Here is a 144,179-nt window from a genome sequence, read left to right on the forward strand (position 1 = left end):
TTTTCGAGATTCAGGAGATCCGAGACCACGATGAGGATAATTAAACGTCATTATCCACAGTGAAGGCGGCTCTTCTTCTTTTTCTCAAGACACAACTTGCAAAACATCTCAAGATGGAAACAAATCCAACATGCTCCATTATCGGTGAACAACTACAACAAACAGGCTCATATACACGTACAGTTTATATTCACATACACATACAGTACATACATACCCTTACCAAATATAAGCCTGATTAAAGAACAAAATTATATGAGGACAAAGACAAAGGGCCAGTACCTGGGTAAATGGCATCTATTTGTCAGAGCGTTTCATTGGTCATGCATTTAATCTTGATCCAGCTGACATGTTGGGTGTCACAGCTAATTAGAGCAGTAATACATAGCCCCATTAATAACTGCCTTGACAGCCTCAGAGTGATTTCTTTCATAACTACAGTGGACAGGTCCTGGGGTTTGACGAGACAAGCAGAAGAAAAGAGATCAGCGTGGGAAATCCAAAATGTCCCACGATCTTTACTTCCATGACGCAATAACACAAAGACACATAATAAGGTGCACGTTTCACAAACAAACAAAACATACATTGCAAAAGTTGTGATCATTTGGAAGCTCTCTTCTTACATTTTTGATATCTACTAGATCTCTTATCTGAACTCGTGTCTACTTCACCAATGTCCTTCAGTTTCACTTTGCCCTGTGTGCATGTGAAAGTGTGTGTCAGAGCCTACAGTAGCATGCGTGTGTTGGTAAACAGACTCACCATCAAGGTTTGCACCACTCCACACCTTAGTGACCATCACCTTGGATCGTCTGCTTGGCTGGGTCTGATGGAGGGAGAGTGTGAGGATGTGACGTGACACTTAGGGCCATGTTCACTGCTCGGACAAATAAAACCTGTCAGCTTCTCTTTTACACGCACCATCCCTAACCCCGCTCTCTCACCCCACCCCCACATGCACACGGAATCAGTGACACACACCCTCCTCCCCACTGTCACCTCTGTGTGTGTCCACTGGGTTTCTAATCCCACCTTTCCTGACAACCAGAGCCCTGAGACCATCCATCTCTCCAGCATCACCAGGGACTATGATTGGACAGGATTCCCTTGCTGAGGAGCAAAAGGGTGGCACAGTGAAATGACCAGATATAGAAAGATCAAAGTTAGAATGTGGAAACTATCAAATGTGTTAAGAAAAGAAAAAAAACGTGTTAAGGTATAGTGTTAGCTTATTTCCAGTCAATCTATTTCAGCAATTTACAAAAACTGTGTAAGGTCTGTCCCTATTCAATCATTGTTTAGGCCTATACAGGTCTGGACTGATAACATACAATTGTATTTAACTGCATTTCAACCCATATTGGAAAGCATATAAAAGCATACCACCACCCATCCACTTTCATCTCTGGGGATGCAAGAGAGAGACCAAGAACCAAAAGGTGTGCCAGAGAGTGTCATCCTGGATTTATCAGACCACCAAATGTGACAACATCCCCGCCAGAAGCCTTCTGTGTCGGGTGTGATTCGACGTGATGGCTTTTGAAGTGTGAGGACCTTTCGGCAGCGGCTAATTAATTGTAATGAGCCTGGCACACGCCCGTCGGTGACAGCGGTGGGTGAGGAGCGCTGCTCTGCTCCGTGCCGGGACTCCGGCTCCAGATCACTCAGAGTTTTGCCGGCAGCCAGACTGAGCGCTGTGCGTATAGTGGCGACGCTCCAGAGACCCAGCTCTGGCACTCACCTAGGAACACATCTGTTCTGGTTAATCGTTCGCGTCGCCCGCAAATACATTTCATTATCAGCTTTAAGCGGGGTAAAAAACCTGGAGCTGTGGTTTGAGGCGAAGCAATGGTTGCAGAAATGTCATAGAGAGCAACAATGGGGTATCTGAAACCTATGTGGAGGACCTGGTGCTTTAAAACGTCAGTTTCCAAGGTTATTGTTTTACTGTAACAAAAGACTACAAACCTATTCGTTTGCGTCCATTTTGTCCAGACATTGAACGTCTTGCTCTGAGTTGTATAGTAACTGACAACAAAACACGAGGACAACCACATGAGAACACAATGTAATATGCCAGTCTTTGACACAAGGCAAAATCCATGTATTCACTTAAGTCTTTAGTGCATTTGCTGTACAGACGTAAAGCCGAGGATGCATCGACACTGCCATCTGCTGGTAGCGTGAAATCCCTACACTTGCCAGCCATGCTGAAGAGGGCAACATACTGCAAGGATTGTAACTTATTAGAGGGCTCCATGAACAACTCTGGGTCTGTAATAGAAGAAAAACAGGTCAAGGAGATTTATATCTCTGGGCTATTACTGTAAAGTAGAATAATGAGAAGAAAGCCCTGAGAGAACCTGCTATTAAAACTGGAACTGGTCTATCACACTGTGCACTAAAGTCAGGTTTTTACTGCAGATATGTCAAGCAATTCCTGCCCTACATGGTGTTTTTTCCCAGACATGTTCAAGACATGGGACTCCTATTTTATGCAATAAAACCAGACTTCTGTCCTAGTGTAGGTCATGTACCACCTTTCTTTGTACTGCCCTTTTCGATATATGTGGTTTATTTCATAGTTATAATGTCTCTGCTTCATATGGTGAGGGGGCTTAAGACAGAAAAAATACCATATAGAGGACATTCTTAGAGGAGCAATGACCCTACAGTGTTGGTTGGAAATCAAAATATATCTAAACCATGAAAACACTGCTACGAAGACACATCTTGTCCGACATCACAAAGGGAAGATTGTCTATCCTAGAGACATATGGAGCTGATCAAATGGAAAGAGGAAGCAGAAGACAGTATAGAGCCAAAACAAAAAAGAAAAGTACACAAGACTGGAATAAAACCAGTTATTGAAGCCATTTAGTCCAAAACTAGCTAAGTGGAACAAACCAAAACTATTTTTTGAATGAAACTTATTGAACAGAGAAATGAAATGCAACAAACTACAGACTTATGACACTATTAAGTGCAGTGCTACAGTATATTTGAATAAGATATTGGATTGATGTTATTCAACCATCAAAGCATGGATTATAATTAGCATCCTGTAATCAATTTGATGTCCATTTCAGATGGCACCATGCTCATAAATAACAGTCAAAGCTATCTCATCTAAGCTTATCATGCAGATATCAAAAACAAGTTTGTTCATACCTTAAATGTCATCACAGCCAACTAAATGGGTGACATGTTTTATCAAGCTTGAAGTTTAATATCAGACTCTAGCAGACTAAGGGTAAATATGTGATTAACTTAGATTGATTGAAAATGGCACATCTAAATAAATTAACACAACTAATGTTTTTGATGTAAAATCTGTCATGCTAAAGTATTTTCATCAAAAATTTCAAATTGATTTACATAAAATGGTTCCACATCAGTCACACCACAGTCCTGTCGGTACACCAAGGTTCCATATACGCAACATTTTCTCATTTTTTATATTCAAATATGAGACTTTCAGTGCATTTCAACAATGTCTCGAGTGATGCAATGATTACAGACAAAAAAGCTTCAAATGATAACCATACAAAATGTTTCCTCTGTACACATGGAAATAATTCATAAACATGAATACAGTATGTTGCCCCGAGGAGCTCACTGAATATTTTGAGTTCTGTGCTATGATTTGATGTATAAACAGTCATACTGTAGCCTAGAGTCTCAGAGTCACAGTTCTAAACAGATATGTTTTTTTATAGCGTTTGTCATTTTTACTTCTTCAGAGAAAGGATTCATAAGAATGAAAAAGGACTTCATAAAAATGCAAAGAGCATTGAGCACATCCATATCCCTGTTGTTCTCAGTTAATGTTTGGATGACCTTGAGGAAGGATGCCATGTTCCAGACTCACCACTGGGTGTCAGTATGAGAACTATTTAATACTGACGACAGTACCCTGGTGAACATCTGCAGCAGCTTGTGACTCAGGGGACAGATTGGGTGGGTGTGATGGCAGCATAGACAGAACTCCGGAATTTAGATTGTTCTGTAGTAGTGCAGCAGACTGGAGGATGTAGACTCTAATTGTAGTTCAGTGAAGACAGGGTGGCGTAATAAAGGGTCAGCAGTATGAAGAGGGAATGCCATATTTCAATTTAAAAGGAGCCAAAGCCTCTAGCTGAATACTTCAGCTTGAAAGACTGCTTAAATCTTGTCTGAAAAGAGACATCTGTTTAAGTACTTTTGAGGGATGAGAGACATCCAATGAACAGAAAGTGCTTCCAGTTTTCAAACGTAAAGGGAACATGGTTCTGAACAGGAAATTATAGTATACACTCTTTGTTTTCTGGAATAGCAATGAATGTATGTTTATTATTCATAGCTATTTCAAATGTGATGCTGTAGGCAATGCTGTTTAAAGGGTATTGCAGTATCACAACCATTTAATGTCTGATAAACTGACATCAACCTGAACTAACATCATATTTCAAGTGAACTAAAACTTGAAAAAACACAACCGTGTTGGATTCATGGAAACAGAGTACCTTATAATGATCAACTCCTACAGTGTTATGCTGCATGAGGCCAATGACCTCATTTGGACAGTGACAGCACTCTGACAGTTCAATGTTGTACATGTTTTCCTACTGACAAACTGTACATTTATTCAAACTATAATATTTATTTATTTATTTATGTATTTATTTATTTATATCATCAGTGCAGGGTTTCCACAAAACTAAATGTTACACTCTTTAATCTATGAAGAGGCCAGAGCTCATGCAATGTAGAGCCTTCACAAGTGTAGCGGTGCAGACTAAAGGGATTTGAATCTGACCCTCTCAGCCTCCAAAGCACATATAACTTTTCCGCCAATGATGTTGTGAAATGGAAGAGTGTGTTCAAGTAAGGGATCCTATATTCACGCAGACCATGGTTGAATATGTGTTTCCTAATACTAGATGGAACAGGCTTTCAAGGCCTACAGTGATACTGCATGAGGCCCGGTGAAACATCTTTAAATAGGACCCAAAACTCTTGTAGACACATCTGACTGTTGTGGAAGAAATTGCACTTTCCTGTGTGCTTCCATTATTCACTAATCAATAGAACTAGTCATTGGATACTAGTTAGTATGTTCTCATGTAAGCTTGCTATTAATAAGAGTAGATTGTGTTTGTGTCAGGGTTAATAGATGTTTGAGATCAGGAGAAAGTACTGGCTAAATGTTCCTTGTCATGACTACAAGGAGAGCTCCAACTATGAACTCTCTAGTCTGAGTGGTCATGTGTTGGGAGCTGTGAATCTCTTTCTCTGAGACTGTTGTAACATCATTACTGCCTGACTGTCACTATCTATGTTTACATTCTTGTGCCCTATAAAAGATGGTCCTCCGGCCTTCAGAGCCAAGAGAGACTTGATTGAGACCTAAGCCTGGTGTTGTGTTGTCATTTATTGTCAGAGGTCTGGTTTTCTCTCCCAATCTGCATATTGATAAATACTTATTAATATCCAGAACTCAACTGAACTTAGTCACTCCGTTTATGGAGACGGACAAAACACTTTCTTCATCACTGTCCATGTCATGATTTATCTCTCATCGAAACTTCTTTTCAACTGAAGTGAATACAGATATAAAGGTAGGCATGTGCATTAAATAATAAGAATGATTCACTATGCACATTGTTGTATGGGACAATGACATATGATGGTCAAAATGAAGTTCTAGACCATACATGTATTGAACGATACCATTGTCTATTCAATGTCTGCTTGAGAGATGTCAATTGTTGTTCTGATTCATTCAACATGGCCCAAAATAATAGAACGAAGATTGATAAACTGTTGGGCTCACACACTAGTGGCTGCCAACTATGGTGGAGCATTATCATCTCTAAGCCATATGTTCTCACAGGAAAATCAATAGAGGAGCGCAAACCCAGACAGACATCCCCTTTGCTAACAATAATTCAATGTCACATCAGAAGTGTAATCATATGTAACACAGTGTGTTTACAGTGGATTTGACAGTCCATTTGGATGGATGGTGTCATGTGTAGAGCATTTATGTGCAATCAATCCACTAGTTTATTACAGCACATAAATATACAACCATGCTATGTATAGGGTAGTCTATCATGAAGCTACTGAGAGTTATGGGGCATTACTGGGAGGAAAATGTTATGAACATGCAGATGATTCTTCTCTGTTGTAAGTCATTGGAGGGTTTTGTACATTGCTCTGCAATGCAAAGGCAGAGTCCTGGAGTTTTGAGTGTCTAAACATAGAACACACTTACTACTTTGCTTTTTTGCCATCATATGGTCAGAATCCCTAACAAAAGTTGGTGCAGAGATGCTTCTACATGATGTACAAACTGTCAGCAAAGTTGTGGCACACAACGTGAAGCTTGCTGTTTGACTGGCAGACAACATTAATTTGGTCCTCACCGACCCAGTAGAAAGGCTCAGTCTGTCTCTATACATCCACTGTGTTTGCATTTCATTAGCAGTTGACAGCACAGTCCCCATTTGTCTAGTCAAGTTGATGCACCAGAGATGAGTTGGTGACAAATACAGCATTCATGGTCAATCTAGCCACAGAACGACTCCTCAGCTTGCATTGAGTTTCAGGGACCTTACACAAAGGAAGAATAACATAGCAACCATAATAAATGTATGGTCGGATGATTAAACAATGTCACAAGGACATTGTGCTGTATGTAGGGATGGGAAACAAAGTGAGTGTACAGTATGTTTCAGAAAGGTACATAGTAGTAGATATATAGATTAGACCAGTGGTAAACTATTTTAGGTTCCTGCAGAATATCAAGTTTCTATTCAAGAAAACCAACCTAGACCTAAAACCTTACATTTGGCATCTGAATAAAAGAGATATTGATAAGTGCTTGAGACCTCTTAAAACTCAACTTTTTCTTTGCAAAAAGACATAAAAAGTGATTTATTGCTTCTTTATGTGAGAATCAAAAGTGACATCTAGCTTCTTTCAGATCGTACAGCCTCTAAGATGGATCTGTCCATAGAGGTCAGTAAGTCACACTGCCTCTCCTTGCCAAACGTGTCAAGCGGCCCCAAAACCCTAACCTGTATGATGAAGAGCATTGACCTCTTGTATCTGAAGAGCACCTGATGAAAAATCAAAGGGACTTCTTTGAGTCGTTGGGAGCTTTCAGCTCGAGACATGTTGTCCGTCTCCGTAGACAGATGCTTAAAAGAGAAAAAGGAGAAAGATGGAAGAGGTTTGGAGGGGTTGCCTTCTACCACGCAGGCGAGGGGAGTAAAGACGTAGAAGAAAAAACACGCAAAAAAAAATACATCTCTGTCTGCTTCGGTGAAGATTTTCTAAAAGCAATCAGTGGCCTGTTTAATCTTTCAGTGAAAGAGGGCTTCTCATTTGCATAATCACTTGCTCTCCCCTCTCTGGATCTCCGTGCATGTCGAGCACCAGGGCAGCTGCCAGACACAGCCACACAGGATTACTGTGAAACGGGCCTTTCTCCACCGTGCTGAGCCTCTCCTCTCCTCTGCTCCTCTCCTGCCTGTATCTGGGCTCATTAGCTGGGTAATGGTGTCTCAACATCCTTCATGTTGTCTACGGCTGTTTGAACATCAGCTACCTGTTTCACAGTCCCTTTGATGTTTAATGGCATACACTGATTGGACGATTCAGCTTGGATTCTACCAAACCACGGCTGTGGGAACATTCTGTAAAATAGAGAAAAAAAGTTGGATGCCAAGACTATGATGGAGTTCCTCTGAAACATTTAATGCACCTACTGTATGAACTTTTCACCCACGTCATAATCACCAACCATGGATTCCAGTGCATGACAAGAGCACTTACAACTTATGTTTTTTACTGTTATTTCAAACAGTGATTCGTTTTTCCTGATTTCTTTCCAAGAGGAGTTGGAGGGGGAGGCCTGGATTAATCGCTTTCTAGCTTTTCCATTTAGCATCAACTGATCCTTTTCATACGTAATGCATTTTTAATGAACAGATCTTTCACTGCAAATCTAACGCTAATTTTATATGTTATCTGTTCAATGCAATGGTTAGCCAATGTGCCTTCTGCCTTGACTACTCTTAACAGATGGTCTTGTTCTGCTGGCTGAGAGAAAATTCTGTTGTGAACTCCCTCCCTCCCTTCAGACCAGACCAAACAGTATCATTATTTACAATTAGACAAATGAGAAAGATTGTCAATTCATGTACTGGTTAAGCGAGGAATATACCATATGCTGCTGATTTAACAATGGTTTCTCTCTGATGGTGGCATTTGAGTTACCAACTCTGTGTTATCCTTTAATGTGAGTCCTTTGTTTGAAAAGTTTGGAAGATATTTATTTTACACCTGATTCAAATGAATGGTCGTTAACTGGCTTCTGCCTAACTACATAACGACCATTCATTTTAATCAGGTGTGTTGGAGCAGGGAAACATCTAAAAGGTGCAGGACAGTGGGTCCCTGAGACCAGGGTTGAAGACCTCTGATTAAGTTATATCTTATATGCCTATATTCTGCCCTATCTCTATAGGTAACACATCAGTTTATTTGCTGATTTATAGGTTTAAGGGTGTTGATGGCATACGAGGTGTTATATCCCAATGCCATTCTGATATAAATCTAACACAATGAGTGTTAGATTTATATCAGAATGGCATTGGGATATAACACCTCGTATGCCATCAACACCCTTAAACCTATAAATCAGCAAATAAACTGATGTGTTACCTATAGAGATAGGTAACTAACTATCACACTAACTGTGAGTTTGAGCCTATGTATTATCTAAGTGTAGGCATAATAGTCTTTATTATTAATTGCAAGATAATGTAATACTCTAACTATTAGCAAGGAATACAGCAAATGCTTCACTATTGATTGGTAAAGACCCTTATTTTGTCATGTAGTGGGAGTACGAAGCCGACAGATACATAACTGCATCAATACATTATGATGACAGCACAAAGAAAACCCTAACAGCACAACAATTTTGCAAGGAAAAAAACAAACTTTGGTTCAATATATTTGCTTTCCTTCATAAGTTGTACTTGAAGAATTCACTGAACTTTGGGTTGTGACATTTTTATTTTATAATATGAGTACAAATGTTTGCTTATGCATGTTGTAGACTTTACCCTTATTTAATATACATTACACGTTCCCCTCTAATTCTACCTTCAGAGCTATTTACCTTTATTCTTCTGATGGATGTTTATTGCCCATTCTAGCACAATCTGGAATGTGATCTTTACCTCCCTGAGGAAATGTCTGAGTATTTTGAGGTCTGCCTGTTCATAGAGACATGATTCAAACATGATAAGGCTCTGTACTACTGTTCTGGCTCTCAATATACTGTAGGTTACTTATCCAACTATAATCAATAAAACATGTCAACTTGCAACTACCAAATAGTGCCGTCAAATTTTGGGAAAAGATTCAAATTTAATATTCAGACTCAATACTGACAGCCTCCATTTTGGAACTGTGGCAATGTGTACTCAATGCGGGGTGTGAAAGTATGGCTTGGCTATTTCCCTCGTGATTGTCAGATAATTATAACATGCTGTAGAGACATCCTGAAGATGAGAAAGTTCACTCCATTATCAAACTGCCAACACCGTCCTATTCCTTCTCTGACAGAACCATGAATACCAATTAGTGAAATTGAAGTGTGCAGATAGAAGATACATTTTCAAAAGTTTAACATCAATGCAGATATTGAATGACTTTGGGTGTGGATGAAGGTGTGTCTGTAACAAACCCCTTGCATTTCTTCAAAGAAAACAATAAGGTTACTATCTCTCTCTGCAGAATAGCTATCCAACTTGAACTTTTAGAGATAAACAGTGAAGGTGGTGGTAATTGTGGGTGCTGAACCATTGTTTGTGAAAAGATGCAAACTGATATGATGCCATGTTCTTTCATGTGTACAGTACAACGATATCAGTGTCTTCAGGACAACCATTGTGATTTAAGAGTGCCTGTACTTTGAATACCAACTCAAAACACACAATGCATTGTGCAAAACATCATATACTGTAGCCTACATAATATAGCAACACACTCATGACAGATTATTAGTACGTGTAAATGACTACTGTTAAATAAATGATCAAGAGTTGTCCAATACTATCTTCTACAATAAAATAAAACCTCAGAATATAATCTTGAATTGTGACGATCTTGTGCAGGTAGAGAATTTGGCTTTACTTGTGATGGATTGCCGAGCATATGCTTTTGCAACATCCTTCCTTAAAGTAATCTTTTCAAAAGCTCTACACCTATTCTTAGAAGATTGCAATAACCTGGTTAATTTAAACGGGCACATTTAATTTACCTCTGCAGTCAACTTCATTTAAATGATGGATTGCTTTGTAAGAGTATAATTGAACTTTTGAAATAGGGAAGGAAATGGTGGACAAGCTATCAATTAAACAAACTTGAGCAGCTACTTCATTAATCAGAGAGGAAGGCTTGTGTGCCCCAGTGGAATGAGGGTGCTGGCAATCAGGGGACTGGCCTAATATAAAGCACCACGGACGATCAGCACCTCCTCACAATGTGGACCTAATGAACAGTGAATGGAGATTCCAATACTGACACTGCGGTTAATTCTAACCAGTAGATATTCCCCGCATGGCTTGAAAGACTAAATACAAGTATTAGTACACCAACATTGATAGATGGCCAATGTGTTGCATTCTCAGCATGCACAAAACTGGTGTTTCCAACTTCACTCCTTTAAAGACAGTCTGTGCTGCATCAGTGGTAGAATGGTAGGACAATTTACAAGAACATTTAATGGTAGGTACATTTGCTGTCTGTGGTTTTGTCTTTGTCTCTTAGTTTTGTCTTTTGCGTAAGACTTCATCATCATGCCTAAATGTGTACTGTTTGATTTGCAAAGAAAGAAGGAACTGCTTTGTCAAAGTCACTAACATCCTGAACATATCTGTTACCTGTCAGTCATCTGACATAAAACACATGGTTTCTATAATTTCTCTGAATGAGACAAACAATATAAGCTTTGTTTTGTGTAGGTGTTGGATGTAAACAGCCTTTATGACGTGAGTGCATGGACAACCTCATGACTGAGCTGACATCTGGAAGGCACATACAGAAAGCTGTCTCATAGATCCCTGGAGCATGGTATGGATATGTTTGTACACACACAGATAAACACCTCCATTCTCTCTTATATACACATATTATATCTCTGTCTAAATCTCTCTCTAAATCTCGGTCTCTCTACATCTCTTTCTCTCTCCCCTCAACAAACACAAATCTTCTCCGTCTCCAAGTCCCACACTCCCACCGGATACAGCAGGCTAACCTTTATCATCTTGTCCCGAGAGACAGACCGAAAGCAGGTGAAGGGACAAACAAGGAAGGTTTCAGACAATCAATATGTTGATAGTAATCTAAAGGATTAAAGATATAGATTAGGAAAAAGACAGAAGCTTTAGAACATGGACATTCTCATGTCAAAAAACACAAAGGTTTAAAGACAGAGTTTTTTCCTCTGGAGAGCATGAGCCAAAAAGGTCTCCAAAATGCCTGAAAAATTGTGTTTATCTCTATGCTAGCCACACCGAGAGGTGTAAAATCAAGCTTTACGACCTACCATTACACTGGACATGGTAATGTGTGTGTGCTTGTGCAGACTCTGGTACTGCACACATGTTCTGAACTGTAGCTATATTGCTCCAATTCAAAACCAAAACCTACAGAACACGTTATGTATAAGTCACATGAGAAAAATATTCGTCCAGTATAAAAGCAAAACAACAATCTGTTTGAAGTGTTTATAATGCTTCAAGGCAAACCTTTTTTCTCATTGCTTTCTTTCTCCTTCTTTCTATTTTTTCTGTACTCTCTCCCACTTTCTTTCTTTTATCTCTCCCTCTCCTTTCTGTCTCAGTTCTCCTGCTCCTACTCTAATTAGATTAAGACTTTTTTTCCTGACAATTCTCGAAAGACTATCAACTAATAAATTGAGAATGAATAATAGAAGTGTTACTCTCTCTGCCTCTTACATATTGATCACAAGGAGTTGGGTCGCACTCACCGATATTCGATAGAGATAAAATCATAATTCATATTTGACAGTTCTTGTAGTATCAAGATAACGTTTGAATATAGACGTATTCACTGGGAGAACATGACAACAGCTGTTCAAATGAGAGAGCTTGCCATCCTTGAAACCTGCATCAAGTGCAATCCAATCAGAAAATGATTTGCTTGCAATGATGCACAACATTATTACTTTTGTTAGTGTTCCCTCCATGGTACAGTAATTGGGACAGAAGCACCCCTCTTCTCTGTGTCGTATGACTAGACACAGCTGAATCAAGTTAGTGACGGGAACTGGGACTGTGCAATGGTCTGAGACTCATCACAGTCAGGGTGATGGGGCTCAGTGCACTGGGAAGCCATATATACAAAGGCAAATCCTAATACCAGATATGTATACGAGTTTAAGACAGAGGTTTATGCAAGTCTGATATGCCCACTCCTCAAGCTCTTCCCTTGTCTGTTTGAAAATGACTGTGATGGTGGTAGCACTGCAGACTGACATTTGTGTACAGTGGCTCAGATGGAAAATTATGCTCTACCGTTGCTGAATATGATGATGAAACTGATACAAGCCTGCGCTGCTGCCAAAATGTCCATATCATATAACATAATACAAAGTACAGTGCATACAGTGTGTGTAGAGATGTTACAAGATCCGCACTCATAAAGCCAGCATCACCCTCTTCACAGTCAATGCCTTGTCATTCAGGTGCAACGCTTCCTGTCAGGTTTCTGTGTGGGGAATCTAAGTAATAAAGGTCGTCACTCAGGGACCTGTAAGCCCACTGTGCCATGATGTGGACGGATGGCAACACCTCTCTCTGGACTATGTCGACTATAGGTCACCATGCTCTCACCTTTTAGTAATGGGGTCATGACACAACCCCTCCCCCACCCCATCCTCACCCCCAGCCACACAGGGGAACCAGTCACAGGGCTGCCTATGGTCTTGCGCTGGGAGACCCCAGAGACTATAGGCTCTCTTTGAAAATAACCTTTCAAGTCATATAATCTGACTTTGGGAGGGGTCATATGAAAGGGATGGCTAGCTGGTCACCAAAGTGCATCCTTGCAGAAAGAAAAAGAAAAAAAAAAGAAAAAGAAAAAAAAAGATTATAATAACTTAAATTGCAGTGTGATTTGCGTCTCTGAGGATTTTTTTCTGTTTCAAATGATTGGCTCTCATCTTCATCTTAAAGCAGATGGAGAATGGCTGTTGTCTACCTTGTTTCGTATTTGATCGTATTTAGTATGACGTGAGCTCTGTGCCCTTGATTCAACCTTCTGGTTTTCTAGTGGATGCTGTAGCAATCTGGGTGTTGAGAAAGACAGTAAAAAGGCATCTCATTGCGTTTGATGCCAACTGGAGGTGACATTCTCCGGAGTCTAACTTCACCTAGTGGAGCTCCCCCGTAGCTCCTCAGAGATCCTTTAATCTAGATCAAGGAGGAACATGCAGTCAAACGAATCCACTCCTTCATGTGGCAAAGCTTAATATTGACTAGGCCGCTCCTAGATATTTGGGATCATGGATGGTTGACTGTTCAGAATACCCTAGAAAACCCCAAAATATGAGTACCAAAACATGAGGAACAGATGGCAAAGCCATGAGAGTTATTTGTTGTAATTTCAGTATTAATATGTTGTTCATAGTTGACACTGCCATTAGGGTTACAATATTATGTTAAAAATGTATTTGTTGTGTCAAATCTTTTATTTTAGCCAAAAAGCATGTGGAGAGTGGCATCTCATTAACAAAGTCAGAAGTGTCTTATCTCTCCCAGTGATTGCATAATCACTATTGGCACTTGCAAGCCTGCATGATATCTGTCAACACACTAATGGTTTTCTCATCAGAAGCAGCCAATACTAAAACAAGCCAACTTAACCTTGAACCCTAACCATTCCAAAAGAGCCAATTAGCAACAGAAAGAAGACTGCCACACGTTACACTTCCTTTAAATCAGCAATCTGTATGTGTAAAACAATTGCTACATTTAAATAGGCAGTGGTATTTGGCTTCCAGAGTATAACCCAAGTAGCCCATGTAGCCCATGCTAATGATATGGGAGGGAGTCTGTGTGGTCTGGGCTTATTTTGTGCAGCAGGTGTGCTTTTGTGGTTTGTAGATTAAGGTTTACTCAGAAAGAAAACAAGATCTCGCTAATGCAATTGTGGGATGTATTACACTCATTTAAACTATTTATTAAGGTCAAACCAGAAATAATTAACAAAGGATGACGACTATCGTGTATGTTTTGTCATTACGAAATATGAAAAATGAATGAATTAATATCTATGTAATCCATGCATGTCATTTGATGCTGTTGAGTACTTCTATTCGCAATCCTGTTTACTTCATGGTCAGGAGGAAAAACCTTCTCAGAAGTATATTGTTATTGAGGGAAAACACTACCAGTGGTGGGATTATGGTGAAATAAACATGTTTTTGAAAAGCCTCTTATTGACAGAGATTATACAGTAATGTTAACGTCAGTGTGTAACTTGCTACTGAGTTAGGATGGCTTCCAACATATGCAAGGTTCATATCATGTCTGTGTAAGGATTTTGTGGGCTTTTAGTGCTTATTAGCATGTGTATGATCTACTGTAGCATGTATGCATTGACCTGACTCAAAAGGCGGGTTACTGGTTTATCCTCTGTTTTTAAATGACGTTAGAATGAATTTGTACTTAAAGGGTTTTGAGGTTCAGATGCAATCATATTATTTATCCCTTTCCACTTGCCAATTTAGTGTCCAGGGTGCTTAAACTTGTGAGCATATGAATGATGATTATGTCGTAAATAATTTTGTAAGTTCCCGTGTATAGGGAAAATAAATCAGAGTCTCAAAGTGAAGAAAATCCGAAGTCCGAACAAGTCAAAAATAAACTAGTCCAAAGGTTGAAAATTATTTTAAGTCCAAACCAGTCAAAAATCAGGCTAAGTCCAAACAGATGCACTGAAACTCAGAGTATTGATGCAAAAGTTTTATTCCATATACTGTATTTTCTGCCTATTATTTGTGTCATTTTTTGCTATTGGTACAATACAGTTGGTCACAGATACATTATGCACCCTCGCATTATTGGTACCTTTCTGTTGATGACCATTTCTACGCGACCGTTTCTGATTACAGACGCTGTGTCACGTTGGCATCTCTGTTCTCACATAAATCTGACCATGTACAAGCTTGTGTTGGGTGCACAGACATCATAGACTTTCTTCTACTTGGTATGGGATGCTCATGCTTTATAAACATAGGAAACCCTTAGACACAGACCTGACCTGGGTCTGACAGCTTCAGACCTGGCTTGCAAGAGTTCCTGAAGCTCGGCCATAAATGTACGTTCTAATTTACGGCTAGGCCTCTGCATTCCTTTGAGTGGTACTTCCCCATCCTTCTTTGCTAATACCAATGTCTCACACTTCTATTGTTTTTACTCAGTCACAGCTTAGCATCACATTTCCCATAATACAACTTAGAGTATAAAATAAGGAATAACTGAGACATTCACTTTTCAATTAGATGTTCTATAAGTGTAACCCATCTACATCATTTCAGCAGGGTGACGTAATTTTCTTCATCAATTACTGTAACACCTTTAAAAGTATCAATATAGTGCAATATGCCAGTGCACACCAGAACACCGGTGGTACTGTGTAGAGATGTGTGTGGAGACACTCAGGAGCAATGGCTAATGATGCTCTCAGTCCCTTGGCTTCAGTGGGTAAACTTATCAATTAGAGGGTAGGGATGCACTAATGAGGTCCCTGGCCAGTTTGGGTGAGGGGGAGTGAAGTAGAGATGAAGGGATCTTTAGGGGTCTGTGTAAAATGCCTGCTCTCTCACTGACATGTCCTCTAACCAAGAAGCTAGAGGGAGAAATGTTAGGGAAAAAAAAAACATGAAACATTATATTTTAAACAGTATTATTAGAAACACTGAACAACTGAATTGATATAACAATGCTTTATGCTGCTACAGTATCTGCATACTGTTTGTAGCTGCTTCATTTTGATCAAATGTGTTGTGGAGATAAGTATTTTTTGCCTTGTCTGTTTTTCTGGTTAATAGCGATTAAAATGAGCTGTTCCATTCTTCAAAGAGATTGATGATCCCAAACTCCATTGGTTCTTTCAACCAAAATTGCATTTCAGTTGTGCAAAGGTAATGGGGTCAATATGTAATCTTGAGGGCTATAATTGTTCTAATGCATAATTTAATTTCATAGATATAATACGGCAGATAACAATTCCTGCCATATTGTCTCCTTTAAAATATTTTTTGGAATTCTAACAGTACTGTTATTGATTGTGCATGTTTGAAAGTAGAGGTCTTGTAGAAGGTACTGTACATGTACATGATAGTAGCTAATACAATAGGTCTTAAAATATTATTGTAGGCAACAGCTTAATTTTCAACAATACAGCTGTGCAATACAACCCAAAGGAATAACTGGAGCAAAATAATCAGAATACATTTGAAAACCATACAGCTATGTGTTTAGGTCCAGCAGGTCTCTCCCCTCAAGTGCTCCAACATCACAATCTTAGACACAGTTTGATGTTCAACCCACTAAAGAAACATTGATTTAAATCTCTGCTTTCTTTGCAAGATCATCTTTCAGAAGAATGTATGTAGCTCATAAAGGGAATTTCTTCTTAAATTGACTTTTTTTGTATAATCGACACAAAGAGTTGTCATTTTTGCTCAAATTTCCATTGTGGAGTCCTTATTGCACTTCAAAGCTGTGATCGGAAATGAAAAGACAACTCTAGATTATAGCCGCATGCAGCAATGGCTGATTCCTCCTCAAATGACAAAATATTGTAAAATTCACATTTTAGAGGGTTAGATTCAACTTAATGTCAAATTTTTAGACAGTAGACATTTTGTCAAAATACAATTTCAAATAAATATCAATTGTCAAGACAGCTAACTTTTCTTGGCCAGCTATAGTATCAAATAAATGGCTAGGGTTCAGAGCGCTGACTATTTTCCAAATAAAGTATCAAATAAACAGCCAGTGTAAGGCTGACCGTTTGTCAAGATGCAATACCAAATAAATTGCCATTGTTCAGAAGGCTGACATTTTTTCCAGATATAATATAAAACATAGCTGCAAGCAGCAATGGCAGACTCCTCCTCAAAATGGCTAATGTTGTAAAATGTACATTTTAGAGAATGAGAATTAACTGCAGACAAAGGAACAAGCATATTTTCCCCCGGCAAGTTCTAAATCTCTGCATGGACAGAGAATTAAACTACTAGGACCATGGTTTCGTATAATACACTCTTGCACACTGAGCCACAGGTAGTGTCAGGTTTTTATAGTGTGTTTTCTCCATGTCGTTGGAAAGGGAAATACAAACCTGCAGTGGTCTAACTTTTTTAGAGCTATCGAATCTGGACAAAATGTCAGCCTTCTGTACAAGTAGTTCAAGGATTCAACTTGCAGTGGCCTCTTAAATTGAAACCTTCTGTTCCTCACAAACGTTTCCTTACACCCCCACCCGCCACCTACGGTCTTCTTCTGACAACCGTCTGGTGGTCCCACCGCTCAAGAGTGCCCGGTCCCAACATAAGCTCTTCTCCTGTCTGGCCCCCCAATGGTGGAATCAACTCCCCACCTCCATCAAAGACACTGACTGTCTCCCCACCTTCAAGAAAAGGCTGCAAGTGCAAAGATGCACTTGTTCCTGGAGTACAGCGGTAGTTAGGCATGATTTGCTGGACCTGATGTTAGTTTCCTCCAGGATCACAATGACTCTTATTGAGAGACTTGTTGCTCTTGTTGGTTAGTTGTAACTGATTTAAAATAATTGTACTCGCTGTGAAATATTTTACTGTTGCTTGCTTTTCTACAAGTACACTCTTGCACTTTTTAAGGTTCATGTTGTTTAATTGTAACTTGTTTAACTACATGCTCTTATGGTTCTTCCCTTTGGCACAATTTGTTTTTTTTACAATGTATGCTTCATGTTTTGGCTACCCGCAATGTTTGGGGCTATCCCGTTGTTATGATCAGTGACTTATGCACTTTTGTAAAGCTCTCTCTTGGAAGTCGCTTTGGATAAAAGTGTCTGCTAAATGAATAAATGTAAATGTAATGTACCCACATAAACTGCTCACATCCACATTCTAAAACTGGTTGTTCCCATCCTTGATTGTGATTGGCTATATGGCGTTCCATGCCGTTGTAAAAACCAGCATAACCTCACAGGTTGTCCTCATAACATTCTTTAACATTCCTTATACCATGGTCTGGGTGAATACTCAATTCTGATTGGCTGCAGGGGTGTACATTATGTAAGGGATAATGCCCGACGAGGTGTCCAATATGTAGGGGATAATGCTCGACGATGTGTCCAATATCATCTGATAACAGACGATGCGGAGGCGTGAACCGTGAACGACGCGAAGCGGACTGCCGAAAACCCCCTTACCTGTTCTAAAATCAGCGTAAACCACGGCCTCTTGGGGCTTATTGCTTAAGTATATCATAGTTAGAACTGCTGAACACTGCTGTGTTCCACTTGCATTTCGCTCTATATGTTTGATTCCTGTAACCAAGGAAGCAAGGCAGATCTACACTCTTGTTGCCATGGCACATGTTCTTTTCAAATGCATTTCTATATGATCAGATATTTATAATTATTATTTGCATCCCTTTGTACTGAATTTTCAGGTCATGTACACACTTAATTTTGGTAACAAATGGAAATGCCTCATCGAAATGTGCACAATTAAGTATACAATATTAATATGTTTATTTACTGATAATGAGCTGCTATGAAGTTATAACATTTCCCAGTTACCCAAAAAAAGTATTGACCAAAGTTTGTTAAATTGTCAGTAGTTGACTTGCTCCTCAGTATTCCTCAGAACACAACTGTATTCAGAATTCTCAGAGAGTTCTCACAGTGTTTTCCCATTCCAAGTGAATGCTTGTGCGTGTCAAGGTAAAAAAAAAATATGGTTATTTTATAAAATGTAACAGTTATTTCCTTACGGATGAACAATGCTAAAATTGCACTGATATGTCTTTCATACAGTCATTACTGAAATCAAAGCAGTGCGTCTGCAACAAACAGAGATCAATCCTTTATTGGAGAGCTTTGAAGTTAAGTGACTCAGACTTCTCAATTATCTTACATTAAATTATGTTTCCAATTCAAAGTTGTTTGAAACATCACAGTTTAAGTGGTTTCTGCTGTGAAGTACAGATCACATGGAATTTTTGAAACACCACTCAACAAATTTGTATTTCATAATTACTTTAAAGTTGACTGTGAATACTTCTAGCACCTTAAATCTGTCATTGTTCATAATGGTGACTTGAAAACAGAACAAGTAACCCAGTGTACAGTGATATCTTACTCTTTACAATTAACTGTCATTATCATGCTGTATTTTAACACTGGACATTCAGTCTCACAATTACTGTGGCCTTAACAGCTATCCACATCAAGCTAAAAGCAATGGGGGAAGAGGGTGAGTCACAAAAGGTGACATGGTAATTAGTTTACCTTACCTGACGTTGTCATAGTCATAATTCTAGTCAGAATATGAGTCTGAAAACTCTCCGTTGGCCTGTGACTATGGGGCGTGTTTCAACCGAACTCGTAAAACAAATGCCTCTACGCTCAATTGGATAGACCTACAGCCAATCAGAGCAACGTAATATGTTGTTTGTTGAAAACAAATTCAACCCAAGGGCTCTTTCGTGACGTTATTGATTACGTTACTGTTGATCATCTGTCCATCATCGTATAAAGCCCGCCCTGGAAATTTCATTGGTCCGTCCAGATCCTGGTTTTATGTTGTTGTTCCCAATACGACACCCTCCAGACCCAACTTCCCGACCAAATGTTTTTGTGGGCGGGGAGAAGTTGGGCTGGCAGCCAGGCTATAGTTTACCCTGTTCATCTCAGAAGTTGTAGCATCCCAGTAGTTTGGGTTTTTGTGGTTCATTTTTCTTCACCAGAAACTATTGTTAAATTCAAGTGCCATGCAAAAGTACCGTGAACACTACATTTGGTTTTCCAGGTCGGTGCAGTATACACAGGTGCGCTTCACATTCTCCATATTTCCAGCTCTTGAGAGAGCATCCCTGTAGAGGTCCAGTGACATAAGCTTTCAAGGGCCAAATGTTTAAAACAGCTTCATTTTATGTACTGCAGTTGTCTGTAACTGATTAATTAAGGTGTACAAATCGGTAGCACATTTTAGAATACCTATCTATGTTGTGGAGGTCACATTTAAAATATAACAATAATAATAATGTGTGGTTCCTCAATCATCAAATGTTTATCATTCCAGAAAGGAGCACAACAGGCCTGGCTGTAGCCTTGTTGATGGATGATGCTCTGAGTGTAAATGTCTTGTTTCCTTTGTCACTGCGGAAGCCATTGTGATAAAGAGTAGGGAGTTGTAAGGAAATGAGGATCACACAGAGAAGCCACACCACTGCTCCTCCCATCTGCAAATTGCAATCTCATCACACGCACGACTACCACCGATAGCTGACTGTTTAAATGCACACGATTCATCTGCCAGTAATTTAATTTTCTCAATCTTCTTCCAGGAACCTGCAGTTTTCAATCCATAACATGTATCTCTGAAACATCTGGATGGGTTTCCTAATCATATCCAAATTCCCAACAAATGTACAAATGGACTTCAGGAAATCTATCTTCTATACACTGTCCACACATATCCTCTCCCACATCGACACAGATGTCTCTTACAAAGTACTGATTATATTAGTTGTGAAACATCATAACTCACCAGTCAAGTCTGTTTTCTTAATCCTGTCTTTTGAGTCTAAGCTTTCTTATTATGCTGGGATTTTCCATTTGATCAAGCTCTCTAAAGGATATACACAAAGAAACAGCTAGTTAGGGATAGATGGCTGAATTCCAATACAAGGAGGATGAAAAGAGCTCTACTTGTCTATGCTTTAGTGTACAAATCATTTAACCCTGAGAAGAAAAGGGGGCATATAGCAGTATTAATAGAGCAATGAGGCTATGGGACCCTGTAATGGGAAGTTCTGTTTGGGGTATTCAAAGGACCTGGGTGGTGATAGGAGGGCTGTGTCACAATGCTTCCCCTGCCACAACATCACAGATAGATTAGCTCAATTGCATTGTGGGAATATTGTTTGAACGTGCCATTGTAAAGGAAAACATTGTCTCTTTGGCTTCAAAAAGACTTTGGATCTGTCAAAGCCCATGAACCACACACAGTAAACACAATCCCTAGCATCACTAGATTCTTCTAGCATAAAAATGCTGCTTTTTACATTTGCCATCAAACCATTTTTTTGTGATTTACTTTTCTTTTTGTTGTGTCTTGTACAGAATAGTTAATCTAAAACAAAAACACCCGGTTTGCGGTGATGCACACAGTACAACCAGGTTGCATGATAAGTCAATAAGAAAAACAACAAGCCAATCCACGTCAGTCATCTGTAAACTCTAACTGTCAATCCTCCACCTTCAGCCATCTCCCTCTGACAGAGTCCTCCGTCATGAGCCTCCAGCAGGATTATAGGACTATAGATCCATATTCTCTGAGCAGAGAAGTCTATTTGTCACTAATCCAGCAGCCATTCGTCAGATTGGTTGCGAGATAGAGGGAGAGGACACCTATTTGTTGTCACTAGAGGAGTTAATCCTACCTGAAATCTGGAGGGCTGTCCAGAGCTAGACATGAGGTGTGAGCTCTGACAGGAGCAAGGACAGAGAGGTGGGGAAATACGAAACTTGTTCCTTCAAATGGTGATAATGAATGACTGTGTAAATTGTTAAGGGTCACCTTGACATTTCCTCAGACATCGCACTGCTAATTTATCATTCAATAGATTAGAGATTGAGTCTATTATAATAATTCCCACTCTTTATGTTATGAATGTAATGTTCTGAACTTTGGGAAAGGCTTATGATGGTGCTGTTCTGTTTTCTGAGACTGTTTTTTGAGACTGCACTTTCTGCACTTATGTATGATTCTGACCATCACAGTCAATGTCACATGTTACTAACGTAACTCTTCCCTCACTGAGGATGGTGTAAGGAATTGTGACAGCTGAATGTGTGAAATCTGTCTGAAATATTGCTTCTCTCTAAGGGAACCTGTTTCCTCATGTCATTCAGTAGCTTTGTTTTAGCCATTAGCAGCAGGGTCATGTACGTTTTCCTGGAATCAATCATGCTGTACTTTAATTTAGCATATGTTCGCCATGATAGATGACTAGTTCCATCTAATGGTTATACTGTAAATGCATTACCGGCTTTAATCACCAACAAACTACAGTATGTGGTTCATTGGACACCATGAAGCTGAGACAGAATTTGCGACATACCTTCAATTCAACGTTACCAGCAATAAATTAGATCTGAACCGACGTGGTGTACCAACTGCATTGACAATTATAATGATCTATTATTGACAAAAGTACTGTAATATAATGAAAGCAATATATTTGAGATTGAGATCCGTGACATTGAAGTGCTGTATTTCTACACCAAGGTTATCTTCGTTTTCCAAGGCCATCTTCAGTACATCATTTGTAATCTCTCATTTGTGTTTGCCAATGTAAATCCGTCTAAGCTCGTTGTGGAGACTCCAGATTAATTTCTGTGTTTAAGACTGTACAAGAACAATAATGTGATATAATCACTAGAGTTTTGCTTGTACAGGATTAACCACACAGTTACACTACGCAATATGTATTGATTGAAAAATAATCTCAATTCTTTCCGGGGAAAACAGGTCAGCACAGATCAACTGACAGGTTTAGATTCACCTATTCTACAAAGCATTTAAGTATCTCTGAACGTTTCCTAAAAAACTGTTCTTGTACAGTCTACTCAACATTACGTAATACATCTAGTTAATTTATACGGTATGGTTTTAAGGCATTGCTAGAGCCCTAACCCTTCTCATGATCTCTACATGTCTACAATAAAACATTACATATTAAGTGCAGTTTGAGCAAATTGGGTGAGTGTATTAAACACAGAACATTTGTATATAAATCTAAAATCAATTACTCAAGACTGTTACTAATCTAACACAGTAGTCATTTCTTCTTCCACTCCTAAATCTTATATATTTTCCCTGTAAATTAGTCACTCATGTATTGACTGAAAGTAGAGGAAGACAGACTTAACCTTTAATACAGCATTTCCCTGTTTAAAAATTAGGAAATATGCTGATGATTGATTTGCTACCATGAACATTAATCAATGTTTATAAACCATGTGTTAAATAGTATGCTCAGAACTAGTTAGGATTCAATAATTGGCATTGCACAAATACAGTAGCAGAAAATAGGCATAAGAGTATGCTTTTAGACTTTAGACATACTTGTACACATAACTTGATAAACAAAATATGGATACAGTTAAATTATGCATTGTAAACTCAATTCAAAAGTGCAAGTCAGTATTGTCAAAAAATATATTTGGTTTTACATATCACAAGTGTTTGGGTTTGCCCATATCTTGAGTCATTAGTGTTAAAATATGGTACATGGATCAGATTTCAACAGAAGACTGGCATTGCTTATTTAGGCTGCCTTCTTTTATCCTCGTCAATCATTGTTATATACTTTTTACATTAGCATGGAAAACATTACATGTTTACAGGGGCAAAACCTTTCTTTTTTCTTTTAGGTTTACACTATAAAAAAGGTATTACCAATTACATGCATAGCATACATTCATACATACATTTTAGCTTAGCATAAGACTTCAAGGTTTCTGTACTCTTTCAAAGAGAGTTTTCTCATGCTTCTAACATGGTATAATTGGTATAAGTACCTACATATAGTGTAAACATATTTATCCATTATAATGATGTAATGTTTGAGAAGTATGTGATGACCCATTGGCCACAGATGTTCCAGCTGCTGATGATCTCTGTTAACCTACCTTGATATTCCTTTCAGATGCCTCCCCTTTACACTATACTGGAATGCTGCATGACTTAATATCTGCAATGATTCTGGCTACATGGGAAGTTTAGAAAAATAAGGTTTCAGTTCAACAGATCAAACAACAAAAATGCAATTTGTATATTGCAGTTCAGTGGAGTCAGAGACTGAATCATTAGTTTTCATAATACATGATAATTCTGTGATGAGACTGATGAGACTGGATGCTAACTCTCTAATTAAACTTGTGGAGCATGACTACGTAATAAATGACTTGAGTCAATTTTTCTGTGATGTGGCATGCAGGTACAGAGTGGGACCTGCATGCTGATACAGATAACCTGAAGGGGCTTGATTACACAGTAACTGCTTCTAGAGATGATGGAGGGTGAATACTCTGGTGAGCCATGTTCTCTCATCTAAGATGGCTCTCTCTAAAAAACACAGCTCATGAAGAAGTGGTTTTACAGCTCCATGGACAAGTGGACAATGTCCTCCTTGAGATTCCATGCAATGATTGACTGAGCAGTCATTTAAAGAACAACAGATGCAGAAATATGTTTTTTGATGTATGATGCAGTACTCTTAGACCTGCTGCCCAGTGCTGTAGTTACAGCTGCATACTGGAAAATATGTTGTTTGTAGATGGGTATAGTTCAGGTTTCTTTCTCAGTCTTCATCCGAGCATGTTTAGCAGATAACTACATTTAACATAATTTAAGTCTAAATAGGGTCACTTAGGTGAAATAAAATCCAAAGCTCTCGAGCTGCTGAACTGGTCCCTTGCATTACCCATAACTAAACCCTTGATATCATAGCAGTCCAAGATAATGTTACTAATGTTACTATCTTGTAATGTTACAAGATAATGTAGTCCAGCTAAACAATAGATCAACCCTGAATGCATTATGGTTTAAGTGGTGTGTAACTCAAAAAGTACCAAATAAATGTGTAGTGTGTGAATTTATTTGCTAGTGGCAGGAATTTAGCCATATTTACCATGACAAGAAAATATGACATGATGCCAAAATTGTTCAAAGTTCACCCTCCTGCAACTCCAGTCCCTGTTCCTATCTCCAAGGGTGGGCTTGGGCTGAGTAAACAAACCTAAACAAAAGGAGTGCTGAAAAGGAAACATGTGGCTTGCAACTAAATCAACCAATCCCTGATAACACACTGACCCTCCAGGCATTAATATTCTACACAGCAGATGCTTGGGGGAATCATGTTGGTATTAACTAAGAGAGCCACTGGGAAAACACCACCTGATAAAGATTGGTCTCTTATCAGGGCTTATGTTGAAAGGAATGGGTCTGATAAAACCAAAATCTCTGAGAAGTCAGAGAGAAATAGAGGAGAGATTCACATCTGTTAAACAAGAGGCTGTTTGCGAGGAGGAGATTGAGAGGAGGAAGTCGGCTGGTTCAGATGACTACCACATGTTTGGTGTATTTTATGCCTGGAGATCTCCTTGATCAGTATGGTCCATCTGGTGTTGTGCAGGGACATCAGACAGTATGCATGGAGCACAGATGTGAACATGACCAATCCCAGATTTACAGATTGCATGTTGTCAGTACAGTTATTTCAGTGATGATTTATTTGCTGTGTATTCAATTTCTGAAATGGAATGTTTTCAGTTGTGTATGTAGTGTGAGGACACAGTCACACTTTACTGCTTTGAGCAGACCATGCAAAGTGTTTGGAAGGTGTTGTGCTTTGCTAATGCATATGCCTTCCAAGGCAGGTGATCTGCATTGACAACACTAACAAAATATCACATTGCTTTGCTATATTTTTTTTTACAACTTTTACATAGATGCAATAAACCCACAATGGCAAATGTCTAAACAACATAAACACAGGGTAAGCTCCAGTAATGAGATTAGGAATCATGATGGGAAATGTGAGAGAGAAAATAACAACATTGTTTTTCAGGTAATACTGACGTGTGTCATCCAGCTGTGGGATTGTTAATTGGACTTTTTGAATGCAGCAGTTCCTCACTGCAGGAGTGATAATGAGCAGACAGGTGAGAGTCAGAGATCAACAAGGACCTGCTGAGGCTAACTACTCCCTCCATCTCCATCAGAGTTGGAGGCAAAAAGATTGATGGTTCCTAGTCCTCTGTATTGAACCATACTGTATGTTATTTGTCAGGCTGGACTGAGACTTCGATAGGTTTCTGACTATCTGTTTCATGTCAGACAGCATTGCATCATGACTAGTGCACATGTGTGGAAGTCTGTCATTTCTCTTTGTTTTGAGAAAAGAGGTGGGGGGTTTCTGTGATGAAGGGACAGTTATAACAGCACGTGTTCAAAGGTATCACTAAAGTATTACAAGAGAACACAGGACATAACAAAAGACAATGATCCACAACATATCACAGATGATTTTCAGACCCTAAAATGGAAAAAAAGTAATTCCTATTCAGGTCACTGTGAGGTAGCTGATGTGATAATCCAGTTATTGATTGGACTCACATCTGTAAAGGAGCCTTCATTTGTGCCCAGCCTAGCAGTAGGGGTAAGCCAGCCCTCTGATGAGCTGTACCACAGCCAGAGTTGTTTGGACTTGCTTCCAGGGACAAGGTTCCCGCGTTTGGCTCCCACCACTACTCACCCCTAACTCACTTCATGTTCTCCCCCACAGGACAGCTCTGTCATGGGCTTGCTCCCCACATCCATTGCCCATACACCCTGGCCATCTCCGATTACTTTGATGTTTCTTTGTTTCTTTCTCAGCTAGAATATTAATTATTCCTGTCATTTTCTCATTACTTGTTCACTCCTGTGATCTAACGATTCACTGAAAATTAACAAATTAAAGCTCTGCAGTAACTTAGAAATACAACATTTTATTAAATATACAATAGCAATTTGTGTACATTTTTAACAAAATGTAAAACAAGTTTTGTCAAACAATATGTAATGATTACTGTAACACAAAACCTCCTGTGTGTCTCAAAACCGAGAGGATTTTCCAGATATAACTCTTAATTCTCATTTATAGAGGAGCCTTACGGGTGGAACAAATCAGTGGCTGTGTGCTCTGATACTGAGACTGTGACAGCAGTTACACAGGGGCTTCAACATTGCATGACCATAATGTCCTCTCCTGTCCTCAGTTGTGTTTTATCCTATCTTGTGCTCTACTCTACTCTATCCTCTCCTCTACTTCCCCTCGCCTACTTGTGACCATGTGTGCCATTAGCCCTTATCTCAAAAACAGGGAAAGAGAAAGACAGAGAAAGACCGGCGTTCCTCCCCCCTCTATCCATCTGTCCTTTTATCCAACATTATTATAGTATTTCTTTTGAAAATGTAGCTACCATTTACTCAATTGATTAATACCTCACTTATCCGCTCAATAACAAATGGAAATAGAACACTTTTACTCCATGACATGGTGTCTAGAGCTAGAAGTTGTTTCTCACAATTATTCCCATGACGATGACACTCATTACAGTTATTAGGGACTAACTTTATAGTCTAATGTTGTATGTAGTTAGCACAGCTGCTGAAGTAGCTCCTTCAGCCCCTGCTCTCCAATCTGCGCTGCCTCCAGGGTGATTAGATGTTATTGTTGATAAGTGTACTTCCTGGCTGTGCTGGCTGCCGGAACACTTGGGGAAACAGTGGCACTCCAACAGTGTCATCTGATTGGCTCATTTTCTGTCAACACATCCCAATGCAAACACACGCACACGCAAAGACACACGCACACTCCTTTTCCATGTACAAAGCTGTTCTCATTAAACCGTTAATTTAGTACATTTCACATTCATTAGCACATGTCCTGCACTACATCCTAAACAATACACAGTTTTCATTCGAACATCATGAAGAGCAATTTCAGGTTGTCTAACGTTCTCTCATGTACAATAGAGGTGTATATTAGACTGTCCTTGAACCACTAAATCTGGATTTCTAATTGGAAGCAGGGTATTTGTCTTCTAGCTGCTTAGAGGAGAGAGAAGGAAAGGACACTTGTTTTAATTAACCTCATTATGAGTACTCATTTTAAGATGGCCGTTCATAAATGAGGTTGCAGTTGGGGCTTCACTGCAGGTGCAGTGGTTCGCATAATTTGTAGGACTGTCGTTGTTTGCCTTTACAAATCAAATATGTAAAGTGTTTATTGTTATTGTAAGAGTTTGAACATCAGAAAGGTAGGTTTAATCTATTAATAGCCTCGCTGCGCTCAGTCAGGAGTGTCAGAGTTCTGGATATTTCCATAAATATGCAACAGTATTTCACCTGAACCTTTCATCAATATTTGAAATTAATGGCCAGATTCAAAGAGTTTCATAATATGATGAATGGTGTGCTCTGATCTCTGACATTACTTTAATGCCCTTTAGCACCATGCTGAATACGCTGAGATGATCAAACTCTCACCATTATGAAATCAATCAAGAATCTAAATGACCTTATTTTGCAAAGTAGCCTCTCAGACAAATGAATATTTAATGACAACATTATCATTCCGAAAAAATAGCTCATGTTAAATCAGCTCAAAGTAAGAAGTACTTTTTGTGAAACCCATTTAAATGGAGTTTTGCCAATCAGGTGTTGTGCATTAAACTAGCTCAACTACATTAGTATTCATAACACACCTACTTATGAAGAGTTGTAAGGTATATGTTTTAATTAGCCATTCCTCCAGTGACTTGGGCCTGGGAGACAATGCGATTAAGTAAAATGTTAATCAAAATGGAAAAAGAATCCTAATTGTTTTCATCCCATCTCTCCTGTGTCTGGGTCCAGAAATAATTCTATGAAACGTTTCTTCTTTATTTTCCCCCCTTCTATAATCTACCACTCAAGATGAGGATGGCCTACTTAAATCGGTTCCCTGGACACCTTCTTTAAGCACACGTGTCTACCTGTGGTCTTCACTGCGGCAGGAAGGCAATCCTCATGGCTTTGTGGCTTCATGTCTTCATCCAGGACTGGCTTTTGGCAAGCAAACACATTGAAATAGTAATCACAAGATTATGTTTTTACTACTCGTGTTTGTAGTTTGTATCCGTCAGATTATGAGACATAGATTAATAAAGCTGTTTCTTCTTCATCTCTAAAATATATGTTTAAATAAATAAACATGTGTTAATGGTCATTGTTGGACGCTTACATACGTAATAAAGAGAGGTTGATCATTTATACAAAATAAATGGAGACCATGTCAAACATAAGTTGAACACAAACATAAAAAGCTACAGCAGAAATACAATCACACAGCTCTGTCTGATGTATTTTAATAAATCAATATATCTCAACCAAGGTTCCACATGCTGGGTAATGATCAATAACTCAGATGTTAAGAGGAAGCAAAAAGAGTTGATATCGACATGCAGTTCATCAGCTCCTACATTGACCTTCAATACACAGCAGGGCTTTTTTCCTATAAAGTATGGCAGGTTTATCAAAATGTACAGTATCTCAGGGTCTGCTTTTTCATTGTCTTCAACCACGGCCAACATACAACAACATCCAATGGCTCATTACTTGAAGACTGAGCTTGTCAGCTGTTCAGAGATATTGTTTCACTACACCACCCTCTGAGCAAGACAGTGGGTGAACTATGACGGTAGAATTACTTACTTATCTATCATCTCAGACAGCCCACTGATAATATCTGTTGCACACAGTTGTGTCCAACAACATCATATTAGGACAGAAATGAAACTATTACAATAAGGAAAACATATATACTGTACAAACGTTTGTGAAGATACAGCCTATCTGTGTAAAGACAGTCAGAGCTATGTTACTCGACTGGGGTTACTCAGAAGCAACGTGACACATAATTATTTGGGAGCAATTATAGACACACTGGGCTGTTAGCCGTGGTCAGATTTCCTGTTGCTGCCATGTTGCTGGTGAATAATTTATTACTGTGATCTGGGTCCAGTGACAACTGTGAAGATGATGAGATAAACAGTGGAAGCATTTGTAGTCTGTTATAAGGCCGCAGGGAGTCATTAACCCTCTTTGTCATTGTCTTCCCACATTTTTATGTTCTCACCTGCGATAGTGACATCTAGTTTGGTGCTATTTATCTGTCTCATCCGTCCAAAAGCACTTACAGCAAAGTGAATGTACTGTTTCATAATTTATTATTCCTTTCATTATTTCTGAGGGAGTTGAATTCCCAACTTCTGTGATGCCAGAACCTTTTGAACTATCTTGCAGCACACATATGTCATAGCACAACCACAATGTGCATCTTATGGTAACTGCAAAATAACACATTTGTACAATCACCTTTCCCCAAGCACAGATGCTGGTGTTCAGCTTGTTACGGTACCCACCTGCCCCCTTAGCCCTGCCTAAGCCTGTTGCCCCCAGCCTGCCTCGGGTGCAGCTTCTCTGCTCCCTCGTACTCTGCTAATGTGTGCAGCAGCAGCACTGTCAGAGAGCAGCCTCATTGATTCATGGCTCCCGCGAAGGAATCTGACACTTTTTTATGGATCCCGGAGATAGGAGACAGCCTCGGAGCCTGCTGGAGAGCATCATCTGCTCCTCCCTCCGCGCCACTTCGCACCTCGCAGGGGAGGGAGAGAGGTCGAGCAGGGCCCTACCATCCCTGGGAGGAGAATTAGAGAGTCCCTCTCGGGGAAGAGAGAGAGAGGGGGGGGGGGCACGGGTGGCTGGCTGAAGGTATAATGACCACTGAGGCCCTGGTTAATGGAGAGATAGTTCAGCCGTGCGGCTCCTCTGCCCTCCCCCCCGTCCTCCCCTCCCCCTGTCCTCCCCATCCTCCCCCAGGCCTACAGAGGCGGGTGAGGGGGCAGAGAGAGGGCTGGCCCACCCGCTGCACAGTGACAGGTAGTGGAGGGTGAGACGACGCAGCTGGCTGCCCTGGTCAGGTCTGTGAGGCCCCACACCTGAGCCAGACAGCACACTGTCATATATCACAAGGCACTTAAGGGCCCTGTAGTGATATGCACACTCGGAACAGTAGCAGACACACAATATGACCCTGAAGTCTTCAAGAGCTCACAATCTGAACACTTGCTGTCTGTGGAGGATCCACTTTAATAACTGGGAATACTATAAAAAGTTGGAACGTGTCGAAATGACGAATACAGACAATGTTCAGAAGGTTTTTATTGCTTGGTTTACGGTCATGGAGAAAGCCAAATTGCTTCTTGGAGACGTGTTGCATCAAGCCTCACAATCAAACAGTGTTGACATTTGAGAAAACCAGAGAGCTCTGCAGGAGTTAGCCATCTTGTCCGTTTTTGAACACATGCACTTAGAAATTATCAGTGGCCTTCCTGGAAAGAGATGACATGAAAGATGAGGCAACAAGATTCCTCTGAAGGCTCGAGGTTGGTACAACCACAAACGATGTAATTTGCTGTTGAAGTCTATGTTGATCAGTTAACAGGGATGCTCCATGCCTGCACCAGCCTGGATATTCAAAATGATACTTGTGTTATCTGCTGGTCTGACATGACGACAAGTCCTCAGAGCTTAAAGCGTACATGACAAAAGCAATACCACCCTGATTAAATGTGCTCAGCTGTCTTTATTTTGAATGCAGCCTCACATGTTAGCCTTTGTTTTTTTTCACAGTGCCAAAGGATCGCTGAGTGCTCCCAGACAATATGTATATTTGACTGACAACAGCAACTGTGATATTGAAGTGCTTGGCTTTAGTACCTAGTTTTCTACCAAGGTCAGATATCTTGGATGTGTTTGTCCTAAGAGGCAAAAGTGAGGTAAAAGGAAATAAGATGGAGTGTGTTAGACATCCCTTAGAGCAGCCGACCCTGGTTTAAAAGGTGTCTGTTGACAAGGTGTTTGTGTAGAAAGTGGAAAGAAGGCAGGTGTGGCAGGATTTTAAGAAGAGGTTGAGTGTCCTTCTGTTTAGCTCTAGTTCCCTCCCCAGGGGAAAACTGCAAACCAGCCTGGCCTCATTCAGGTTCAGGGAAGTTCAGCTCTACTATACCTTGCCTGTCCTCTCCTCTCTGCTGTTCGTCATTGTTTTTCCAAAGTGCACAGTGACCTTTAGCAACGTCATGTCCCTTGGAGAGGGTGAAGGAGTACTTCTCTAGAAATGCTCAATAGCTTATTGAGTCACTGCTGGATTCATCACAGTGAGAGGCTTACATAAATACCACTGTGTGTGTACGTTCTGTGTGTTTGTGTGATTTCATCATAAAACATTGTACTAATCTGTTTTGTCTGGGACAATCTGATGAGATGGCTTGTCTTTGTTGAGTGTAGATCATCTTATATTTAGATTATTATAGTATTCTACACCAAAGTAACCTACTGTGATCCTCAGATCTGTTCTTGGTTTGTAGCATGTATAAAACACTATTTAACAGCATGGCCAACTAGATATCACTATAGAGAAGTTCTCACTACAGATTTATTAACACCATCAATCATTTTATAAAAAGAGCATTTATTTCAAAGTTTGTCGCTTCCTAGATTGAAGCACATAATAAAGCAACAATACAATGTTCATAAAATATAAGTGTGATGCTGTAACATTTTCTTACAGGTTGAAATACTGATATCTGCATGTATACTAAAATAAGAACTTTTAAAATTGTACAAATAGGTACCATAAAATCCACATAGAAATTAGGCGTCATTCACTGCGACAAGACAGATTGCTATTTTTCTCAACAAGGGAGAATAACATAAGCCAAAATAAAATAAAATGAGAAATAAGAAGAAACAAAAAATCAATAATAATAATAATAATAACAATAATAATACTAATAAAAAAGGAGATTTTACAAGAACCTATAGGCGCAGGTTTGATCCTCAAGAGACATATTTGCACATTGTACTGTACAGACGTTATATGGACTTTAGCTTGCTTTAGGATATATTTTCCAAGTTAAAAAAATGCACTGCGTTGCAAGAGTGTCCATTTAAGGCGTTTTTTGAGCTCACAGGTTTCTCATTGTGATTGATCATTGGTGAAATTGGGCAGGAAGAGGGGATTTCCTCGCTCTCTCCAGATTTGTGAAAAAAAAACTAAATACTGCCTCTTTTCTTGTCCAATCCATCTTCCTCAGGGAGTAAAAAAAGAGAATATCTATTTACCAAAGATACTCTGTTTCTAAGACGGAGGTGCTACAGGAGCCAACCAGTCTCAGTTAGTTGTTGTTCTCTTAAGTTTTTTTCTTATTTTTTTTTTTACATATAAGGCAACCAACAAGTCCTCTTGTGAGTGAGCTCATTCACAGTATGAACAATTCCATCTCTCTGTGAAGGACTTCCCAAACCCCATCAATCCTATTGTAACCTATACATGACAACTAAAGTGTAATACCAAGTGTTATTTGATCCATCACCACAAACATTATGCATGTGTTAATTCTCCACACACACACACACACCCACACACGCACACACACGCACACATACATACTTAGACCAGTACAACCCACAAAAGTGTCCATTTGTATTTTTTTATGTATTTTTTTTATATATACCTCTCACTTTCTCTCAGGACCATTTCGCAGACCTAAAATCAGGTATATAGTATACTGTAAGTATACTTCACACATACTTACAACAAAGTTTACTATAAATAGAACTTGTTGTATACTTATAGTAAACTTAAAGCGCCACACATCAGTCAGTGGAGAGTGAAATAGAGAGATGGCGCTCAAAAGAGAAGGAGGAGAGAAAGAGTTGGCTTGGAAACAAGGGTCGGGAGGGGGAGGAGGTCTTTTGTTAAGAATTGTCGTCGGCAGAGTCTTTGGTGCCGTAGAGGTCGGCCAGCTTCTTGAAGCGCGGGCCCCAGCTCTGGAGGTAGTCATAGTCCAGGTCTGAATCTGTGGTCACTGTTTCCAGGGAACTTAGCGACCCGGCGATGGAACCCCGCCCCTCATAGCCATAGATCTGGATAGAGTCGTAGGGCGGGGCGGTCGGGTCGCAGTCGGCATCCGCGATGCGTGTCTTGATGAAGTCGTCCACATCCACACTGTTGGCCATGGGACGGCTGCCGGGCCTCATGGGAAACTGTAACTCTGGCTTGATGTCCTTACGGGGCAGGAAGCCGTTGGCGCCGTCAGGGTTCTGGAGCGTGGCAATGTCGAAGGCCTCGGTGTCCTCTTCGCCACCTCCCTCGTCGTCGTAGGTGATGATATTCTCACGGATGTCCTCTTCCTCAAACACAATGAGAGGTTCCTTCTTCTGGCGTCGCAGCGCTACAAACAGGACCACAATCGCTGCAGGGAGACAGTGACACGGAAGTGTGTCAGTCAGACTAACATATTCTCAAAACTGGGAATCTACTGTAACTAAGAACCTCCCATTCAGAAAAATATAAAAATGTCTATGGATAGAAACACTAGGCTTCAGAGGAAAAATATGTTTTTCTCCACTTAGGGGTAAGGTAGTTGCTAAATATATAGTTAATATTTAATTAAGTGAAGAAAATTTGTAAAGCAAACACTTAACACCATTATTCTATTCCATAAATTAATCAACTCCTCTGTGACTTTTGGAAACGTGGAAACATTGGGTAAACATAAATTAGTGTAGAACATATGGCCTATACATTTTTGTTTTCTTTTGCGGGGGTATGCTCAATAAAAGCCTATTTAAGGCTTCTCAGTTTTGAATTTAGAAAATATCCTTACATAATTTCTCAGTCAGACAATGTCAAAAGAGACTTTTCCATCGGTGGGTAAGAAATTCATAAAATGTTACGCAAAATGTATAAAGTTGTAATATTGGGGTAGTGAACCATGAGTAGTCCTTCTCACCCAGTAGAATGACGATACAGGCCAGAATGGCGATGAGAGCTCCAGTACTGAGTCCAGCAGGAAGGATGTGAGGCTCCACATTGCAGGACAGGATGGTGTCCTTGCTGTCACAGCTGCACACGCGGATGGTCAGGGTGTTGGTGCTGCTCAAGGGGGGCATGCCGTTGTCGTTGATCTCAATAGGCAGGAAGTACACGTCCTGGGTCATCCTGCTGAACCCTTTCCGGGTCACGTATATGCTGGCTGTGCTATCTGTGAAGATGGAGGACAGTGGGGACTTATGAAACGAGATGTTGAAAGTGAATGACTTGCGTGAAATCCTAGCATGAAATCCTTTTTTGCATCCTAAAATACCTGACCAATGATCACACCTTCCCTAAGCACTCCATGTGGTGCCCTTCCAATGAGGGCAAGCAGAAGGAGAGACACACAAAGAGAAGAGCGTGACACTAAACTCTTGTTCTAAAAGGAGGTTTTTATCTGGTAGTGTACACGGTGCTTCACACAGCCCTGCTTCTAACTGAAGACTTTTACTTATCCAGGCAGTTCAGCAGGCAGTAGGAGGCAGACGTATAGCCCTGGAGGAAAGCAATGAGGCGCGAATCTCCCGATATTAAATTCATGTTTAATACTGTGAACATTTATCAGCTTCTGGAAGTGTAATCAAAGCTCCAGTGGAGGTAGCTGTATTGGTTTTATTTGAGACTGGAGGGATGCCAATGCTTTACCTCTCTTTTTTCCCCTCTGTCTCTCTCTCTCTCTCTCTCTCTCTCTCTCTCTCTCTCTCTCTCTCTCTCTCTGACTAGCTCTCTGCTTATCTTCTCGCCCTCTCTCTCCCCCCTTCCATTTCTCCCTCCCTTGACTCTGGTACAAGGTACAAGGTCGCAGTCAGGGCCGGAGATGGAGTGAGTTCATTTATGTGCCTGTGACTTACTCATTTCCACCCCCCCCCAAAAGCCCTCCTCCTCCTTGCTTTACCTTTGGCACCCCAGCCTTGCACTCTCTCTCCTTCACTCTCCAGAAACCTGAGGTCTCCTAATAGCCCAACTACTGTATGCTGCATGCGCCAAATGAAACTCCTGGATATACTCCTATCAATCCCGCCAATCTATTACACTTCTACATCATTCCCGGCCAGGGGGTTATCATCGCCCAGCAAAAGGATCGCTGTTGTGGCTACCGGCTGAAGCTACACACTGTCTGTAGCCGTTATGTCTTAAACTGTGTCGTTTCTTTATGAGATCTTTACAGGTGCTGTTTTTTTTGTTGACATGGCATTACCATGACAAAGCTATGTAGTATGTGTATCCTCTCAAGTCTAGCAAGTATATGTTAATGAGTTTTACCCACATTCATCCAGTCAGAATGCCCGTCAGAATGTTACAACTGCCTCTCAGTATAACATGCCAAATCGGTCTGTTTCAGAGCCATATCCAGAAGTGTGTGTCTCACAAAATAATAGTGATTGTAGTCACTTAAAGGAGCATTGCCAAAACAGTAGAAGATGCCTGTGCTCCTGTTTAAGCTACAATGTTCACCTGAAAGTATCCTGGGAGACAGACGTGATTCAAAGTCCTAACTGGAGCTTCTAAACAACAGGACTCTAACAAGCTTGTTTCCCTCATTAGAGTAGATCAAATGGACCAACTTGCCCTTTCTCAACGCCTCCCAATTTCTCAAACGCTCTCTACTCAACATAAAATATATATATATATATATATATATATATATATATATATATATAAAGCAGCAATTAACTAATTTGTATTCCCCTGTTCAGTATGCCTAACGCTTATGAGCCTGACAGTCCTAGTGATGACAGCCAAGACAGAGAGCAGCACTTGCTGATGTGAGTGTGTGATGCATCATTACAGCAGAGTAACAACTTTGAGTGCTATGACACTGCAGAACAACTGATGCCAGCCACTGAACGTCTCTGGAATTGTGATTCACACCGTGACGACGTAGTCCTCAAATGTCCCAGAAATATGCGGCTCTAATCAGAGCATGTTTCAACCCAGAGAGAGGCTTGTTTATGATGACGCGCTATTAGGAGAGTTAGAGGAGTCTGTCAACAAGGCTGATGGATGATGGCCATCCAGTGGACATGGCTAGGACAAAGGATGGTGGGATGATGGAGGGAAGGAGAAGGGGCTCAAGACAGAGAGATACCTCATGATCATTTCCCTGGATAGACAGCACATGGATATCATCCCTGGAAGGTGTCTCTGCTCTGTCAGAAACACAGTCCTCGGTAAATTCCTCCTCTCCACCAGCCACAACCTTATGGAGCCTCAAGTGAACTCTGAACCCAGAGCGGCATTCTACAACTCTCTGTTCAGACCTCTAACGCAACTACATGACAGCTAACAGGTACCGTATATACTGAACCTGCTCGCTCACTTGACATCACACCATCCCATTACAGTATATATATATATATATATATATATAATACAGGTGCTTCCCAACCAGCCAGCAGACCCCCTGGCAGAGTGAGCATCAGTGTGTGAGTGTGTGTTTGGGATAGAGAGTGGTCGCTGGACAGATGGAGAGTCATCTCCTCATCCGCCCGGAGGCCCCAGAGGCTGCCAGAGGAGAGTGGAGGAACTCTCCCCTTTCTTTTCTTTTCTTTTCGCTCTCTCTCTCTCTCTATCTCTCTCTCTATCTCTCTCTCTCTCTCTCTCTCTCTCTCTCTCCCTCCCCCCCCCCCTCTCTCTCTCTTTTGGTCTCTGCTGCAGTGTCATCTCATTCTACTTCCCCTCACCCTCTACCTAATTGCACAGTGGGATAGCAAGAGTTGCAGCTAATGAAATCACCAGCCTGAAAACTGATCCAGCAGGGCTTCGACACAGACGGAGAGGCTGTGAGGCCAAAGAGACACACCAGCCTAATGAATAGGGGAGGAGGCGACCGGAGGATGTGGGTGTGTGTGTGCGGGTGTGTGTGTGCACAGTATCGAATGTCTGTTTGTATGTGTGTGTTTGTGCAAGCCTCAGATGAAACGTCAGATCATGTCTACAGACACCTGCTAGATTATATTACATGCTCAAGTGGGTAAAAAAAGCCCATCTGGATCTGAAGTGAAGAGAACTGGTTTGATGTGGGGAGAAGAAACCCAGGTGATATACCCTGGCTCCTGTAGACTCATGGGATCAAACCAGCATCTGTTAGGACTGAAACCTAGCAGGCATTTGATCCCCTGACTGAAGCAGTGCTTGTCACTGTACTGACACCAGGTGTGTTTTTACCATCCGCCTGTCCCTTGCAGAGATGGGATAGAAGTTCCAAAGAAATGTGTGCTTTTATCCCGTTGACGAATAGGATGTACATGGTGTGGTGAACGATTGCCTTTGTGTGTGTTTGTGAGTGTGTGTTTATGTGTGCGGGGAAGGACACCCACCTCTGTTGTCTTTGAGGGAGAAGTTGTGGTTATTGACTGCCTCTGCAGCAAGGCTAAAGTGAAAGTGTTGCCTGTGAGCCATCTCGTCCTTGTCCACTGCACTCACTGTCTCAATCAGCTACAGAGCAGATAACACACACCTGGTTACACACCACTCTCACCACCATGTGAACTCCTACTCTCTCGCTCACACGGGCAAACGGTCACGTTCACACATCTCGGTCCATCTGTCGTATGCAGCACACTAATATGGTACAGAAAATCAAAGTATACCAGTTTTCAAACTCATGAGAAATGTTCATGTTTCACTGGAGGCTAGTGAATGTGTATGTCGAGGTGAGACTTACTTTGCCCGGAGTGACGTTCTCACACACCAGGACCTCGTTCTGGGTGGCAAACTCTGGGGCGTTGTCGTTTACGTCTTTGACTTTGATGTTGACACGGACTTTGGTATCTTGGTGATGTCCGCCTGGGCAAGCCAACAAACATAAAAAAGGACCATAAAGAAACAAACACATTAGCCTTTTAAGTGTATTGGCGCCTACACGTCGAGGTTTATGACGTTGTATACAGTTGAAAATGGCGGAAAGTAAAAGGAGACAAAATGGAGACAGTGGTTGAGCAGTGTGTGATTGGAATGCCAAACAACCCAGACCTGTTGACTGCACAGAAAACATCATGAATATTACAACAGAGCGGTTTGATCTCTTTTCCTGACATTCATTTTGTTTTCAATGCATGAATTGATTTTCACAACAGCCCTGGAATGTTACTGTGTCCACATACACTTAAAGACTAAAACTGAAAACCCACAAACTATGGAGTCATTTAGACAAAGAAAGACATAGCTGCAATCTCAAAGCTGTTTGGAACTAGTAATTTCTCCTCGGAGGGCCTCTCTGTGGTCATCGCTTCTGGAAACATCTGGCAGGCTGGCGTCTGCCGGCCCACAGAACCCTAGGGTGGAGCCCCAGGCTGGGACACAGTGGCTAGACGCCCAACCCTGGCCTCTCAGCTATTCAAAACCCAGGCCTTTCATTTCACCAAAGCTTGATTTAGTTAGTCCCCCATGTGTGCATTGTAGATGCTCAACTCACCATGCCTAGAGTGTTCAAACTAAGTATCCACTGAACCTAGCTCACACTACTCTACTCTGATATTTTACGTTTAATGTTTGCTGATAGTCAACCGTCGAGTGTGTACCATCTCTAGTTTTGTGTTGTCGGTTTGTTTGGTCCGTGGGTTAAGGCCTACCAATCTCTGTGGCACTGACAGAGATGTTGTGCCAGGCCTGGTTCTCCCGGTCCAGTGGTCTTGTGGTCCGAATCATACCGTCTTCCGGACTGATACTAAAGAACTGTTCCACATCCGTGTAGCGAGGAATCATGTATCTGTGAACAATTGTGAAAAAAATGGCCTTATTAATTCAATGATTGATTTAAATATCGAGCAGCTTGTCAAAGCATTGCGTGAGCTGTACACCAAAGCATTTTGAAGCAATCAGGGTTAATCGTTAATTCGTTTTTGTCCTGCCAAATATATTTACACAGGGAATACGGTTGATTTGATCTGCATCTGATTGACAATAAAAGCATTCCTGTTGCTCACTCGCGTACCTGACCGGGTTGTTTGCTACATCCGTGTCCTTGGCGTGCACGCGGCCCACCGCAGTGCCTTCCGGCGCATTCTCCTCCACCTCAAAGCTGTAGTTGGGCGCCATGAACACGGGAGGCTCATCTGCATCTTCCACCATGACCTTTACAGTCGCGCTGTCCTTGTAGGGACCCCAGGCTATGAAGCGAGGGTCAAGGTGTGTGTTGGACGCCTCCACTCTCAGTGTGTATGCCCTCTTTGATTCAAAATCCACCGGCTGCCAAGGAAGAGAGAGCAAGAGGAAGGTGTGGGAGGATGGTGGGGTTACACATCTACCAGAGGTATTGATTGGGAAATGAGCAATTCAATGGATGACCATCCTCTACATAAATGCATGAATGAATACTGATTTGCCAAATCAAGACAGTGGGTTTGAGAACCCGTTTAATTAGTTGGTGTACAACATTAACTCATAGCAAGGAAATTGGATTTCGGATCATAAAACATTTTCCTCCCCTCTGTGCTGTGGCATTACAAAGACTGTTCGCCTGTATAACAGTGAGATGCTAGAGGGCGCTGTTGCGACAGCATAGAGAACACCCTGTGCACGGTCAATGGAAGAGGGACATGCCACCAAGGCTTGTTTAGTTGAGTTCTTCTCAGAACATCCTTTATTAACTCCTTCCATCCATCCTAATAGCCATCACAAGTGTATTCAGTTGTACCGAAATCACACATTTAATCTGATAGACAATATTGCCACATGCAGTGGACACACACGGAGTCCTGACCCGGCCAGAGGGTCCAGAGGGGACCAATGTCATCTCTGACCGTGCCCCTCCTGGCCCCGCCCCTCCTATCCTCTCCATCTGTCTTGCTTCTGGACGACAATGCCTCAGACTCCATTCATCATCGCAACCAAAAGAGTTTGAACACTTTGTGACTTGAAGGACTTACTACACAGACATGCAATATCACAAACACACATGCAGTACATCCATAGCATACACCGACGTCCTAGCACATGCAGAACAATGTACACACACACAGGCAGGCTGTCTGTCTTGCAATTGATTTTCAGTTGCTTCGCTACGTCTGTTTTTCTCCCTTCAGTTTTTTGTTCTGCATTTCTTTAATTAAGCTGCCAACAGTGGAAACAAGCATGACCCAGTTCTTTCCTCTCACAGGTTGGATCTTACTGTCTCCTGACAACCTCCCTCCTTCCCCGCACACCTTCTCTCTCTCTCTCTCTCTCTCTCTCTCTCTCTCTCTCTCTCTCTCTCTCTCTCTCTCTCTCTCTCTCTCTCTCTCTCTCTCTCTCTTTCTCTCTCTCCCCTTATGCCTCGCTTTGTCTTCCTTCTCCCTGTCACGTGTTTCCCCCTTTCTCTCCTTTTTCGTCCCAACTCTGTCTCTCTCTCTCTCAACACCCCTTTCTTTTTTGGCACTTAATCATTTGCTAGCTGAAACTAATCAGTGGTAGATAATATTCACAATAATGCTGGGCCTCTCCTTAATATTCAGCATGCACCGTTAGCCTGCAGTTGAAACAGAATAGTTGATTAAAACCCCGGCTATTCCGTCAGTAATTTCGACTTTAATTTTGAACATGCTTTGAAGAGCCAAAGGTGATGATTTCCCAAGAGGTGTATCAGGCAGGCATTATGTTATTGAGTGGAGCAGTGTTGCATCAAACTGATTGTTGCCGGCAAGTTCTATTGTCTGTCTTTCTCCCTCCCTCCCTCCACCACCTGCCCCCCACCCCCTACCCATTCAGCCTTCTCACACAGGCTTCCCATCAGATGGGAATGTCTCTTGTGGGGGGCTGGTGTTTGACAGCACCGAGCACTGAGAACAATTACCCCCCCCCCCCCACCCCCCGTATACACACACAGACACACTTTAATCACCCCCGCGCTCTCACCCTTGCGTCAAACTATAATTTCCCTCTGATTCAATTCTTCACCTTTCCCAAGCCACGGTTTCCATTACCCTGCTTTGGTAACACTTATTGTGATTGTTGTGGCTCTGTTATGGAAATGAGTTGTGAGATGAGCTCAGCCGCCTGCCTGATCCCCGTGGATACGCGAGACCAGGGAGGACGATGTTTACACGGACATTTGATGCATTTCAATGGCCGCTGTTCTGGCTTACCTGGCATAATCCTCAGTCATGATTCATTGGGCAGCACATTATCCAAGTAACTACCCTTACCCGTGATAACACCCACACACGGACACAGAAAATACACACACTGAAATATTACACACACACACAGACACACACAGTGAGGTGTGACGTCCAAATTATCCATCTTAAATGAATAGTGATACATTGCAGCTGAGGCAGACTGTCAAGCAGCTCGTGGTCTAGTCATCATGATGGCAGAGAGCCCCCAGAGGTGGCAGAGTGTACTGCTGTGCAAGGTTGACCTCCCGAGGTCAGTGAATGTAGGCAGAATCTCAGGCCTGGAGCACAGCCAGCCGGAGCAGAACAGCTTGAATATGTGAGCAGAGAGAGAGAGAAAGAGAGAGAGAGAGAGAGAGAGAGAGAGAGAGAGAGAGTGTGAGAGAGAGAGAGAGAGAGAGAGAGAGAGAGAGAGAGAGAGAGAGAGAGAGAGAGAGAGACAGAGAGACAGAGAGACAGTGTGTGTGTGTGTGTGTGTGTGTGTGTCAGCAGAGCAGGGCCACTAGAAGCTGGCCCACAGTCACAGTGCAGAGATGAGCTCCCTTGCCCAGAGACCCAGCCATGAAAGTCAATGCTCATCCCAGACATGATAAGAAACTGAGGCAGTGTCATCGCAATCACAGAGCGGAACAGTGAAAAATCACTCTCCATCTATCCTCTTCCCTTTACTCCTCTCCTCCTTACTCCTCTCCTCTATCCTCTCCTCTTCTTTTCTCCTCTCCTAGCCTCTTCTTTCTCTTCTCTCCACCATTCCACTTGATCTGTCTCTCTCTCACTCTATTCCTCGGCTGCAGTCGCACACACACACACACACACACACACACACACACACACACACACACATACACATCTGTCTAGTTATTATGTTATTTCTTCTGCTGTCTTTCAGTGATTACATGCGCTTCTGCACATGTGATACACCCGCAATCCCTTCCACAATCAAACACATGCCTGTGTTCCAGTGAATCACACCTCCAAAAGAACAACACTGGGTGAGCTTCCCCTCCCAGTAATGTCGCACGCCTCAGACAGCGCCTACACCGTGACGGTAGGAAGGAACTTGAAGGCAGATGACCTCGTCCTCACACCATCTCCCACACAGCCTCCCTCCCTCCCTCCCTCCCTCCCTCCCTCCCTCCCTCCCTCCCTCCCTCCCTCCCTCCCTCCCTCCCTCCCTCCCTCCCTCCCTCCCTCCCTCCCTCCTTCCCTCCCTCCTTCCCTCCCTCCCTCCCTCCCTCCCTCCCTCCCTCCCTCCCTCCCTCCCTCCCTCCCTCCCTCCCTCCCTCCCTCCCTCCCACCCTCCCTCCCTCCCTCCCTCCCTCCCTCCCTCCCTCTCTCACCTTTTTCAGCTTAATCACTCCCTCGCGGCTCTGTGAATCAGTGGAGATCTCAAACACGCTCATGCCGTCGCCCTCCACCAGGCGGTACGTCACCAGGCCGTTCTCCCCCAGGTCGGGGTCCTTGGCTTTCAGACGGCCAACCTCCTCCCCTGGGACCTTGTCCTCGGACACAGACATGGTGTACACACCTGAAGAAAAAAAATGACACATCGTTAGTCAGACATAATCCAATCCGGTTAAGTATTACTGGTAATAAACTGTGGGGCTGAATTAAGGGGGGGGGGGGGGGGATTTGAGAGAGGAGGGGCCAGCATCTCTGGACAACAACATCCTCCATGAAAACATCAGGTTTTTAGGTTTATGATACCGTGTGTGGAGAACACAACTTCCTATGTTACATATCCTACAGCTTGACAAAGCTCAACTGGTTCATTCAGTGTTAGAGATGGTATGCCGACGTCCTGAAAGTCTTGATTTATAAAGAATGGCTTAGTAATACTCTCTTGCAGAGAAATCTTTGGAACAGTTCCTGTGAGGAGCGAGCACCTGTGGGCCTTTACAAAAGGACAAATTTACTTCTACAGCGTGAACCTGAATGCGTTTGTAGTAGCCTGTTTACGGAATGTGCGCCTGTGTGTGTCAATGTGTACTGTATGTGAGCGTATGTGTGGGTGTGTCAATTATTGTGTGGGTGTGTGCATGCAACCATGCTTGCCTGATTGTGGCTGCAGGGGTGCTGACACCTGCCTGTGATTGAAGCAAAGCACTAGCAGTGCATATGGTGTCCTACCAGTCTGCTCTGCCTTTTACGTATTAAGGGCCAAAAGCTTCAACTGAAATAAAATCTGACAGGGAAATGAGGCCTCTAACAGAGCGCTAACCTTGTAAAAGAGCTAGTACTTTCATCAGACTCCACAATGTAGTGTACGCCACCGTCTCGGTGTAAATACAGATCTTCCCAGATCTTTGTCTGAGTCTATAACCAGGTTTATGTTCAAGGTCCTATACAAGTGGGAAGGATGTCACTTCAAAAAGATGATGGCATTATGAAATGAAAAATGTCCTTATTCATACTCCTCCTTACTTGTTCATACTCCTCCTTACTTGAGTACTTCAATGTGCTATCGGAATGAAACAAAGTTGAAGTTAAAGTTTCTCAGACGATCCTTACTCGACCAATGACTATAGAGTACCTCTAATACTTGAATGTCCTATTTTCCCTCCAAGTGCACCAGTGCACCAGGGCTGCTGAACTGCAGCCAGAAGGCTTTCTGCTGAAAGCAGGAAAAAAAAAAAAAAAAAAAAAAAAACAGCATGGGGCTCTGAGGGATAAGGCCTTTGCCTTTCCTCGCCTCCACACACTAGGAGAAATGGGGAGAATTGATGTGGGCCATTTCCACTACACGAGAAGGATAAAATCTATGTGCTTAGCTTGCTGTTTAGAGCTGCACAACTCTGCCTCTGATTCCTACACCATCTCTCTCTCTCTCAGTCTCTTTCCTTCTCTCCCCCTCTCTCCCTCTTTCTCACTCTTAAATACCGACACAAACACTGTAAATATTTCACAACTTTTTATCGCTCACAAGATTGGCTGTCACTAGATCTCCCACGAGTGCAGTAAAATTGTTTAAAAATTAAGATTTAATATCATATCCGTAAATGTATATGATTATATATATATATATATATATATATATATATATATTTATATACAGATATATATATCTCTAACTTAATTATTACACAATTTTACTGCTTTAATTTAGTTTCTGCCTCCTGTTTAAGCATAATTTGACATGGTCTCCAGGGAGAATCTGCCTCGCCTATTTGACAAGTCAATGTTGTTGCGGCGCTGGGGGCTGGAGGAGTCGGGGTGGCTGGTGGGGTGGTGTAGGATGGGGGGAGGGGTGCTAGACTAGCTAAAAGCAGAGCTGTCCCCTCAGGAAGAACACGGCACACACCACGCTGACGCAAGCCCAGGCTCACGGTTGAAGGTACAGATTGAGAAGAAAGAGAAGGACAGACAGAGGGGGTGAAAGTCAAAGATAAAGCGAGAGAGCGAGAGGGAGAGAGGGAGACAAAGAGAGATTGAGAAAGAGAGAGAGAGAGAGAGAGAGAGAGAGAGGGGGAGGGAGGGAGAGAGAGAGAGAGAGAGAGAGAGAGAGAGAGAGAGAGAGAGAGAGAGAGAGTAGATAGGGAGGGATGAAAGAAGCGAGCGGGAGTAAGGGGGGCCACGCCATTAAACCTGACATGTAAGGAAGAGACAACAGAGAGTAAGTAAAAGAGGGAGAAGGCAGGAAGTCTGACTCACTCTGGGGGAACTTGGGTGGGTTATCATTCACGTCTGTCAGGGTGATTTTGACCTCGGTGGTCCCTGACAGTCCCCCCATGTGACCCCCCATGTCTTTGGCCTGGATGACCACATCGTACTCCTGACGTGCCTCGCGGTCCATGTTAGGCAGAGCAGTTCTGATTATACCTGTAAGAAAAAAATATATAAAATGCCATAAATTACAGGAAACATCACAAGGTGTGCCTTAATTTATACAAACAGACTGGGTTTCCTTTGGATATGCCCTGAGCCATCTATTACTAGTGAGAAGAAAAAAAAATACTGTTACGACATTATCCATTGATGAACAGATAAACTTTAAATTACATAAATTGTTGTCGTTATTAAAATTTTCAGGGCAACATACACGCCCAGAGGGAGAAGAAAGGCATTAGGGGACATCAGGCCTATGTGGAAACCCACAGTGACAGATGCCATGTCGCTGTCCATCAACACACCAGCTAATTAACCACATTTAGAGAGAGTGGAGTCAGGGGGAGGGGGTGGCATGCTAACACCAAGCTAGCACTGATCAGAAAAAGAAAAAAAAAAACATCCTAGCTTGTGAAAATGTGAAGTGCTTGTTCTCTGCTCTCTCTCTCCTTTTTTTTTTGAATCCTTGATTCCCACCCCTCTTTTTCTGAAAGCTAACTGGCAGTGTTAGCATCACATGAGAATATGACAAGGAGAGGGGTTCTCCTGTGATATTTAGCTGCGCTTGTGCATGAAACGCAGATAAGCTCAAAACAAATTAGAAATGTAAGCATTGGACAGGATCCAGTCAAATATACAGCTTTGGTTTATGAGTAGGATTTTCTCTCTCTCTTCTACTCAGACTCTCAATCTCTCTCCTCCCATTTTCTCTGTTCTCTCTTTGGCTGTCGATGCTCGGGTTCCCATGATGCACTGTGTTGAACCAGGATATTGCCTCTGATCTGGCGGTGAGTCACGTCTGTTTGGCAGAGGCCAGGTACACACAGACTCTGCCTTGGACATACGCCATGGCACTGCAGGGCTGGCCCACACTAAAACTCCCTAGCAGCACTGCAGCCCAGAACACAGGGAAGGCCACCGTGGGTAGATAGGCCGACATACGTGGTTATTAGTTAGTCCTATTCTCGTGTCACTTACCGGTCTGAGGTTCCACTGAGAAGTAGGGCTGCCCCTGAAGGATGCTGTACACCAGCCTGGCACTGTTGCCATAGGTGGGGTCATCGGCGTCTGTGGCTGTCACCTGCATCACAGACGTACCTGGGGGAGGAGGACGCGAGGCATGAGCCAGACGCCGAGACAAGATGTGACAAAATATCTTAAGATTCCACATTCAGATTTATCAATACCAGTTGTTAAAAGAAAATCTTTTAATATCGTATTTGATATGGTCCAGTAGTGTCTACAGTAGCTATATTCTGCTCTGAGTATTTCTCTAGTGTAACCTTCAATTCATAATGAGTAGCATGTTCAGTTAAGGTCATCTTCCTGAAGCAACCTGCAGATAACCTAACTATGTATGCAAATTACAGAAAGCCTAGCTAGTTCACCACACTGTCACAGAGGAACCAGGCCTCGTGGGCCATTGTCTCTGAGTGCATTAGGGTCCAGTCTGGACTAGTATCTAGGCAAAATCCCTATTCAGGCTGTCAGTCGGTGAAATCTCAGGATAACAGATCGTCACTGTCTGGGCAGCATTAAGGATGATGTATTACAGTGTTGCACAACACTCAAACAAAGAAACACACATACACACACACACACACACAAATAAACAAACAACCACACATACATCACACACACACACACACACAGACACACACACATTTGGCAACGCAAAAAAAAAGAAGCAAAGCAACAACAACAACAGCAGCAGCATTAGAAAGACTGCAACACTTCCGCCTAGACTCCTGAGAGTCAGATATCTGTCATTTTGAATAATTCATGGAGAACAAGCTCACACTTTACCTCGATCAATGACATGAGCAGTTCCCATGATCACTCAAAAATATGACTCTTCTGAAGTACTGAAGAGAACAGCAATGACTAATTTGAATGGAAATCAATAGCTTCAACTTTACTATTGCTGGCGAGAGGAAATTAGGGTTTTCATCATTCAGGGTCGCTGTGGTCATTGATCAGTTCCACCGAGGAACCAATTCACAGATGAGGACGGGCTTGGAAAGATACGGACACTTAGCTAACTGATGCTAAGCGCCAGAGGGCATAGCAAACCCAGCCCTTCCCTGCCCTGCACTCACCGACATTCGACATCTCAGGCACCCTGGCGTAGTAGGGTCCGTGGAGGAACTCTGGGGGGTTGTCGTTGATGTCCTGGACCTTGACGATGAACTCGGAGGGAGGCTCCAGGGGCTTGTTGGTGTCGCGATCCACAGCCTGGGCCGTCAGAGTGTACTGGGCTTGCTCTTCCCGATCCAGGGTCTTGGTGGCGTGAATGTTGCCTGTCTTGTCATCAATGACAAAAATGGTCCCTGCTCCTTCGCCTGAGAGGATGTATTTGATGTTGCCTTTCCCCGAGTCCACGTCCGAGTGGAGCTGGAAGCACAAGGACACAAAGGTGATTCACGTGTTCATTGATCGATTTGGTATGATTGGTTGTCCTCATTTTGGATTGGAAGATAGATGATATGATATACTGTCCGGCAGGTTGCAGTGCTATAATATTGCACTCTTTTCATGAGATACTGTTAAGGGAAACATGCGCAGCTTAGAAAAGGTTGTTTGCTGATTAATATCATCACTCATATGTTGACCTTTAGAGTGTGATAAAAATGGCCATCTTGAACCAGGGTTTTTTCCAGGCCGATAATAAGAACATGAGCCGATCTGGACGAATTAGCAAGGCAAGGTCTGGTCCCTATTGATAATCATCATTTCTGTGGTCCTGTGAAATGCCCTGTTCCCTGATGTCAGTGTCTTTGGGGGGAATCTTTGTTATTAAAAGGGAAATCCAATTTATAACATTTAATCAAGAGGCTCGCTGATTGCTTTTGTGTAACAAATGGAGGATATATGAGGGACTGGTAGTAATGAAAAGTCTGCGACTTTGGACTTAGCGGTCAATGGAGTTGGAAGAAAACAAAGATAGGGTTATCAAGGAATGGATGAGAGAAGGAAGAGAGAGAAACTGGAAGAAGAGAGGCTGAGAGCAGAGACGATAGGCAGAGGGGAGAGTGGGGAGGAGAGGAAAAGAGAGGGGGAGAGGGGAGGAGAGGAAAAGAGAGCGGGAGAGGGGAGAGTGGGAGAGGGAGGGGGATTTAGAATTAGCAAAAGTTGGGAGAGAAGGGCAGTGGAGAAAGATTTTGTTGTCATTTTGGAAAGGCCCTACAGGGATAGTTTCAGCATCAATCAGTCAATGATCAATTTACCGATCTCTAATTCCAATCCCTTAATGGGGATAGCATTGCATATATCGAAAACAGTTTCACTCAACCAAACACAGTGGCAAACAAAACATGTCCTTACCCTGCCCACGAGTACAGGGTCAGGTCCAGTGTACTCTTCAATGACAAAAAACTGGTTCCACACCCATCCTCTCTTGGAGCGGTGAAGCACCTGGCCCTCCTTGCCCCTCTCTCTGTGTCTGTGGAGCGACAGCCTCCGCCTGTGGCTGTGCTCGCGTTCCCGGGGGGCGGAGCTCGCTTCAGTGGCGAAGCTGCACAGCAGCGCCCCGCCCAGGCACAACAGGAACACCCGCAGGCCCTGTCCCTCCCACATCCTGCTGACTGACCAACTGGCACTCTTCACTCTTCCTCTTCAGAGTGGAGTCCCCTGGAGAGGATCCTGGGTTCTTTACTTTGCTTGCTCGTTCGCTCGCGTGTCCGTTTTTGGACCCCAAATCCTCACCACCAGATGATTTGGTTTCTGTTGTCACTCATCACAACCTCCTTCTCTTGTTCTCTCTTCCTTCCACTCCAAAGAACTCCTGAAACCAACAGAAAAGAGACACATTGTTAATCCCAGACAACAAGAACAGCACAATTGTGGGGAGTAGTTAACAGGGCGATGTCATGACACGACACATGTTTTGATTCAGTTTAATTTGGACTCTTGGTCCTACAAACTGAAAATATATTCATTTGTTTCGACCATCTGCATAGTGTTCTAATTAATTGGCAGGGTCTGTAAACTCATTAGAGTTTATTAAATTAGACTTCAACCCAATGGTTGTTCTCCATTTAAAGAGCTTCCTATTTAGAAACAGCTCAACAGGACCACTGGAATACAATTCAAGATGAAGTGCATATTTCTCCTTTGCTGACCACAAACTAAAGGCAACAACATGCGGAAAGAGATCAAAAACAGATAGCAGACGGTTCTCTTCAGCCTATCTCCTTTCAATGCTGGCCCAATCCGGAGAGATAAGTTAGCAGGTCTGATCACCTGGGAATGATGTGACGGTACAAATCCTACAATTAACCAGATGATGAGGTGTTGCTGCCAGTTGTGTGATTGGCTTTCATCACTTCCTGCTTGGTCGGCCATGGACAGACAGGGGAACAAATAGGCCTTGGGGGGATTTTCTCATCCACTGAGCCGCTAACAACCTTCAGCTTTCACTAGCTCCCCAAAACCACCACCCCGATTAAGCTTTAACACATCCTGGGTAAGGCCCATCTCTCTGTCTGCCTGTCTTCTATCTCTATATATTGCTCTTTCACTCTCTCTGTCGGTCTTAGGATCTTTCTCCCTTAGAAAGCATCTAAACACCCATCCAGCTAAGGGGGGGGGGGGGGGGTGAGAAGCTGGTGGGTGGGATTGAGAGAGAAAAAATAAAACTAATCCTGAGCTTGTGTGTGAGAGCTCATAAATAAGGGCCAAATAAAGTGCATCCAGCAGTGAAGTAGAGGAATGGGTGCTCTAACTCTGAACGGGCCTCCCTCCTGTCAGTGCCCATAATGAACGGCTGATAGCGCTTCATGCTTCCAACTGTCTAGGTTGTAAATTGGCAGTCCACTTGCGGGGAAAAGAAGACATTTCATGCTTTTTCTCACGTATTGACTGGACAGCAAAATGTCAAGCAAGCCTTAGCACTCACTTCTGTGATGTGCAGCATGGAAGGGATTCCATTTCTTCCAAACAGGCATGGAAATGGCCAATAAAGATGTAAATGTTGGATAGTAATACCAACGGCAAAATGTAAACTATTATTTGGGTATGTGATTACTTGGCCGTTTAACAGGTGTGTAAATGGTGTTAATTAAAGTCCCGCTGCATCCCTGTCATCCCAATCTCATTGCATCAGTCGTCTCCAGGCACGTCCAGTTTAGAGTGCCATGTCTCACGCATCCCCCGTTAACATGTATGCTCAGACAGCAACCCAATATGGCTAAATAGTGCAGAGGTCATAAAAGGACAGATTACATAGGTCCATATATTCTCTGCCTATTGATGGATTAAATAGGAAATCGGTTTGACCTTTCTGTCTATTTGCCAGGCTTGGGTACCTGTACTTCTTATGAGTCCATACTTTGATTTCCAAAATGCATTTATGTGTGTCAAAGGCCAGGTGCAGCTGGGACTCCAGTCCTTGATTCATAGACGTCATAGACATAAAGCTTAGATTTGTTTGATGATGAAATGCCTTCCCTGACATACGGATTTCTGGGTACTTCTCTTTGATATTGCACTATAAGGATTCACCAACTTGACTTACAAGTTGACTAAAACTCTTGGGGTGAAAACAAATCTGTGAAAAAGGCACAGTATTGGGGAAGGGTTTAAGAGGTAAGTGGGTGTTGTGAAGATTGTGTTACCAAAACAAGATCAATGTTCTGAACAACATCAGCTTACCCCTGAATAGCCCAACATCCTCCATACCAAGTTCAGTTGGTAAAACATTTGAAAAACTAGAAACTTGTCAAAAAAAGACTAGAGCCTGTCCCAGGTACTCATCATCAATCTAAATGTGTCTGTGTCTGGCCTCCATTCATATTAAGTGTGTTCGCTTAAGCAGACAGACTTCACCTCCAACCTCTCCAGTATTCTTTTGTACAGTGGTGGAGTAATGCCGGGAGTCACAAAGCATGATGTTGGTGGATGGACGGCTATGTACTCAAGATGCATCTGTATGGAGCAACACTGAGACTGACTAAGCTGGAACACTGTGTTAATAGCACTTACATGGAAATCGACACAGCAGAATCTGTCGACGAGCCATCGCTTTAGGCACTGTGGCCTACTATTAGTGGGTATAATTACTTGTGCTATCCAGAACCAACAGGTCTAAATTGTACAGTGCAATAAGGGGGCTCCATGCAAACCAGCAGAAGTTGAGGTCTGAGATATGATCAGATCTGACAGAGAAAATAAAGTAGCGCCCCTGGTCTCTTTTTCCTGGCCTGTAAAGCTTAATAGCGGCCAATGAGCTGGCACCATCCGGAGAAAAGATACAGAGACATCAATTCAGCATAGAAATATCTCTACCCCTCTCTGTATTGTTCTCTGCAGCCTCAAGGCTACCATTCCCAGTCCAGCTTCTCAATGACAAAAAGCGCATTATTAACTTCACCAAATTAGGGGTCTTGTACACAAAATCCTCCCTCTTTTACAGGGGAACTCCCAAACCAGTCTGCTTTCATTGAGTGGAGAATCCTTGCATGAGATAACTGTCACAAATAATCACAATCATCGAAAGACAGGTCATTAAGCAAGGCATCATTTCAGCCTTCGCTCATTAGAAATCAGAGAGAAATATCCTTTTAAATTATATTTTCATTCAGCAGGGCGGGGGGGGGGGGGGGGGTGGGCACAGGGAGAACGATAGAGGCTGGGTGAGAGTGGGAGCGTGAAGCAGCCAGCTGGGCTGATGTCAGGAAAGCTCGTCTCTGCTCTCTGACGGAGGCTGGTTTGGGTTTTATCGTGCGAGGAAGACGTGTTTCCTCTAGCGCAGGTCATCAGCAGGAAGCACCATTTGTTGCCTGTGGTTATCAACAGTGATCATCTTTGAACCAAAACAGACTCAATCGGAGCACTTTGGTCGCCTACACTTTGTAGAACTGCAGCTTATAAATCTGCGGCTTCATCTTTCCATGTTCACGGGTCTCAGCTTTACCGATTCCCTTTAAAATACGCAGAAGTAAAAACATAAGGTCACTAAAAAAGGGGTCTTCAACGCTTCGGATACACCTACTCTTTTCTCCTCTCTCTCTCTCGCTCTCTCTTTCTCTTGCTTTCTTTCTCGCTCTCTCTCTCTCGCTGTCTCGCTCATTCTCTCTCTCAAAGTCCAGTCACATACGTTTGGTTGGAGCAGGTCTAGAGCAATAAAGGTGATTCATGTCTGAGTAGATTTGATGTATGCCCCTGTCTCCCAGAACCCTGTAGGCCCTGTCGACTTTTCTCACTGTGCAAGTGTATGTGTGTATGTGTGTTTGTCTGTACTTGTGCGTGTATGTGTGTTTTGGTGTGTGTGTTTGCGAGTGTGTGTGTGGGTGAGCATGTTTAGTTATTGTGGGACTGTTATCACAGTGTGTGTGTGTGTGTGTGTGAGAGAGAGAGAGAGAGAGAGAGAGAGAGAGAGAGAGAGAGAGAGAGAGAGAGAGAGAGAGAGAGAGAGAGAGAGAGAGAGAGAGAGTAGCTTTGGTAAAGCGATACAGATGGACTAGCAACAGCAGCCGCAGCTTTGGAATTAATTTTCAGTGTGCTGTAGCCTCTTCCTGCTTCGTGACCGGCTTTGAAGCACTTACTGAGGTGCTGGAGGAGGGTGGAAGAGGCTTTGGGTTTACTCTGCAGCTGGAGGGGATGGCAGAGACATAGACAGAGCGGTTGGATTCCTGATATGTGACTGGTTCTTAGCTTTGTGTCTTAGATTTGCATTCAACGGTGCAACAAACAAAGGATGGTTTGAATTATATTTTAACAGTACTGAAAGATTATTGAGGAAAAACAAATACCAGGTTGAAGAAACACACAATTATTTCGATTGACATTGTTACACTGAACTTGAACATGGTAAACGTTCCTTTGGTAGATGGGTTCAAACGTACACTTGAGCTCAGGGTAGACCACCGTGCTTTACTGTAAGTCGGAGCTTTGATGCAAAAATAAGGTGCGTTCTGAGAACTGCTTCTCTACCGCACTGCTCTGCTGTTCCACGCCTGACCTCTGATCTTTACCAGAGGCGATGGTGTCTATTGAGTTTCTAACACACAAATACACACTCATAGATCTTTGTTTGGATTGAAAAACAGATGAATAAGACCACAGCTGCAACCAGGATGGGAAAAGAAACATTTCAAGGTCAAGTGATGAAGACTTTAAGCTCGCACAGCACTCGTAGCCCTCAGTACATGCTGTTCCTCACACTGCCAGGTAATTGCTCCCCTTCTCCTGCTGAACACTGCCTCCTCTCAAATAAACAAGCTACCTTTTTCTCTTTGTGCTACATTTGTGGTGAGGGAACAACCAGCAAGACAACACAGGACACCTTGTGGCTTCTGGTTTAGATTCACTCGGTCTCATACTCTACAGCTGGAAATCTTCGACCACTTGCCCTGAGGCTAATAAAGAAATCTGACAACAGCTCAAGCGTCCGCCTTGGGGGTGTCGACATGGTGATTATCTACAAACCGCTGATGATTTGTAAGCCTACTGTTAAGAATCGCGTGGCGTTGAATATGTGGTACATCTTTCAGAACAACATTGCAGCGCTCGGCAGGGAGTCCACCGATCTGTAAGAGCAGATATGGGGAGGCTAAACCCTGCGGAAATGCTTATACTTGATATGGCCACATGGAGAAAGCCTTTGAAGCTGTGTGGAGAGAGAGTGGTTTTTGGTTTCTTGTTACTGCATACTGCTTCCTGTGGCCTTTTAATAGCAAAAAAAAGACAAAGCGCAAGAAAGGAGAGGAGCTGTAAAAAGAGGAAAGCAAACGATTTTGCGCACCGGGCGAAACCTGACTCTTAATTGCCATTCAATTACGAAGACTAATCGGTGTAGGTGTTTCACCAACAGACTGCGTCTGTCTGGCTCTCAAGCCGCTCCGCCGCAGAGCCAAGCATCTACAGGTGAGTGATGCTCGCACTCTGATCAGCCTCGGTAATGAATATGCTAATTACATCATCCATCCCTTTGATGCTGCAGCCACAGGTATGGCAGGGAGGATGGGTGAACACAGCAGCAAATGCAGCTAATGGTACGAATCTCACTTCCTGTGAGTGGTGCTGCATTGTTTGAGAGAGAGTTGGTGCGGATGACACCACGAGGTCAGGACAGGACGGAAGGAGAGAGAGGATGGAGGGAGGGAGAAGGAAAGAGAGATAGAGTATGTAGAGAAGTAGGCGGCAAGATCAGAGAAGACCCGATCTGACACCGATGATATTTACAAATGGCCCTGGGCCGAATCATTCTCTCTATATCTCTCTGTCTCTGTCGTTATACACGTCTCACTCTCTTCCTGTGTCTCCCTCGCTCCCTCTTTCACGGTTACATTCTCTCGCTCCATCCATTTCCTCTCCCTCCGTCGGTCGCTCGAGTAGTGAGCTCGGCTCAGCTGAGGCCTTACACGCCCTTGGAGTTGAAAGGTTTATGACAGAGTATCACTTTACTGAGGCACCTATGGCTCAGCATTACGGTTAGGTTACCTTGAACCATGTGAAGGTCAGAGTTCTGAGACGCCAGAGGCGGAGAGGTGGACTGAGGTGTATGGAGAGGTGGACTTGGCCAAAGCAGACTGAGAGGACATGGGAGGTGGGATGATGAGGCAGATAGAATGGGATGCATCGGTCACTCATTATGAATATGGAGACATGGGGCCAATAAGTATGTGTGCAGGTGTCTGTGTGTGTGGTGGTGTTTGTTGGTGTGTCTCTCTTTGTGTGTGGATAAATGGGTGCCAGAGGTAGGAGATTGCCGATCCCTCTTAAGCCATTACACAGAGTCAAGTACTAATTATGACCCAGAAGGACCTAGCTCTTCCTGTTTACATACTGCTGGTCCTTAACATTATTCATCCACACACACAGGCCATGATATGGCTGTGTATGCATGGAGGAGCATACCTGAGCATTCATCACACTTAGATGCTTTAGTCCAGGTCACTGACCTCAGGAACCATATATGTTACTTTAATATCTACAATTGAACAGATGGCATGCCATGGTAATTATAGAAATATGGTAAGAAATAATAATAAGTATGATCGTATCATTCACCAGCACAGTCATTGGCACAAAAAGGACAATTCACTCAATTCATTGCAACAGATTGTCGCATGGTTGTTCAAGTAACCAATTTACACCAGTTAACCAGCTGAAAAGGCAGTGAAAAGAAACAATAAAGACAATCAGACAGCAATTAACAGATAGTAATAGAAGAGAATGGAGTGAATTGGTCCATGCTGTTGGCAACTGGAATCTGGAACAGCATACATTGAAGACATTCATTAACAGTTTGAACTTCAATTTAGAATATGCCAGTTAAATATTCAGCCATAAAGCCACACATATACTTCTATAAGTGAGCATTACTCAATTGACTACAGTATAAGAACACACACTAGGATGTCATTTCCAGAAATGTGAATAACCAATGGTGTCTTAAATTAGTCAAGGTTTTTTTTTTTTTTTTTTTTTTGTCACGCTAGAAATGTAATAATTATGTCTTCAGTTATTATGTCAATGTGATTGCCAAGCCAAATATTCTGTCTGTATATCCAAGAATGTTAATGACTAGATACTAGAGAAAATGTATTGAAGACATCTGCATCTTCTTGGCAATTCAATCAGCCACTAGAGCTCCTTGAACCATAATTAAAATGTGAGAGGTTCATAAAACCCATGTCTCAACCCTTTTGTCTGCCACTCACAGTCTCAACGTATTTTCGTCACAAAAGAGGATGTGACAGAATAGCGTTCTTTTTTAAGCTACACACACAGACAGACACTTGAGCGAGTGTGGAAGTGAGCTAGAGAGCTGGGCCCGGGTTTCCAAACAAAGCCCCAAATTCCCCAACCATTTCCATTCCTGGAAATGTGGGGAGGGAGGGAGGGATTAGCTAGCTAGAGATTCAGAAAAACCCAGGATCCAACTGGGGGGGTGGGGGGACAGGAAACTGCGGTGTCTGGAATTGATTTGAGGCAAAGGGAAAATAAAATTGTTGGGATTCTTTAAGCTAGGGGACAGGATACGAACGGCCACAGATTCAAACCACTGGTCTGGGGGAGGACACACGAGAAGGAAAGTGGAAAATGAGACACTGCTATAGACTCTGGGGCTTAGTTTAATGCTTTGTTCAAAAGCCATGGCTGGAAAATGGAGCCCAAAAATGAAGCAAGGGCGGAGTCCAGATAGACTAGACAGTTTACACAAAAAGTATATTTTAAGATTTGTTAGAGTATTCAAACATCATTTCAACCAACTAATTTAGGTATTCTACTGAAAGTTAGATGCTAGCAGAATAGCTATGATTGACAGCATCATAATACCCTATTTATGGCAAAGTGATAAGAATTTCTTTTGACTTTTGAATGGCTTTTTCAATAACGCGTCGACTCTGGGACAATTATTGTGATCCATTGGTTAGGCAAACAGAACATTTAGCCACTGCATCAGTTAATCAATCTGGCCCAAACCCTCTCCGTACTGTCCACCCCCCAACATCCCCCCCACTTCCAACCCCCCCCCCCCCCCCCTCAAGCATATCTGTATGGAATGCTAAGCAAGATTGGAGCTGGGACAACCAGATAGGAGACCAAAAAGTGTAATGAATGTGGAAGTGGAGGGTCAATGTTTGGCTCGATTCTCTCTGAACATCAGTGATCTAGATCTAATGACCACTGGTGGTGGGCACTGCCCCTGTATGAATATTCCAACCACCATCCCCTGACTATTTGGTCATTGCCATTTCCGTTAATTACATTGGCCAACAGTGATGGAGTGCAGAGTGTCCAGGATTGGCTGTGCATGCCTTAGGTCCTGTGGTTGGCTATCATAATGGTTCAGTCATGCACATGCTCAGTATGATTCAAGCTGGTAACCTGCCTTTTCTGCTGTGGGATGAAACAAATATTCTAAACTCACAATTTCATAGCCAGTGAACTGATTTTCTTCATGGGCAAGGTCAGCAGACCTGAAACAGTCTCCATGGTTGTTAAACAAACACAGAGGAGGTCAAGGTGATGAGAGAGAGAAAGAGATAGAGAGTGAGTTAGAGAGAGAGTGAAAGAGAGAGTGAAAGAGAGAGTGAGCAAGAAAGAGAAGAGATTGAGTAATGTCAACAGGATGGGCAAAGAGAAATCAAAGAGAAGGCACACAGTGAGAGATCACTTCAGTGCTTCACATTTCCTCTTGCTAACACCAAGAAAGAGACCACAACATTGTATCCTCTGAACCAAGAATTTCAAAACGAAACAATAAATAAAAAGTATACAGTGTAAGCATACATTCATCATCTGCTTTTGACATTTACTCATTTACGAGTAGAAGTAAGTTCATTACTTAAATGCTACCTAACTAGTCATCTGTATAGCATCTGCCCTGTTTAAATGCCCTGTGGAAAACAGGCATCCCATTTCTGTTTTAAAATAAGGTTAAAGCAGCCCTAACCCTCAACAGTGCAGCCACTAGGGGCCCTTAACAAGGGAAGATGGAGGAGGGGAAATGTGGTGCCAGTAGTTATCAATCTTACTAGGTCCACGCAGTTCAAGCCAACCACCATTAATTAGCAATATCCTCTCCGTCTGGGCTTGATATGTCTATTTGTGAATAATAATCCCATACATCAACTATTCCACAGACGCAGGTTAATGATTCATATTCCAAAGTCAATTATATCCAGTTCAGGCCTGTGGGAGTCAGGAAATTACCCATCAGCCCCCTCTCTCATACGTCCCTGATTGTGAGGACTAATTGGAGACAAAATGAACGATGGTGTGTTGCGACCTGCCTCTCTAAAGATTTTCTGAAGATTGAGCACCGGCTGGGAAATTTGCTGGTTTAAAATGAGATATTGACAAAGATTTCCATCTCCATCAGGTTTCACAAAAGATTGTTTTATCAGCGCAAACCAGAGAGAGATGAAAGAGATTATTCTAGGAGAATCAAACAAACCAATAACAAAAGGAGGACACTTTTCTCCTCTCCGGTTTCTAGCAATATTTATAGGGATGCTATGTGGTGAACATTTACTTAAAAACATTCTTTCCAATAGTGTATTCCTATCATTAAACTTATAAATAAACTACACACAATATTACAATTATCTGTCAACATCTTCATGCACTATGCTCCAGTGTATCTGTAAGAGTATGCTATGGTTATTAGAGACATAATAAAACCGTGACAGCAGTAACCTTTGGCAGGGGTTTGTGAGGCGGAGGCTGGCGATACAGTGTTATCATTAGGTCTGTCTCCAGTAGACCCGCAGCCCAGGGCAAGGTATATTCTCTGGGTCTAATCCAACATTTAATGCTGCATTACTGGAGCCCTATTTTGGCAATGGCTTTATCCCCTTCGCCTTTCTATATACTGATCTTTTTTTCTCTTAGTAAAGGAAAAAGGAGGAAGGGTGGGGTGGATTGGGGGTTAGAGAACGAGTTGGTGCTTCTGCCCGACAGGGCATTCACCCTCAACACACAATCCGCCATTTCAAGAACAACACAAAAGGAGACAGAAAACGAAGTGTATCTCAAGCCCCGGCTCAATTTGACCTGATCTGCCTTGGCTTCAGCGCACATGGCTCTAATATTCAACATAAATTGTAGAAATTAATAAGATATTAATATGACAGATATCAAAGGGAAAAGGGAAATCCCCTTTTTCATTCTTCCAAGCAGAGAAATTAGATTGTTAATCCTCGGAGGCTTACATTTGTTTTCTGTATCTCTGAGTTTTGATTCCTTTGGGATTTATGAAGCATGGTAATCCCACAGGAAGTCAGTTTAGCTTCTTCCCTCCACCCCCTCCAGGCTGCACTGGGACAACAGAGGGGACATTGCTCTGAGCTGTATCCCTCCGTACTCTGACACATGTTTGTGGGACATTTGGGTTTGATTTTGGCACACAGTCAGAATAGTAATGACTCCAGGTGGCCTGGACGCAGAGTCAATCAAAGGTCTACTGAGGCGTAATATATGAGTTTGACCTCCCTGTCCAGTCTGAATAGACATGTTGTATTGTTACAGGTTCTGAAATGTGCCTGAGTCCTGGAGTCAACTTGAAACTTAAAATGAATTGTAGTGAGGAATGTAATTACTGAAACATAAACCATAACATGTCCAGTGAGGCTAATCTGTAAAATTCATCTGGAGAGGGAAACTAGCAGAGTGGAGTGCATACCTTGCTGTTTCCCTCCACTACAATTTCTATTGATATGTCATTGTTGGGCCCTGGTTCTATCAAACCTCCGGCAAACAATCAATAGTACTGGTGGGCATAAAGCAAATCAGTGACACAGTAAAGATCACAGAAAATCCTTTCCAACTAGGAGATGGATTTAGCAACTCCAGTCAGACCACAGATCTTTAGACAGAAGAAAGCCTGTTTATCTATTTATAGTTATGAACTAAAAACAAGCCGAAAGACAATCTGTATTCTACCATGGCAAGAGGATAATAGAGTCATTCTGCTGCACAGCCATGAGTAAAAACTGTAATCCCCATCTGAAAACCCTACAACGTAAAGCTAAGCTAGGCTATGCTAAGCGCTTTTGTTCTAGTTCAGAGCAGAGTTGAATCTCCACCCTCCAGCAAGATATCCTGTAACAAAAGAGGTCATCTGCATATGAGGGAGTCCAGGCCTCAATAAATGTCTCCATAGATGTGATTGATCTGGCTTTAGGAACAGGGGTCAATGGGTGAAGCTGAGAGGCTGGGCCAGCTGCTGACAGTGCTGCCATTAGCATGCTAGCCCCACGGCTAGTTAGCATAGCCTTTTTGTACATTTTTTTTCCCCTTCCTTCTCCATAGAGGTAGTTCAAGGATTATTGTTGGCAGTCTGACATCTGACATTAGAGCTGTCCTGGGATTGAATGATAAACTAAGCCCATTTAGATTGTATCTGGTAAAATCCTTAACTTTTCAAGGGAATACAATATGTAGTTTAAACACTGATTATGCTCAATGTCCTCAGGAAAGCCAGGTTTATAAAGTTGAATTATAGATAGGGAGAGAAAGAGAGAGAGAGAGAGAGAGAGAGAGAGAGAGAGAGAGAGAGAGAGAGAGAGAGAGAGAGAGAGGAGAGAGAGAGAGAGAGAGGGAGGGAGAGAGAGAGAGAGAGAGAGAGAGAGAGAGAGAGAGAGAGAGAGAGAGAGAGAGAGAGAGAAAGAGAGAGAGAGAGAGAGGTGGATGAAGACGCTCTGGATAAGACTGTCTGCTAAATAAAAAGGGAACGAGACAGAGCAGGATAAATGAGAGACAGACAGGGACACAGGGACACTGCTTAATAAGTAGACAAAAATAGAAACAAAAATAGATAAAATGTCCAAAGGCCTTGTGCAATTCTACATGCAGTGTGAACTAACTCTGATTACTTCTGAACAGCTATCAGGGTACATGGTGTCACAGGCAATTTGCAGGCTTTTAGATCTCAAAACATAGAGACATGCTCTGCAGTGCTGGTTCCACCTTCAAGTCATTAAACATGTCAAATATAATGATAACACTTTTCTTTAACAGCAGCCCCAGCCTCTATTGATCCCTCCATCATGAATATGGGAGCAGACCTCTGGACATACACATACAATCTCCACATGTAACACACATGAGAGGAAAATGTCATGGCCGTCAATCACGTTATGACACTATGAACCATGGTAGCCCATATATTGTTAGTATGCACATAAAGTATGCTAGTATGCATGCTATGGAAGACATATATCAGTCTGGATGCAAAGGGGTGTGTTCACCATTTTATCCTGTACTAAACGGACAGGGGTGTGTTCACCATTTTATCCTGTACTAAACGGATTCAAATTCAGTAATGTCACTACTATAAAATTAAGATGTTTTTTTCTGCCTCACAACCCATCAGTGTATAACAATAATCTTGCTTTTGTTTCAGTAATACCTGGCCTTGATAGCGTACAACCTGCTTCACAACAACACTACCTGGCGGAGAGAGATGTTGACGTCCGAGATGGGGCCAGAACAAGGTGAATCATGTTTTGTTCAGTGGATTATGTCTTATATATCCTACCATATATATAACACCCACAGTTTCCAATAGGAGTACAACCCTGTCCCAACAGTCTCCAGGACAACTTCAGTACACAGCATGGTTTCATAAGCACTATGCACAGGAATCATGCTAGATATAGCGAGCGTGCACGAGCAGCGTGGACTAGCGCTGTGCACGAGAGAAGCCATGGAGGCAGGGAGCGAGCAGGACAAGGCAGGATGATCAGCAGCAGCTTTCAGGAGAAACATGCAGGTCACAGCTGTGCGGCATCGTCTGCCAGCCAACGTTTCCATGCCTTCTGCACACACACACACACACATGACCAGCACGGCACCAGCACCAGGCTGCCACGGCCAAACGTGACGCAGCGATAAAACAGAAGTGCTCAGTCTGAGGCCTGACGTTTAAGAGGAAGGCCAATGTGTCACAGATGAACACGGGCCCGACAGTGAGGACACACATCCTCCCACTGAGCAGCCGCCGGAGGTACACCCCTTCAATATGGTTCCCAGTTCCTACGTCTCCTAAGCAGAGGAGTAAACAGAAATATCCCTCTATCACAGGGACCTGATGACTCGCTGTCTCTTGTCGCCATCTTGATGTTTGTCATTTACAGCGTCATCTCAAACATCCCACCCCTCCCCCCATCACCCTTGAGGAGAGCCAGAGCTACAATGGTTGCTTTCTACACAGGAAATCATGTGTGTGAGACGCTCAATGGCTAACCCAAGCCATTTTGTCCATTAGGGTTCGTACAAAAGACATGCGTCGTGAGAAGTATCCGGAAAGGTAATGGTGTTCCAAAGTCAATACATGATCAAAGCAGCACAACAATCGGTGCCTTAAAGGAACCGTCAGTGTGAGCGCGGTGTTCCCTGGAGATATGTGCTCGCTGCGTCACTGACAGCTGCCACGTACAGACCTGATTCTTCTGAACTTCAAATAGAGAGCCAGAGAACAAACTGAATAAGTAAGCACTCGCAAACAATGGAGTGCCATTATACATAACAATTGCAATGGTAACAGAAAAGAAATCTGAATGAATCCACCCAGCCGGATGTTATTGTCCTAATGTGAGGATTTAGAGGGTAAAAGCACCCACAATTAATTGAGCTACTGGACTGCACATGCTAATGTGTAATAGATTAATAAAAGCACCTCTTCTTATAATCTGGGAGACATGGTTGAACGAGTATTAGGGAACAAAACAAGTTTGGATGAGATCCAGCATCCAGGCTTGATAATGTTCTCAAACGCAAGTGTGGATGATGGTTAGAGATCATAAATAGGGTCACGGGAGAGAGAGACATTTTTGCTCAGATAAGTATCATTCACAAGCACGTCATCCTTCAACTTCAACTCATCCAAGGTTTAAACTAACCTTTCAGCCTATTTCCACCACGCGTTTCATGAATACTTCATATTTGATTATGTCCCAGTGATAAGCACTAATCATTAGATTGTTTAAATGTTATCTATGGCAGAATCTCCTAAGTATTTCCACAAGCCACCTCCTTTTCCGTTCCCTGTCTTTGATAAACCTAAGAACCACATAAACTGAGATGTGAAAGAAATGGGAATAACCAGTCTTGGAGCAGTAACTAAGCAGATCCTCCCAAATATGCACAGACGCATTAAAGGAGAACATCTTCATGATAATACCCAGAGCGTCCTTCATACCTACAGCATGGGGTTGTCACTGGTGTGGAGGTGACTGTAGGATGCAGGGGTGAGATGCAGAGGATGCAGACGTAAGGGGGAGAGGCCTGTCCTCCAAGCAGACGACAGATTCTCCACGCGTGTTGGTATTCAGGAGCCGCGCTGTGGCTCTGCCCGCTCTCGTGGGGGATCATGTTTATGGATCAACTCGTGAATATGTATTTGTCAGATCATGAGCCTTTGTGCCATCAAACAACTTGTATTTCTCCTGATAGAGGTCAGTGACCTCTGCTGCCGACTGTCACCCTTCTCCAAACCTAAATTAAATCCTTCCACTTTTTCCCCCTTGACTAAGGTTGAGTGCTGAAGAAGATGCCACCACTGCATTGCATTAGATGACCTGCGTGAAAAGCCGCAATAGAGGGAAATTCTATCTGCTTTCAACATGCATTTAGCCGCCACAGCATTGGAGTCAGGTTCGTGTTGGATAGGCCAGCTACACCTGACTAAACAACACAGTGTTGGAGCTGGAGGGAGACATGAACACAAACTCATTTAAAGCCCTGTTTCTGGATTCATAAATCAGGAGGATGTTTTTGTAAACACTTCAACCCGTAAGGCTCCTACCTAATAAGATTAGTTTTGTCAGATATTTTATTGTTTCTAGTTATGCACAGTACCTTTTTCAAACAGAAATTGGCTACAGTGAAAGTTGTGACAATGATCAAATGCCTCTTAAGATTTAAGAATGTTTACGTATGTATGTGTATCGCTGCTGCTGTGCCCTGGTAGTATGGATTCTGAAATGAAAAGCAATATGGCCATGTAGTGAGTACATAGTGATCAGCTGACAGATAAAGATAGTCTTGCAGGCTTGGAGGACGTTTGAAGAACTCCTTCGAAAGCCCAGATTAAAACAACACCATGTAATGAGATAAGCCCATAGTTGGTCTGCTGTACATACTTACATACTCAGTCAGGGTAGTCAACGTAAATGTTTAATTTGCATAATGGTTTTTGCATGAAGGCACACACACACAAACACACTCTCTTTGTATGGAGGCTGAATCTAAAAGAACCAAGGACCATCGGTCCTGGAGGATAAGCCATCTCTCCTCTAATGATAAGGAAGTGCAATTTCTCTTCTTTGCCTTTTAGGTGTTGTCATTGGTAAGTGACCTATAGTATCTCTCTTGCCCTTCTCTCGCTCCCCCCTCTCTCTCTCTCTCCCCTCCCCTCTCTCTTTCAGCCTCCCTCCTTCTCTCGCTCCCCCCTCTATCTCTCTCTCCCCTCCCTCTCTCTTTCAGCCTCCCTCCTTCTCTCGGTCGCTCTCTTTCTCTCATTTCATTTCAAGGAGTAGTCAAAAGAGGCAGTGCCGCTGAATGGCTATCTTGATAAGAAGGGGCTGTGAGCTAGATGCACTGAGACAGCCTCCAATGAATATCAAGTGACATGAGTCAGAGGGGGAGCGGCATAGGGAGAGGCAGAGAGAAGCCGAGGAAAACGACAGGATGAAAGGGACGGAGAGGAGCACAGAGAGCAAGAGAATGAGATGGAAACGAGGGGAGCTCGGTGGGAGGAAGGTAGACAGATAGAAAGGGGGAAAAGAAGGGGAAAAATAAAGACTGCTCTTCCATTAGAGTGGCCTTCCTCATTTAAACAGCCATTACTTCCCTGCCCCCTGGACGGAGGTGAGTGTGGGGGGGGGAGGGTTGGGTGCAGACATATACCCGCTGGCACTTGCCAAATTAGAAGAGGCTGCGGCCTACCAGGGTGAATACTAAACGTGTCCACTTGGCTTTCTCTCTATGCCACTGATTCATCCCCTCCGGTTGAGACGTCCACCATTCACCCAAGTATTCATCCGCACACCTTGCAGCCCTGCTACACGGCTCGGTGGGGGGGTGGTGTGAAGGGGTGGTGGTGGCTGAACGGGTGATGTGGGGGTGGGTGAAGGCAAAGATAACTAGCACACATGAATTAAAAGATGTTCAAAAGTTAGGAGCCAGGGGCAAACTTAGGGCTCCCCGCCACCATCCTCCTCTCGTTCACCGTGTTTGTCTCTCACCCTCTCTCCCTTCCATTAGCTTTTCCCCGTCTCTCTTTCCCTCATTCCTTCTCCAGACCATAGGCTGCAGTGTAATCGTGCCCAGTCGGGAGTCATTCATCACTGCTGGCGCCCCCCCCATCACCCACCCCACCACCCCCAACACGCCCCCATCGCTAAGACGACCGGGGAGATGTAACTTTCACACGGCAAAGCTTCTCTCCTCTTCTCTCTACTCTGCTAATGACTAAATCTGTCATTTTCAACATTATGAGGATTTCTGTGGGTCCTTCCTACAACTCCATCATAGCTGATTTGTTCCGGTGTGGCAGATTCACTGTGAAATAAGCTACTTGCTTTCAGACTTCTTCTAACTATCTCTCTCTCTCTCTTTTCTTTTGCCACAGCTCCTGATTACTGTGCAGAGTACATTGTGAAATAATTCATAACGTAATGAAAATGGTCAGAGAAAGCCAGCTTGACTCCTCACTATTTCAATAATGCATTGCTCAATCATTTTCATTCAAAAAGAATGGCACTCCACCTTTGTGGTACATCACATGTCCGGAATCGTATTAGTTTCATTGCAAAGAAAAGGCTTCTCTTCATGACTAGACTTGTAAAGAAAGAAGAAAAAAGCATTTTACCTCATCAAGACTTATATGTTCAATGTCATGTTCAGACAAGGGAGAATCGATAAGGTGAATGGTCCTGAAACTGTTTCATACAATAAATACGTCATCGACGTGCAGCAAAAAAAAAAAAAACTTTACACCACGTCTCATAAAAAACAAAGAGGAGAAAAAAAACACAATACATAATTCCTCAAGGGAACAGAATCAATGAAGACATTGGCCTTAAAAAAAATAAGGGTCAGACAAATCAATTGTTCACTCATCTTTCTTTTAACTTACACAGTAACTTACAGTACATAGACATGTCTCTGTCTCACATGTACACACACAGACATACACGCATACACCAACACACACAATAACAAGTATGTCATACAGTTCTGCCAGGCGGTACCCTTCTTTTCATCTCATTCACAAATTTCTGAGCTCACTGGCCTTCATAATCTGTTATTGTTTCCATGAAGCAATGTGTGATTAATATTTCTTTTAAAATGGACTGCCCGTGTTGCTTATACTTTGGAGGCCAAGATGGAGCGGCACTATAAATGGTTTATGTCATAGCCCCAGTCAAGTGTCTTTACCCTGCAGCCCAATGTAATTGAAAAGGCAGTCCAGAGCAGAGTGGAGTGGCGGACAGTCTGACCGGCTGTTGGGGCATTGAGACAGGAGTGGTGGGAAAATTGACCTTGAGAAGCTGTGGCCAACTAGCCCCAACCCTTACGCTGTACAGCTATCACCTTAGCTCTGACCCTAGGACAGAGGTCATTATGGGAACTTGGGATGAACCTGAGAAGGCCGAGCATTCCAGAACAGACGGAACACAGAGCAGCAGAAGACCAGTAGGTATTCGTGTTCGTTCAGTTCCCTCGGCTAATCCCACCAGATCATTCAACAGATCCCTGGCCTCACTGTCTAATGGCTTAGGCAGACACCAGCATTCCTGTGTCTCCCAACCTCCCTTTTTTGCTCTCTCTCAATTTCTGTCTGTCTCTCTCCCTTTATTTTAATGTTACCGTATGTCCTCCCTCCATCTCCCTCACTCTCTTCATCTTTCCCTCCTTAACTTCTGTCCCTTCCGCCCTATTCTTGCATCCCTCATTTTCTACTCTCTCTCTCTCTCTCTCTCTCTCTCTCTCTCTCTCTCTCTCTCTCTCTCTCTCTCTCTCACTCTCTCTCTCTCTCTCTCTCTGTCTATACATCTCAGTCCAGTGGGGGCCCCCAGGTGCTGCTTTGCTTGCAGAGCGAAAGCTGGAGATGAATGGCCACATCTGCCTGTCTTTACTGCCACAAGGAACATCTCTCCCTTACCTGATGCAGCCACTATCTCTCACTCTCTTTCTCTCTCTCTCTCTCTCTCTCTCTCTCTCTCTCTCTCTCTCTCTCTCTCTCTCTCTCTCTCTCTCTCTCTCTCTCTCTCTCTCTCTCTCTCTCTCTCTCTCTCTCTCTCTCTCTCTCTCTCTCTCTCTCTCTCTCTCAATGTCTGAATTCAAGTACAAACACATACAAACATACATAGTCTTGTGGGAACAAATGAGCTCAGTATGTATGCTTCAGTACGCCAGCCGCATGGTATTGGCTGTGACAGTTCAGGCGTGGCCCGTCCCTTAGCTCTGTCAATGGTTACGTGCTGATGCCTGAGTCGGAGCTAAAGGTATACAACCGCCCCCAAGGACAAGGGCACAAGACACATCAGCATTTCCAACAAGCACAAATCTAACGATAAGACACACAAGTATATCCCTTCTCTCTCTCCCTCCCTCTCTCCTACTCACCCCTTCTACCTCGCTCCCTCTCCATCTCCCTCTCACTCCCCCCTTGCACCCCCCTCCTTCTCCCTCTCATTCTCCTTCTCTCTCTCATCTCCTGTCCCGGGCGCCCTCCTCCCCTGTTTTGAAATGCTTTATCAAACCATAAAGACAGAAATGTGTGTGTCTGTGGCTGTATGAAGTTGAAACTTGCCAGGTCTTATTGCAGTATCAAAGGAAGTGGTCAAGCAGGTTGCAACAAATCAACATAAATCCAAAAACGCATTTGCTGCCATGTTGAATTGGACTGAGCGATGGAGCCATGGATCTTGCAGGAAGTAAATGTACACATTTATGTCATCAATGGGCTTTGAACTAGCGTGCAACGCCAAAAAGCACCGTACTCGTTTGTGTTGAAGTGCTGGAACCGATGCTACCACTCCTGACAACAATCCTGTGAAGCCATTTGTGAAAAGGGCTGAAAAGGTAAAGTTTGATTTGACTCTCTTGTATGGTTAGCCAATAACTTGAAGCCACACTGGAACAGGAATGAATAAACTGCACAGTCTTGCACTGTTAAATGACAATTCAGCCCATATTATTTCACTGACCATGGCCGTAGTAGTCTAAAAACATTCTGCGCCATGAGCTGCTTTTTCAAAAGAGGCATCAGTTGTCAGGCCCAGCAACGACCATGCATCTGTCTGTACAAAGGGAACAAGGTTTTCTCAGACGGTAAAGGAATAAAAAGGCAAATGGTGTGATTGTCAGGAAGACAGTGCTTTGTGCTACCCTTTTGGGGCAGTGTACGAGAAACGACTCTGGTTTTACATGACAGTATGAGGAAGCTGGCTTGTTTGCTCTGTGTGTGTACTGGTGGGAGTGTCAGAGGAAAGAGTGTGTGGTCTTCCATGGGGCCTGATGGGAGGAGGAACACAGGACACACACACACCCATACACACACACACACATACACGTTTTACTAGAGTGTATGTGAGTGTGATGATAATGAGTGGCCTCCTGTACATGACAGTCATCCTGTTGTAAAAAGGGTGACAGGCCTTGTCCAGCCTGCCCTCTGTTTTTGGAGGCCCCAATTACCCCACAACTACGGCAGTGGCTGTACTGATCCAAACCACAAAGCTTCCCTTCTGAATGGGAAACAACTGCTTGTCATATTGAGTACCCACCCCAGGGCCACCCACAATGTAAGTCATTTACAGAACGCATCTCTAATTACTTGATGTTACAGACTGAACAAAGGCCTTGGAGAGTTAGGAAGCCAACTGCTCCGCATCAGTTGAATTATCATCTCAGGACATTCTACTAGTCACAATAAATGTTTCTAAAGTGAAGCGCAAAAAAAGTATATATATATATATATATATATATATATATCCTGATGAGAGAGAGCTTGTGTATATAAAACCACAACAAAGACATAAAAATCCATGGTAGCATATTTACTTAAAACCTTGGCGTCTAATCTCTAAATACCTTAAAGCGTTTTCCAACCACAAAGAGCAACGCAGTGCAACAGCTATGGAAAATACATCAGAAAACCAGGCTTTGGGACAAAGAAAGAAAAAAATGGCGTCCTTGCAGTAGACAGAAAGACAGAGCAGAATTGGCCTGTGGGGTCTAATAGGTGCCAATTCCCCAGCCATGAATGGGTTCACTGATGCAAAGCTAGCCTGACAGTCTGCACCAAAGCAACCAAGCAAACAATAACAGATGCAAGTCCCCCCAAAAAATATTTCCACTTTATACTTTTTTCTGTCTTTTCTTCTGTCTCACTCTAGCTGTCTTCCCTCGCCTGTCCTCCTTCTGTCCTCATTGCCTTTCAACACTCCATCCTACAATTCTTTACCATTAATTCACAGAGGGAAATCTTGAAACACCTTGCAGAAAAAGGGTGTGTGAGAGAGGGATAAAAAGAGAAGGAGGGAGAGAAAGAAAGGGGAGGAGGGGAACAGCCCATGCAGGGTTAGCTAGTCAGGATGGGTCACCATTGACCAGTCTCCTTCCCACTGACCTGAATTAACAGGGTCTGGCAAGGAAGAAGCAGGGCTGGGGGGCTGAGGCCTTCTTTGTTGTTGTCTGATAAAGAGATTAGGGCACTGTGAAAAGAGCCAGGGCAGAATCTCCCGGCATCTCAGATGCTGGGATGAAAGGCCCATTGTAACACTGCTACACATCCTAGCTTCCCTGAGCACTTGACAACCAAAACACTGGACAACAGAATTCCTGTGTCAGACAAAACGTTCCTTGTCTGCCCCACCAAAAAGGTTGATGAGCCTCATTTACAAATGTATGCCTTTGTGACCACGTAATTCTCCATTAGCAGAGCTAGTAGAGGCAGAACTAAATAAATTATTCACATATTCTCTGGCCTCTAATAGTTAAAAAAAGGAATAAAACGTTCATAGCGATCACATGACTGAGTGCCCTTGAAGAAGGAAATCTCTCCAAAGGAAGCTCAGCCATCAGCAGGGAAACATGTGGTGGTAGTGTGTGTGTTCTCTCTTGTCTTTGTGCCTTGCAGTCTTTGACTGGTTTGTGTGGTTAAAATCTGCACGTCAAAAGCAGGGGAACTATTTGAGAGGGCCACCAGATGTTCCTGTGAAATCGGGTTCACATACATGCATGCAGCCTTCTCTTCTCTCTTCCCTTTCTATTATCCCCCTCTTCTATTTATTTCCTCACCATTTCCCTAAGAGGAAATGAGAACTTTAGATGTGCAGAATCAAATAAACAAATGTAATCAATGACACTCCATTTCTTATTATAATGACAAACACACATGGGGGAGAGAAAAAAATCAAAAAGGACGAAAGGAAAGAGAGAGATTTGCATTCCTATTTAATTTTAATGCATCCAGGATGGAGGCAGAGCAAGAAAGGGAGAGAGAGGGGGATAGAGAGACCACATCATACCACAGTACACAGCCTCCATCCCTCTTTCCTGAGGAGTAAACAAACCAATGATGATCACAAGTAGCAGCAAGTTTTGTTTCATAATTCATTTGAGACAGATTTCCTGCCATGGGTAATCGAGAGTCTGAAGACTTCTAGGGACAAGGGTGTGAATACTGACGACCACATAAAGGCATTCAGTGATTTTCAATGCATCCACTCACTGCTTCCAATGTCTTCCTGCTATATTCCTTCATGTTCAGTCTGCTGATACCCTAACAACAGAACACTTGGCTAGCTTCAAACACTTCCCTTAACCAACACACACTTGTGTCTCAAAATAAGTGAAATAAATCTACTTCTTTCACCATTTTTCGTTCCAGAAAGTCAATAACCTTCTACAACCAAACAGCAAATGTACTAGAAACAATTAAGAAAACAAACATTTTTTGATGAATTTTATTGATTTGAGCTTTTCTACGACTCAAAATCGTTTCATGATGGACAACTGCTAATTGTCCTGTGGTGAGGGTATTTTACTGTGACTAGTAGAGTTGTCACCTTGTCTAACCTTTGTCACACTGTGACCCCTAAGTGGGGGAAAGAGTCAGGGGACAGGGACCAGCAGCTGATTATCCACGCTCCACTGAACAGACTTCGAAGAGTATTAGTATACATTACCAAAGCCTTTAAGACCCCCACATACATCCCGATTGCACCATGAAGGCCCTGTCAGTCAGTATTTAGGTCCCACACGCCACACAATGTTACAAACAACATCTAACCAAGTGGAACATCTGTCAAGTTCCTATTTGGACCCTTTACACGTGGTCCAAGACAAGCGCACATGACAGACATCATTAAACCATGTGTTGTGTCTTGTCCGTTGAGCTGGAGAGGCAGGAAGACTGGCAGGCAGCTAAGAAGCCCATGAAAAGGTACAGTAATACCAAGAAAAGAGTTTTAGGTTGACTGTTGATGCAAGGGGAAGGTTATGGGAAAGAAAGAGGCCTGAAATTCATTCCAACGGAACATTTGGAGAGAGCGAAATACAATGACAGCCAGCCAAGACGTGGATAGATGCTCCGAAATGAACTTTACACATGGTGCTATTTACAGAGTGATTTTAGAGTGCTTGTGTGTGTGGGATTGTTTTTGCATGTTTAAGACTGGACTAAACTCATGACTTTCTCTCGGATCAAAACAGAACCCTCGAAGCAAGACAAAAACACATCTGAAGAGAAGTACAGGTCTTTGAGGGTGCAACAGAGAGATGAAGGACAGCGGGCAAGAAAGGCTCTCTCTCACAGTGCCAATCCATCAAGCAACCAATTCTGCCCTTTATGTGGGCTGTATTGTGTTTCCACCGTCTCTATCAAGCTCTTACTTTCTGTCAAGATAGAGGAAAAAACCCATCCCCAGTCCCACCTCCCATGGCGAGTCTGCAGCAGTGGGCAGGGATAAGAGTGCTTAAACTGTTTCTTACGCACCGTGGGACGCTTCTGAAAAAGGAGAGCCAGTGAGTGGTATCGGTCTCTCTTGCCAGCTCATTCAAATATCAAAAATCCTGACAAAGTGAAAAAAGCCAGCCTCTTGTTCTCTGTTGCTTTTGCCAAAACCCTGCTAATTTCACAGTCTGTTGAAGCAAACTTGAATAAGCATGAGAGCTAACACGGGCCTTTTCATATCTAGAGACAACTTTTAAATAGCTCGACATCAACAAGAATTAGAACAACAAACAGGTTGTGATTCTGGGTTTGGTATCTCAGTTCTTTTATTATCCTCCAAGACTTAATTAGACTACAGAACGCTGAGTGCACATCTCTGAATAGTTTAATTGCACTGAATCTTACACTGCCAATAGCGCAGCAAAGGATAAAAGGGAGAGGGGTTAGAGTAAGCATTAGCTGATTATGCAAATGTTTCACCATATGCCAACCGATAATGACTGAACCATGTGCACTTAGCACTCTGATTGCAGACTACGGGTGATTTATAAATCAAAAAGATGTTAGCTTGGAGATAGAGTACGGGGGCGGACCGGCTGCACACTTAGCCACCGTGTGCTCCATCTTATTGGTCCCTTTGAGCAAAGGCATGACTACTTGTGTTCTGTTTGCTTTACGAGTTAAGGATTCTCTTGTGTGACAAGGAGGAGGTAGAGAGGGGTGCAGTGGGAAGACGGGGGGAGGGGGGACCAATTAGGGTTATTGCAGATGTAGAGAGGGAGCAATAGTGCACGACATTGCTAATCAATCCCCACCCCGCCCCCTTACCATCCCAAAAAGTGGAAGCCAGGCGGCTTGATTACAAGGTGGAGCAGATGATTACGGTTTCCTAACAAGTAGCCTGTGTTCTTGAGGCTTAGGTGGATACAAAGAGCTGCCTTGTCTTCTCCACTGTCCCGTTCCTGCTGAAAATGGAAACCATGACGACATATGGCCTCTGTGTAGCACTATCTAAATGAAAAGCAGCGTGGTCCAAAGCGCAATTGTGTAGCTGGGTCATCTGTTAACTGTCTCTCTGACCTTGTGTATCTAACATAGTCTACAACTGGATTTATATCAACAACTTCCATCAGAATAATACAAAGATCAAATACAACTGAACAAACAGCGAGGATCCACGGCTTGTCATTGAGATGAGAGAGGCCCTGCCATCAGAGTCACCTCTGCTCTGTGTAAAACAGGGTTAAGAAGGTCTCAATCGCCCGCCATAGCCCGGCCTTCCATTACCATACAGACATGGAAGCCAAATCCCTTATGGAGCATGTTGTCTTTTTAAAGGTCAGTCCAGCCACAGCTCTAGCACAGGCACTCTTCTGGGAAAAGGGCATACTATCGCAACAACTCTATATAGGGCTGCCATATTACGCAAGTCTACAGTATGAGAAGCAGACTGGGAAAGGGAAGAAAATGCAACTGAAAAATAAAAACTGTTTTAACAGATATCTTAGACAGTTACAGTTGAGATTCAGCGTTGCATGATTGTGGTGAACCAGAGATGGATAGTGTTCCACATCTAGCTGCATTGTTGAAGTGCAGGGCAATAAGGGTGCACAATGATAAGTACTCCAAGAGGCAGACCTTGAAGCAGAGATGAAGTCTCTAAAAGGAGGTAGATCTAGACCATGGAACGATGCCAAGTATGCCAGTCTTTATCTTGGAGGGGCTTAACAACAAGTGAATGAGACACGGGCTGTCACATAGATATCAGCTCCTTTACAGAGGGGATATTAGCTTCCATGATCAGACCAATTCTTATGCAACTGCAAGTCTGCCCTAAATACACACCACTTTCCAAACTGTCCTTGGATGAAAGAGCCAGAAGACAATGAGATTCAAACTGTGATGAAAGAGATGCTGATGTATTACGGAGCAGAGGCTGAATGGTAATGAAGTTACACATCAGTCTGTCTACAGTAGCCTCTCTCTCTCTCTCTCTCTCTCTCTCTCTCTCTCTCTCTCTCTCTCTCTCTCTCTCTCTCTCTCTCTCTCTCTCTCTCTCTCTCTCTCTCTCTCTCTCTCTCTCTCCATAACACTCCATCTCCTTTGAGTGTGGATGTTTCTTTCAGGGTTAGGGTGAAACTAAACTAAAACCAACAATTTACAAAAATGCTTGGTATTAACAAAATACCAACTGAGGTCATGTAAAAACCATCATTAAAAAAAAGAAAGAAGTATATGACTCTTGAGTATAATCAGCTAAATCTACTGTGAGACTAAAGAACTGGGCAAGAGAGATCAAGACAAGCTGCACGCTGCAAGGCTCTAACAAACAGCAATATGATAATGCAGCACTTGATCAAAGTGTGGCTTTGACATCTGAGAAGGGAAAACGCATGTTGCTGACACTGCATCAAACATGCTCCTTCCATCGTAGGTAAAGGTTAAGAAATACTGTACATTTGCCCGTCCTTAAGGGGCGTGTTTTAATGAGTGAATAATTTCACTAGAGCAAGCAGACAGTATATTGTGAATCAGGGCTAAATAAATCTGAACTTGTAATCAGTTAAGCCTTGTTGCAGCATGTGGCCTTTTCAAGCAGAGTCATTGTGTACTAAGCTGCTGATTTTGACACGCATATGGGCACACGGGTTCAGAGCATGTGCGCACTCATTAACAGTCACACAAATAGAACTTATATATTTACTGAGTACATCCACAGCATGTGCTTAGTTTTGTTTCATCAGTAATACTGGATAGTATTATCATATAATTGTGCTAATGTTCTTAACATTAATGTAATTAAAGGGATTGGATTTAAAGGGATTGGATTAAAAAATTAAATAAGTGTTAATTTATGTTCATTTTAGTGACCAAAAAATGACTTTGATCAATTGACTCCTGCCCATCTGACTAAATGTAAGTTCACCCAAATACTGTAACTTGTAATAATTTGTACGTGGGAGCCAAAAGGACACATTAATATAAACTTTATTTTGTATGTTTGTATGTACTAAATGTCTGTGTAAAACATATCATTTATAACCTTTACTGGAGGTAACAATATAACCGCTCCTAGGTATTAGAATACACTTACCACTCAAACTAAACAAAAAATGTCCCTTTTTAGTACCCTAGCTACTGGCAGTATGGTATGTGTCATGGGACTTTCAACATGCCATGCCAGACCTCACTGTCGGCCATTTCAAATCAATTAAACAACAGAAAACACACTCAGCAATGCTAGGGAAACTCATACACAACATTTTGGGGTGAGCATCATGAAATGAGTCACATTCTGTAGTACAGAAGATAAGATTTTGGTGGTGTGCTTGATTGATCAGTATTTTCATGAGTAATAAGCACACTGGCAGGCTCTCAATCAAGCACATGAATCTACATATAAAGACTGGCTATACAGAGAGAGAGAAAGAGAGAGAGAGAGAGAGAGAGAGAGAGAGAGAGAGAGAGAGAGAGAGAGAGAGAGAGAGAGAGAGAGAGCTGATGTGTTGTATTGTACTAAATTGATTTCCGTGGCTAAATCATCATACCCACAGGTTTACCCACTCAGGGACATGTTTTGTATAACCACGGGAGTAGAGGACATCCAAGGAACATGGAGCTGAGAAATGTGTGTGTTTGTCTGATTATATTCCAACAGCCTGAAGCCACGACTGCTTTTTAAGAGCAAGGTCAGGGAACCCCCCCCCCCCCACACACACACACACACACACACCCTGTGTGAAATCTATCACAGGTTTAATCACCGGGGATTAATACCAGGTCAGTCTGAACATTAAATTCATGCTCAAGGGCATACAGTAGCAAACAAAGTATTCTAGTGTAACTGCAGATGCCAGTGACAGATGTAAACGTGAGCCTGGCAGCAGTTTTCTTTTTTAAATGGAAAGTTGGAGGCAAGCTGTGCACCTGAGTTCACACCTCACAAAGGACAAACTTTTCCACAGTTCTCTACCTATTTTCTCTTTATTCTCCCTGAAGGATAAAAAAAGAACTCCTTGAAAAGCTACTAGCAGTCAAAATAACAAATGCCTTTATTTGTTGAGAATGATTGAGGCTCTTCCTATATCGACCCCCAGTAATGTGGAATTGGAATAGCTCAGCGTCACAGCAGCAGAGCACAGGGGCTGGGAACCAACCAACCGCCGACCGCCTCATTCGTTTTCTCCCCCCCCCCCCACGCTCCTTCTCTCCCCCCCTCCATGGAGCACCAAGGTGGTAATGTGACACCGAAGGTAACAGAAGCCACTGACTAGAAAGATGTTAATCCTGACAAAGTGCCACAGCATTAGCCGGGGCCTCTGTTAGATTGAATTCGGTGTCCCGTGGGACCGTGGGCTACACTGGCGGTGGCTCTCCGTCTTCCTGAGTGGCCCTTGGAGAGTACAGGCACATGGAGGTAAGCAAAATGGGACAGCTCTCCAAAGAACAACAGCACCCTCTATTGATTTCTTGAATACATTTATTCTCTGCCATTTCTGTCTGGAGGGTGTTCTGGACGGTTGCCCTGCTGGAATCTTTCTTTTTTTGTTGAGAATATGAAGGATATTTTTGTAGAGTTGGGTTACCTACCTTCAATTACTGTTACACCTTCCTGACTGATTATTACCTCAAATTATTGTTGGAAAATATAACTAAATATTACATATTTAAATAGGATATATAAAGTTCCTATATTTGACTAAAATGAACCGTTCAGCACATTGGGTCTAGTATTAAGTACAACAGTATACCTGTTGTGTCCAAATCCTAAATGGTCATCGAAATACTTAAAATAAAAGTATAAAATATAATCATAGATCAGAGGCATCCTTTGCTGAGAGAAAAACTTGTATCAGGAAGTTTCTTTGAAGTCTTTATGTCTCTACTGATATATCTACTCCTACAGTGAGCCAAGCAACACTACTGCACTTACACAGTAGCCAGTGTTTCTTTGAAGGATGGCAGCTAAATGAGTCTTCCCTGACTCATGTGTTTGGAGTTGCGCAAAAAGAACAGTAGAACATTTTCATAAAACCTATTCCAGTGGGTAATAGATATTACCCATGTTAAGTACCCTAATGTTGGACAAGAGCAATCCCTGATGTTCAGTAAAAAAAAAGATAAGTAGTTTTCATATAAGTAAATATAAATAAAACCTATTCCAGTGGGTAAAAGATATTACCCATGTTAAGTACCCTAATGTTGGACAAGAGCAATCCCTGATGTTCAGTAAAAAAAAAAGTTCAGGAATTTTCATATAAGTAAATATAATATTAAACTGTTCCTTAAATGGTCCAGACAAAACACACAAGAGCAGGAGGGTTTTTCCACTGAGCAACAGTGCGGAGAGGAAAGCAAGCTAACAGAGATTATTTCTAGTTTACAAAGCTTTCTAACTGTGGACATGATTGCTGAGGATTTCGTGAACAGTCAATGCACTGGTACAGCAAATGACATGACATTGTCTTCTTACCATCACTCCATCAGATTAGTTAAACTGAAATCAGTAGGATTTTCTAGTAGGGCTCATTTGTTTCTTTTTTTCTTTTTTTTCGAACGAGCTATTGCTTATTGCTTTGCATTTTCAATCTTTATTGCGATAAACACGGAAGGAAATTAACTCAAATTTAGATTTCATATGAATACAGTTTACAATTGCTACAGCAGGCAACCAACCAACCGGGCATCTCAATGTATGATGGCTACATTGTGAATAACTGTTTCACAGCACCACAGAGGCTATTTTGTGGTTTGTAAATGTGTACAAATATTTACAGGAAATGTATTGCCAAATAAATCAAACGATGCACAGGGAAACAGAAAACAAGTAGCAAAACAGTAGCGCTCACATTCTAATATGATTTGGATTCCTATTCAGTTCCAGCCAGCCTATTCGGCCATTGATCATCATAATCACATCCACGCATTTCAGACGCACACAGAAAGTTAGTCTATCGTAAATTCGAATCCTGGAATCTGATTCTAGGGCAAAAGATCTGAAGAGGGGGTCATATAGGCTACGCAGTCAGCTGTTTGTGCAACAAGACTATGATGCTGAAAGGGTGGACTATTAGTCTATATACTGCGAAGTCTATACAAATTAATGTAATAATAAAGTCAGCTCACATATTTTCCAGTTTTAAATGGATGGGGCATAGCCTACAATTCGTCGGAATCTGTAATGGCCACATCTAGACCTAGGAGCGAGATGTAGGAGACATTTAACATGTCACCCTATTTTCCTTCAGGTTGATGAATCAAATCAACATAGATTTAGATATAGGGGAGTTCTACAGTGATAGTTCCATCGATATTTAAAATTCCAAAGCATCACATGCAGGGATAAGTTACATTGGGACGCGCCAACGGCTACAAAAAGTACAGGGCAAGTGAAAAAAAAGAAGACCAGGTAGTAATATCTTACCTTCGGACAAAACCAGATTATTGCAGTTGCTCCACTGATTGTGCCATTAGCGGTGACAGACAAACGGCCACTTCTTCGCGACAGGCTATGAACATCCAACAAGACCAGTTCTCTCTTATTACCACTCCAGGTCTAGACGCTTCTCCAGTCCGCACGGTTGGGTGACAGAAATACCAAGGAGCTGTTAAAGGAACTGTAAAACAGAGCAAGTCGGCACCTAGGAGGAGTAGACTATCGAGAGCAAAGGATAAAGAGTTAAGGAATGGAATCGTAGCATCCCCTCCACGATCAGTCCTGTGCTGCCTGCTGCTGAGGAGCGCGCGCGTCCTCTCTAGCTTCCCAGTGAAACGGAATGAGCCACGCAGATCTCAGCAGCAAAGAAACGCAAGCGTGATGTCTTGCCGAGGGCGGCTAACTAGAATCACCCCTCTCCATGCGATACCAGATGGAGGCAGTTTCTCATCTGTCGCACGTTCCCAGCCAGCGCAGGAGAGCGGCTCAAATGGTTACTCTAGGTTCAGAAATCTCTGGCCAATCAAAATTGTCGGATGGAAGCAAAGCCCTCCCTAGGGACCAAATACCCTGGGGAGATTGGAGAAAAACTCATCTTCCAAAATAACGTCCAGCCAACATATATGATAAAGAAATACTTTTCATTTCTTGTAAAGTGAAAACAGCAACATTTATAGCCCCAATTTTAGCCTTCAATATCCGGTAACCTTTTTCAATTGGTCAATTCAGTGGTTATTCAACCTGTTATATAGTCGTTAAGAATCCAGCCCTGGTAACCAATGGGCCTCGCTCATATGTAGGCTATTCTAAGGAATATATTCAGCAACCCGAAATGCAGCAAGTTCCATAAGTAAAACATGTAGTTACATGGTGCTTCAGAATAGACACAAAACACAGTAACAGGAAATGCATTGAGTGAACTGACACAGTGCTCAGTGAAACACTGTCCTTTAACCCACCACCTGTTTTGGTTGAGGTTGTCTTGGAAGCAAAAATAAACAGAAACATTGGTATCATTGCTTGACATCTGTGTCACTCAAGTGCTAAATAATTATGCCATATTCTAATATATTTATTACAATTTATTTGAGTGTGTAAGTTACACCAAGTGAATGGTTACAGCTCAAGCTCTGGTCAATGTATTGCATTGTTGAACAGGATGGAACGAAGTATAAATGTAACTTTTAGTGTGTATAGCTTTTATGACTTCACAATAATACAACAGTCATAACACATTTGTCTGTCAGTTATTATATTACAATAGGGACCTCTGGACTTGTGGCTGTGAAAGCTCTATCCACCACCCCAGAATCTCAAACACCATCCTCCCAGTCTATGCCATTTGGCTCAGAAAATAGTGAACAATCAATTCCGTCAGATTATTAGCCCGCCTAATAATTGAATTGTGCTGTCGCAGGGGTAATGGATTCACTGCTCACACAGCCAGACACATTTAGCACTGACTTTCTTTAAAGGAGGAGAGCTAGTGAGAGGGAGAGAGAGAGAGAAACAGAGGAAGACAGAGAGAGAAAGACAGAGAGGGAGAGACAGCTAGAGAAAGAGCGAGAGGGAGGGAGAGGGAGAGGAAGTAAGAGAGAGAGAGAGAGAGAGAGAGAGAGAGAGAGAGAGAGAGAGAGAGAGAGAGAGAGAGAGAGAGAGAGAGAGAGAGAGAGAGAGAGAGAACTCTTCTTGGGTGACAGTAGTAGATAGCACAGCAATCAGCCTTGTGCCAGGTTTTAATCAGTTCTTTAACGGCTCAAATTAGCCTTTGGGTAGAGAAAACAACATTACCCATCCAATCAATCTCATGGACGTGCATCATCTGTTGTATTTGAATGTAGTGAGAGCAGTGGGTTTTCACTTCAACTGCAATGAAACATTATCGAAAACCAAAACACAAGCACTTCAATGGTATCAGCAAGAGGGAGACAGATGGAGACACCGACATGTTTTCAGTTGGAGGTGAGCATCACAGGAAGGTCTGTTTTTTTTTTTTTTTTCAAGAAAGAGGGAGATGGATGGAGATAGATCTGATTGGTTTAGAAGACAGTCAAAACACCCACTGTACTGCTTCACTGCCCAGACCATTTCAGGGTGTAATTGCTTAAGTAAACAGAAGGGATCTCATGCAAAGGGATGAAGTGTGAGTCTTTGACATAAGTAAACAGTGTGAGATATTTGACACAACAGCCTTAACTTTCTTCTCACCCCTTTCCATAACAACTTTGTTCATTGAAAGCAACATTTTATTTAACGAGCCATTAAGCAGGTTTTATAGGAACTCTACAGTATACAAATGATTAAGACATGCATTATTATCAGACATACGTGTGGGTGTCTGTCTGGGATAATTTCAGCCTTTCAGATCCAACTTTGGCTGATTACTGAACTGCAGCTGTTGTTACAGTAAGTAGATACCCGACAGACACTTTGAGTTTCTTAACTCTTGTCATTGGAAGACAAGTAGTGCTTAAGGCATCTGCCTGCCATAAGATGCCAACGTCAATGCTTATGATATTTCAATGGAAATTGGACTGGTTGTGTTTTCAGACGTATAAATCCTTTGCGTTTCAAAGTAATGATACTATGTTTAGAGGGGACCCTCCCAAAGCATCCTATTGGATTATAACGACTAGAGTACCGACGCGCTCTTTCCACAAAAACGAAAACATTGATGAAAACAAAAGAAACTAGGAAATAAATGCACATGTAGGAGTACTTTTATTTAATTGAATCTCTTTTTATTTTTGCCATCCACACTCTAAGACCGATTACTATGTGTGGACAGATTGCCTGCCACAGCGTTCCGCATGCCTGGGTGGCCCGGTTGGAGTGTCTATCTGTCCGGGAAGGCTTTGGAGCAGGGGTGGGAGGCGGGTGGGCCATTGACAGGTACAGTGGGTGTAACTGAATGAAGGTGGGCCTGCACTGCACCAGTTAATGGAAAGGAAACAGGCTGCCGGGATGAAATGGGAATTCCACCGGCACAGATGTGTGTGTGTGTCTTTGAGTGTGTGTCCTGGGGACCTGCTGTGTGGGTGATATCCAGTAAATAGGATAGAGCCCTGCAGGGATCAGTATTCAGGGGAAGGGGGCAAGGGGGTAAGGGGCAGGGCTGTGGGAAGGACCTTTGAGAGAGAACACCCCCCCCCCCTCCCACCTTCATCCCGCCCTCATCCCTCTTCTCTCCCATTTCTGCCATGTGTGGTCTGCTAATCTGATAGCATGTGGTGAGATAGCCCCAATATAACCTTTCTCTGATGATGGACTTGGGTCATTTTGTGGAGAAAGGGATAGAATATGTCGATTACTGGTAACTAAAAACAGCATTGTAAAGAATTAATTATGATAACAAGGTTTTGCGTGATGTGCATGAATCAGCCAGATAGTCACTTTGCTGTCAGTCTTCATCATACTTGTGTGAAAATTAAACAAACACAAACTTGAAAGCAATTTGCATTTTCCCCTTGCTGTGAACCCAGTGTTGTGAGAGAAGCATTCTTTGGTAAACAAAGTTTCAGAGCCTCAATACAAAAGAGATAAACATGGTTTAAAAATCAGTGACGTAAGGGTTGATGATGACTTTACAGACTGAGAGTTCAGATGAAAGACACAAAAAGTAAGGTGAAGAGTTTATTTTTAGCTAAGCACATGAAGTGCATCATACACAGTTGTGTGTCAATGACTCATTTATCCAGTCATATACATTCACTCTTTCCCATTCACACGTTAATTCATTCATGTAATCTCTTTACAACCATGTTTGAATATACTTGGACAACAAGGAGATGGACCTTTATAAAGTATTTTGAACTAAATGAAAGCAAAATTATGAATTCTGTTTATTCTTAATCATAGACGTCTTACAGAAAATAAGCTTTTAAGAACTGAATTACTGTTCAGAATCTGTGAAGCTCATAGTGGTTGATTCTTGCTCAGGTTTTGTATATTCTGAACAAATCACCATGTGAGCTGAACCAACTGTGGAGAGAGACGAGGGAGTCTGCGTAGGTGGCCATTCTGTGGTCTTCCCCTGTCTGTCAGCCTTGGAGAACGGAGGGCCTTGTCTCTCAGCCCTAGCTGCTGGAGGCCGTCTGTCAATCAGGCCTGATAGTAGCAGCAGAGCTAGCCTGTCAATCAGCAAGCCTGTGTGGAGATCTAGGCCCTCTCCTGCCCAGCTGGGAGCCCTGGTCTGAACCACATTAGGCCCCGCCAGTGACCCTCACCCTCAGTCATCCATCACTTCTACAGTAAAAAAAAAAAAAGACAGATTGTTTCTCTCACGTTGGATTTCATTCTGAGGTTTTGCACCATTAAATTGTTGTTGTCTCTGTCTGATGTTTTCAACTGCCTTGTTTTTCGACAATTACTGTTTTGTCTGTTTAGTTTGTTTCTTTGGGATAAAAGAAACACTCTATTATGAGGCACGTCCTCTTTCCTACTGACAGAAGCAATCATTCACTGCCAGGTGCAGGTGTTTTCATGAATCTTAACCTGTGCCTTGCACACAATCTCGGTTGTGTGAATACAACAATAAAAAAAGCACTAACATATTTCATACTGTATGTTTCATATGTTAGATGTGTGTATACAGAATATCTTCGGTATGTCCCCTTTTTTTCATGACAACTAGCATGGACTCATTTGTGCAAAACCCGATCACCTGTGTCTTCCCAGCATTTTTTGTTAATGTTCTAAACAGCTTCTTGTGATTTCACAGAATGATTCACTTTCTCAGTGTTCAATTTCCCCTTTAAATGTTCATTATGGTCTCATCCTTTTGGGCCCTACCACATATATGTATTGAAGAGATTCAATGGAAAGTTAGAATTTCACTGTCACTATTATCAGTGTACCCCTCATTACTATCAGACAAAGATAACAGTGTCTGCTAGTTAAGCATACTGAAATCCTTCAAACCTTGTGGGACTTGCCTTGCCTGTCGCCAGCTGGCAGAAGAGGGCAGCCATTTTGTGCTGCCAAGAAAAGGAGATCAGGGAGCACAAGCACACCAGGGCCAACCCAGTGCCACCCAACAGCACACAAAATAGACCCAACCAAGAAGCCTGTCATTAGACACGTTATTTCCAACCCAGGAGAGACACACACCTGTGCTCCGTGCCCCAAGGAAGTAATTTACATGGCACCGCCTCTAACTCCAATTCAAATTCTCATCCATTCTATTTCAGTGTTCAGATACCTGCCGGTTACTGGTTACTGTGAAAGGCTTATGTTGTTGTTCTGTTGGTTTTATCTTGGTGTCTGTAAAATGAGGAGACAATGCTCTGTAGTAACTCTACCTTTGAGACACACGTCCATGCTGGATGTGCACACATCAGTTCAGTTTGGCAAGGCAAGGCTGCTATTGAGGTGGAAGTTTTCAAATGTCAAGCCGAGAGAGATTAAGTATCTAGTGTAGAGGGACTGCAGTCTACTCTGTTCCACATATTTTGATGTAGATTTTTCGGAATTTGGTATCCTCGCAATGACAAAAATCTGAGAAATAAATCCTAGGAAACAGTTCTTAAAAGAAACATGGATCTCATTGTTATGCATGAAATGTCTCTGTGAGTTATGTGTGACACTAGAATTGCTAAAGGTATGGTGCTCACTGTGTCATAGGTTCTGGGAACATTCCCTTTACAAATGGAGGTCATCAGAACGTTGCAACATATTATGATACGCAGACAATTGCCAAACACACTAGTTCAACGCACATAATCAGGACAATTAGTTAATTATTCATAGAAGCTGATCATTGCCTGGGAGCTATGAGCTAGATACAGAGAGTTACAGAAAGTCTCATAGGGTCTTGAACAGAGAATTAGAACAAAGTGTATGACTCAGACATGAAATGGGTCCTTTGCTAACGGACTTCTTCATGAACACATGGAAGGTTTCACAGAAACTGCGTTAAAGCTGATTCCCTAGTTTTTTCCTCTCAGGAGAAAAAAAGCCTAGTAAAGAAATGTCCTGCATTTTTGGGTGGAAGTAACCATCTATCTGGTGCAGTGCTTCTCTCAGAGCTGCCAAAATCAAATTCACCAATCCAAGATAGCTAAGGCATCAAGACATGGTGAGAGCATTCTAACCATACATGAGGTGCAGAGTCTAGAGGGGAAAGAGGAGATGCTCTCTACTGCTGTCAGGAATCTATTTACTACAATGGTGGTGCTGCTGGATGAAGAGATCTTAGTCAGACAAGGTTTCACTTGGACTAAGTAGTCAATGTGTAATTCATATTGAGAATTGACTAGGACAATCCTTGATTATGTATGGTTTTAAGGATGGAGCTTGTACCAGCCTTTTCAATCCTATTTGACCTGACTGTCCTTCCACACCAAACAGCTCCCATGTGTCTCAGTTGCGATGCTAACAAGTGGGTGAAAATGGAGGGCCGCTAACCCACTAGAAATGTCTAGCTAATTGTCCACTGCTGGGTCCAACACATTGATTTGGATTAGTGCCGGCCATCGTTTTTTTTTTTTGTGTACGTGTGTGCGTGTACGTGTGTGTGTATTGTATACATGCCCATCTGTGTGCACTCCTCTCTCATTTTCTCGGCAGGCTGATGCAGCATCACTTGAGCACAGTCACATTCTATTAACACACTTGTTTCCTCTTTCCCCTTCTGGTAAAAACCTGTCATCCTCCAAGTGTCCACGGAACACAATTCTACAATATGTTCAATGTTGCAGTGTGTAGAGAGTTTCAGGACATTATATCTTTCATCCCTTTACTCGACTTCTCTGTTGCACTTTGTGCCCACTCAGCCTTCTGTGACATCTGCACCACACACTACTAAAGTGCATACACATGTGAGGCACAGAGAGACTGCAGGTTTATCAGTCAGCACTAGACACAGATGGTGCCATGAAAGCCACACACCAGCCGAATTATATGGTGCTGATGTGATGCGAAATTAAACAAACAACTGATGCTAAATCAAAGCCTCTACCTACCATACGGAATTGTTAACTGGTGTGTGTGTGTGTGTGTGTATGTGTGTGTGTGTTTGCGTGTGCGTGTGTGTAAGGAAAATGTGTGTCGTCTGTACTTATTTCACGCAGCCAAGTTTGTTGTTTGATCGTGTTTATTTTCTTTTAAAAGAGCAGCTTGATGTCTTCTGGTCAGCTGGCTGACTAATCTCTCCATCACTGTAATTAAGGGTCAAACAAGTAGAAGTTTTTGTCTGATTGCTCTCAGCCAATTATTGCTTCAACAGATGCATGTCAGTGGAGCTTTGATGTACACTTGCTTTTCCACTGGGCTAATGGCAAAGACGTCTGATATTCTACGATTTTGATAACGGAGAATGAGCAACTGAAATCAGCTACATTTGTTGCAAGAAAACATGCAGCACTGTTTACTTTTAGTGTGTGAAAGAAATAAGTACTGAGAGAGAGAAAAATGTGTACAGAAAGATGTGTGTATATATATATATATATATATATATATATATATATATATATATATACGTCAACGGAAACAATGAAGAGAGGAATAGACCAATGGAACATTACTATTTAATGGTAACATGACTTCCTGACAATACTCCCTAGAGCACATGAGGGAGTCTTCAACATGGATTTAGATACTGTGTACAAATACAACAGATGATAAGAAAAATATGAAGAATTTATAAAATACAGATGACTATATCCTATATCCTACTTGCATAGTATACATTGGTCAACATATTATTTTGAAGCCTGTACTTTGTGTTGTTGTCAATGTGAAAGACACAAATTATGTTCATGCCATTGGAGCACGTAACAAACATAAATGGGTACTGTTTACAAAGGATGTCAGTCAGTATTGGGACAGCAGGTAATGTGCTCAAAGAAAATTGTGATGAGGAAGTGTGTCTGTGTGTGTGTGTGTGTGTGTGTGTGGGGGGGGGGGTGACGTTTCCTGAGTAATGGGATCAACTCTGTGGCTGCATTCCTGTGAATCTCTTTGATTTGAATCAGGTGCAAAGACGTGCCATCACTGTGGTCAACACTGGGGGAGACAGACAGATACTGCTAGCTCAGGTCCTTCATATTTATGTGCACACAAAGGCAGCTGTCTCTGAAGAGCCTTTTCACAAAATAAACATGTTCAACCTCCTGCCTTTCCCCATGTTTGATGGAAGGTAGAGAGATGAGACTGGACTCTGGGGAACCTGGTCAGTTGAGAGGAGAAAGAGGACAGATATCACCCTTGCCTCTCTTGTTTGTTTGAGAGGCCAGTCAGGCCTAATGGCACACTCTCCCTCCCTCCCTCCCTCCCTCCCTCCCTCCCTCCCTCCCTCCCTCCCTCCCTCCCTCCCTCCCTCCCTCCCTCCCTCCCTCCCTCCCTCCCTCCCTCCCTCCCTCCCTCCCTCCCTCCCTCTCTCTCTCTCTCTCTCTCTCTCTTCTCTCTCTCTCTCTCTCTCTCTCTCTCTCTCGCTCTCTCTCTCTCTCTCTTTCTCTCTCTTCGTCTCACTCTCTCTCCCTGATCGTCTATGTTGCCTGGGAAAAGGGTCAAGAATGCAGAGGCAAAGAAAAGTTCCGGGAAGATGGTTCTGGAAAGAGTGAGAGCAAGAGAGATCTCTTCTAATTCACTTTAAAAGATGTTTGTTATTGTGTGACTCCAGTGTGGGGCCTATGTCATAGGAAAGGCACTATATTCTGAAGATCATAAACCGCATATGAGGCGCAAATGTTTTTTCACCCCAAGGGCTGCCTTTTTGTATGCCTCCACAGAGCTTGCTCCAAAACAAAACAATTAGATCATTTGATTACTCTCAGGGACACTCAGACGACTCCAATCTATCAGTACCTCCAGACCTTGTTTGTGGCTTCTGTGTTTAATTCTGTCTGAACAGTAACCAGGTGACCCAAGCATTGCATAGCCAAGTAGAATTAACAATTGATCTAAGCTTGGAACGCACAAACACATATTCAGTCTCCTCCCTCAGCATGAGTGCCACAGGTCTAGTGCACAAAGCAAATCCACTTAGTCATTCAAATTTAAAGTTGTTGATGACTTCAATGAGTTCATTAACCGTCCAGACTTCAGTAACTTCTGTTCCAGATAAACAAAACAAATACTTTCAGTGTCTTGGAGACAGTGAAGATAGATAATATACATGGCAACAACGCAGACGTGAAGCTAGTCCACAACTTTTATGATCATCAAAGTCTTCTGTGGATCAGCAGCAAGCTGTTTACCACAGTGACACACGAGAGACTGACTGTCATGAAAGGCTGGCACAGAGCAAGCCATGCCAGAAAGAAGAGCAAAGCCTTCCCAACCCATGTCCTTTCATACGAATTAAGCCCAAACAACAACATGCGTTTTTATTGCTATCAGAGCGGCAGCTTACATTACGAACTGTGTAAGCTGTCTGCACCACTGTCAGGTTGAGTTGCAGGGGACAGTGCCTGCATCTTTCATCATGATGATTGCAACCATCTGGGTTTAATAGGCAATGTTGCTGCTTCAGACGTGGAGTCTGGACCAGGTTGAAGAGCTCTGTTTGTCAAGGGGCTCCTATCATACTGGAGGGTGTGTGATTGTGGACAACTCATCTGGTAGAGACTCTGGCTCGAATACATGAATTTCTGAAGTTCCATTCATTGATCCCTGGCACCTTCCCTGGGCTTAATTAAAGTCAAATGATTCAGTCTGTTTGTCCTCCTTCTTCTCCATGGGTGGGTTAATGGACCTCTCTTTAATAGCCCTGACTGTCAGCTCACCATTGTACAGTCTCAGCCCTGGAGGCAGACCTCATATGGATCTCATTTGGTTGGGAGAGTCTGAGGGCTGCTTAAGGAAATACAATTTAGGAGATTGGTCGCTATATATAGAATAGAGGAACTAAAGGCGATGGCACAACACTGGTAGCTGAAACTGAGGGTAATAGTTCTCTGGTCAAAAGTTTGACTACTAGGGAAATTACTACTCCTATAATGATAAGTATCCTCTGCATGGAGTTATTTCCACAAGGCCCTCTTGTAGCATTCAGAATAAGCTTTACCATCTGCTCTCCATGACTAGCACACACACTCACCGCCCCAAAAAGTTCATTAAGGAAAGGTCAACCATGCTTATTGTGTAATAAATGCACCACCACAACAGAAATACAATCCTTTGTTTACATGTTCAATCTGTCCGTGAAACAACTGGAACTGGTAGACGTGGCACCCAGACGGTGGTACACAGCCGTTCTGTCTCAATGGTTATCAGACAAAGTAGCCTGGGCATGCTGTATTTCCATAGGACATTTCCTGGACAGAGAATATCAATCTTACGTTAAGGTTGCCCTTCCTCGTTCCCATTAAGACAGAGATAGACAGAGAGAGAGAGAGATATTGATGGAGTGCCCCTCTTTCTCTCCATCCTCCTGCCCCTTTAACTAACCCCTCCCTCACTCTTATTTAGTTGGAGAGACAGAGACAACAATAACAACAACAGCGTTGGCTTGTGGCCAGCTGCAATCTGAGGCCAATGGATCCCTCATAATAAATGAGAGTGTGTCAGTGGGGGGAAATAGGATGGCGCAGATGATTAGTGAGCTGCTACACTCTGGTAAGGTTTGACCTTTCAGGGCCACCATAACGTCCTGCCCAAGTCAAAGTGTGCGTTGATAACTATTGAGGATGGAACGGAACAACAAGAGTATAGACGAAACAGGTAACAAACGGTTATGTTGTGGCGCTTGACAAGTATTTCCTGCGCAACACATGTCAAGGACATTGCAGGCTAAATGACTTATAGTGTGTCTGTGTGCACATCTCCCATGAACTATGTTACGCCCATGTGATGGACATATGTTCACTTCATTTAATGCTGCACTGGCTTCTCCAGAAGATTTAGAAGTGCTTTGTGGTGCAGCAAATCCCAAACCTTGGCTGTTGGCATGATAACATGCAATTCTCGACAGGGAGGCGTACTGCAGATTGCTTTCTGGAATGTAACTATGTGCCTATAAACAATATCAAATAAATAAATTAATGAACTACCATTAGACACCAAATAGATCAATACAAATCCACCTAATTAAACACAGTCTAAGTGTATTCAACTCATGCAGAACTTGTAAGTTCCACAAGGCTTTTTCATGTTATCAACCCATGTCAAGAATCAAAGAGATGTTCTGACCCCCATCTTCTGAGATTAGCTACGCAGCCCGGATATTAGTCAGTGGGTCCATCTGTCTGTCCAGGCCTGTGGGTTTCTTATCCAGCAGGGGAAACACTGAGTGTCTGTGTGACACACAGTAGTAGGCGAGGCGCTCAGTGGAAGGGAATAGCTGCTGCAGGCCCTGGCCTTCGCCCTTGTTAATTGCTTTAAATTATTAAATTGCAACTAAAGCCGAGGACGGCAAACAGAACGAATGCTTCTCGTGTGAGAGTGTGCGTGTATTTACAGAGATGTACTGTCCATATCTCTCTCTCTCTCTCTCTCTATATATATATATATATATATATATATATATATATATATATATATATAGATATATATATATATATATATAGATATATATATATGTATATATAGATATATATGCATATCTCTATGTATATCTGTGAATATCTACTGTGTGTGTTTGTGTGTTTGTGTGTGTGTGCCAGGTTGGCTGGGCACAGAGCATGCGAAGAGGAGACTTGTCACATGCTCCAACCCACCGCCTACCACTCACACAGTGTGACTGTTCTAAAATGATAATGTACCACAATTCACAAAACACACCGGAGATAATGTCACAAAATGTTTGCGTGTAAAACAAAATGGTTCTGAAGACTACATTTTTGGGTGGGGAAGGTATGAAAGCACTTGACACGTTGTCTAATCAGACAACATTTCCTCATGCATGTGATTATGACAAAACCTGTTACATATTGCAGTCTCTCTCACACAGATATGGTGACATTTGTCATTCACACTGCAAATAGAAAGGGCAGAGTAGGGCTGGCCAGTTCAATAACACCGTCCAATGGGCATCATTCACACAAGCCGGCCACCACATCTGTCAGATATAATTCAAGCCATTATCAGTCTAAGATTATTGATTGGAAAGACTCATCCATTTGTCTTTGTATGCTCACATGGGTTAACTTGTACATATATCAAAACCATTTGAATGAGAGGGAGATCAGAGGATGTGGGGCCACGGAGAATGTGTGAGGTTACAATGATGCAGCTCCTCAATCTCTGGGCTGCTTCTCATTCACCTTCCACCATGGAAGCAACATCATTTCATCATTACATTACATGAACATTAGGGTCTTATTGTAGTCAGGAAAACAGGGGGAGAGGCAGGGAGAGATAGGGAGAGAGAATGGTCAAAGGCCATAAACATTGGCGTATTTAGGAAGAAATTGGTGCACAAAGTCACACACAATTATCTATGCATGAGCACTTCAATAACGTATGGGCAACACTTTTGTTCCTTGTCATTTAAAAAGTAACATTTACACTATGAGCCCCAGTATAGGAGTGTAACAGACGTGGCTTTGCAAGGTCTGTCAGAGGTATAGAGGCAACCGTCCGCTCCCACCGGGAGTCAAACTCACCACCTCTGACTTCCCAAGCGCCACCACTACCAACTACGTCAATGAAAAACTAGCTATTTTCTGACGCGGGTGGCATTTTAAATACTTGAGGAGTGAGTTTCACCACACACCGGCTACAGGAGCATGCAAGCAATACTATCCCAGTCAGACATGATTCATTGAGTAGGATGGGGGCCTGGTGTTACAGATGGTGGTGGCCAATTGTGCATTATGAGGTCCTCAACTCTCTCAACATCATACAGACTCTGTAGGATATGTAATACAATGGGGCTTCAGTCCCTTTATCTGACAGGCTCTCAGCAGTGATGGTGTAAACAAGAAATCAACAGCAAATTCAACAATCTACTTCATTGTATCTTGACATTTCATATTACATCTCTGAGACATTGGCAGGCATAATGGTTGTTTTTGCAAAATTTACTGATTACAATTCTATGTGTAAATACGTACATGTGAATGTGTTTTATGTTTATGTTTCAGGTATCTTTCGAGGCGAGAAAATGTGCTCACTTTGCAGGATGAGGAAAAAATACAGACAGCACTAACACTTTTTCAAAATCTTACTTCTACCAAAAAAACACTGAGTCACAGTTTTTCAGCGGCTAACATTACGCTTTTTTAAATGCCTCTCCCGATGCTTTGAAAGGACATTTTGAGACATCATGCTGCCCTTCTTTCAGGATAGGCACATCATGTTGGTTGTCATGTCTTGTACCCACTCTTGGTTCGTTTTCACAGTTTTGCCAGCCAGCAGAGTGGAAGAGGACAGGCTAAGGAGCGGGACGAGGAGTCCTCCTGTGAGACACAGGACACCCTGCATGGTGAGAAGTCCCCACCTCCTCACGGAGAGAAAGCTTTTTGCGGCCTGTCAACAGACATGTCACAGTTACCCTTTTTACTGTTTTGCTTTTCCTTTCTTTTTTCCCCCTCATTTGTTGTTAAAAGAAACAGCTTTCTAGTTGCTGAGCACCAACATGTCAGGACCACTGGGAGTTCTCAGCTTCTGGCTGCTATCTCGACATCCTCTCTCTTTCTCATTCAATATTTCTCATTCTTTCTCCCTCTTTCCGTGTCTCTCTTTTTCCTATCGTCTTCCATTTCTCTGGATGTCCATCTGTCTGGTCTCCTTCATTGCACAACTTACTTTCACAGGAGATGTAATCTATTGGCATTTACAGTTTGTAGCACCAGCCAATCTGAGCCATTGCCTTTAACCCCTAGCTCTGAATCTAGCAGTACAATGTGTCTACCAAACTCAAAATACACAAGATTACATCAACAAGCATGAGATTGAATGAATAAAAGAGGCGCTTGTGTATTCCCACACTAATATCTGTCAGCTCGAGTTGTGTTCCCTTTCGACTGAGGTATCGTCTTGTACGGCCTGCCAGCTTGATAAAGCGGGTTACCGTGCGGAAACAGAGAGAGACGCAGGCATGACTCCCAACAGAAAACTGGCAATCCTACAACAAGGTATTCGTCACTCACCAGGGACTATTTGTTGTGCGTCTCAAAGAGAGGATACTTCTGCTCCTGCTGCCAAGCCTCATCATCAGTTTGAGTCGAATAAACTGTGACAGGCGGCCAGGTAGCTACTGTATGCTCTGTACCCAGAAAGTCAAGAAGAAAAGTCAAACTTGATTCTTTCAAGATGGAGCACTTAGCCTCTGAGAGTGGGGTAACTCAGATAATCTCTTCCCAAGCAGCAGAAGACGGTGATGAATTACTCACTTCTCTGAAGAGTTTAGGGCATAACAGACAAGCAACTCTGAATTCCCAGTGGACCGCAAAAATAATTCTGTCTGACACATCTTGGTATCTATCTATGCCCAACAGTTAAAACATGGGCTGGATTTCAGCAGCATACTGTAGGAACAAAGATAAAAGCAAGACAAATATTCAGATACCAAATAGATCTAAAGACTTTTGAACGTTACCAGCTACAAAGATGATGTCTGGATTGAAATACATTACGGAAGCTTACATGGAACTCAGGATTTAATGGAAAAAAGAAGAGACCTGATATATTCAGTATATTTACCAAATGGTTCAGATACAGTTTCCAAAGGAAGAAATTCAAACGTCTCCACAATTCCCCCAATACCACAATCTAGTATTGATTGGGACATCCAATTGTCCTATTTAAATGTCCATTTCCTGATTTTCTTCTTACCTCCCCCTTGGGCCCCAGGTGGCTGAGTAATCGAGGGCTCATCTATTGATCTCACCTCTAATGTAAAGTAAACCACTATTTTTACTCCAGCCGGTGGAATGACCTTGGGCCACAGTTTCATTCACTATGGATGGTATTGAACCATAGACTTTGGTCTACTGCTGTATGAATTACTGTATGTCTAGGGAATCGTTTGTGAAGCCTCTTTTTGCAATAGATAAAAAACTGCCTGGACCTGATCCCATTCCATCCCAGCTGTGGAAAACGATTGGCAGAGTTACAAGTGTGGGGATCTTAGCTCTGGCTCTGCTGGAGGTGCAGAGCTGTGGAAAGGGAGAGTAGGTAGGAAAATAGGCTGATGTGAGGGGAGGTAGGTTTTGGGTGGGGAAATGCGTGATGTCTGCAGGTGGGGGAGTTAGGGGGGTGGGGGGGTCATGCCAGGGTGGTAGAGACAGTGGTGTGTGTGTGTTCGGTGCTGACATGTAAGACCTCGATGGTTTCATGGTGTTAGAGTGTGTTTCTGTGTGTGTGTGTGTGTGTGTGTGTGTGTTGGGGGTGGTAATCCCCCAGGCCAGGAGGCTGAGCAGCAGATGACCCTGCCCAGTTCAGGACATCAGCAGAGGGACTAGAGGTGTGGAGCAGAGGGGGGCCCAGATCCCATGCCCCCAGGGCTCAGGGCATTGACAGGGTGGGACAGGAGACTAATGGATGGGCACCCATGCGAAACAGGCACAGGGAGATCAATGAGGGCGCTCCAAAGCCTGCATCCAGGAACACCATAGCATCCTGACATGAATACTAAATGTCTGAGACAAAGATGACATCTTGGAGAACCTATAACATCCATCTGCTTTAATCTATCACTCAGGCTTTGCTTGTTTATGTCTGACTATCAGATGACTATACTTTGCAGAATGTAAAACATAGGGGTTAAAATCATCTATTTGCTTAAAATTGTACACTTGCATACATGTCAAGGTAATTTCCACCACAGAGGCATTTATGTTGTATTCATTAATGTAAAACCAATTAAAGCGCAATATATTCAATGTAAATAGCAAGAAATAATTTCATTCGCAAATACAGTTGGTTAAACATGCAGTAATGTTTGTTTTTGTCAAAGACAGATGATGTAACTTGCCAAAGAGCTTGCGTATTTGTTAGCTATATTCTGTTCATAACATCGGGAAGTCCCTTTGTGGGATCATGGCTGTAGGCTTTACCATTATTATGATATCCTTTTAATCTTAGCTCAAATGAAATATACATAAAGTGTAGGCCTTGGGCAAAAGGAGACATGGGAGAGAGAGGCAGGGCTGAGGTGCCATCCACAAGGGACCTCTTGTTAAGCAGTTTGAAGACCGTGATTTAGAGCCAAATTCCCTTACCTGAGGGTTTGGCTGCCTACGCGGACGTTACTTGACTTTCGTCTGGCAGAATGATTTGTGGACCAGTTGTGGTGGAGAACATTAATGCAACAATATTTATTCAGCAATCCTGAAAGAACCCCTTTATCAGTAGAATAACCTACAGTTTTGATATCAATCAATACAAAATATGTCTACATACAGTCTACAGTATATATCAGACATCTCTCATATACCATTAAATACATTTGATTTGAGTACTAGAGATCAAACATTATTATGGGGGCGTCAACACTGTTCAACATCCACATTTGTTGTTAAAAGCTTTGATACACAGGCATTAAACAATAATCAATAACAATAATAGCACAAAATGGATTTCTTTAGACTTTTTCAAAAATATTGTCTTACAATATTGTCAAAATGTCGTTTGTCTCTGGTTGTCAACATGGTTGTCATGTTTCTGGACAGGAGTTTCCACGTTCACCATGATACGATTTGACTAGAGTTTATTTTGCAGAGTAGATGCTACAGTCTCTGGAGCAGATAAAGAAACAACAACCTCAGGGGAAATTAAATCAAAACAAGCGTATAATCGGACGATTTCTACCGGAGGAATGTTTCATGGGCTAAGTGCTTATCCATTCACTCGACATGTCCAGGAATCACAGTGTTCACTTGGAAAAAACAGAGATAGAGAGAGATGGACTTATTCTGCGTTCTGCCCATACTCTCTGGTCGGCCCTCCAGTCTGAAAGCAAATATCACTTTTCAAGACTCTGGTTTAATGGACCAAAGACTCCCAAGTGTCCAGCTAGGAAGAGTAAACACACCACAATGGTAGTCTGGTAAAAAATGCATGGTGTAAACTGATACAAAGCATAACTAATACATATACAGTATATGGCTTTGAATGTATTATTTGTTTTCAGTTTTAGACCACTGTGAACAGCCAGTGACCCAGGATATCCTGCACTGCATTTAATGCATGCTGTTGGCCATTATTAATGTTTTTACTTATTCTTTGTTCTTATATTTGTAGAATTCTTGCTTATGAAATGTTCTCCAGGATAGTATATTTTGTGTATTCTATATAAGTAAACAGCTATGGCTTTTGCTTCCTCCTCTGTAATACAGATGACAGATTTCAAAATGGACTTCCTCTCAAGATGATATCAATATTTAATTTCAAGGATTTTACTTTAAGACAGACCTGACAAAGAGCTAGTTAGTTTAGCTTCTGGACAAGATCCATTTTTCAAAATACAAATCTTGGATAAGTTTACTGTCTCTAATCAAAGTTTCCAAAACTTATAAAAATGAAAATGATGAGGATTTAACAACAGCCCACTTGCCCATCTAACACACTTTACAAAGCAAACAGTAGAAATTGCATTTGCGGAATGCAGTTTTAGATTTAGGTAAAAATACATAAATCATGTCTCTTAATTGAATTTCACCAAGATGAAATTATGATTTTGTGACTCCATTCAGCTCGCAATTGTATATCTGTAAGAAACTCCATTTGTCTGTGCCATTTTTCAGACAAGACATCAAATTAATTTACAATCATATTATTTCAAATGAAAAGCAATATCCTTTTTATTGATATGTTCTTCAATTGTTGTGGACAGAAACAATAGAAGCAACCTTTTTATGAGAATTCTCTCTAGAAGTATAGTGTGAGAAAAATCTGAAACAGTAATCATAACCAAAATCTAAATGCTGTCAGCTTGGGCAGTGCACTATAATAGTGCAATACAGCATTATCTAAAAATATGTTTGGTTCAGCCCAGTGAGTCATCATCTTGCACTCTAATCCAATCACATGCCATATTATTGGTTTTCTCTGGGGAATACAGTTTGATACAATACAGTTGGTCATGTTATCTAATCATCTGACTCGGTTTCTGGCATATTTCTTTTTATGCATGCTTGCTTTAAAATGTCTTTTATTTCTTCATGAACATTGATCCTAAATGTGCATGTCTGCTTGTTTAACCCGACAACTCATTTTCAGTGGGGTTGTATGTACATATGTAAGACGGTGAAAAATGAAAAAAAGCATACCACACTGGAAAATGCGGAACAGTATTTTGCTGAAACAGAAACACCGGGAGAGTCAGAGTGCATGCCGCATGGTAAAAACGAACAGTTGATTTCTCTCTGTTAAGTTTCTCACACTCCTATCTAGAATCTCCAATCTGGGTTCACTGACATGGACAGATAGTTCCACGTCCCATGACCCAGTATCTGATGCAGTTCTTTAAATGATCCCAAGACCCATGTGTAAGCCACTAAACCTCACTGGGAATGGAGAGCCATGTCTGAGCCATTACTGTAATACAACCTGGTACATGTTGTTGTCCACCTCTAAAGCCCTCTGAGTTGAGACGGAAGAAAAAAATCCCTGCATGTCACACTCCTTTTTTTCTTCAAGAGAAATGACTCTACTTGTGTGTCAACTTTTGGAGTAGGTGGCATGGGTTCATTTATCACTCTGATCAGTGTGACATCTGACAAGCTTGATCAAGAGAGTTTGAGGTCTAGATTTCTCATACCAGCATGCCTACTCTGCCCTGCATATCTTTTTGTTAAACAATCTTTTTGAAAAAGAGATACTGCAATTCATCACTCAGGGTAAAAGTCAGCTGTATTTCTTTATATATTTACATGTCCAAAATGGATTGGATTGAATGCATGTGGTGAAATACAAGGTCACCATGCTCTATTTTAGTTGAACGTCTGAAATTGAACGCTATTCAGGTTACATTCAGGGCTTTGTAACCAATCTAATAGTTTTTGAAAACCAGACTCTGAAACTGGAGACTGCACGCTTGTTCACTGCTGGCTATCAAAATGCGTAAGGCCCTACACATGTTTATTTGAGCTCATATGTAAATGGTTAACATTGATTGTTTTTATAAGTCATTTGGTTATAACGTTCAGCATTGAATGTTTTCAGAACCTTTCTCACTTCCTTCCCCCCCCACTGCTTGGTAGGCAGGCTGGAGTATATTGCACAGAACACCATTCCCCATGGCTTTCCTACACTCCATAACTCTCAAGAGAGGGGTCAGGGCACAGGAGGCATGGGCAAGCGTTCGTGTATGTGGCGATTAAAACTATGTTGTGAAAACCTCCCATTAATAAGACATGTACATTATGGGCAAGAGCTTCCTCTCAGCTTGAGATGAAAAATTCATACGGTGAGGAGAAAGCCTGGAGAGGAGCGCCTCCTGAAATAAAGACGAAGCCCCACTGAAGCACATTAGAGGTATCAATAAATCAGGAAATAAAAGTTTGGGATGAAAGAGGGCAATGCATTATCCTGGACCTATCCTAGTGGTTACTATCCCCTGCAGGTGGAAACACTCAAATCTCTCAACTCCTTAGATTTTAATCAGGCGTTTTGTCTTCCCTGACTATACAGCTTGACTTGGATTCCTCAAAGACAGACCTGGACTCTGGTGTTAAACTTCCACAGTGTCTGAAACACCAGTAATTTTGCTGACCAACCACCTTTGCTCCTTCATCCAAATGTACAAGCATACAAGCGGCTGTTTCTCAAGCCTAAATATCTACCAGCGGACCATTAGCATATTCTTGTGGTCCGAGCAAAGTGCCAGTTTGGGACTGTTCCAGTGATTCCATTGTGTTTGACAAGCTAAAGCAAGCACACGTGAATTATTTTAAACACTGTCAACACACACTGGAACAAGTGGTGTTGTACGGCCAGCTAGGTATTACAAGTAGAAATGGTGTCAGTTTCAGTATAAGGTAATACTCCAGCCATCATCACTATCAGGTCATTATCACAGCAGCCTATCTTCTAAAGCCAGGTATAGCAGCCTGGGCCCCCTGTGGTTGTTTATAGGGGTCTATCTCTACTCGCCCAGCTGGGGGGTGAGATGCATCAACGCTTGGCTGAGCTTTGAAAACGCCTCCCCTCCCTCCACACCTCCTCCCTTCACATTCCCCACAGGTCCTCTCAGCGGGAGCTGGCAGACTCACTGCCCCCTGCCAACCAGTTGGCCATGGGCTCCATACGGCCTCTTTGTAGCCATACTGATAGGCAGGGTGTGTTATTAAAGTCTAGGGTCGGGCACAGACAGAGACCAAAGGCACAAGTCAACACGTTCTATTGTCATTGTGTTATTTACATTTACTCCAATGGCGATTACAGTGTTCTTATTCACTTTATGACCCCCCCCCCCCCCCCCCCCCCTCCCCTGCGCCTACTGAGAAGACTCAGGGTTAGCCAGCCTTTGATGGAGAAGCATGGATGAACACCACAGCTGAAGTCGCTCCAACGTAAACAGCCAGCCACCGAGCCGGCAAGGCACTTCACAGGCATTCCTTGGCGGAGCCCCCTCACGTCTTCCACCACGGTGAAGAGTCTCCTTCTCACCATGTAATTACTGATAAAAGCCGGGATGTGTCATCTGATTGCCACCCCCCCTTTTCCGTATCATTTGCCTTCACACAGTCCATGTATCCCTGATTTCCTCTCAGGCAGCTCCATCGTCATCTGTTACCCACAAAAAGACACACTTTCAGTCTTAGAGAATATGTAATACCACCATCAGTTCCTAAATTACACAGAGGGTCTCAACGGACGGCACACTAAACATGCAATCAAGTCTAACTACAATTCCACATTCGTAGTAATTATGTGGAAGAGGCCATTTACGTCCCTGTGGTTCTGTAAAGGAGCCGTAAAACTATGTACATGCTTCTCCCTGGAATGACATGCACGTACACACACATACACACAAATCAGAGACTTGTTTTGGTCCCATGTACATGACTGGAGGCTTGTCTGTCTCTCATGTGTCTATGGTTGATAATTGGCTAAACATGTTACATTTCCTTGAACATTTCTCTCTCTCTCTCTCTCTCTCTCTCTCTCTCTCTCTCTCTCTCTCTCTCTCTCTCTTTCTCTCTCTCTCTCTGTCTTTAATCTCTCTATCTCTCTTTCCCTCTATTTCTGTCATGAAAATACAGGTAGCCACTGTAAGTCAACCAATGACATACAATCAATGAACATTATTGCCACTCTTTTGTTTTGAATCATTCTCTTAAATCAAGGGAACAAGCCAGTACTGTGCTGTGTTTATCACCAGAAGACAGGAGAGCACCTGGGGTTCAGACTGGGCTGTTTCCTCTGCAAGTAACTCAATAGAGAGATGAATGGATGCAGTATATGCTGGTAAACTATTAGTTTCTTGACCCTGTCCTACCAACACTGTACATGTCACATGCCCAGCAGCAGTGTGCTTTACTAATCTTGGAATCCAAACTATATCAGTGCTTGAAAAACAGGAAACAAGCCCCAAAGGTTGGGTTTCATGAGGTCTGAATCACTGCAGCCTGTCTAAGATATCTGTGTAAAATTACTGGGGTGAACTCATTTAGCAAATGGAGCCAGTTTTCCGAGACATCCAGTACCAAGACTAAACAGAATACAACCATCTTAATGGAGTTGACACTAGAAGTACATTTTAGTTCCAATCGGAATCTCAATCTAGATTTGAATGTGGTTAATCCATGGGAGCTCGTTCATTGGGTCGCAGTACTGTATATAGACTCAGAAGGAAGGGCTCAGATTAGCAGAGTATTAATAGCTCCAGGGAAATGAGGAACCTGTTCAGATCCACAAGAGAGGACTGAAAGTCTGAATGAAAAAGAATAACTGACCTTCATATATAAATATTAAATGTCTCAAATGGGATAATTACTATTTAAAGATCTGTGAGGGCAAGATTTCTGTGAAAACATTGCATTGTATTATGAGCTGGCAGCTTCAAGGGAGCTGTGGACTCTTGCCTCTACAAAACGTGAAAGGGTTTGGGGGAATGATGACATTTTGTCTGACAAGATATGCAATCTCTAAAATTGCAGTTCAGTCAGCTGTACACGGGAAATTGAGATTTCTTTTTTCACTTTCCCTGTTCAAGAGAGAGAATGAGATTATTCTCTGATAACCTTCCAGGAGCCAGACTGCACTTTAATAAATCCTGTTTCTCTCTATACATATACATTTGTATACATCTTACTCCTGCCTTTTGACTGCTGTGATGGCATACTTACACGTTTTTTTTGTTCACATGACTTCACACCCAGAACTGGCACTGCTTCCTTTCAAACAGTCTGTCTGTCATTGAAGTGTACCATGTGTTTCTGCCTGTCTGTGATTACAGTTACCATTGCTGACCTTAGCAGCATGCAGACTCCTCCTTTTCCGTGGCCAAAGTCATTGCCCCTTTGTTTGTTCCCATTATGGATCATGTAATGAGCCTTGGCTATAGATCCTGCTCCGTCCCGGCACCAGTCCACCCTTGGTAATGCAGAAACCAAGTCATTATCTTTGCCATTATCTCTACATTAATGCCCTGCTACTGAGTGCATCAACCCTGTTTTACTGGAACACAGTTGAACACAATCCTTCACTGTATATTCAGTAAACAATAAATTCATTGGAATTCAGTGACTTGTCCCATACTTTTCAGTGGAATTTAAACAGTTCTCTGTCACCTGGATTCTTGTAAATAGCAAGTGTTTACTGTGCAGTTATTCAACTTACTGTGCACAATGGTCTTATGATATCCTCCCTTAGATGGTAAATGGAAAGTGATGAGCTCAATATGAAGTAGAGTCTCAGCTTTGGAAAGCTCTCATCTGGCTAATTATAGTATTAGAATATTCACAAATAAGAAATGGCCAAGGGCAAACCGTCTGCAGATCAAATGAATTTACTGACACTGCAACACTGCTAGTCTCAATACTACTCTATGATTCGTGCAAATAATAAAATTAAAAAAAGCGTATTCTTCTTATTGCCTTGCTATTTGCACACTTACACCCTTTTTAATCCACAGAATTTGACAGATGACTGTATGCATGACTCCCAGGTACGTTGCTTGTTATGTGAGTAAGATAATATTTGAGCTGGTAAGCTGTGTGTGTGTGTTTGTGTGTGAGTGTGCTAGTGTGTTTGGGAATAGGGACTTGTTAAACTTGTTTTTAAAACCAGGCAGTGAAATGGGGATCAGTTCCAGGTGCTGCTTTCAGAGGGCTAAAATGATGACAAAAAACTTGAAGCGGAATGCATCCACACCGACCAGAAGGCATCACTGTCCTTACTATCATCAAACAAGGAATTAAAAGACTTGGAGAACTGTGATGCCACCTCACCTGGCCCAGTGGCACGGATAAACTCAGACTGAAAGTAAAAGTCCTATCTCCACTCAACAGTACATTGACGCTTTAAGTGAAAAGTGAAGTTTAGTTCACCCTCTGAAGACTGCTTCACTCGCATTATTTGACTGTTAGTTTACATCTGACATTGAAAGTCTCAAATGCAACCCTGAACAGATGGAGCATCCATCTCCTAGCCATTCAAATAAACTCACAGGACAGAAGAAGCATTATAAAACCCCCAGCATTTGTCACTGAGAGACTAAGACCCACGCACAGTAAATCAGTGGCTTGCTATAAATAGTGCCATTGATGTGTAATGTGATGAACATTGGCCAGCGATTTTACAGTGTTGCGTCGCTAACAACCACATGGTTTGGTTTGATGATGAGAGCATGGGACCCATGAACCTCTGCTGTGAGCCCCCATGACATGAATTACATACACATGTATACAAATACACCCACACACACACACACATCCACACACACACACACACACACACACACACACACATACACACACACACAAGCTTAGGACGAATGAGGCAAGCCAACCACCAGTCACCATTTCCCTGACTTGCATATTCCGCAGTACATTTCACGGATGTAATTGATGCGATTGGACGGCTGTCTGCCTGTCTGTCTCGGTGTACGCCTGACACGTCCTCACGCAACCCAGCCTGCTGTGCTACAAGCCGGTCTGGGGTTGCCGCAGTAGGACAGCTGAGGCTGAAGCCCAGAAACATATCATGAGGAATTCATGTAGGCTAAGCTGAGGGCCATGGAGGAGACAAGAGAGTGACAGCACGGGATGTCCCAGAGTAGGCTGAGCTTGCTCCAGACTACAAGATGAAAGCACAGCCATCCCCAGCCACAGTTTGCGATCTACCTGATCTTCTTCCCAACAGTCCACTTTCTCCTGGCTGAGTTCCCTCTCCTGTCTCAATTCCTTCCAACTACTTTGCTGATGGACTCCTTTCATCCCCAATCTCATTTTCCGGGCATCCAGAAGATGACTGCTCTCTATAATCACATCAGAACACCGGCCGCATTACACCAAAGACTCACAATGACATTAAGGACATGCAAACAACACAATGAAGGAAGGTTTCAAATGACTGACAAGCTCAATTACAGAGCGCCACTGGAATTTAAGATGGTTGTCTTGACTGCATTCTTTGCTGCATATGTGAATATCAGATTTCATTGTTGATTGTGTTTGCGTGTGTAAGTGTGTATTTGCGTAATTTAAACTGGGTACAATTTGATTTGGAGAGCATGATTGCAGGTATTTTCATCATCAAAAAAATATGTGTGTGTGTGTCTGTGCATGAGTAGGCACAATATTCTGTATGTAGGTTTTGAGAAAATAAAGAAATAATGACAGAATAGAAGCGTTGCAGAGGGAGAGAGACTTCAGTCATGCAGACTTCTGAGTGTTGAAATTCGTTGAAATTCCTGATCAATCATGGAATGCTAAACAAGGAAGGTAACATTTTGGATTCTGGGGTCTCTCCCAGGGTTCAGGACATACATGAATTCATCACACACTGTCCCCTGTTGACATACAATACATATTTAGACAAAAATGCATTTGCTATGTTCAGAGACATCCTCAAAATATTATTTCAAAACACTTAGATGGAACATCAATTCACAGCAGGATAGATAAGCCATGATACAGTACTATACCCAGTGTCTCTCAACCACCCTGGCATGACACAACTTCCACACAACTTCTCTGAGCCACAAAACCTGGGCATTTAAAGCTGGGTTGTGTGTCTGGATAGAACATTACTTCCTTGTTGGCAGCATTTTACTGTCTTCTCTTTTTCCATTAAAGTTTCACAGAAGTTGCTGGCATCAAGCAGGGGTATTATTAGAATTAGTCACAGTTAAAGACATAGCGTTCAAGTGGGACCTCTTGTAAAAGATGGACATTAGTTCTCATGACCCCAGTACAGACAGTCTTAGTTATTAACTGTCACAGAGAAAAGTGATTTTGTTTTTCAGAATCACTTACTTGTATAATTAAAACAGAGTGTCGCATAGCCCTCAATTTATGGTGTTTTTGTCTGGTAATTACTCCCCTTGACCCCTGATCCTCTGTGGTAACTGAATATTGGACATCTCATGCCTGGCAAAAAGGGAGTTTGTGGGTACACTAAGATGTAGAAAGGCAAGAAGGGAGTTGGGTACGAATAGATAACAACAGTAAAATATCTTCAGACCACATTTGACTCACAAACTAGCCTTACATAAATCACACCGTACACAATCTCTGGATGCATCTGTACAGTATGTGTACCACAGAGTAGAAAACACAGATCATTTGCTCTGTGGTGGGTACCTTATTGGCTGGGGTTAAGCATACTGTACCATGAAGAGGATGGTACATAGCATGCTGTATAGCTCCAGAGGGTTACAGCCCTGGTTCACTGAAGGCATCAGGCTTGAGGAGGGGTGGAGCTGGGATGGAGGTTGGGGTAGAGAGGAGGTGAGAGGTCGCTCCTGTCTAATCCCATCACAATGAAAGCTGTAGGCAGACTAACCTAACCCAACATCAAGTTATTTGATATAAGTCAGTTCCACAGTGTAAAGGACATATAAATCACATATGAAGTTTAAGGGGGTTGAACAGGCACATCATTCACAGATATTTGATGTAAATATTTAATGTTCTTGTAGGTGTACAAAGAGTAGAATGTCAAAATGACTAAAATGTAAATGTAAAATAACTTCTAGATTATAGCATCTGAGGTCAGTACAGCAAAACTAAATCAACAAAGTAGGATGATATGACATTAGTGTAGCTTTACTTTATACAGGCAAAACAATACATACATTGTTGATTCATTTCTGAAACCCATCAGTTATGTTCAGGTGGCCGGTAGAGAGATGCGCAAGGACAGGTCAAGGCAATTGTTCTTTTGTTGAAATCCATATAATTTGAAGGACCTCTCCTGTGGTACTGACTGTAAAACATGTCCACTAAATTGAGTGAAAGGGTATTTGGTAACCATAGAGATGCAGAGGTGAACATTTGAAGTGTTTAGATTTATTTATACTTATGTGACCAATGGCCAACATAGAGAAAGGAGATCAAACTATGGCAGTTTTACAATGTATTTTCTCTTTTGTTACCCATAGGTTCCTTCTGAAAGGGATTGGTAATGAACTTCTTAATGCAGTTCACTCTTAGAAATACAGTTTAATATCATATGAATGAAGCTATCTAAGCTGTGGAATAGTGACCTCTCTCAAGACTTGTATAAAACATTAATTTTGATAGATTAATTATACAGTGAATATCTATGGTCCTTGAAAAGTTATATAATAAATATAACTCTTCTTGAAAGTCAAGACCCCCAACTAAAGTAAGAATAGAGAGAAGTGATGAGAATCCATCAAAGGTTCCATGGGTAGCGTACTCCATTGGAGGTGAAATATGCTTACAGCACATTTTAGGCATGCAAACAGTTGACTTTCTGAGAGATATACTGTGGTTTAAAACAGGAGTTGGGATACTGAATTATCATTCTATTATATAAAAAAGATCAAGTTTGTATGCATTATATGACCATGATGGGTAAGCATTAGCATCAGCACATGCCTACAGCAGCTGTGTTTATCTATGTATCGATATGAGTGTTAGTCTGTGTTTAACCCCCAGCTGCATCTGGTCACCATGATGGTTGAAAAGAAGCAAGGCTATTAGTGTTGACACCCTGCCAGGCTGCACTGGCTGACCTCCCTCATCCTCCAAATCCCTGGTCTGAACACATATCTGACCCTTGGCTCGGCCTCCACAGCCACTGCTGCCCAGCCTCCAGGATGCCTCGCTAACCTGCCGGGATAAATGGGCTTTCCTCCAAACAGCACAGTCTAACAGGGTAGTTGTGGGGATCCACTGTATACTGTAGGTACTGATGAAAGGGCAGAGGAGAATGGGTTAGCAGCCTATTATGAATGGTATGATGCTCGACGACAAACTGTCAACTTTGTGTTTGTTTTTCTTGCTTCACAGGGAATCAAATCAATGCGATGTATAATAGTATACAGGATGAATACTTTTCATGGCAAAGCTTTATCTGCAGCTCCTTCGACACTGCAATGAAGGCATTCAAAGCAGAATACAATAAACATGTGTAAAATGTGTTAAATAAGTAAAAGAGGTGTTTGTGCGCAAGTCACGTTCCTAAAATAAGTGCAAATTATGTTTGGGTCAGATAGCAACATGTAGTGCAATTTTGTATTTTTGAACAAAGCAGCAGATAGTGCTGTCAGGCAATTGAGGCAAACAGATAAATCGTCTGATGTTGTAGAGGTAGAAACTGTCTCTGAATCGGTTGGTTCTAGACTGAAGGCTCTAGAACCATTTGCCAGATGGAAACAGAGTTTTGTCTAGGATGGCTGGGGTCTTTCATGACTTTTTAGACGTTCTGTCCTGGAGTAGATGTCCTGTATAGCTGGTAGCTCCCTACTGTGCTTTTGTTACGACCCTCTGTTGTGTATTGTGGTCAACGGCTGTGCAGCTGCCACACCAGGCAGTGATGCAGCCAGACAGGCCACTCTCCATGGTGCACCCGTAGAAGGTGATCTGGGGGGTCATACAACCTTCCTGAGCTGCCTGAGAAAGAACAGGCACTGACGTTCCATCTTCACCTCCGTGTCAGTGTGATGGGACCATGATAATTCTTTAGCGATGTAGACACCAAGGAACTGAAAGCCGTTGACTCTATCCACCTGAGTCCTGCCTAAGTAGACAGGGGTGTGGGCCACTCCCGGCTGCTTCCTGTGGTCCACAATAATTTCCTTTGTTTTGTTGATGTTGGTGGGGCGAGGTTCTGCCGGGGCTCTTTGCTTCACCCTGTAGGCTATCTCATCACCACACTATGGGCCTCATTTACTATCAGGATTGCGTCCATTTCAGGTGTAAAATAACGGGTAAAGACATAAAACCATATTTACAAAGGCAGCGCACTTGAGTAAAAACGCAGATTACCGCTGCTGGGAAGGTATAAGGGAAAGTGGGTGTGTGTCGCAAAGAGATGGGAGGAGAGGTGTATTTCTTCCTTGTAACATGTTAATGTTAGTTGTAACTTCATTAACCAATATCTCTATCTCCTGTTCGCTGAACCTTCTTTTTCTTTTCCTCGAATCACCCATGGTGGCAGTAACATGCAGGCGATTCCTCCCGTCTTTTAACGGCGCACTAATTAACACTAAAGGGCGGAGTAAGGTGCTGATTGCCCGACGAGGATCTGGTTTGATAAAACCACCCAAAATGCGGAAATACGCCGTGCGCTATTTTGCGGTTAGGCAAAGGTGCAGATTAAGCTGCGGTCACAATGTTAGTAAATGAGGCTACTTTGGGTCAGTAGCCTACCATAGTGGGGTCTGGAGTAAACCTAATGATTTAGTTTGAGTTGTGCTTCACACCAGGGGAAACAGGGGTTACATGAGGGGACTGAGCACACAGCAATGTGGGTCCCCCGTCAGTGTGGCAGAGGTGTTGAAACCTGTTCTCAGCACCTGGAGTCTGCCCGTCAGGAAGTTCAGAATCCAGGGAGTTGCAAAGGGAGTTCGGACCCAGGTCCCTTAGCCTTGTGACAAGCTTGGAGGGACATTTTTTAATTGGATGCAGAACTGTTGTCAACAAACCGCATTTTCAAATAGAAAACTCACATGTTCCTCATGTTCAGGTGGGATGAAGCAGTGAGTGGTATTGTGTGGTAGTCACATTGCGGTGGGTTCAATGTGTCGGATAGTGTGGTGTTGATGTGGTCCCTGACCAGCCTCTGAGAACACTTGATGATGCTGCTATGGGCCATTTAGACAGGTTACCTTTGTTGTTGTACACAGGAGTGATGGGGGTCACCTTAAAACAGTTCGAGATCACAACCTAGGACAGGGATAAGGTGAATATATCCATGTGTATTTATATGTGTCCATGTGTATCCTCTCCCAGATATAGATCAATCATCATCTATATCTTCACCAATTATATGTTTTTTGACTATCCACCAGCAAATAGATCATTGAACAAGGGCCTACTGAGAAATGTACCTATTGGTTATCTGTCTATGAAGACATCATGTTGCCGTGGACACAGTTGCTTGCACATTGGATTAATCAATTACAAAAACCCAGCTCCCTTACAGTAATAAACCCGGCACAGTCATGCCATTCAGTAATCCATCTTAAAAAGCATAATTCACTCACGGGCTCCTTCGGAGTGCGATTATTATTAATATCCAATTCTCTTCCCATGATTTACCCAGGCAGGGAATTATAAATATATTACTCTGGCAATGAAGTTTTTATCCTGGCCCTGACATAGATCACAGACCTCGATTCCTTCTTGGCTGCAAAAACAGATTTGCACCTTTATTTTTTGTCTTTCTAAGTGCAGTGAAAGAAGCCCTTGTGGAAGAACAATTTATTGTGGGTTTAAAGGAAAAAAAAATCATACACATTTTACTTTTACTTTACTTTGAATAACCTATTTACCACAATAACGTTTTATCATCAGCATACTCTAGTACAAAATGTAAAAAAAAAATACACATTCCACTCAACCATGTAAGAAGAGTGTAAAGCTACTGCCAGGCCAATCTGGGTATAATGAAGAGGACAGAGAACCAAGGACAGACGCTTTTCTCCTCCGACTTTCTTGTCTTCCTCCTACTAGACTACTTCACTCACTGTTTTGATACACTGTGTGAGCTGGAGGGCGGGGGGGGGGGGGGGGGCTGAAAGTTGTTTCACACAAGCAAGTTATTGGAAGCGATTATCTGGATTTGTTTCCAAGAACAACTCAGAGTCATTATCATGCTGAACGGGATGGAAGATGGGACTTTTTGAAGACAGTGTGTGGATATAATGGGATTCAGCCAATGAAGGGAATGTAAAGATGACCTTCAAACTTGACTGTGATAAATAATGAACAGTTTTGAAGAGCAAGTGTTCTGAGAGATTAACCAAGCTATCAGCTCTTTTTTTACTTTAATTTGGCCAACAGAGACAAGTCTCTATTGAGACATGAAAATGAACAGCATGCGTGTTGGGCAGAATGTAGAGACATCTGACAATTGAAAGACTTGTTCCAGACTCAACCAACTGCTTTGGAGCATCTGGGGTGACCCTCCTTGAGTCAAAGTGCTACAGAGGAAGTATCTCAACAGTAGCTTCCCTGTCACTTGGCATGTTTATTGTCATTATGGATGGCCAGTATTTATGTTATTCACCTCCCCGGTACCTCCATTTTCGGGATGTACAGATGTTTTACCTTTATAATGCTGACAATTTATTGTAACGCAATCTAACTTTAAACAATGTAATACAACAAGCTTTTTGTCTGGAACACTGGGGCGCCTTCACTTTTCAGTCTCAAAGGAGAGTAAAGCTGCTTTCTTTCATGTTATCATTGGAACATTGATTGGACAGTTGGGTGGAAAAAATGGATTACATTCATGTGATTTTTTTTCTCCAAAATAATGATTAGCCTTTCAAAATCTCGGTCAAAAAAAATTGAATAATGTTTTTATTTTGAGTGAGGCTATGGATATTATTTTATTCAAGAGTACTTTAGGGCGTTTTGGAACACATTAAATCACAATCTCACAACACATTTTCTTCCCCTGTATTCAAACCTCAGACATTTGACCACCGTTAAGGCTTCACAGTGCCACAATGTACCAAATAATTAAGAAAACCTTAAACAATTTAACACCCCTTTCCCACACAAGGCTTTGGTCAGGGCACCAAGTGTATCTTCAAGGGCAGTTCTGTTCGATCCATTTTGAGTCAACATGTCTGTTTACCATGACAGCAATCCATGAGGACCAATGGTAGAGCCCCTGACTGCATGGATTGGAAAATACATGTCCTTAATCTGTGAGAACATGCAAAGAGCATGAAAATAAAGACTGGGGCATTGAAGCTGCTTTCCCCCACTGACATCAATACAGTGTACCTCCTTGCACAGTAGTACACAAGTATGTGGTTGAATGTGGAAGTGTGCTGTATCTGAATATGACAACAAATTACTACACACAGATAGACCTACCCCCAGCTGCTGGGAAAAGATGCATGTTCTTTACTTCAGTACTGTGGATTGATGAAACGTACTGTCCCTTGACATTGTGTATTTGAGCACACCGTAACAAACAGCCCACAAATGAAAAAATGAAACGTAAAAGGAGAAGAAAACAAAAGGGGCACATTTCATATCAGGTGACTGTGACACATACACATCAGCTGAAGCCCCTGATTTGAAACAACTTTGCTCTCGCCACTGCTAATGTTAAAGGAAACAGCCAGAACAAGAGCACATGATTTGGCAGTCTGCTTGCCTTCTGAATCTTATACTGTATGACTGCCTGATTCCTTTGTGGACAGAAAAAAAAACGTTGTTGATGCTGCTGTAAAATGTGTTATGATTTTATTTGCTTTTCCTTTATGTACACTCCAACACCAAATGAAAAGAGGAACTGAACTGTAAAGCAGGGTAGGATATTTGAAACACAATTTTTGTGGGGGTGACTAAAAAAGTGCAGGGTCTTGTTCTCATGTCAGTAACTCTCTCTCAGAGCCTGTCTAGACAGGGGGAGGTCCAGAGGCCCATACCCTCTGTTCTTATGTCAACAGGCAGTGTTCCCTTTTTCCTAGTCAACTAACTTCTGAAAAATGTATCTTTGGCAAAGTTCCTCAAGTGACTGATGAGAATAACAGAAAGTTTGGAGATGCCTTTCAGTCTCTCAAATTTCTTTGACAAACAATTGTGGAAGTCTGTATCACTCAATGTTACATTTTACATGCAACAGCTGAACATCTGGAATTATATCGGACATTCACAGTCACAGTCTCTTTCTGTGTTTTATTTTTTTAAATTTGTAAACCAAAATCTTTAATGCTCATTAGCATTGCTATACCAATCAGATATTTATTCCCACCGAAGGCCTTCAGAGGATCAGCAGCATATTGCTTTCTGAGCTTGGCTAAAGGAGGTACACAGCTGTAATAAAGCCCAACTCTCAAATCAACATGATAGCATACTGGGGGGTCATTTCTGGTTATCTTTAGTCCCACTTAGCCTCTTATCTGAGGAAAGGTATTATAACTGCTGAGATGATCAGCATATTGCTTCCAAAGAAACTAATGAATGCACCCAGTGTGGGAATATAAGTATATTAGTTCTGGGATAAGCAATCCATGTCTATATGCTACAGTCCCTGTCTGGTACTTGCATTGATGGCATAATTCATTTTTGTTTGTTACACATTGCAATAAACTTGTTTACGATAGTTGCTTGTCCGTCTATTTGTACTTATTCAAAAATGTGTTTTAATTCAGGAATTGTATTTAGTCTCAGGTCCAAATTGTATTGAAGCTTTTTATTTTGAAAACATTTAAATCATCCATTCCAGTATACAATACTAACATTTTGTGAACCGTTTTCACCATGTGTGTTTGTTTGTGTGTGTGTGTGTTTGTATCAGTGACTGTATGTGCAGCTGAACCAAACTAGATGAAACAACATATTACCACTAACAACAAAATATCCCTCGCTAACATTGGCTAATATGCTAAATATATTTGGTTAAATATATGGCAGCTGGTGGACATATGTTATAGCAAACTAACTAACTAAAGCTAGTGCAAATCTAAAGTTTCCTTAGTTTTCACTTCTGAGTTGTGGCTTGATGGTTTGGGTTTGGACAATTACTTACTTGAAAACTTCACAATAGCAGAACATGCTTTAAAAAAAAATATGTTTACTGTTACTGTTGCAAGCAAACTATACAAGTTAGTTTGTCCTTGGCAACATCACTCTGCCCACCTAGAATCAGGCCTGGTAACTTGGGGGTGCTTGATGATTATAGATACACATAATAACTTTGAAGAGTTTCCAGTCAGGGAGAGATATTTGATATATTTAACAGTTATCTGTATATATGTATCTATCTTAATGTCCCTTGTTAAGCAGCATACTGTACTCTTTTCTGTTTGTAAAACAAAAATTTTGCAGTAGGATCTTCCCAGATTTACTGTCTGGTACTTTTTAATTAATTTATCAAATTCAGGAGAACCAAGATAATTTAAATAAAACAGGCTGATAGCCAAATAGAAAATCTAACTGGTGTAGATTGACACAAATGGTGAAATTAAACACAGAGGTTCACAAAGAGAAGGACTCTAGGGGAAAAAAAATGACAAAACATCACATTAACTGGTGATAAATGTTGAGCCTCTCTTCAACTGAAGTATGCATGCTTGTCAAGTACCACAGGAAAAGACAATTAGCTGGAATACTTAGTTCAGTCTGCAAATGAGAATAAGAAACACTATATGTTCATTTGTAGGTCAACCTTGTCTCTTCGGGCATATATATAGAGAGAGAAATAAAACCCATTGGTGTTTTCTCTAAGACCTTGTTTGTATCGCAAAACAAAGCAAGACTAGCGGGTGAGATATCTAGTCATACTGTATAAGGTCACATATATATGTGCATAAAGTAAGCCTCTGCACACTGGCATTGTAATGCTGAAGCTATTGTTTCAGAAAAAAACAGACAATACTCTACAGCCTAATTAGTAAAGTAAGTTACGTCATTAAGTGGAAGACTCATCTGGGGAAAAACTAATTGTAGAAGAAGATGATGAAATGTAACTGCTTGCTAGCCTAGTTTGTTGTTGAGCAAACAGGCTTGCTGGTCGTAAATGTGTTTGAAGTAAATAAGGGAAACAAATGGAATAGCTGGCTTAGGGTTGAATTAGCAAATATGAAGAAACATTATAAGGAGGAGATGGTTTTCTACTGTCAGCATGGTGTTGATATTTAGCTGAGGTTGAAAAAAGTCTACGTTGGACTATGAAGGAGAACTGGATGGGCATTCTGTGCTTCCCAACATATTCCCTGCAGTTTTGTTCGAGAAACTCCTTTCTAGCACTTCAAGCTTGCAGTGCAGTATGTCAGCGCCGCTCAGCTGAGAGCTTTCTTTGTGGGAGAATACTGACAAGAAAGTAAGCTAACCACTGTTTGACAAGAGGAACCTGCATTCTGTTGTATCCAGACTTGCTGTATACACTTGCTGTATACACGTATACACAATTACTTGACTTGGATGCATTAGCTGGTGTATGAAAGCAGCGATATATTTTTCAGCATCTTCTTTCTTCTTTCTCTACATAACTAAAAGACTATGTATTTTGTTGATGACATATTATTTTAGAGTGACATATCTTCATGTCCACTACACCTACAGTAGCCATCTCAACAGAGAGGCTGTCTTAAGAACAGTACACAACTGTATATTCATGGTTTTTAGATTATCATAATATTTCCCTTTTATTGCACAAATACACAAATGTAATGAAAACATTTCTCCAGAAAAAAATAATACATTGTACTCCATGGTTTAACCTTCAGGGACATTGAGTCGAGCATCATTAGTGTGATATTATTCCCATTTCATCAACCTGCCACAAGACTAAGAGTGTGATGAATCCTCCTGAGAAGTTGTTTGTGTTCATGTTGGCAGTATGTAATGGCAGCAATATGACAAGGCAAAGCCTCTGACAGATTTTCTTAGATGCCCATGACAGCCAGTGCTTCAAGCAAGGGTGATGGACAGCAACTGGATCTTATCATAGCATGGCTATCAAGGTTCCAGACAAGCCTCTTTATCTCACCCACACACACCCCTCTTGCACCTGGGCATACAGGGGTTGGAAGAGAGAGAGAGATGAAAAAAAAAATGGTTGGAGAATGGCAGAAAAGAGTCATAGAGACTGTAGATTGACTGTAATCAAACTCATTATTTGGTTGTATTGAACAAATTGCAATAAGCAAATTGGATGCAAGGTTGTCTGGTAGTTCATAGTTTAATATTATCCGTCATTAGCTATTGTGTCCTAATGGATGCAGAACTGTACATACAAGATGGGATGAGAAAAACAACATAGTAGATGAAGCATATATAGAGTATATATGTCTTTAAGACTCCCCCTTCTTCCACACTTCCACCAGCTAATAGAGTTTGACCCTGTCTGCCTTTCAGAGCCTAGTCTACCCTGGAGAACGTCTGCAGGGCCTGTGTGTGTGAGAGATCCACTCTCCTGCTACGGCTGGTGTGGTCCCTGGGTATAGAAGAGAGAAGGGAGGAGAGGAGTGGTGGAGAAGAGAGGAGAGAGTGTAGCAGCTGTGGTTAAATGCTGTGCTAAGCACGTCCGATAGGCTTAATTCCCTCTCACCACCTCCGACCAGAGCTCTTAAGGGTCCCATCGACCACACAAACACAGTCTATGATTCATTACATCTGCACACACACACACACACACACACAATTGCACACATGCACACACACACACATACATACATACCCCACACAAACACCACATCATAAAGACAGAGACCCTCACATGCACATAACACTGACCCACTGACCTTAACTGTTTAGAAAACTAAAGCATGTTTGTAAAGATACAATGTGAGAAAGTAAGGATGTCTGTAGGAAGTAAGGATGTCTGTAGGAAGTAAGTATGTGTGTAGGAAGTAAGGATGTCTGTAGGAAGTAAGTATGTGTGTAGGAAGTAAGGATGTCTGTAGGAAGTAAGTTTGTGTGTATGAAGTAAGGATGTCTGTAGGAAGTAAGTATGTGTGTAGGAAGTAAGGATGTCTGTAGGAAATAAGGATGTGTGTATGAAGTAAGGATGTCTGTAGGAAGTAAGGATGTCTGTAGGAAGTAAGGATGTCTGTAGGAAGTAAGTTTGTGTGTATGAAGTAAGGATGTCTGTAGGAAGTAAGGATGTCTGTAGGAAGTAAGGATGTCTGTGGGAAGTAAGGATGTCTGTAGGAAGTAAGTATGTGTGTAGGAAGTAAGGATGTCTGTAGGAAATAAGGATGTGTGTATGAAGTAAGGATGTCTGTAGGAAGTAAGGATGTCTGTAGGAAGTAAGGATGTCTGTAGGAAGTAAGTTTGTGTGTATGAAGTAAGGATGTCTGTAGGAAGTACGGATGTCTGTAGGAAGTAAGGATGTCTGTGGGAAGTAAGGATGTCTGTGGAAAGTAAGGATGTCTGTAGGAAGTAAGTATGTGTGTATGAAGTAAGGATGTCTGTAGGAAATAAGGATGTGTGTATGAAGTAAGGATGTCTGTAGGAAGTAAGGATGTCTGTAGGAAGTAAGGATGTCTGTGGGAAGGGTTTGTCCCCACTCAAACACTGGGACTTCATGGCTGGGTGCTAAACAAGTGTCGTTGCTCCAGTATTTCACACTGACAGTTCTTGGAAGAATAATTAGAATAGTATTTGAAGAACTGTTTTGTTTGAAGGAAAATTGCAGGTAAAGAACGACTAAATCTGGAGTTTGCTTCATTCCTTTATTCATCATTTTAACAATTAACTTGCCCAGACCGCCTTAAGAAGCTATGGTATGCTAGATACCAGGGAGAATATTGCCAATTGGCAATTCAGTTCAATTGTCATTAGTTATAAGCTGGTAATGCAGTGTCCACTTGAATGAAACATTTTTGTGATATGGCAAACAGGGTTGGTCTTAGATCTGCCATGAAAATTATCCTGCCATGCAGAATGATAACATATTAGAGTGATCCATGGCTCCATTGCTTAGTGCAGATCAACATGGTGGCAAACGTTTTTTACATTTGGATAGGAGGGATGTTTGCAATGATATGACAGAGAAGTATCACCATTCTGAACAATTGGAGGCATCATGAGAGAAAGACAGCCATGACTGATCAATGTTGTACAATGTACTTGTAGAAAACACTTTCTCAGATAAAATGCATTTTGCAACCATTGCATAATACTGTAGTGTAATACTGTATAAATGTGTCTGACCTCTATCATCTTTGGCAATTGTTGCCTCATATCAAGAAGTGCATAGGCTTATTGTTGCTAGCACCTCTAATATGCTTGCATGTGAAAAGATACATTAAACAAATCTGTTATCTGGTTTTCTTCTCCCACGGTCCCATTACTCTCACTCACCAGCAATCTTTTTAAATAGTTGTTTTACATATTATTTTATTGGCTAACAGAAGTAGCCAAATTACATTGGGACCTTGTAATAGTTGGTAATAGACACAAGCATTAATGTAATCAGTCACAGAGGCAATTTATTTGCACATCTGTTGAGATCACACCACTACCACTGTTTGTTGATCTATCAACATTCAATTATGCATTTAATCAAATGTTGGCAATTAGATCTGTGTCAATTATTTAGCTGTTGTTACTGTTCTACTTGGCTATAAATGTCTCACTATCTGACGTTTGTTTAATACTGCCTTTTTCATTATGCAGGGATTGACATATACATGGTGTGAAAGACAGGGGCTCTTCAACAAATGCATTACAGTAATGCCACATTCAAGATTTGGGGGTATTTGGAGGATTTGGAGGTTCAACCATTACATTGTGACAGCCACAAACTTAAACCAATCGTCAAGTGGAGAATTTGCTGGTATGACAAAACAAAGGACTGATTTTGTTTTTGGCCAAAGATTGATACATGTATGTAGCTAGTTTATTATGTGCATGTGCTGCCTGATGATTGGAAGGTGTTATCTCTGAGATGACAAGGACAGATTGCAATGGGAACAATAGCAGGTGCACAACAGATGCCTGACCAATAAAGGACGGCTCTTAGGACTGCCAGTACCGAATGACAACAACCTCACTGTTATAAGGGTATGCTTGTTTATATCGTTTTATTTTGGATGTGTTTGTTTTGAATTCTTAATCTGACACCAGACACATTTCGTAGTGTGGACTAATTGTGGTGCGTGGACTAATTGTGGTGCACATTTCAACTCAATATATTTCACAAAATCGTACATATTTATTTTCAGGATTATGAATTCATCTTTAAAACAGTCTTTAGTGGTAAGACATCATGTACATGCTAAAACAGACTTTCCACTCTCAGTGAAAACAAATACTACTTCAACAATATTAATCATTCATACTGTACCCGTACCATCCTTGAGAGATCCTCTTTTTATAAGCCACCTCAGGACCTGACCAGATGAAACCTCAGCGAGACCTTGGATTTACAGATTTATAAGCACACCTCATTAAATCATGGAGCAAATGAGCCAGCGTCCTGCCACTTCCCACAGTTCACAGAGAAGTGCTGACACATGCGAACGTGCAACACCGGGGATACAGGTGACAAGACACTGGGAAACTGTCACATAATACAGGGATCTAATATATTATGGCTCCAATCATATGGGATTACAGAAACTCAGATATTGTGTATACCAAAGGTTCCGAAGATTGTAGACAGACAATCAATAAGTCTGGGAGCGAAAAATCAGGTTTACCTGAAAATAGCAACTTGTGGTTTATGGTTGTGTAGAATATCAAGTACAGCTGCTACACAATGCTACTCACACAACATTTTATACATTTAAATCAGTTTTCCAGGGCTTTGCTATCACCTGAGGGGTCAACACAGTTGATAGATGTGAAAGAACAATTAAAAAAGAGAAGAGGCTTACAATCTGTTGACCTCATTCTTCACTATCACTGATTTTCCTATTCAAACTGTGCAGCAGAGTTGAAATAGTACATTTGACTACCCATGTGAAAAGCTCCTCACACAAGCCTTTGTGTTTTGACAGCAGGACAGAATGTGCAGTGAAAGGCTGGGCCTCATCTAGAGACAGACATCCACATCAGTGCACAACAGAGTTTATTTGAAATCTCAAACTGGATCGATGTACCGTTGTGAACCTCCACACTCCTGACCTCCGTCACTAATAGAGTCAAGATTTTAGAGTGGATACAAAAATACACAATTGTCACTATTATACAGCAATTACTTGCCATAGTGGTCAAATAATGAAAGGGTTCTATGCACTCATGAAGGACTGTATATGTACTTTGAAGGGAAGTGAAGGTAACTTTCTAAATCCCCAAACCTTGTACTCACTAACTTTGCGGAGAGTTTATAATTTTCAACTTTTCACAGTTGATAGCACTGATATCAGACCCTATTTAACTGGTGTCCCGAACCAGATTACTTATATCTTTCCCATCTCGCTCCTGCTTGCCAGACCGTTCTTATTCAGAATGAGAGAGTATGCTAATTTAGTTTCATTTTAGATATGGGAACTTTATTACTATGACTTTTTTTTTTTGTATGACATCAGAGCAGCAGCACATACTGCAAGCTACTGTCACGTCAGTGGGCAAAGAAGAATAAATTACCTATACCTGAAAGTGCAGTCCGATAAGAAAGTCTGAGAAGTTTGAACTTACAGTAGGAAATGACCAGTGACATGACGGCAAAGGTATTGTCCTATTCTCCGGCAGTGTGCTGCAGTCATCCAGACACATGCTGTTTGTTCTGTTGCATGTGAAGAGATCAGTGGAATGTTAATAACAGCACTGTTCTGTCTGTGGTACATTTCCAAGGACGAGTACGTTACACAATGTAAACAAGATACATGTCAATGTAAGGTCTCAGCTTTTATGTAAGTATGTTTGTCCCTACAAAAAAATATTTATAATTTTTAGCAAAAATGGTGATATCTTGTTCAAGCTCCATAAAGTCAAACTGTTTTATTTATTTGTTATCTCACTGACCATTCCATTTGTGTAGGAATTCAGGATTCATATTTGTATCTGATAAATCTGACGCAACCACACTCAACACCAGTGCCACTTCATCTTTAGAAAAATAGAATGTACATACAGTTATGTACAGACATTACTGTAATCGTCTCACCAAAGGACAAAAGTAAATAGAAGATATTTTGGCCTCATTACATTGCAATAAGACTATTTAGACCACACGTCAGTCAATTTTAATTCAAAATGAATCATCAAGAAGTTATTAAGTTAACACAATTCAATTATCAGCCATGCTAAAGCTCAGAATTGGTGAACTGTTTCCTCAAATGACTTTGTCTGTTCTTTGACTCAGTCTGATGGAAATGTTCAACACATTTTAAAGCATTAGCAGGGAACAGGGTGTGGATACTCTGAAATTAAGAAACAAAAGAGGTGAGACAGACAGAGACTATTACCTAACCCTTCTATTACCTAACCATTAGTAATGAGTACCGGGCTTTGTCACAGTTCCACAGTTCTGAGTATTTGGCCATGGGCCCAGTGATGATAGATGCAAGCACAATGGTCAAACGAAGGCCCTGACTGATACAGAACACCACACAAACTGGATAATATTCAATAATGTGCCTGTTTGCTTCATAGGAGCATGTTCAAAGCAGTGATGGATTCACCAGAATTATAATGTGACAGCTCATTAAAATAATATTTGAAATGTTAGAAGTATCACCTGCAATTATTATTAATAGTGGTATTATTATTTATTTGTATGTCATAGAGACAAATATAAGCATAAAGCATGCTCTGATAGATTACATTTTACTAATCCTTTCATGCTGCTTGTTTTTGTCATTTTATTAGGCACTATCTTTACAGACTGGGTCAAAGAGAGATGTTCTTAGTTTGGATTAAGTCTTCTTCCTGTATGATTGTATAAGAAATAAACTGCAGATCATCTCCAGACTGTTTTGTTGTGCTGAATACATTGATGAACCATCAATTGGTTTCTTATTTCTATTTGTATGCAATGATGGATTGGCTAAACCTGATTGATGGGAATTAAATGATCATCTCTCCTTCAAGCATTTCCTGTGTACTATTCATGTTTTTTCTTCTTCAAACCACACCCTTTACCCTCAACAAATGCTTTTTCTCCTGGTAACCCTAACTATATACCCTCAAACAGAATGCCTAATCTGAACCATATCCACATCTATTACACTGTAGGTTCGAGGAACTCCATAGTATGTTTGAGCTGATTCTTTATAGGAGGTACCACAGTTCTAGCAGCAGGAAAATGTTCAGCTCCAGTGAGATAACTGCCAAGTCAACACTGCAACACATATACACTATACGTAGCAATCAAGACTATGTCCACTTCATGGTGGGAGTGGGAGGGCTAAGCATGTGACTTTGGTGGCATCCATCAGCCTTAGTGTCACCTCTGCAATAATGAGAGTGTTCAGAGGTGGGTGGAAGTGCCAACAATCTCTGTCTGTCCCTTAGAGTCTATGTGGCTCTGCTGGACTATACAGATCGATCACAATTCAAGGGCTTATCCATTACATTTGGATCAGTCACTGTGAAAGAAAGCTCTTTCAATTCAAGTACTGAGGGAATCTTTCTGTGCGGAGTGTGTGCATATGGGGGGGCAGATGCTAATGAAAGATACTGGACGAGAGAGAGAGAGAGAGAGAGAGAGAGAGAGAGAGAGAGAGAGAGAGAGAGAGAGAGAGAGAGAGAGAGAGAGAGAGAGAGAGAGAGAGAGAGAGAGAGAGAGAGAAAGTAAGTAAGAAAGTAAGACTTTATTTATATAGCACTTTTCATACAAGAATAGCAGCTCAAAGTGCTTTACATAAACTCAACAACAAAAACAATAATGCAAGTGTGGATCTAACTAGCCGCACTCTATCTGCGGTCTCTAGAATCCGTCTTAGATCCGAGCCGCCACTTGCAGTTTTTAAGAGAGAGAGAAGCACAGATGTTAAAGATGTCAGTTCACAAACTACCAACACAGTATGCCATTCAAGCACAGGATCTTAGTATAAAGGTGTACTTGTATTTTTCTGTTATTGTGTTGTTGGTATTATAACCATAATATGGCAACTATAAAAGTATTCAATCCCTCTTCAGCACAGCTGCTCAGAATACTAAATAGGTCTTGCTTCATGATTAGTTCAATTTTGTGACAATAATACTTACATGGATGGATAAAAAGTTTACTATATTATAATTTATTTAATAACATATTTAACTCTTACTACATAATGTGTTTTGCAATTCAAACAGTTCAAGAGTTTTTAGGACTATGTGCAGAAGAACAGATTTATCAAGTCAGATACAAATTAAAGTGCATATACACACACAAACACGTGCACACACATCCTCACACTTGGACAACTATGGAATGTAGGTCTTCAATATTGGATCATGAAAGTGCTTGTACAGCCAGTTGCCATGGAAACATGGAGTGGCAGGTGTCACCAATCAATGTGGGAGAATGTGCAAGGGGCTTAGTACTATGAAGTGCATCAACAGTCTTTTAAGGCAACAATATGACAATCAACTATCAACATCAAAAAGACCTACAAATCTGCACAGCAACGCTTTCCTCCTCCTAATATGCAGTGTTATGCTCGCAATTGAGACATGTTTCCAACCAGCATTGCAGGGCAACTCTATAACTCTATGTCCACCCATCTATCATTGGGCCAGTGTTTAACTCTTAACTCCCTTAACTCTCCCTGTATCTGACCCAGGCTGTTTATTAAATTGAAGCATTCAGGTAGAGACACCATGGGTGGGGTCTGTGAGGGAGGGGGGTGAGGGGGGTTGATTTAATCTAGAACTCTCTACTCCCCACTGGAACGGGGATGCTGTGAGGGAGTCTCTCCCCGCCCTGTGCCCTGAGGCTCTAGTCTGAACTGAAGCCATTTCACTCTACAGCCAGACTTCCAGTACACTCACTCACTCACTCCCTCACTGCCTCTGTGGCAGCAAACTCCAAATCGTATTCACAATGACAATATCTCTCCCCAAGCAAAACAGCCACATCAAAGCAGGTCTGTTTTGTGCATGTCACATCTTTTTTATGAAATTTCATCTGAGAGTTCTTGCAAGGTTACTGTCCATAGTAAAACATATTTAAATGTGATGTATATTATGTCTGCCATTCTTTATATCTCCATCTTCCTTTTAAGTTGACTGAATTATCTTCAGACAGTAAAGCAGCAAGCTACACTGCTATGTACATGTTTGTAGAAGTAAATCTTCTGGATATGAATGCTGTCTTCAGGCCTCAAGAGCATTGATTTACAGTAAAATTAGAGATTGACACACATTAACTACATCTACAGCACCTATAACAACACCTCAATCAACATCTTGTTTTCTTGTTTAGGTCCACATGTGAGACTGTAAAGCAACTTGGTCTAATGACAGATTGGTTGATTCATGCTGGGTGCAAAGCAATATTAAAACAAACACTGGAAATGTAAAAGTTTCAATGAATATGTTGGTCAGTAACACTCAGCTTTGCTTTGGAGAGCAAATTGTTCTGAAATATGCAATAACTGATTTTTTTTTTAAAGATCTATAAACCAGAATTGTATTCCCTTCACATCGAATTTCCCTGGAATAAAATCAATTCCAACTATTTCTTGAAAGTGAAACAGTCCGGTTTGGAGCTTAGGATCGTTGTCTCCTACAGTTAGTGTGAGTCGGCGCCTGTGGATGGCAGGTGAGAGAAAATGACTGATGTCTATCATGTATTAAAAGCGGTGATGCGCTGAGGAGTCTGGGCTGGCATGTTCAGAAGCTGCCATCTCTGATGGGTATCTGTTGGACCTGCCACAACTCCCACCTCCGTCATGCACAGCAAGAACTCCCACCCGCTGTTTCACACCCAGACTGGTCTGGCTGTGCCCACAAAGAGCAGAAATTGGTGCGCACAACCTTGCTTTAATGGTCCGAAAGTTTGAAGACTGTAGGAGTTAACTTTTAGATGTTGACTAAAAGTCTTGTACACAAGCAAAACTTCAATCACTGCTTTCAGATGTTAAGTGTGTGGTTCCTTGATGTGTTTGAGAAGATTGAGTGGCTTATCACCTTTGTGTTTGGTCTGCCAGAGCTGGTGTGTTTCTCAAACAGGGGACAGGGAAATGAGGGTCAAAAAGACCAATTTGGAGAAGGTAAACAGATCACTCTTATCTTAAAACAGCTGTTGAGAATTAATTAAATCATTGACTTGAACCCTCTCCAACAGACATGGTCCCTTTTTCTCTTTAGCTTTCATGCTAAGTAGGATCGCTGGGGCCTTTCCAGTCACTAAGCGTGGTCCGTGCCCTGAGATTAGCAGTGACATCATCAAAGCAAAGGGAGAGAGCCTCAGAAAACAAATCTTAGTGCTTAAACTAGCAAGGGAAGGGGTAAAAGACAACACTGTAGAAGGCCCGGTGATACTTGTTTCAAAAATAAATAAAAGTGATGTGGTCATGAATTTAACGACCCCCATTCCACAGGTAGTTTGAAGATAGTACTGAGGAAATGGGGAGTTGCATTCTGATCCTTCTGGTAAAAAAAAATCCATCATGCGACACAGATGTACCTTAGGGGACATTATGAAACCACTGAAATTGACGAGTGTTGTGGCAGTTGACATCCATTGTAATCCTTGTGGATTAATTAGTTGGTAATCTAATGAATGACACACTATAATATAACCTCCCTATAGGGATGCCTGAGAGGAAATGGAGAAGCAACATTCACTACTGCTCTTTTGTTTGCCTGTAAGCCAGTTCTTCTTGCATGTGACTGGCTGGATACAACAATAGTGATGTTGAGGCTTTTCAAGTATAGGATTGATTGTCATCCATTAGTTTGAAATACCACACTGAGCCAAGCAAAAGCTGCTTTTACCCTGTCATGATGTCAAGCAGAGCATTGCTTAATATGTCTCATGCAGCCTTAGTGTCAGTATACTGGTTTCTCAATGAGATTCTCAAGAAGCAGCCATCTCTAGGAAGGTGGGGTGATGTGGCACTGAACACATGTGGAGTCCATTAAGTTCCCTCCTCCGCTCCCCTCCCCTCTCTGGCGAACACACACAGGCCAGGGTGCATTTCAGAGAGAAAACGAAGCAAAGGCTTCAATCTGCAACTTTTAAAAAAGGAGCAGAGAAAGCCCATAAACACACGTCAGTCTGCCAAGGGGTTTGCGGCTAAGCTCCTCAGAATGAGAAGCAGGAAAATCCTGGGGGCTGGACGCTTCCAGCTGAGCCCACGTTGAAACAGCCACGTGGACAGAGAGCCGGAGAAAGCATGGTCATGTTGTTTTAAGTTCCATTTTGTATAAGATTGGAATACATTTATCTGATCAAATGATCAATAACAAACACCACAACCGTTTTACACCAAACAATGAAATAGTACATTGCAGAAACTCTTTTCCAAAAAGTGCTGCTTCCGATTAAATGTATCTACTGGCATGGCCTTTTACTATTGAACAGTAGAATTAAATCTGCAGTTAACTCGGCATGATGGTCACCTACCTGCTGTACCTGATGTACTTTACGTGGAATAGAGTAGTCAGTAGGCAATGAACAGTGATACCACAATGGAAAAACAGAAAATACTTTTTAGGTAGAGACGTTTACAGAGCAGAGATTGTCCTGGTAGATGCAACGGTTGTGGCAGCTATCAAAGGTTTGTTTTTGGCCTGTGTGTAAACACAGCAAGACTCATTCCAGACCAATTAGAGTGAGCCGACTAGCTAGTCACCTTGTAGGCTCTCTGTTTAGAGCCCGTAAGGTCAGGAGAAATTGAGCAGAAATAGGCGGAGGGAACGCTGCTGCCCATCGTCTCTCTGCTCCAATGAGAGAAGAGGACAGGGTAAACACAATGCAGGAGTCAGTGAGAGGGTTTGAATAAATGTTATTTTCCATTTTCCTGCACCAGCGCGCTCCAGAGTGAAAAAATATGAGGTGACCTGATGCGTAAAAGGACATTTTAGCCGTGCTGCTGTGGCAGTAAAACAGAACCTCCTGCCAGGTGTATGCCCGTGTGTGTGTATTTTTGGTGTAGAGGAGGGAGGCCTGGAAAAACACATCATCCCACGCTGAAGCCCAGATGTGGGAAGGAGACCAAACGCAGGGACAGAGCCCACCTCCTGCGGTTCTGCAATCAGCAGTGTTTTACTGTAGCATCCGGCAGATCAGCATACAAACCCTGGAATGAAACACCCCACCACTGTTTGTTTACTGATTATAGAGGGAATATGCAAACGGACGTGACATGCTGATGTGCGTTGGAAAATAATCCCCTTGAATTTTACTCTGCCAAAAAGCTAGTGTTGAAAACCAACGGACATTCAGTAATAAACCTGGCATGCCCATGAAGACAAAACTGTCGGCATTTGTAATTTAAACGGAGATCAGCTCTGGAGCAGTGGACTGCATCTTTGAGATCCTACTGTACACCTCAGCTAACACAACAACCAGTGACAGGATTTACATCTTGTTTTGTCCAGGAAACAGGCCTGCAAGCACCCTGTATAATGTGTGACAAGGTCAAAGGTGTCCCCTGTGACCTTTGACTTGTCTAACACACCAGAATGCTGGGAACTACACATCTGGTAACAAGGAACAAATTATTATCTCTAATCTGCTCCAGGCATCTTGAAATGGTCAGCAAAATCATTATGTGTCTACAAGCTCCCTCGGAGCACAGGTGTCACTACCTCTACTTAGGCTTAAGCCAGGCCACTCCTGGCACGAGAAATGACCACACACACACAGACACACACCCACACACACACCAGGGCTAGGTCTGGCATATTAAGATGGCAGCATGATGAACAGTGCAGAAAGAGACTTTGACCATCAAATGGCAGCTGTTGCTACATTCCAACAGCACCTAGATAATGCCTCTTCACACACATTCATATTAACCACTGCCCTCTTACAAATATAGAAAACCCATCATAAAAACAATTATCCTCTGGGAAATGATAAATTAGGTAATTTCATGCCCTGCTGCTTGACTTGTTGTGTGCTAGTCAAGCTGATTTGTAAATCTCTGCAGTATATCATCCTTACTTTTTTGTCCCAATGTTCCAACAACCACAAGACTTTGGGGGTTTAGGGGAATGGGTTTACCAACATCTATTTATGTGGACTATATAGACAAGATAGATATAGAGAAGAATAGCAACAAAAGTTTTGAATTGTACTGGGTGCCCAACTTTATGAAGCATGCATGTACCCATCACCTAACAATACATTTAGCCTTTACCTTTTGTACCAACATATTATAGCATTGCTTACATTGTTATATTTATGCTTTTTGAATACTATGCTATACACATGCAATGTATCCTTAATTCTAGCTCAAATGGAGCATATCTTTGCCATGCACAAATTGTTCATGAATGTTGGATTACTTCTGTTTCCCAGTTGATTTAAAGTTATTTGATAATTTACCTAATCTGCTTTTCAACATCACCAGAACTACTATTTCAGTTCTTAATGTGGCATTGCCAAGATACAGTAAGCTGCTATAACCAAAGGTATCAATAGCTTTCTCAGTACAGAGCAACCACAGAACATTAGATGTTTGACCACTCAGTTCTCATTCACTGTGAGCTTGATCATACTGAGGCCACTTCTGCACGTCTGTAGTTACCTGTGCGCTTGTGTGTCTGTGTAAACATGTTAGAATCCCAGTATTTTGTATTTGCAATTGAACTTGTGTTAAACTCGAATATGTACCTTTTAGAACTTCACCCAAATGATGTTTTGTAAGTCTAGCGGTAGACATTTTGGCTGTTGTCTTGTAGTCTCAGAGTTAATACCAGGTCTGTGACACTGAGATCACAACTCACACGTTGTTTTTCCTAAGGAGGATAAGAGACTAATGTAGGCGATTGTAGCCAAGGTGACCTGGAGGTCTTGTATGTGACTCAGGACTGTGCTGCTCTAGTGTAAGATTCTTCTCATGATATTCCTTAAAGACCCCCCCCCCCACCCATCTATCCCAGTAATCCTCCCTCTGGTCCTCTGGAAGTCTGAGCTCCCGTCGCTACAACTCTCCTGGGACTGTACCCTCGCTCACATTCCTCTCCTCTCATTCCCATATACAGGATTCAAATTACCTACATGACTTATACAGGATTCAAATTACCTGCATGACTAATGGGCCCTTTTAGTGATGCATGAGTTGTGTCTGGTCAGGCAGGAGCTTAATAGACAGCAGAGTAGGATGTAATAAACTTCAACCACAAGACTCCCTAGTACGGCTCCAATTATATTACAGGTGTTTGGCCCAAATCAGACACATCTGGAAGAGGTAAGTGTGCGGAATCAATGCCAGGCCTGTTTGCTCATAAAAGTAAAAAGGTGATCCCGATGGAGTTCCCAAAGTCTGGTCACAGGTCTGTGGCTGGATTCATTTTATATTGCCATAGTGAGACAGCTTTTTTTGTTTGTTTGTTTGCCAGTTTGCTTCTGAGTATGACTGTCAGAGGACGTAACCTCATGCCAGTCAAAAGTGGACTAAAACGTTCACCAGGCAGTTACAGAGATGTCTGAAGTTAAATAAATCCCATTATAGAAACAACTAAATACATTTTTTTAATGTTAGGTTATATGAACTAGGTGGAGTGAAGCTCATCCTCTCCCAGATTAATTCAGATAATAATACAATTTCAGCATCTGAGTATTCATATTTCAGCAGGAACTATAAAGGAATCTGCAAGTGAGAACATGAGATGTTTTTGCAACTCTGCACACTGACAAAGTCTAAAGTTCCTCAGTGGAGCAGAGGAAATAGGAGCCCACAGTCTCCTCCTGTAAGTAATCCTGGGTCCTTAGCCCCAGAGTTTGACCACAAATTGTTTTTATTAGGCTAAAGCCTGTAAATCTATTTCAGTTACAGTGCGCCCCCGCCTCTGTCTGAGAGGGAAGGGCAGGGCCTCCATAATGTCTGTGTCGGTAGGCCTCTCCTGAGCCAGCTGTTGCATGCTAGCTGCAGCCTCGCGACCTACAAACCCTGGGCCAACGTGGGCTGTCCTCCAGAGGCAGTCACCCCCGCCTCTCACATGCCAACCCTCTAGTCATTCCCTTTTGATGGAGAGTTAATAAGTTCAGCTTCAAACATTTGGGTGCAATTACTGTGCTAGGGCGAGCAAAAAAGGCGTTTATGCGCCTCCTAATCAAACAAAACGGAGAGATTGATACCAGACTTCAAAAACATCTGCCCATGGAAGCGATTAGGTTGATGCATCAGAAGGACATGGAAACAGCACCATGTGAATGAAACCTCATGACAGCCTCTATTCAGGAGATGCCATGTCAAGGTATGCATGAGCACACATTCAAATACACATATACACGCAGACACACACACACAGACACACACACAGACACACACACAGGCACACACACATGCCTGCCGCAGGACCATGTCCAAAAATCATTATTTTACAGCATAAACTTGTTTTTAATTCAACAGGGAACTCAACTATTAAAATACTTTATCCACTGAGAATCACATCATTGCTTTTTACAGTCGATTGCCCAATTATAGCTACAGTATTGGCATGATGTAATGAAGAAGTTGCCCCCCTGTTAACTTAAATAAGCTCTAATGCATCTACAAGGTCTCTCATCTGTGGCATGGTAGCCCTTACTGCACATTACCATCTGCAGTCAAATCACTGTGAGGTCTATAGCTTGGATCTGAGCAAACTGATCCATTTTAAGAATAGCTGATGCTGTCAGCCTGGTCATCCTTGAAACAGAATTTGTGGTGAGGAGTGACTGGGTGGATTGCAGAGTGGACTGCCTGCATTGTGCTGAATAGTTGTTTGGAAGAGAACACCCTGAAGACATCGATCAAGAACTTGCATCGCAACCTCATGCTCCCAGAATGCAACACTCTCCAAGTGCCAGTGAGTGGAGAGAAGGAGCCAAGTGAGCCCCTAATTCTAAGGTTTCTTTTACTTGACAAATGTGTGTTCCCTGAAATTGAAATTATGGTACTAGTCACTGCCTTAGCTTTTTTTCTCAAATGTTCCACCCCATTCTCGTTCTTTTCTCTCCACATTTCAAAAGACTATTTCCCAATCTGTTTTTTTTTTTTTTCTCTCCCTCTCCCTGCTCTTCCACGTGCTCTTTGTCTCTCTTTATTTTTCTTTCTTTTTTTCTATCTTCCCCGCATATCTTTCTCTTCATTTCTCTTCATCCCCCTTTTCGACTGTGACAACTGGAGCAGACTATCGCCCCTCTCCCCAGGTCTGTCAGACTGCTAATATTCTGCATGGGAGGTTTTCAGTTTCACTCCGCTTGCTCTCTACACATCAGCCCATTTCATTAGCCATAAACCCACTTTCTGATTATAGAATGTGTAAATAGACAGACTTAATAAATCTATTATGACTTTTCTTTTCCACGGTTTCACAAATGGTGTGATCTGCATTCATAACCATTATATTTCTCTAGTGCTCTGGAACAGCTCTATTATTTATCTGGCTTTGACATTTGCAGGTTAGCTACAGTAAACAGATTATTATTTGCAAAGCTTCTTAATACTGTATATGTTTCTCTGGGGAATAATGCTGCAATAATGTTGAGGCACTCTAGAACAAATAATAAAGTCCTGTACTCTTGACAGTGTTGTGGTCCGCAATCAAGTTATTTGTATGAGGTACTACTTGAGTATACACCTGTAGCACTTCCAAATGTCAAATAATATTATTCACAGGCTTTTGGAAAAAGCTTCAATGGTAGTATGATTTTCTACATTTCTTATTTTGCCATTGTGTTTCTCCCCCCAATGTTATCTATCACACCACATCAGAATGGCCCAATCTCTTTATACAAGCAACATGTCTGTAATTCAACAGACCATTCTTAACCTCTTTTCAAAGGCAAGCAACTACAAGCCTCAATCTAATAAGTGATACCCAGACTCTTGAGAAAATAATAAAGCAAATTTGATTCGTTTCTAGATCTGCAGCAGCCAAGAAAGCAACAGCCAGGCTTATTTAATTCTGCAGTTTATTTATTATTATCCTGATGTAACATCAGGCTCCATTTGGTTCATGAAGGCTTTTCTGGGTGACCACAGAGCAATAAGAGGATATATTACTTTGGGATACATGACCTTGATCTGCCCCACAGTCATGACGGCAGACTCTTTAAAACTGCTTCATAAATCACCATTATTCAGTGACAAAGGGACCATAAGTCACGAGAATCCACAGGAGGTTGATTCACTGCTATAGTCTAAATGCAAAGTTTAAAGACTAGTTCACAAACCTGCCATGTCTTGGTGGTAGACATGGTGGTAGTTCAGATCATTAAAAAAATAGTGATGGGAAAAATGATCTCTTCCTCGGCACTGTCCATATATCCATCTTTCCGTCACTGTTTGTCTGTCTGTCTGTCTGTCTGTCTCTTCATCAGATTTTCCTTACTCTCTCAAGACTAGTTTGTCATTCGGTGTGTCATTTCCAGGTTAGTGTGATTCCCAGTTTCATTTCAAGGAGGGTAATAGAGAGAGAGGTAGAGAGAAAAGCAATTTGGAAATGTTTCCAGGCAATGCAAGCCATTTCAAAAGTGATTAAGCCTAACCAGTTAATTATACATTTGCATTCCCATCAAAACAGATAGCAGCACAAGGAATGCAGAGAGAAGCAGGAGTCACCGGCATCTGAGCAGCGTGATGAGAGAGATAATGAAGGAGAGGCTGCGATGCTCAAACGATTCCTTACAAACTTTTTTTGAAGTCTGGGTTTGTTTTCCTGCCTTTCCTGCCTGGAGTTACCAACTCCTCTCCGTCCCTACAGACTGAAGGAGCGTAGTGGAAACCATGCTTTCGGCACCAAACATGAGCTGCTAATTAACATTCATCACCTAAAATGGCTCTCTAGTCAAGCAAAAGCAGGGGCTCACTTTATTTCTCTGCTTTTTTTCCCTCTCTCTCTCTTTCTCTCTTTCTCTCTCTCTCTCTCTCTCTCTCTCTCTCTCTCTCTCTCTCTCTCTCTCTCTCTCTCTCTCTCTCTCTGCCTCACCCCTCCTTCTTTACCCTGACAGAATACAGAGCAGATTAGCAGAGACATAAAATACTAGGTTCAATAGCATTTTGATGAGGCGGGCAGGGCTTGTAACAGTCTAATGAGGGACGTTAATGACAGTGACCAGAATCAGACGACTCGGAAGGCCGACCTGGGCGGCTCTTGCTGATGATGCAAACAGATGTACGAGTACAACAAGGGAACCACAACCCCCCTGGGTGCTCCGGATCATCTCACGTGTGAAATCTATCTGTTCATCTGTGCTGCTCAGGACTGGGTTTCCACGGAGACCTTCTGTCTACCACACAATCAAGTGGCGGCCATGTGACATGATGCATTTAGCCATTGTCCTGTCACCTGTAAGTCGGTCTCAACTCTAGATGGCAGAACAAAAGCGCCCAATATCCCCTAATTAAGCCCACTTACCCTAGTTTCATTCATTTGAACATTAAAGAATTGTCCACCCAAACAGTACTATCATGTATATCAATAATTTTAAGTCTCTCAGTCAAACATGTTATAGTAACACATGCTAATGCCTCAGATTACAGGTCAACAGAGTTGTTTGTTATTGCCTATCCCTTGCACCTCTCTCTCTCTCTACTTAATCATTGAATTTAAAGGAACAATTCAATTGATGTTCCTTTACTGTAATCATATTAGGATTTGTCAGGTGAAATGTGCATTTGGAGCTCTTCTCTGGCCACTGCATGTCAAGGGTCATATATATCAAGATGTTAAAGTAATCAAACTGCTTTTTTTCCACAACTCTCTCAATTAAACAATATTCATAAGGATCTGAGAAAAGACAACTTAATTAGCCTATGATAAGTGGGTGTACCACTTACTGAAAATGATTATGAAGTCAAAAGGCTCTTCAGCAGTCTGTTGTTGATCAAAATGGAGGTTTGACAAACTGGTCCAGTTTTCTTATGTCTACTTGAATAACTTTGTTGAAGACAATTGTTATTCTGGTTAGTCTACTTCCATCCTAGCACATAATTCAAACATTCCTGTCGTCAATGTGGTTTATTATTGTTATTCACCTGCTAAGTGGGCTAATTTCTCACCTGCTCCTAGAAACCTTAAAGGAACCCTTAAAAGGTTCAAGGCATTATTTTAGTTTTGGCTTGAATGAGATTGCAAGGATTCTCAGAAGAGGGTAGAAAGAAATCATCACTGTCTATAGTAGCTAAATGCATCCCTCAGCAAACTGAAACACTTCGCTTTCTATTTAGTTTAATTCCGAAGCTCTAAGAGACAAATGTGTTGATCATATTGCAGAAATTAGGATTTAATGGATGTATGAATAAACGTTTCTTCCAAGAAAATGTGCTGGACAGTGCGAGACCTGACATTTGCAGCAGGCACAAACTATACAAATGCAAATGTCCTCTTCCTGTCCTCCTCAAGATTCTAATTGTCCACAGCTGCACTCCACTGCTTGGAAATAAAACAAGTATTTGCTTATATTAGGGGCCCGCTCGGACTCAAGATCACTCACCACTGAAAGCGTATCATTTAACTATTTCTGGCGAGAAGGAAAACAGATCAATGTCTTAGCGATAGAATCTCCAGGCTAATCTGTGGGATTAAACTGAAGGTCAGCATGCCAGTGTTTGTAAAAATAAGCAGTGGTGAGGTGACACTCATGAAAGCTCTGTCTGGAGTGGGATCACAACGGGTTTGTGGGTGGGCAACGTTGATGAGAGAGAACATCAACTGACACTTTTTAGTGAAGAGATATGAACAGCTTTGACGTTGCACATCTCAAAACAGACGAGGCTCACCAAATACCCCCCCCCCTCTCTATCTCTCTCTCTCTCTCTCTCTCTCTCTCTCTCTCTCTCTCTCTCTCTCTCTCTCTCTCTCTCTCTCTCTCTCTCTCTCACTCTCTCTTTTTTTCTTTCTTTCTTTCTTTCTTTCTTTCTCTCTCACACACACACAAAAACACACACGTAGATGACAAACTCCAAGGGGGTTGTGGCTTGGTTCGCTGCTGCCTTGTGAGCATGAGAGAGGGGCGCTGTGCGAGGAGATGGAAGTCTCTCCCAACCCCATGCAGCCTGCTTCTCATTAACATTCTTCTGCATCAGGCAAGAGTGGGGGGAAACACACATCATCTGACCTGATTCTAGCTCTAAAACTCTGGCTGCCGAGCCTGCTATACAGCTCAGCACAGCTCGAGACAGTGTAGGAAGGAAATAGAGAGAGGGATAGAGGGGGAGAGGGAGACAGAAAGTGGATAGAGAAAAGTGAGCGACAGAGCCAGAGAGCGACAACGAGAGAGCAAGAGAGAGAGAGAGAGAGAGAGAGAGAGAGAGAGAGAGAGAGAGAGAGGAGAGAGAAGAAGGAGAACGAAGCTTTTCAGCATAATCTGAAATCACATCCAATTTATTTTAGTCATGACATAATACGATTTTCATGTACTTAATTAATCTTTCTGATGTGTTAGGAGCATGTCCACACACAACCTAAACATCCAACGACAAAATATGGAAACTGGTTAATCTGGCATTAAAATCTATGCTCTGACATGCTGGCGTTTTGAATGTCGCTGTTGTGTACACGGTGTGTGTGTATTTGAGAAAGAGTGAGAGAGAGAGAGTGAGAGAGAGAGAGAGGGGGGGGGCAGAGGGAGAGAGAAAGAGAGAGAAGAGAGAGAGAGAGAGAGAGAGAGAGAGAGAGAGAGAGAGAGAGAAGAGAGAGAGAGAGAAAGAGCGCAAGAGTGTGCCAGTGATATACCAAATTATCTCTGTCTCTGAGTAAAAGCTGGAGAGTTAAGATGTCTTTGAATGCAGATACATCTGTCTCAAAGAAGCGTAGGAGGCCTAATCTAGAGGCCGCATGTGTTTGAGTGTGTGGGTGTCACAAGCATGGCTGCTGTTAACCAGTCCTGGTGTTGTGCAGTTGTCTGCATCCATCTCCAAAAAGAAAATGGCTTGTCACATCCGTGTCCCGGGAAGTGCATCTTCATTAATGTCAAATCAAAATCCAATTACAGCCGCTATCTTGGCAACTTAGGGTTTTTGCATTAAAACGATATGGTAAGAGCATGTACTTCCATCACTGCTGCATTTAATTATCACTATTTCTAAATCAGCTTTTTTCCAATTGGAGGGGAAATTATGCCACACTTCAAGTGTTAAACTCACCTTAATTCATCCCCCTTGGCATATTTACAGTAAACATTGCAAAAACACATGCACTCCAGTGGGCCCGATAAAGAGCCAAATAAATAAACAAATAATGAGATAGCCATGTGGTCAAGAGGGGGCGCAGGGGTGGCTTGAGTCAAGCCTGACTGACAGATGGACAGCGACTCTGTGGAGTTCCCCCCGGCACTAGGCAGGGCCTGGGACACATGCCCAGCGAGGAGCGGGGGAAAGAGGATGATGATAATAGTCCCCCAACCATCTTTGCTTGGCAGAGATGGGAGGAGAAGATTATTTCTCCCGTACGATCTCCCTGCCCTCCTCTGCACACCGATGGTGGTACGGTGACACAATGCCTTTAATTGTTGTTTCACAGCAAGAAGGTCATGGGTTTGATTCCCCTTTGGATCTCTTTTCGGTCTTACGTTCTTACGGACCTTTCTGCGTGGAATGTTTCTTCAACAAACAACTCCAAATTAAAAACATTCAGGACACATCGCTCTCCTGCTCATTTCCCTGGCTGTCTTCAGAGGATGAGTGAAGGGCAGAGAGAGAACTTCATTGGTGAACACGAGAGTGAGTGCGTGTGTCCACTACCTGCACACGTTGCATGCTCAATAAAAAATGTTTCTCCTATGTTCCAATGGTCTTTGTTTGACAATGAGTTGTTACATTCAAAGAGGTAGGATGGTGAACTCATGCAATAACAAAAAACACCACAGGGTTCACATTGATGGTCTGTGGGGTGTTAAAGACAGTGAGCACACCATCACTGCAACACTCACTAAAGAAAGGACTGCTTCTCAACTGAACTCAGATTTGACCCAATGTACAAATCCAAAACCTTGTTCACTTGGAGAATTAGGGCTGCATGATTCTATTTGACCACTTCAGGATTTTTTTTTTTTTTTTGCCCGCACCAAATCACCAAAGTTTATGTTTTCAGTTGAGACTAACATAGTAACGGTAATAAGGTTAGCTATTGTACAGGAGGTGTTAGCTAAGAGCTGAGGGTATCATGCTTTTACTCAAGGGCCATGATCAATCTCTGGGATTACAAAATGTGTGAAAGAAAGGCAAACAAGCTAACTTCATAAATTATTAACCAGACAGCAGCAACTGTTATTTTGGGACATGGATGTCTGTAAAATAAACCCAACATCTATTTAACCGTGGGAGCCATATTGCTGAAGGATCTGTTTGTATTGTGCAAAGGCAGCATCAAGAATGAGTGAAAAAAAAACAGTATTGCTTCTCTTCTTTCTTCAATGGTGCGATTAATTCATGTTAATCCGGATGAGGGGGGAAGAGACAGAGAAGATGAATGCTAGCTAGGGCAAGTGATGGATATGTGAGAGAGTGAATATCATGAGGACAGACTGACAGAGCCGAATGAGTAATTTGTCACCTATGACAGCTCAACATAAAGGCTATGACTTTGTTTGGATAAACCTGAATTACTTTTGGTATGAGAATCATGGCTTTGAACGGTCACTTTCAAACCCTAGTCCCATTAGGATAACATTCATAGGGAAATATCAAGGAATGGCAAAAATGCAAGGAATTGCATATGCCTTTTATTTTTTCAGTCATCAATGTGTCAAGTAACAAGCCTAACATTAAAAGAGAAATATTGCTCGACGTATGAATTGTCGATTCACAGTACGACTTACTCTGACAGCTTGGCCGTAGCAGCTTGGTGTTGTTGGAGTAGCTCGCTGTGGAAAATAAAATGGATGGGTGAATTTGAGAAGAAGTAATTCACAGCTCTGTAGCAAGACTAGCATTTCACTAGATTGGTCACCCACTGTGTTATTCAGGAAGAAAGGCAGCACTTTCAAAGATGATTCCCAAAGTTTCATACAGTGGGCAGAGATATGGTGCATTCCAATCCTGGGGGTACTGAAGGAATGCATTTGGAGGAATGGTACTCACGTTGAGATAGTTCCTGCCAATGCACATCATGAATCTAACTGTTCTTTTTACAGGCCCTTTTGGGAGGGTTTTGAATTTCAAAACACTGTAATGTCATGGAGATAATGAATGAATTTGGTTGGCAAATCGCAAATCGTCGATGATTTTGTCCAAAAACAAACTGCCGAGAACTGTCATGGAAACAGATTTCAGTGCGTACAACCAAATTGTACTGCTGTATGAGAAGGTTCATTTCTTTGACACACCTACTGTTAGTGGCTCAGCTCAGTATCTGTTACCAAGCTCTTATCTATCTTAGTATGAGGTGCCTAATTTCCCCCAAAATGTGTTAGACACACTCGGTCTGTGTGTGTGTATGCGTGAGCTAGTTTTTGTTTGTATTCTAACATGTATGTGTTTGTGGTTGACGATTGGGTAGGTCCACCTGTGTGTACTTTGTTCCCCACACTTACACTTGTGACAGGCTATGATTGATTGGCTGCTAATCGTTCTCTCCATACGCCTCTGACGCCTCAGGAAACGCTCACAGCAGCTCCATTATGGCTCTATCACTAGGTTGGCCTTAATCTTAATAGGAGACAGATGTAACTGAGTCCAGGAGAAGGCTGCAGCTAACTCTGACACCGAGATGGCCATTTAATCTGGTTAGCTGCAGTTGACAACAATCATCAAAAGTCTCCTTGAAACCGAGCTTGGGGAAGGTGAACTGTCTGGTCTGCTTTGCTCACTCATTCATCAATCGACTGTCTGTATGTGTGTGCGAGAATGTGTGTGTGTGTGTGTGTGTGTGTTTCAGAGACAAAGAGATAGAGAGACAGATAGAGAGACATGGGTGGGTGGGGTTGTTTGTCCAACTTCCACAAGTAGGAAGACGTAGACACGATGACTGGGTTGTGGGAGTGTTTCAACTCTGTCTTTGTCTTATTTAATGTCACAAACTCAGGCCCACATTTTTTGGAAAATAAGATGTTTATTGCATCACCAACAGCAGAGTGTGATTATCTTTACTTCACACATCGCAGCAGGCCCTCTGTATGTATTGATAGTGCGGTAGTAGTCCCTGTGTGTGCTGCTGTTAGTCTTTCAATAGTTTAAGTCCTGACTCACTTAAACATAATTACCAGTAATGTAAGTACCACCAGCACTGTAGAACCATTACAAATCACAGATGGGATTATACAGATTTTGTGTCAATGTTTATGTTCCATAAAAAAACAAATTCAGTTGTTTTTACTTTAAGCAATGGAATTATCTTTTAAAAATGTTTCAATAAATATTTGAGACATTTAAACAAATATGTATTGGGTGGGTGTGTGCTTGTGGTCTGATTCTGGGGGATTCTTGGGAATTTCAAACATTGTTTACTCCACCGTGGCAATACACTGGGATTGACCCCATCACAATGCTTCATGTGAATGCAAAAGTAGCTATTCCAAATCCCAGGGAGGATAAAGTACGATGCATCACTGGCTTGTGCTTTTTTGTCAACTGTAAACAGGACAACACAACTACTTAACAGAAGAAGCATCGCCAGTAATATTCTGAATATACTGCATAGTCATGCTGTTTCAAATGAACCTAAAAAGAGGTTACAAAAACTTTTGATAGAGCCATAACAAAATGAAGTAAACCGATCACAAAGACTTATTGGTACATATCACAGTGAAATAGCAATTTTCCTGGAACAAGGGTTCTTGAACTGGTAATGGAAATCGGGGGTAGGAGTCTATGTCACTTGATAACAATAAAAGTAGTCCAAACATCAATAGGTAGGTTTATGGCTTGTATATCTTTGCTGCACTGATAATCTCTAGATTTACTTTGCATTCGTCAAATCTGGTTTAAAGTGCCTCGTCATTATACTGCACTCTCAAGTTCCACTGCAGTATAATAACAAATACACATTAAAAAAACGATAATAAATAGTCCATGCTGTACAGTATACAGTATTTTTGAAGCAGTGTGTGTGTGGGGCGTGTAAGTGTGTGTGTGTGTGTGTTTGCATGTAAAAATCAGAGGAAATTGGGAAACAGAAACCCACCAATAACACTAGTATTGTATTCAAATTCATGGCAGTAGCTGCTGCATTACTCCGTACAAGAACACCATTGATTTTGCGCTTAACATTTTCACGGTAGGTTGTATCTGAGAAAATAATCTCTTTATCGAAAATTCCCAGAAGTTTCAGCAATCTTCAAAGTGTTCGGCAGCATGGCTCCTCAGTCCCCTGCGACTATCCCAACCTACAGACTCTATATTGCTATCTCTGAACTATTCAGACTCAAAAGATAATTTAATAGCTAGAGTCAAAGCTATCAGGGACTCCAAACATCTATGCGGCCCAGCTCATCTGATTTCGGGGAGATGGAGACATGGTAGAGAGACATGGAGGAGAATACCCAAGCAGATACTAAATCAGAGAGCAAAGCCAAGCTCAGGAGAACCATGCAGTGAGTTCACTCTGCCAACACACAATGTTTTCAATAAAAGACGTAATTATTTCCTTATATGTTGCGTAGTCATCACTTTTTCCCCCTTTCTCTTATCCAAACACACACACACATAGATACAGAGCGACATACTGTACACTTACGTAATTGCCGAGCTTATTGAGCTTTGTTCTATACTGTTGCATAGCTTATACATTCACATGATTGGTGGTCAGCATACAGTTTCTAGTTGCTATGCAGTAAGACTATTTTCCAAACGTGACAACTCCTTTTCCGTCTTGAGAAGCTAACAGACCATCACACCCATCGCTGTTTGCTGCAATTTCCCCTCATCAAAAGAAAATTTGAATTAAATATACGCTGTTGGACAGGAAAGACAATCCTGTCTTCCTCTGGCATGTTTTATGACAAAGAGTACAAGAATGCCCCCCCCCCTTAAGCTTTGTAACCCTCCAGACTGCCTGTAGCTAGGCCGCGGCATCACTGACATGGGATCTGGAATTATTCAACTTGAAGTGGTAAGGTATATTTAAGCTTGTGTTTCTCTATGTTGATCCCCTGCATCAGGACACCAGTGGTTTTCTAGTCCCTCGCAGTCTTGGAGGTCAGCTTCATCTTCATGGTGCCAGGGAAACTTTAAAGCATTGCAGTAATCAATCTTTATTTTCTCAGGAAAAGCTGATCTGCTAGGTCCAGATCTTCTGTCACTGATATAGTTGTTGGTGATGTATTCATGGGCTTTATGCTGACACCAGTCTGGAATGAAATCATCTGCGGGCTTAACTTGATTTTACTACCGGAAATATCCCATAAAATAACAGTTTTGCATATGAAATGCTTGAAACTGGATTTTGTTTCTGAAATCTAAGCTCAGCGAATGAGACTCAATAGTTACAGTATCAACACGACATTGTGCCAGGAATACGTCTTTTCAGAGAGCTAAAAATGACCCCAAAAAAGCTACCACGACACACAAGCAATCCAGTTGTATAGGGTGCTTGGGTTAGATAAATGATACAAGTGTACAGGGAAGGGAATTCCACAGGGAGTCAGAGACACAAACAGTTGAAAGGGAGGATGTAGTCCTGCTCACAAGACAGTCCACTGTGTCAGGAGCTTCCCCCAGAGAGACAGTCAGAGCAGCTCTCCCAAAGCCTCCCCACGCCTCGCTTCACACCACCGACACACAGCTGGAACTCTCCTCACGCCACTTTATTGATCATTAAAAGCCGCACTTGGTCTTCATAGCCTCTTCAGAGCAGTCCAGTGTGCAGCAATGTGTAGGATGATTTTCAGATCCTGGGCTTCCAGAGCTTAAATGCATGTTTCTCTTTGAGAATGGGGTTTCTTTGGTTTCTCTGGAAATGCAGATGTGGTATGGTTTGCTGTACCGTATGACCAAAAGTGATGACTGGAAATAGTGGTGGGTATGGGACTGGCAGAATGGAACATACTGTGTCACATAGAGCCAGGTGAAGTAATGTGCAACAGTGTTGTGTTACTTCTCCTTTAAACTGTTGTCTATTTCCCCCACAATTAAACAACAAATTAAAAGGATGTTGAGATGAATAGGTCTCTTCAGATAACCTTAGAGTGTTCATGCACCATCACACGACCCACATGGCATCCCTCCAACCAATTAAAATCCCAATATGAAGAGTGAGGTAATGCCCAAAGATTAGATCTCATTTGTATCACTGGATAACTCACTTAGGAACACATTACCCTCTCAATCGCAAGATGGATGCCTTGGATCTTGCGCAAGATGCACGATGGAGGGATGGCAGATAAGCAGATTAGGAAAGAACCCCTTTTCCTGGACACATCATCCAAGATGGATAAAATGGTGCAGGCCGCTCCTCCTTGATCCGTCTTTCCCGGAATGTTGCTGTGAGCGTTCCCGCTGATTGTAACACGTCTGTTCCCGCAGCTCTTTAAAAGGCAACCTGATATCTCTCTGCCCAAAGCTTTCTGACCCATTCTCCAGCCTTTTAACTACGATGTCTGTGTTGGTGTGGTGGCATATAAAGCATTTTTTTGTTGTTGCGGTAGAGCACTCATCCATCTGAAATGGATCACATCACAAAGCCTGGAGTGCATTGCAAGGTGAAGTCAGGGAAGAGGAGTGTGTACTTAGCAAACGTTCCATAGATTTATGAATCGTGAATTATTAAAGGAGGGACATTTGTACATATTTTCGTTCTCTCTTTTTAATCTTGCCGCATAATTGTGCTTACTGAACAGTATTTCACTTCACTCCTGAGAAAGACAAGTACAAAAATAAATTAAGCCATTATTTTAAATTGGTTAAATTATTGATTTGCATATGTCAATAACAAACGTGCACCATGATCATTTTACAGTCCATTGATTTACCCCTTGATAGTATATTGATGTATTTCAATAAATCAACAACAATCCATGAATCATTCAATCCAAAAACAAAACTGTCACCTTGGGGCATTAAGAAACAAAAAACGGTATGCAGCATATTAATAAAGATAATTTACAGAGAACATTTTGAGTTTCGGAATGGATTCATGGATTTCAACACTTAGTGGACAGCAAAGTTATACAACAAATCTGGAGAAGATAGGCTATACATATGAACTTTAAGGTCATACCAACCTAGAGCTGGTTGTATAACTTTTGAGCCTGTCTTTGTGGGTCAAAGAGGCAGGATGAGTGAGAGAGTGAGCGAGGCGACAGGCATGTGCAAAGACCAATCAATTCCTCCAACAGGGTGTCTCTGACAGACATAGCTGATGCTAGCCTGGGATCATTTGCTCTGAGGGAGCTTGATTGTCAGCTACAGACATATGGAGAATCAATACTGTGAAAAAGATGGCAAGATGGGACATACCATATTTAGCTCTCTATCCATCAGCCATCAGGAGTTAAAAAAGACACCAGTGACATGTTCCAGCTTTGTGATGTTTTGGAGCTACTTTCCTGCTTGTTCGACATTAGGTGTCCATCCCACTGCAGTGTGCGGGCTACTCTGCGGGCACTGAATCCCAATTTTGCTAATACATTAGCTGAAAAGGAAGTCACTGGGCAACTTTCAAACATTTAGGCATGTTTAAATCAGGACATCCACAGTACAGAACGCAACCCAATCTTTCGCCTCATGCTCATATACTGCACCTTAACCCAAACTAAACCACTTTACCAACTCATAATTAAACTTAACGTCAAAGATTTACAACTAGACAAAAATGAATCAAATTCTCTGATTTAATTTTGCATAGCCAATGTTCTGCCAAACAAACGTAAGATGAAAGACAGGCACATCTGTGAAGGCACAAATGGACAGATTTTGTTTGTCGCCATTGCCAACCGGCAACTAACACACCGGACGCATACTAACGAAAGGGACGCCTTTCTTTTCGGATAGCGTGCGGAAAGCTTTCAAAAGAGTATTGCAACATGAGACACGCAGTCGTTTCCTGTAATCCTGACTTCAAAGTACCATGACAAGTCTTCAATAGCAATCTGGGCGTTGGGGGTGACTGCTTCACCCTGGAGACGAGAGTCAGGTTCTAAATGGATATCCATCAGTGACAGAATAGAGATTGAATTAAGTCAAACTGTAACTTTATAGTCTGACCCATCTGGGATGTATGGGCGACCATTGGGGGGTCCATAAAATTGTAGGTATTCAACCTACGTTTTGCCATGATAAATCTCACCTCCATAATGTCCATGGCCCACTGTAGTCAAAAGACCCATGATGAGACACAGCCTCCTTTTGACATTTATAGTCTGGCTCCCTGCACCCGACTTACTAACTCTAGCTAAATAAACACAGGCATGCAGCAGGGGATTGGGTTCTTCCCTCACGACCAGCTAAGTCTCTCTGTCTGAAACTTAAACCCCACCATTTAGTTTTTCTTTTTTTTTCTGGAACGTCTGGAGAATGGCTACTCTTTTAAGATAACGGTGGATATTCCAAATAAGACCCGTATTACACCCTGCCCGCCTCAACCAGGATTTGCCATCTGCACGGGGCTTGTATTTCAAAGCAAGCAAGGCACACAGACTCATGTAAAAGGAAGGTCTGTAATTGAGGTCCTCGTGATCGGTGAAACATGACCCAAAGACCTACATTTCCACATCTTACATGCAATGTAACTTATTTACTATAAGCAGATGGGACAATAGCCCATTGCATATGTGATTAGTTATTTGACAGTTTTGACCCCATGCATTCACTTGACTACGACAGGACTGTATCTTCAAGTTATAAGCTGAAACCTCATATCAAGCAAACATCCTGCTAGTTGAAGTTACAGAGCATTTTAACATAAAAAAAATAAAGAAAAAAACTAATAATCACACAACATGACATCACATACAAACATGATACTTATATTGGGAGGTTGTGCAGCAATATGGGACTTTGGCTTGCCCTCTGCAGCATAATGCAGCCAGCGATAAGCAAGTAAAAAGCTAATTAAGTCAAGTGATGTTACTTTGATTATTTGACACCTCTGAGATCTATGCGATATTAAAACCAAGTGACTAGACAGTGGGATGAAGAAAGAACATCTCAATTGAAGCCATTTTCAGTGCCTCTGTAGAAATCACAAAGTCACATCCAATATGAATTTCCCACTTTCATTTTATGGACATCATAAAGGACCTCTGGGGAAATGTGTGATTTAGTCGAAAATTGCATTAGTGAAGTGCTACAGTAATTTGGGCGTCAGGAGGATCCCCCAGGAAACATGCATAGTTGTGTAGTCCAATTACCGGGGGGACAAACAGCCAGACTTTATGTACCAGTTTGAGTGGAATATGTAACAAAAGATAAAACAATTAAAAAGACCTCGCGTTTATTCCATGTTTTACTCCACAAAGAGAATATCATTTCCCACACGCCAATAGAAATGTGCAGAAAGATAGAGAAGAGAGAGAGAGATAGAGAGAGATAGAGATAGAGAGAGAGAGAGAGAGAGAGAGAGAGATAGAGAGAGAGAGAGAGAGAGAGAGAGAGAGAGAGAGAGAGAGAGAGAGAGAGAGAGGGGAGGGGGGGAAATCCCTCCAACCTAAAGGCTTGAAGAGGCCTCCCAGTGAGGATCAGGAGGTGGTCCTACTGAAGCTCCCTGCTGGGTCCTCCCCCTGTGAAGCCTGTCTTCTCAGAGCCTGTCTGTCTCCACTCCTCTAAGACAGCAGTGACTCTGTCATGCTCTGCTAACTGCAACTACTGAATGCACACTGTACCTACCATTGTGTTAACCAGGTTAGACCTGGAACCTCTTTCTCTCTCTCTCTCTCTCTCTCTCTCTCTCTCTCTCTCTCTGTAAGGCAGAAACTCACTCTCTCCAACTCTCTCTCTCTCTCTCTCTCTCTCTCTCTCTCTCTCTGTAAGGCAGAAACTCACTCTCTCCAACTCTCTCTCTCTCTCTCTCTCTCTCTCTCTCTCTCTCTGTAAGGCAGAAACTCACTCTCTCCAACTCTCTCTTTAAGGCTCTCTGTGCGCTATCAACACAGCATGATCTCGGTTTTCAAGTGTGCATACCGTAGCAGATCTCTGTAGTGTAGTAAAGTGTCAGTGGTGGCCAAATGCGATTGTAAACGTTGTGTTATATAATGTTTTGCATCTACAAGACAGTGTTTATTAATGCCACTAGGATGAGGGAGGAGGGCTGTTTGAATGAGATGGAAAGATGGTGTGATTTACGTAAGTATGAGGTGCATGAACAAACATTAGTGTCATGGTTTACCTTTAAAAGTTCTGCTACATTCAAAGTGTTTTACAACATCTACCAGATGAACTCAAACTGTGATAATTTGTTCACCTACTTGGATAATTGGTGCAAGTAATTAGTTGCTTTAAAAGCTAACTTCATCTAACATATCTCCCAGTGTCTATTTTTATTATTTAATGAGAATGAAATGGGATTTTATCTTTTGGGTTTGCTGTTGTTTGAAATCAACAATAACACTGTATATTCTGTAGAACAACATATTCAACTATGGCAAAAAAGGCAGGGAACCTATGTCTTCCTCTCTTTCTGTTTGTCTGTCTCCCGCTATCTTGC

The 144,179-nt window shown here is 42.1% G+C and overlaps 1 protein-coding gene across 1 annotated transcript; it reads right to left on the reverse strand.

Moving 5' to 3' along the window:
• Positions 1-32,437: 32,437 nt before the first annotated feature.
• cdh11 (cadherin 11, type 2, OB-cadherin (osteoblast)) lies at positions 32,438-79,071 on the reverse strand. The gene is made up of 12 exons (XM_084682198.1): positions 78,616-79,071; positions 49,094-49,553; positions 47,869-48,163; positions 46,748-46,867; positions 45,596-45,763; positions 43,285-43,472; positions 39,784-40,037; positions 39,422-39,558; positions 38,515-38,636; positions 38,168-38,285; positions 34,765-35,016; positions 32,438-34,224 (listed from the first exon to the last, which is right to left on the reverse strand). The coding sequence occupies exons 2-12, from the start codon at positions 49,343-49,345 to the stop codon at positions 33,728-33,730; spliced, it is 2,403 nt and encodes an 800-aa protein (XP_084538324.1). The 5' UTR covers positions 49,346-49,553; positions 78,616-79,071; the 3' UTR covers positions 32,438-33,727.
• Between the last annotated feature and the right edge of the window lie 65,108 nt (positions 79,072-144,179).

This window comes from Hypomesus nipponensis, chromosome 19, assembly GCF_054491055.1.
Source record: "Hypomesus nipponensis isolate SF chromosome 19, ASM5449105v1, whole genome shotgun sequence".
Lineage (NCBI taxonomy): Eukaryota > Metazoa > Chordata > Actinopteri > Osmeriformes > Osmeridae > Hypomesus > Hypomesus nipponensis.

Coding starts and splice junctions, on each gene's coding strand:
- cdh11 (XM_084682198.1), bottom strand. CDS start 49,345: ATGTGGGAGGGACAGGGCCTGCGGGTGTTCCTGTTGTGCCTGGGCGGG. Junction 48,164..49,093: donor ACCCTGTACTCGTGGGCAGG/GTAAGGACATGT, acceptor TTGTGCTTCCAG/CTCCACTCGGACGTGGACTC. Junction 40,038..43,284: donor GAGTGATTAAGCTGAAAAAG/GTGAGAGAGGGA, acceptor CTTCCTTGGCAG/CCGGTGGATTTTGAATCAAA.